Here is a 124,098-nt window from a genome sequence, read left to right as displayed (position 1 = left end):
GATCTGACCCAAGGACCACAAGGTGAAGAACTTCATGTATATTGTCCATAATGTAAAACAAATTGTATTGTATATATTTCTGCATATGAAGGAGAGTACCGCACAGGGCCTTCTCCACTAGTGAAACACGCGGAGATGCCCAGTATAGCTCTGGCTTTGCTACAGAGACACTAACCTTTGCACTCTGTGATTCGGATTTCGATGAGCGGGAGGTGAGAGGTCATATCTTCCAGAACGCAGATATCTCCAATCAGATTCCTGGCAGAGAGGACACAGAAGATTACAAAATGAGCTCATTTCGTGCTAATGCAGGACACTGGCACTAAAGAAAGCCAAGAAGGCTAATGGCAGAAAAGAACAACCCCTTCACGGGCAGACAGAACTGCAATGCATGTGACACATTTTATTAAAAATGTATCTTCTAGTGCATTATAACAGTATTTGTTCTGCACAGACCTCAACAAATGATCTATGTTCAAGCCTAATGCATATTTCTTGTATTGTGCTCTCTGTTTAAAGCTCCCTTCCTCCGTGTTCTGTTTTCTGCACCAAGTTCTTACAAATGGCTTATTGGTGGGACCCCACACAAGATCTGTGCTGGCGCTCGTGTCACTGCCCACTGATAGGAGACCGTCACTATCACTCACTCGTCTATAGGGGTGTCGCTGATTTTTTTCAGGTTATCCCGCTCGCCCCCATACACCACAATCCTCTTAGGCATGTAGTTCTCATCCGTGGCGTCCACTGTCAGAAGCAACTTCCTGTGGGTGTAGAGGGGAATCGGAAGCATTCGTTAAAAAATATATATACATTTCTACTATAATATTTTCCCCTTTTTCTTCATAACAAGTATTTCATTATACAACTTTCACCCCTTCTATAAAGGAAAGCAGCTGCTGTTTAAAAAGTGGTCAAAAGCCGCATTCACCCACTATACAGAAGGACAGTGCAGTGGTTTAGTGGCTAAAGCCGCATGTATCTGTAAGTACAGATATCTCGGTAGTAGGTGTATGATCACCAGTGGCCCATGTAAAAGGATAAGGTCATTCCAGTGGCACATCGGAATGAACAATAGATATGGACCACATGGCCCATTCAGTCTTCCCATTAAGCACACACAAAGGCGACTGCTGTTGTAACACACGCCCCCCAGGTAAGGGTAGAGGAGACACAGGTGTCATATGGTCCTACTTGACGATGGTGCCTTCTTTCATGTGCAGCTGGATCCAGTGTTGCCCTTGGGATCCATCACTCTCCCAGTATGTTTCCTTGTAATTGTCCGTCAGGCACCAGAGACTGTTTTCCTCCTGTGACAGGAGAGATTTTAATCTGTAGGTCCCCTCTGCGATTTACATGAACGCTGAATGCATTATTACACACGCGCGGGGAGCATTTCCTTATGCACTGGTCGCTCTGCCCAACCCATCATATGGTAGGTTAGGACTTGATAATCTGGCTAAATGAGCCGTGACATCTAATTCTATTTCAGCAGCCTGTTTTATTATATATGTAGCCCCGGGTCCCCCTTGAGGTTTTCAATGCGCACCCTTATATCCGCGAGTGGCGAGGAGTATGCAGGGGTTCCCCGGTGCCAGGGTTTTCCCCGATTGCCTCTGTTGCAAGGGGGGAGCGTGCGGGGTGAGCGGCAGGTGCCGGCGTGGAGATTGTGTCGCCAAGGACTCCCGTGCAGGGTGTCGCCATCTTCTTTTGGCTCGCGCATGCGCAGACGTCCCTGCAGCCGGCGGCCATTACCCTAGCTTGGCGCATGCGCAGGATAGGTGCGTGCGAGGTGGCCAATGGGAGAATAGCTCCCAAGAAGAACTACAGCCCCAGGATGCACAGGGGCAGGGCCAGGTGACACCAGGGAGCCAATAGGGTTGCCCGAATTCCCTGTTCCCCAGTTAGATACATTTCGCGCACTGGGAGAGCAGGCAGTGAGTGCCAGGAGAGGCTACGGGAAGGTGGTGAGTGTGCAGGGGTCATTGACCCGCTGCACTAGGGCAGAATCCCCCTAGGATTAGGGCTTAGGGCCCTGAGACACCCTTCAGTTTGTGGCCGCTCTGTCGGGATCCCTCCCAGGTGGAGGCATTGCACCACGAGTAGTGTGTGTGTGTGTGTGTGTGTATATATATATATATATATATATATATAATAATCAAAAATTAAATAGATGATACCGTTCTGTGGCTAACGAAATGCTTTTATTTGTGCCACAGAACGGTATCATCTATTTATTTTTTGATTATTGAAGCTCGGCTAACACGGTACTGATACTGATACAGCGCGCCGCGCCGCGCCGCGCCACACACACACACACACACACACCACGACTATTAAGGTTATGGTGGGTAAAAAAAGTGACTAAAACCCTCCACAGTAAAGCATAAAGCAACTGTAAATATTCCTATATTCATTTGCATGTCTTAGACAGGTCTGCAACCCTGTCTTTCACCATTATCACCCAGCAAACAGCACTTCCACTGCAGCAAGGGATTCTGGGAAATGACATGCAAATGAGCACACAGTGCCACTTTTTATCTCATGCTCACATTTGCTCATGTAATGTGAGCATGAGATAAAAAGTGGCACTGTGTGCTCATTTGCATGTCATTTCCCAGAATGCCTTGCTGCAGTGGAAGTGCTGTTTGCTGGGTGATAATGGTGAAAGACAGGGTTGCAGACCTGCCTAAGACATACAAATGAATATAGGAATATTTACAGTTGATATATATATATATATATATATATATATATATATATATACATATACACATATAGTTAAACGTTACCGTTCCAAGGATTGGTAAACAAGAGACAGCACTCAATGTTGAAAATCAAAGTGTATTAGTGAAAGCAAAAATACACCCAGAAACCCAATGTTTCGGTCCTACAGAATGGGACCTTCATCAGGCGTATAGAAAGGGAGAATGACACAGTTCACCACATATATATACATCAAACACTGAAAGTCAATTAACCAATCACCATCACCCAATTAAATTAACACAAGAAACCTGCAGCTCTGATGTCGTGTGTTGATTAAGCTTACATAAGGTATGTATGGAGGTATCTTATGTAAGCTTAATCAACACACGACATCAGAGCTGCAGGTTTCGTGTGTTAATTTAATTGGGTGATGGTGATTGGTTAATTGACTTTCAGTGTTTGATGTATATATATGTGGTGAACTGTGTCATTCTCCCTTTCTATACGCCTGATGAAGGTCCCATTCTGTAGGACCGAAACATTGGGTTTCTGGGTGTATTTTTGCTTTCACTAATACACTTTGATTTTCAACATTGAGTGCTGTCTCTTGTTTACCAATCCTTGGAACGGTAACGTATAATTACATTCTCTATATGGGACGTGCACCTGTGGCTTACCAGCACCTATTGGAGTGCCAACTGCCTTATCTGACACACACACACACACACATACATACACACACACACACACACACACACACACACACACACACACACACACACACACACACAGCTCCCAGTGCGGAGGCTTAGGCTCCTACGAGCCATACAGGTACATACAGCATTAGTAGTTTCTGTGTTCAGGGGGAAACAGTGCTACATATACATGTGGGGGGGGGGGGGATGAAGTTATCAGGACAGATACATCCTGAAACTATCAAAGATGCATTATATTTTTGTGTTACTGTGACACTCTAAGGTAGGTCAGACCGCAAGAACTATAGGGAGCAGTTGATTGGTTAAGACACATACATCTTGCTTGTATCACTTTGTCACCTTGCATCGCTACATGTTGCAGGATTGGGGATAGACTGTATAGATCAGGTCTTTCTGTTGCTGTATTCCTATGTCCCCTTACAGGGAAATGGACAGACCACAAGGATCATTGACCACTTATGTCTCTGTCAGCGGGACAAGGAAAGTACTCTAAGGGTCAAAAGCCTTTTTTGACTACCTATGGTATCCAACAGGAGCTAAAGCATAAACTAATTCTACGTTACAATGTCACCTGTGTTTAAAGCCACAGGTACCTTCAATGTTCGGCAAATTGAAGTGAAGGTGAAAACCGCAAGAAGGTGGGTATCACCAGGCCTTAAACCTCTCTCACTCACTGCCCCACACCTCTGGAATGCCCTTCCCCTCAATATCCGACTAGCACCCTCTCTATCCACCTTTAAGACCCACCTACTTAATGAAGCATATGAGTAGCTCCGTGGCTGATAATATACACCTCTTACATTAACCTTGGCCCCTTGCAGACGCACTTACCAGAACGCCCTCCTACTGTCTCTGTACGTTCCTCCTACTTACCAATTAGAATGTAAGCTCTTCGGGGCAGGGACTCATTTTCCTAAATGTTACTTTTATGTCTGAAGCACTTCTCCCCTTTATGTGTTATTTGTATTATTTGTTATTTATGATTGTCACGTATATTACTGCGGTGAAGCGCTATGTACATTAATGGCGCTATAGAAAGACATACATACTATGTATGAATAACTATGTGCAAATTGTAATGACATAGAACTGGACGGCAGATAAAAACCTCCTGACCCACCGTGTTTGCCCATTTCCCTATCTGCTGAGACTCAGACCCCATTTGATCCTCAACTTTCTTTCATATTTAGGAGAACCTTATGTCTGTCCCACGCGTGTTTGAATTCCCTTCCTGTATTAGCCCCCACCACCTCTGCTGGGACGCTATTCCATGAATCCACTACCCTTTCTGTGAAGAAGTTCCCCTTAGCTACCACCCTCCAATTGCCAGTGCCTTCTGCAGATAGTGAACCTGCCAGGCCTTCCATCATTTGGGTCCAAGACAGTGATATTGAGAAGGGCACACGGACTTGATTCAATGAAGATTCATTTTAGCCAGAATAGACCCCGACGTTTCTGCTCACACAGCAGCCTTTGGCCATCACATATTCTGGCTAGAAGAAATCTTCATTGAATCAAGTCTGTGTGCCCTTCTCAATATCGCCGTCTTGAAGGTGAAAACTGATAACCCAGAGGTGGCCAACTCTAGTCCTCAAGGGCCACCAACAGGTCAGGTTTTAAGGATATCCCTGCTTCAGCACAGGTGGCTCAGTCAGTATGATTAAGCCACGTGCTGAAGCTGGGATACCCCAATACCAGCCCTGTTGGTGGCCCTTGAGGACTAGAGTTAGCCACCCCTGTGATGGGCAACAGGTCTGTGTGATCTGTGTCACTGTAGAGTAGGGCACGGTCCTTAGGCGACTGATACCTTCAGTCTCCATCACCAAGTCACCCTGTGGCCTAGTGGCCACGTTTTCTCCATACCGTGGAAGTGGACACATCAATGCTCTCCACAAATTGTTTCATGCTGCCCAGGCTCTCGTCCTCCTTCCCCACGTGCTCAACCAGGAAGTGCACCAAATCCTCCTCACACTCGTAGGTCCAGGAGGGAGGAAAGAAGCTGCAGGAGGGAGGAGAAAGTGAGGCTCACCGTCACATCAGCGCCCCCCCTCTCCCCCGCTGCAACAGTGCCAAATACAACCATTGAGGTAGGTCCTCAATAATTCTGCGTGGAGAGGCAGCAAGAAGTATATGTTCAATAATTCCGGGAGTTGGTAATAAGGCATATGCTGATATAGTTGTAGGCAGCGGAGGGAGAGGTATTTGTTCCCATTCTGAGGATTAGGAATGAGAGGTTTGTGTCCCGATGGAACAGGTAGAAGAATAGACGCAAAATGTATATCATTGATGTCCCAGGTAGAAATATGGAAGAGAGGTGTGAGTCCATGATGTCCCAGGTAGAAATATGGAAGAGAGGTGTGAGTCCATGATGTCCCAGGTAAAAGTATGGGTGAGAGGTGTCCCCCCCCTGATGATCCAGGTAAAAGTATGGGTGAGAGGTGTGTCCCACTGATGTCCCAGGTAGAAGTATGGGTGAGAGGTGTGTTCCTGATGTCGCAGGTAGAAGTATGGGTGAGGGGTGTGTTCCTGATGTCGCAGGTAGAAGTATGGGTGAGGGGTGTGTTCCTGATGTCGCAGGTAGAAGTATGGGTGAGAGGTGTGTGTCCCCCTGATGTCCCAGGTAAAAGTATGGGTGAGAGGTGTGTGTGTCCCTGATGTCCCAGGTAGAAGTATGGATGAGAGGTGTGTGTGCCCATGATGTCCCAGGTAGACGTATGGGTAAGAGGTGTGTTCCTGATGTCCTAGGTAGATGTATGGGTGAGAGGTGTGTTCCTGATGTCCCAGGTAGAAGTATGGGTGAGGGGTGTGTTCCTGATGTCCCAGGTAGAAGTGTTACGTCACAAGGTATTACCGGAGTCTCTGAACTGCCTCCTCATCTCGATCTGCGATTTTGGGCTTGGCTCCCAGTCGCATGGAGTAAGTGACATCCACAACTTCCTCCCACCTAAAATTGTTAAATGAACAGATGAAGGACAGGGAGAGAACACAAGAGGACAAGCATCGTGGTTTATGTGCAACCCAAGAGCACCCCACCTAGCACAAACAGAATGACACCCAATCTTATAAACACACTGTCACCGTACTCAGACACACATTCACACATTCACACAGGTCAGTAGAGTTAGTGGAGGAGGTGGAACCAGTACCTGCTGATGGGTTTATAGTCCATCCCAAACAGTTGCTGTTGCCTGGAGATTTTATCTGGTGACTCCACAGGGACCAGTCTGTCTCCCCCCTCATCTTGTCTGCAGAGAAGCACCCAGCCCTCTGCCAGGTCACAGCTACTCTTGTACTCCTCCATCTGATCCTGCACAAACACGCCAACCAGGATTAAAGACCCCTTAGTTCTACAGATTTACGGGAAGAATGAGTCCAAGCCTCCCAATCCATAGATACCACCCTCCTCCCACACCCTCTGTTTATACACAGAACATGTAGAGCATGGTCAGTACCAGTCCCAGCTTCCCCACCCGCACACACAGCCTTGGCAAACAGGCACTGCATGAGCAGCAGCAGTAAAATCCCCCACTCACTACACACTCAGACTGGCCAGCTAGGCCCTCTGTAAACAGAAGAGGTGTGACACCAGACCTCCGCTCACTCGTGTGCCCTGCAAACCTCCGAACACACACGTGGTGTTGTGTAAGTTAGTTGGTTCAGTGGACATCTCCTCACCTTGCTCAGCTTCACCCATAGCCCGTGGGCATTGCAGTACTCCTCCCCCGTGGCTCTGATACAGCTGCCCTTCCGCACCTCAATGGTCCCACGTGCCAGCTTCTTGGGGTTCTGCTTGGAGTATCCGGGGGCCTCCCAGACAGTCAGCAGAGTGCGAGCAGAGGATGAGGTGCTCGGGTCCTTGCAGATCTTGTACTGCACCTCCCCGGGGACATAGGACAAGGCTACAGGGAGCGGCTGGGCACGTCGGAAGCAGTCAATACACTCCAATACGCAACGGATCTGGCCCTGGAGCTGGTGTGGGTTATATGGGGCCTGCATATTCTGGGCTTTCAGGGGAGCCTGGAAAAGGCTCTAGTGCTTTGTCTGCCTGCGAAGGAGTAAATGAGACACACACAGAGAGTGTAACGAATATATTTGTATAAAACATCTGTACATTCGCTGTCTAATCACAAATCACAACAGCACATCCGCCAGCAGCACAAACACCATACAGTACAAAGTGCTGGACAGTATTATCTTTCATGCTCTCTCTTTGCAACACTGTGACTCTCAACCACCGTGCCAAAACAGGGCGGTCACAATCCCTGGTCAAGTATTTACAGAGTTCAATACAAGGAAGCAGGCACTGCAATATTGTGCTCATGAAACCGGACACCTCATAGGCCAAGATTACTATGAGAAGCCTAAAGGTATCCAAATCTACTAATGATGGTAAGGTGTGTAGGGGTTCATTTCAATCAGGTCATATAATAGATTGTATTAATCATATTGTTTCCAAAGACCTGTGAATTGGCCTATTAATTCAGGTGTCACTAATTGTCGATCAGCAGCATTAAGTTGCCTGTAGCCACCTTCTTCAGTATCCTACCACCCACCCGATTATTCTGGACCTGTCTAGGACTAGTTTTAAATTATGTCGTATCTACTAGTACGTGAGTTTATTATCTTCTCACTTATTTTAATGAGGTACTGTACTTATGAAAGATTTAAGTTTTAAATCACTCATTACTTCAGATCACGAGTGCAACATTGCAGTGTCTTCTCTTCCTGGTTGTGATTATTTTTCCTGCATGCACCTTGATCCTTCACAACTATTTTTATCATTGGCCGAGCAAGGGTTGTTCTCTGTATTTTCAAGGCATAGAAAGATATAAGACCATATTTACTAAACAATCCTAAATGTGTCTTCGTGTGCTGGAGCGTCTTGTTGCAGAATACTTAGTAAACATGGCCCTTAGTATGTAAAAAAAATTATATAGCGTGAAATAGAAAGAATCAACATACCAAAAGCATGAAGGAAATACAGTAAAGTACATCACCGCAAAGGATCAAAAGAACGTTACTGAGCTGTGAGATATATATTTATCCTCACTTTACCTCCCCTCTGATATTAGATCAGATATTAGGTTTATCCCCAGTTATTCATTTTAAATACAATATACTCCCAGCTCTCCCACCCTGTGGTATCCACATCACTAAACTATCTCAATCTCACCCTACGTTATACATAAAACCAGCTGTGACCACTGTCTCTGCTATACGTGACAACATCTGTGATATGCATGTGTATCCCCAGCTCCCCCTATCTATCTAATAGGCATGTATATAACCACTTGTATGTAATAGGCATGTATATAATCTGTGTGTGGCAGTGCACTGCCACGTACAGGTTATATACATACCTGTCACATTCCGGTTATATACATGGCAGTGCACTGCCACGTAAGGTTATATACATCTCTATCACATACAGGTTATATACATGCCTGTCACGTACATGTTATATACATGTTTGTCACATACTGGTTATATTCATGTTTGTCACATACTGGTTATATACATCTCTATCACATACATACAGGTAATATACATGCCTGTCACATACAGGTGTATAGCAGTATAATTACCGGACGTGCTGCCGGTGTCCGGACAGGAGGAGAAGCAGGAAGCTGCCTGCATGGAAACCCGGAACCAGAGTACCGTATATATCTGTGTACACGCACCTCTCTTGGTATCAGAGCTTTCCAAAGAATGAACGAACATAGGAAATTGGATAAATATTCTAAGTAATTTGGTAAATAAAAATAGAACTTGTTTTGCCCACCATTCGTAAATATGGCCCATAATGTAAAAATGTAATAACCGTAAACATATAATGTAGGGGATGGAATGTGTATACTGTGCGTTATAATGTAGGGGATGGAATGTGTATACTGTACGTTATAATGTAGGGGATGGAATGTGTACACTGCGTTATAATGTAGGGGATGGAATGTGTACACTGTACGTTATAATGTAGGGGATGGAATGTGTATACTGAGTTATAATGTAGGGGATGGAATGTGTACACTGCGTTATAATGTAGGGGATGGAATGTGTACACTGCGTTATAATGTAGGGGATGGAATGTGTATACTGTACGTTATAATGTAGGGGATGGAATGTGTATACTATACGTTATAATGTAGGGGATGGAATGTGTACACTGCGTTATAATGTAGGGGATGGAATGTGTACACTGCGTTATAATGTAGGGGATGGAATGTGTACACTGCGTTATAATGTAGGGGATGGAATGTGTACACTGTGCGTTATAATGTAGGGGATGGAATGTGTATACTGTACGTTATAATGTAGGGGATGGAATGTGTATACTATACGTTATAATGTAGGGGATGGAATGTGTACACTGCGTTATAATGTAGGGGATGGAATGTGTACACTGCGTTATAATGTAGGGGATGGAATGTGTACACTGTGCGTTATAATGTAGGGGATGGAATGTGTATACTATACGTTATAATGTAGGGGATGGAATGTGTATACTGTACGTTATAATGTAGGGGATGGAATGTGTATACTGTACGTTATAATGTAGGGGATGGAATGTGTACACTGTACGTTATAATGTAGGGGATGTAGTGTGTACACTGAGATATAATGTAGGGGATGGAATGTGTATACTGTAGGTTATAATGTAGGGGATGGAATGTGTATACTGTACGTTATAATGTAGGGGATGGAATGTGTATACTGTAGGTTATAATGTAGGGGATGGAATGTGTATACTGTAGGTTACAATGTAGGGGATGGAATGTGTACACTGTGAGTTATAATGTAGGGGATGGAATGTGTACACTGAGTTATAATGTAGGGGATGGAATGTGTACACTGTGAGTTATAGTGTAGGGGATGGAATGTGTACACTGAGTTATAATGTAGGGGATGGAATGTGTATACTGTACGTTATAATGTAAGGGATGGAATGTGTATACTGTACGTTATAATGTAGGGGGTGGAATGTGTATACGTTATAATGTAGGATATAGAAGAATATCTGAATGGTCTGGAAGGTGTTTATGGCAGAAGAATTAATAAATGTGGGTCCATATCTTGTATTCATTCCAGATCTTACATTATATCCTATATTTAATTACATGAACTACATTATATATCTTACGTTCATCTCATTTCCCCCATAAGTTTTTAATATTTATATATCCACAATTTGTGAATATCAGTATTTGTTCAGATGTCAAAGTTGAATCCCAGAATGAATTTCTGAAATGTGTGTGAAGATATATATATATCAGAGAAAGATGCAAAGCCAGAGTAACCATTCATAGACATGTTTCAATCTTAATGGTGATACCCATTAAGGTTGAAACATGTCTGTGAATGGTTCTCTGGCTTTGCATCTGATTCCCATGCTGTGCTTTAAAGATGTGTTAACAAGCTCTTAAAGCTCTTCCAGGTGGATCCTTAGGCGGATGCCTCTGGAGGGCTTCCCATTGGAGTGTACCCCTGTAAATAGTCTCTATCAAGGAGTCTGGGTAGGCTCCCCTGCAACAGGCTGCACTTCACATCAGGCAATGGCCTCTAGCTTATTTCACACTATTACTACAGTGAAAAGGTCCCTATCTGAGGCCTTTCCCTACAGCACACAATGCTCACAGTGACTACTGGGACTCAGGGAACTATTTGGGACCTTTGGGGTCAATTCAATTCTGGCCTAGTCCAAAGGAGCACTGCTCCCTGGACCCTACCTGCACCTTCTCTGTCCAGATCTTGACTGACCTCTGCACTCCCAGTGCGCGAATATATCTCCCTTCCCCTTCCAGGGGAAACTGCAGTGTCATTGGCTGTCGTGGATTACAGGGTACCATCTCCCTATGCAGTATGGGAGTTGTAGTTCCCCACTGAGCCTTCTACTATTGCAGCCGCGTGCGCCAACATCACTGTGCATGCGCGACTGTCATGGCCGCCGCGAATGTCTGCGCATGAGCGAGCCTCCGTGAGTGCGCGCGCAACCTAACATGGCGGCGCCCTGCAGAGGCAGCCGCCGGAGCCTCCGGCAATGCGCTCGCCCCAGCAGCAACCCCGCGCTTCCCGCATCACCCCCTATGTCAGCGGAGGTAAGGGGAAGACATAATTACACCGGGGGGACCTGGCTACATCAATTAGTACTATTATGTATGTATGTCTTTATTTATATAGCACCATTAATGTACATAGCGCTTCACTGCAGTAATACACGTGACAATCATATAAATAACAAATAATACAAATAACAGATCATGGGAATAAGTATTTCAGACATAAAAGTGACATTTATGAAGAGGAATCCCTGCTCCGAAGAAGTTACAATCTAATTATCTAATATGTAGCTCACATACTTTGAAACTTGACTTCAACTCAGACTTTAACCTAATATTCACTGCCAGTCATCAACCCTATCACTGCTAGAAAAGTATGCGACATATTGCACAATAGTGCATTGGCTGCAGCAGGCCCCTCCTGTAGCCACGAGGCTAGCCTTAGGCCTGGGACATAGTTGTTTGCCGAGTGCGGAGGCGCGCCGAGGCTCAGGGAAAGCGGTGCTTTCCCTGGCCTTACACAGCGCGCTGTCCGTGGGCGTGTCGGGGTGGGTCTGGGGGCGGGCCAGTGACGTCACGGAGCTGGTTCGCCCTCATTGGGCGAACCGCTCACGTGACCGGCCCTGCACTCCGGCAAGCAGGAAAATCTGAAGACTCGGTGAGACACACGCTTCCGCAAGCGTGCGCGAGCCCCTGCTAAAGCCGCTCTCATTGCGGCTGCAGGGGCTCAGTGCCGAGCAGCAGCGCGCCTCAGCACGGGTCAGCGCATGCCCGAGGCCATAGCCACTAAACTACATTGCAGGCACCTCAAGCACTTTTAGGGCAAGCAGATAGAATTTTCCAAAGGTAACCTAACTCCTCCAGGGCACGGATTCCATAAAAATACAGGTCTAATACAGTTTATTTGTAAGAAAAATTAAATCAATCTTGGGTCAAATTAATCTGATATTAAAAGCATTCCAACCACTGCTCACTACAAATGTGACGCCTAATCTTGTCTAACCTACTCCGTTCAGCAATGCAAATAAAAAGTACAGTATACCGCTGGGAACTACTCTGCCAGCAAGGGGGTGGTCACCCCATTCAATCAACATGATTGGGGTGGCTTGAAAATATAGTACTCTGCCCATGACAAAGCCATAGTTGAAATTAAACTAAATGTTTCCACAGGAATATCAACAGCTGTTTAGACCCATTTGGGTTGCTTCAATCCCTGGCACTGATAGGGTTACAAAGTAAAGAAAAAATGTTTCCCCGAAGAAAATTAACCGTTTAAAAAAATAAAAAATGTAACCCATGGTACGTTGCAGGCCCTTCTCGCAGAGAAAGGGTTAAATCCCCAGCCGTTCACTGGTTCACTGTCCCACCCAGCTGCCTGGCTCTGATGTGAGTGATATGGGAGGGAGGGGGGGGGGGGGGTTATCAGGGTGAAACATACTGGGAACGCAGCCCACTAATCATCAATCACATCTCTCCTGAGTAAGAGGAAGACCGCTGACTGGGCTGAGCTCTCCGGGAGACAGAGGGGGTTCGCTGGCTGGGCGCGGTGCTCCGGGGGAGAGAGAGACCCCGATGGGTGTTCTGGGGGACAGAGACCACAGGCTGGGCTGGGTGCTCCGGGGGATAGACGGACATCGCTGGCTGGCTTAGGGTTGCCAGGTGGCTTCTCTAAAAATTCTCTCCACTCCATGCTGTTTCCTCCTCTCCTTGGCTGATCCCCCACCCCTCATGTTCCTGAAACCACCTCCTGATTGGCTGCATTACCCAGGATGGAGGATGCTGCCAAGCCCCCTAGTAACAGCCCTGCTCGGGTAAATCCAACAGCCCCCCAAGCCGGCAGGTCACTATGTCCTGAGAAGTAATACCGGACACATACAGGCCCAGTATTACCTCTCATTTTATACTGGATAGAGTGTCCAAATACAGGAAACCTGGCAACCCTAGGCTGTGCTCTGAGGGACAGAGAGAGAGAGAGACCGCTGTCTGGCCTGGGTGTTCCTGGGGACAGAGGTACATCGCTGGCTGTGTGCTCCGGGGGACAGCGGGAGACCGCTGGGTGGCATGTGCAGTTTGGGACACTTCCGTTGCCCTGTACTGTACTCAGCCTTAATTATACTTTAGGCTTCAACACTGGGCACTGTACTCCAGTGATCAAAGGGTGATGGTATTAGGGGATACAGAGAACCAATATCTCTTATTTCTACACACAGAATACCACTACTTTTTTTTTTACGCATTTCACTTTCTTTTTACAAAAATGTATTTATAAAATTGTATTTTTTAAATCTGTTTTGAGAGCATAAATGTTGATGAAATTCTTCTACTTATACAGTCAAAAGAGCGTTTAATAAATGTAGATCTAAACCAGGAGCATTGCCACTATGTTTTAAAGCTGCTTTGACTTTTTTCTCTGAGAGTTTACAATGATGTCCTGATACGCTAATGATATATACAACATTAAACGTGTTTTGTTGTACTTTTTCTTGCTTTGTGTCTTTTTGATTGAAACATTATACAAATGCAAAAAAAAAGTCCCAGATAATTCTGTAGGGTCGTGCTCTTTCCACAGCCCAGATCAATAGGTGATTGTGGGTAGAGTGACTCCCCAGCATCTGCTTGTTTGGGACAATACCATGATCTAGATAAGGGGTGGCCAACTCCAGTCCTCCAGCTTCCCCCCCAACAGGTCAAGCTTTCAGACTAGCCCAGCTTCAGCACAGGTGGCTCTGTCCAAGACTGAGCCTCTGATTGAGCCACCTGTGCTGAAGCAGGGATATCCTGAAAACCTGACCTGTTGAGGGGTGGGGAGAGCCTTGAAGTCCAGCTACTAAAAACCATGATTTTATTAATTAATAAAACACAATGCTGAAGCACATTCATTTATTCCAGTTTAAATCTATGTTGTCCTTTGATAAATGGGGTGCTGCTCTGCGCCTTGGTTTTGCATTTGTTATATTTTTCAGTTACAAGTGTAAAAAATACCTTACATAATGACTCAAACTCACACTTAATAATTTTCGCCCGTGCGGAGGCGTGCGCGGCCGTGACCATCACCTGCTTGAAGCGGGAGCGTGTTCGGCCATGGTACGCGCGCCGTCCGTGGACGTCTAGGGGCGTGCCAGTGACATCACGGAGCTGGTTGGCCCTCATTGGGCAAACCGCTCACGTGACCGGCCTGAAGCGCAAAGAAATCAGTTTGAACTGATTTCTTGCACAACACGCGGCCCCTCCCGCTTCCACGCGCACCCGTACGCCACATGGACGCGAACACTGCCTTAAGGCAGTCTGTTCGCTCAGCGCGCGGTCTGCGCATGACCCCAGCCTAACACTATCTTTACTAAACCCTTTTAATTATCTGTGTTTATTATGTTGTTGCTTGAGGTTTCCTTGGGCCTCCTCCTCACATACTCTCTGCTCTAGTATTGCTTTTCCATTTGACTTTGATCCTCTGGAACTAGTTCTCAATACAATTCAGGGGCTTGCAATGTCTCGGATATTACACGGAATACGGTAACATAACACCAGCAGGCGGGGCCTATGCGTAGACCTCGTTACCAAGGGAGATGTAGCCACGCTACGGATTGGCTGGCTGCGTAATCCGATGTCCAATGGAAAGGAATGCTGCCTGGGCCGTAAATCACCGTGGTGATGTCGCAGGGGTGTGTGGCTAAAAGATCAGTATCTCACTGGCTGCGTAATAGCGGCCAAGATGGCTGCGCCCTGGAGGAGGCGTGACAAGTTAGGGGATAGGAGAGTGTGTGAGGATAGGAGGGGGGAGCTGACACTTACTGACAGGAAGCAGCATGGATCAGTCCCAGCACTCGCTGTGAGTATTACCCGGGGAATTATATGTGCCTGGGAAGGGGGCAGCTTTAATAATGGATCCTTCTTGTTAACCCATTCATTGCTGAGAGGATTATGACCCCATTGCACTCACATGACATCTAATGATTTTTTTCCGGGTGCCACATGTGGCAGGTCTTGTATGGCCTTGATATAAATCCCTTTTGCAGTTTGGCAATGCGGTGTAGGCACCTCTACCAGTGAAGGGGGGTGGGGGTTAATGTAGCATCCACCTTGTGTGCTGTGCTCTGCTGAGGTATTGTACAAGGGAAGGCATTCTACACACAGGGATAAGTGGATACTGTATTACACTAAATATTGCAGGGCAACAGTTCCTGCCCCCAACGGGCTTACATTCTAAATAGGCTCCTATATTGTAGTTATCGGGAAGGAGTGCCTTGCTGTTTACCAAACCCCACCTGCTTTGCACCCATCTATGTGGCCAGGAATGGGTTAAGATTAATTGTTTAATTCAGCGATATAAATAAACATATACATACAATTTTTGATTCTGAGTGAAATTCGGTTCAGATTATTCGTTGCCATTGTTGCTGTACTATATATGCAAGATAACCGTGTGTGTTGTGGTGTCAGCAGATTGCTTACCCTGTCCTCTTCTGCAGAGGCATTGAATTGAAAGAATCTCTGAAGGAATATTTACTTCACATTAAAGTGATGATAGGCATTCTCCATAATTAAGAGTTGTTATAATGTACTATATTAAGAGAGCTTTCCAAAGTGTGCAGTGTAGTAATTGTACTGTGGCTTCTGTTTCCCAGCTTATCAGCAGCTACTGAAGCTTCAGATCATATAACTGGTGAAATAAACCTCTTGCATGTACTGTTATCTAAGTAGTACAGCATATTTTGGTCTTGTATAATAGTCTAAGATACTCTGTAATTACAGAATATAAAAAGGATATACAGTAAGAAATGTGTGTGTGGTCCTACTTTGTAAGAAATATTTATATAAATGCACTATGACCGAAGGAACAGTTACTGTGTTGTCACATTAATTTCATAAGAGCAATAGCTACATTACATAACGCATTGTCATTTTAAAGTGACAGACCGTATTATTCTGTCCACAAACATGATTGCCTGTATTGTTAATGCTCGTGTATTCAGTAAGTAAGAGAACAAGACACACAAACACAAGTAATATTCAGGACATTAACCTTTCTGCTTGTAACACAGTGGCTCGTATTAAAGGTGCTGTGTAGCCACTTCCCAGCGCTGGAGAAGATTAGTCGTGTTCATTTGAATAATGCACAGTTTTTTCAGTAGGGGCCTGTATATCACTTATTGCACTTCCTAAACCCTTCATGGTCAGAAGAGCTGCAATGCATTGAGAAGCAATTTTTGAAGGTCTTTATAGCATCGGTAATTAAACAATTGCCTTTGAAGGGAATACAGTACATATAATAGCTGTGAAAGTGTCATTTGACAAACCAATAGCTCTTGGTTCACAGGAAAGAGAATTAAAATGCAGGGAATATTATTTTTATTCTACGTTCTTCTTAAATGCACTTTTGAACATACAACATGCAATATATATAGATAATAGCAGGTGTCATTTGTTATAATTGTAAGGATACATTTTGTATAAAAAAATCAAACTAATGTAATGGAAGAAATTATTCATTCTAAACGTAATGGGGTGAATGCCAGCCGGAAAATCTTACAATCCCCGTATCCCTTAGCGGGTAATTCTATTTATGCCGACCTGTTTGGGCTATCTTCTGCAAAAATCCCTATTAAAATTGATGGGGCATTTCAGCCCAAATGGCTGCTTTGGAATATATAAAATAAGACACTTGGTAATGTCAGTGCAGTGACTCTTATCACCATGTGTAAAGTGGAATGTGCTCGCATCTGTGTCTTCTCAGCCCAGCCTCCTTCACAGGAACTTTTAAAGGGGATGTATCTGCAAAACCAAGATATGGGAATAGGGTCTAACTCCGCACACCCAGGGAGGGGCTGTGGTTTGAGTCATGCGAGGAGTCCTGCTTAACAACATCTTTTGCAAGATGATCCTGCAGAGCAATTCTGTGGCAGGCCCCTCTGGAAGCAAAGGTGTTAACAGTAAAATAAGTTCGGAGCTGGAGTCTAGGTTCTAGAGACTGTAGCATTGTCATTAATTGTCAGGCCCCTCTGGCAGAGAAAGGGTTGATGTGTAATGGTGCGGTTACAGGAGGATCACAAAGTCTCCGCTGTCTCTATCCTCAGCGCCGAGGGGTTCCCGGCTCTGCAGAATGACACCTTCCTGCGTGCTGCCCGCGGGGAGGAGTGCAGGCATGTTCCCGTATGGTGCATGAGGCAGGCTGGCCGGTATCTCCCAGGTGAGTGCATTGCTACCCAATCAGCTTTACTAAATAGTCATTTTAACCTTCATACTTCCTATAATGTTTTTTTTGGGGGGGGTGTGACAAATTTTAATAGTACAAAAAATCGTACCAGTGCACAGCCATAAAATCCCTTCTCTCTTTTAATGTCATAAAATCGTGCGCTCTGTATCCTTAAATGTTTCCTGCTTGTAAATCAGACTTGTCGTGGGGTGTGATACCTTTTAGGGGACCAACATTGGGTTATTCCTACATGAAATTATAGTGTATATTGAATCCCTGAAAAGTATCACAACGTACAACGGATCTACATTTCTGCAGCACCAGTACAGCTACCAGACATTTGAACTACGTTGCTTGCAAGTCAAAATAAAGCTTCCAAAGTATTAACATCCATTTCATAATCTATAGTTTATATATTGCATATACTGCTGCCCCCTTGTGGCATCACTTTGAAAGTGTTCTCCTAACCCCTCATTTCTTGCAGAGTTTCGGGAGACCCGTGCCGGACAGGATTTCTTTGCATCCTGCCGGAGTCCTGAGATCTGCTGTGAACTCACCCTACAGGTGATGAAGGGGGGGGGGGGGGGGGTGAGGGCATGCGGGTAATGAGTGGTCAGGACTTGGCAGTGAAGAGGTTAACATTGGACCTCACGCATTGACTTCCCTCTATATCTGCAGCCACTGCGAAGGTTTCCTCTGGACGCTGCTATCATCTTCTCCGACATCCTGGTTATTCCACAGGTAAGCGGGAGCCGACTTCCAGATTTCATGTTCTATAAAGCAGAAGGATGTTACATAGTAGTCCCACCAGGAACAGTTATACATTGCTCCTAAGAGCTCCTGTACGTATACATGTAATCTATAAACACAGTAAATATCCATCCAAATATACACATGCTGTTGCTTGGGAATAATTAGTTTTATACTTCTACCTGGATCTTACACTGCTAACTTCCTCTTCTTCAAGTGTCATAGGAAGAAGAGACGTTTTGCAATCTGTACTCATAATTATTATCTTCATGTTGAAGCCAGCAAGGTTGCTATATCTTTTCACTATATACATAAGTATGTAATGAATTTTCACCAGCTGCGAAGTATCTAAGTTACAAACATTGTGAGTGGGGGAAACACAACTGAAGTGTGATTATCATCATGTTTGCACACCTGTGGGTGTCTGACTGTCAGGGAAGATCTAGATAAAGCAGTGACCGTGTCCAGTAATTCATGTGAACGGAATGAACTTCCCGAAAGAGTAAGAAAGCTGTGACTGTACGTACTCCTCTCAATGCGTGTGTGCCTTGCCCTTACATATAGTCCTATTTTTAGTTCATTAAATACTGCTTTATATGGTTTACTTAATTGATATAATGTTCTGACATTAATACAACAGGCAATGGGTGAGTCTGTTAATTAGTCTATGGCCTTCAGTCCGTACGCTGGAAAGACTAACAATGTAGTCCTGTTTAGTGTACACTCATTCACTTCATATATCCTTGTGCATGTGTTTGCGTTATTAGAATGTATAGCTGCACACCTCTCCTTTAGAAGGGTATAATGGAAGTCGCAAAAATTATGTTCTATTCTGCTCTCCTATTAAATTTGTTTAGTGAATTGTAGTCATGGTGCAATAGAGGAAAACCGCATATATTCACAAATTGATCCCAAAGGATCAAAAGAAGACCCTCCAAAAATGCACTCTATGATATTATAAGTGTACTGATATATAATACAGCTGTATATTGGCTGTATTATATATCAGTACACTTATAATATCATAGAGTGCATTTTTGGAGGGTCTTCTTTTGATCCTTTGAGATCAATTTGTGAATATATGATGGAAGTCGGCCATCTCTAACCCAATCAGCAGCTAAATGTGATATTATTTCTTGTAGGCGCTGGGGATGGATGTGCGGATGGAGTCAGGGAGGGGACCTGTGTTCCCAGAACCTCTGCAGACCCCACAGGACCTGCACAAGCTCAGACACACGGTGGATGTGTCACAGGAGTTGGATTACGTGTTTCGTGCCATCACGCTGACACGTCATAAGATAGCAGGGAAAGTTCCTCTGATCGGTTTTACCGGGGCCCCGGTGAGTGGCGCCACAGAAGGGGGGTGTCTGTATTCTAATAAGGTATTGCCGGTGTGCATTGCTCAGCACACTGTCTCAGAGACTCCTCCAGCAGACAGGAAGGCCCAAGTTGGACTGCAGTGAGCTCTTATAGATGATATATAAGGAGGCAGAAGGTTATATAGGTTCCTGAAGGAACTAGAACAGTGTCTTAATAACAACAATGTATATATAGTGTTGTGAATGCATGACGGTATAATAGTACAGACACGATTAATTATTGCTTACAATCTCCTGTTCCAACACCTCCAGGACTTTGGATCAGTGTCATTACCAAGTGGTGATTGTGGTTCCAAACTGTATGTTCTTACCACCAGACCATTACACCAACTTGCTACCTGCAGCATTGGCTTCTATTCATATACACTCACCCCATCCTCTTTGCTGACATTGACTCTTTCTTCCTGCAGTGGACTCTGATGACATATATGATAGAGGGAGGTGGCTCTAACACCATGTCCAAAGCAAAGCGCTGGCTGTACCAGCACCCCTCTGCTAGCCACCAGCTGCTGCAACAACTCACTGATGTCATTGTGGACTATCTGGTGGGACAGGTGGCCGCAGGAGCACAGGTATGGTCAGATCGGTGACCTATTAGCACTCAGACCCCCCTCCTTGTGCTGCAGGCGCATGTAACAATGAATCGGATAATAGCAGCACCTGCTCCAGGCAGCCTGAGAGAAGAGAGACTCAGCTCAGATGGTTTATGTTTGCGTTGCAGGCTCTGCAGGTTTTCGAGTCCCATGCCGGCTGCCTCGGGCCCCAGCAGTTCGCTGACTTTTCTCTCCCATATCTCCGAGACATCTCCAGGAGGGTGAAGGACAAACTGAAAGCAGAGGGACTGGAGCAAGTGCCTATGGTAAGGTCACGAGAGGCATCCTACTAGAAACATTATTTTTAATTTGGATGTAGCACTTTATAGATAATTAAAATGGCTCTGTGACATATTTGCTGCCAGAAGTGCCAGCCACACACTTCAGAGCAACTCCATTGGATGCCACTTCTGGCAGAGAAGGGGGTTTAATTATAAATATGTTAGTCTGTGTTGAGGCCTGGGATTTCTTATGAACCTGAATGGAGAAGGTGTGGTCCACTAAAAATGTAATATACAGTAACAGTTCCCCTCCTCCCCCCTGCACCTTGTTCCTCTTACCTTCCTTTATAGAATGTAAGCTCCGTGGGGCTGGGCCTTCCTTACCTACTGTAACAATGTATGTTAATGTTTGATATTTTATTGTTTTTCATCCTCCAACTTGTATACTGCCTTACAAAATATGTTAGTGCGTTTATAAATGGGAGTTTTTTTTTAAAGCGCATAGGAGCAGGGTTTGCTCTGTGTATGCAAGACAGCGAGATAGATTGAAATAACATTTCAGCACAGGGAAGGAAAGACACAGCCCCCTCTGCGGGAAACTGCTATGTGGCCTTCAATTGAGATTAGAAACCTATTCCAGTTGTGATTGGTCAGTGAAGGCTGGGGATTAGCAGAGAGGCCCTGCGGAGAGGTTTTCAGTGTTCTCTTTATTACAGATTGTCTTTGCTAAGGATGCTCACTACGCACTGGAGGATCTCTCCCTCTCAGGCTACGAGGTGGTGGGGTTAGACTGGAGTATCCGCCCGCAGGACGCGAGGTGAGCAGATAGAGCGGGACATGGGTTATTGCACATTTAAGGTCAGTCTATGTACTAAAGCTGCCGATCAGGCTGTCAGACAAAATTCCCCATGAATTCTAATAGATTATTTTGGACGAGAGGCCAAATCGGCCCCTTTATTGTATGTAAAATACAAAAATGACAATTTTTTTTCAGTTAAGCAACACATTAAATATCATGAAGATCAGTTGCCTATATAAATATAGACATGGCATACATTGGCTTATTAATTCTAAGGTGTTAATGCAGCTGTAAGGCAGCCTAATTCTTTCAGAGCACCTATTTGAAGCAGGTAGTGTGGAAGGTATTTCAGACGTATGGCAGCTGAATGATGCAATCCAGCAATGGATATGCATTTTCCAATATGCTGTCTGATGCTTAGTAAATGTAATGGTGTGGCTTCTGCCAGACAGCTACAATAATTTGAAAGGCATGGTCTGTACTGCCGTTTACTAAATCTGGCTCAATGTTTAATAACTGATTAACGGCATTGAATGTAATGAAAATGATCAACCCAACATAAAATTACAGCACTGACCCTTACAAAAATATTTATTATAGCAAATTATTATTGCACCAAACGATTTCCTTTATGATCTGTGGCAGCAGCTGAGAGCCAATTTAAAGTTCTGGCGTTGGCTCCATAATCTCCCTGTGCCATCTTGTAATTGTGAAGTTGTCTGATTTGGAGAAAAGGGAGAGATGAAATTGTTTCTACTCTCCCCAGGGAGAAAACAGGGAAACGAGTGACACTGCAGGGCAACATGGACCCCTGCGCATTGTATGCCAGCAAGGTAAGATCTCTTATTCATAGTCCAGTTCCATTTATTTCAGTACAAGGGAGAACAATAGTATAACATTCAACATAAAGGGCAGTTGGGCTTATGGAAAAAGTACCAGACAAGCAGGTGGTGAAGTAGATTGGCGTTCCAGGCATAAGAGCCACCTCACTTGCTGTGATCTATTCAAAGGTTGAACTTGGTATATATCCTTTTAAACCTAAACTATTGTTAATTAACTTTCACAACAATGGTATATTAGAGCTGCTGCAAATATAACATAAGACCTTGAATGGTGCTGCCATTGTTATGGGGTAGCTTTCAGAACATAAAGTACAGAGTAGTAATGGGTAGCTTTGTTTCTTCTGCTTGCATGGTATTTGTTAGCTGCATCATTCCACCAAAGTGGGGCTGCTAGTAAATATTGCCCAATATCCCTCCAAGTGTTTCTATCCCATAACACCTTCCAGCCCATTGAAGGGAAGGGGTTTTCTGGAATTGCAATGTTTAATGAATGACTCATTTTGCACGAGCTGATGTACTCCAACTTCTGTGCCTGCAGGAAGACATTGAGGAGACCGTGAAGAAGATGATAGAAGGGTTTGGTCGTCGTGGATACATCGCAAACTTGGGCCATGGCTTATATCCAGACATGGATCCCGAGCATGTGGGGGCCTTTATTGCAGCTGTGCACAAGCACTCTGAGAGCAACTGAGGGGGCCTCAACAGCATAGATCTGTTTGCTTCAGCTGTGTGGGGGCAAATGATTAGTACCAGAGGTGGACAGAATATTAAAAGGTCATCCTTATGCTGCATTGCACCCTCTAAAAAAAAAAAAAAACACATTGTATTCTAGAAATTGATGGAATTGGTCTATTCTTTCCTTAAAATAATCTCTTCATTCCCCAAAGGATTATGGAGATTGTTTATCGTGGGTGGAGTTCTGACATTCTGTGAAGCGTCTGTTTAGTTATTTGAATTACAATACAGTATACATACAGTATGGGAACGTGGTAAAGATTGCTTGTGTACGCTAAGGGCAGAAACAAAATGCAAACAATTTCAGCTGTGTTCTGAACTGCTTCAATAACTGTCTCAAGACTGAAGGTAATGGACAGTCTGGAAACAGTGCCATACATTGTGGCACATCTACATGAAACTAATGTAAAACCCAATGATTTGTGATCCTGAGAGAGCCTTGTGGGGATAGAGGAAGTAGTGTGCTGTAAAGCCACAGCTAGTAAAGAAATAAAATAGACGCCCTGTTTGTGTGCTTACATCTCAGTCTGCTCACTACTGTCCTCAAAGGCGCTAGGACATCTGTGCGTGAGCTACATTTGTCACGTTTACAGCTGTATCGCCTAGCTCCAATAAACAATATTGAACCAAAACAGAGTACGGTCTACATGCAACATTTGTTAAACAATGAGTATTACCATCTTCAGCCCATTCCAGCAACTGCAACATGAGGCCAGCAATTTTTCATCATTATCCTTGTGTTTTTGCCCATGTTGAGTGATTTTCTGTTAGTACAAATGGAAATTGACTGGTGGTGAAGGGAGGCAGTCACCTTCAGGACTGGATGTTAACGGAAGAGATCGTGTTTATTTAGGAGTGCTTGTAGACAGAAGGCTTAGGAATAGTACCCAAAGTCATGCAGTAGCTGCAAAGGCAAACAAGATCTTATCTTGCATTAAATGGGCAATGGCTGGAAGTGAAGTAAACATAAAGATGCCCCTTTACAGGCATACCCCGCATTAACGTACGCAATGGGTTCAGAGCATGTATGTAAAGCGAAAATGTACTTAAAGTGAATCACTACCTTTTCCCCACTTATCGATGCATGTACTGTACTGCAATCGTCCTATACGTGCATAACTGATGTAAATAACGCATTTGTAACAGGCTCTATAGTCTCCCCGCTTGTGCAGCTTCGGTAGAGGTAGGGAGCCAGTATTACTGTTCAAGACATGCTGACAGGCGCATGCGTGAGCTGCTGTTTGCCTATTGGGCGCTATGTACCTACTCGCGACTGTACTTAAAGTGAGTGTCCTTAAACCGGGGTATGCCTGTATAATGCATTAGTAATACCACACCTGGAATATGGAGTACAATTTGGAGTAAGGAGTACACCTTTAGAAAAAAACATTATGAAACTAGACTGCAGAGAAGAGGTGCCAAATTAATAAAGGGGATGGATAATCTGACTTGAGGAGAGGCTAGCTATATTACATTTGTTTACATTAAAAGAGAGGCGTTTGAGGGGATATGATAACTATATACAAATATATTCAGGGACAGGACAAGGAGCTTTCAAAAGAACTATTCATCCCACGGGCAGTAAAAAAGGACACAGGGTCATCCCTTAATGTTGGTGGAAAGGAGATTTCACCAGTAACAAAGGAAAGGGTTCTTTACAGTTAGGGCCGTTACAATGTGGCATTCATTACCCATGGAGACTGATGCCAAGTTGGACATCTTTCTGGAAAGGTATACACGGATATACCAAATAAGTAAATATGGGAAGGATGTTGATCCAGGAAGAAATCTGATCGCCAATATTTGGGGTCCATAAGTTTATTTTTCCCCTTATGAGATCATCAAATGTTATTTCTCAGGTTTTTATTGTTTGCCGTCCTCTGTATCAATCTACTGCAAGTACAAATATAGGATAAAGTATCGGTCGTCTAAATTTAGCGTAGGTTGAACTGGATGACGCATGTCTTTTCAACCTCATCTACTATGTAACCCTGTTACTTACAGGTGGCAGCCTGTATTTTGCTTTATCATTTGTGGCTGGATTATTTTGGAGTTGATTTTCAAAGTCTTCCAATGGCAATACTAGACAATGTAGAATCAGAGGCCACAAGGCCTAAAAACACGCTGCAATATGTAGCACTATATGGTGCTGAAATGTCTACAGCTTCCTATTTGTAGGACCGCACCGTTTTGTGTAGGTGCTCAGATACCAATTCACGGAGCAGAGGGGGGAAAAAAAAAGCCCTTTGTGATCCACAATTTATTCATAAAAAAGCACTGAAATTTTCAACACAATTCATATAAAATGGTATCAGCAATACATAAATAGGGTTCATTTTCTTATTAACATTAAGAGGTTGCACAAACAAAACAAGAGCTTACAAATTAAAACCAATAAAAATCAAAAGAACAACAATGATACGTCTGTGGCAAGGAATACAGAGGGAGAGCCCTGTGTATTTTATTCTGGGGAGGTGTAAAGCGAGACAAATACATTACAAATAATAATAAAGAAAAAGAGGTAAGCCCGACATCTTGCTAGTAACACCAGCTCACCTCAAGCCTTGAATCTCAGCTTATAGGAGGCGGCTTGGACTGAAAATGGTCCCTTCAGCCTCCCAGCGCACATGAAAAACAAACGCGGTGGCCAACTACAGGCCAGGTATTCGGGATATCCTTGCGTCAGCACAGGTGGCTCAGTCAGAATGATTAAGCCACCTGTGCTGAAGCAGGGATATCCTGAATACCTGGGCTGTAGGTGGCCCTTGAGGACTCGAGTTGGCCATCCCTGATAGACAGAGGGGTGATTCACAAGTACAAATGGAGAAAATAAATGGTATATGGAGTCACAGGAAAAAAAATGAAAGTGATGCAGAGGAGCAAACAACAGAGCATTCACAGGACATTATTTTGGGCTCCAAATTGCCTCCGCTCCCTGCTACACCTTCCTTATTGCTAAACTTCACGGTCTTCCTTAACCCCTTAACAACTAATGCTGCATTTGCCAACCTAGCGGGTAAGGGATTTCAGTATGAAAAAACAATAGATATTTCGAATGTCTCGATAAAATAGGTTTCCATTGCTATGAACCGACTTGAGCGGATTCCCATTTCACAATGAAAATAGTTTTAGGTTTGTGTTACAAAGCTGAGCCCCAGAAGAGATAAAACCGCCAACATTTGGGTTGGGAGGTTCACATACGTACTTGCGTAAGACTTGTGACCAACTCCAGCATTGGGCCTGTGTTGATCAATATATGGTTTATCACCTTAATGCTTTACTACAATAATCACTTCAAAGCTGAAGGGGCTACTTCTGTACTCCAGTCCTGAAAGGGTCAACTTTCAAATGTAAATGGAGATTTATCTGTAAGCTCAGCTTCTTGGCACAATCTTACTCCCTTCCCACTTTTTTGAGTTATGTCCCTGGGAAAACCAAACAGTCCTTTATTGCCCGCCCAAACCCTCCTCATTGCACACTATTAGATTCCCCAATCCTCCCCCCCCCCCCCCCCTGCTCCCACCTGAGAAAGTTCTCTGAAAAGCAAAGCATTTAAAGCACCAAGCCCCCCGGAGCAAAAGCATTCAAGTATACCATCGCCCTGCGGAAAGAAAAGACAGAACTGTTATAAATAATTAGAACTTTACATTTCATAATTGCCATATATTATCATATTTACAGGTAGATAAATGCTTTGTCGTCACAATTTACTCGAGTAAAGTAAGTGTTCCCTGAGTTTGGCTTGCAGTCTGTTCAGTGAGGAGGCGGGAGACACTTCCCATCGTGACCAGGGGGAGGCAGGACTAAGGAGGCAGGGTGGAGGATGAGGAGATATGAGTACATCGGAGCGGTGTTGATCCTGCATAAGAGGAATGTTTTCCTGGACTGGATGACCAAAAACTTTCCCATGAGCGAGCTTCTAGACTCCCCCTCATTGGATGAATGGAAAGTTGCTGTACCATATTCCACGTCTACTCTCTGGGATTTGTAACAAGAAGTCCTTGGCAGGATTTCACAATCCGATAACTGCTGCAGTTTGTCATAAAGGGTTAACGTTTCACATTCTAACTGTTATTAGGTTCGTTCTGTTGTGAATAGCTACCAAACAGTAATTGCAATCCCTCTAGTGTCTAGTTGCATCAGTTTATCCCGCAGAAAAAGCTGTTGTGAGCTCAGATTACATGGTTTGAGACGACTGATCTTCATTTAGAAGTCTGGAGGTTATACTGTATATGCTCAGCTACGGAAATAGTGTAATGGCTCTTCGATAAAGGATCCAGAGTTTGTATACATCTTTCCTTGTGTTTCAAACCATACCTGCCAGATATTGCTTACATAGTTACCAACATTTGGTATTTCATGAAAGCCAGACCCCTGTTGCAAAGGGAAGACAGAGCACAGTCTGAATAGTTAAACTCTTCCATGCAGGAGAAGCACCATGCATTTTGTGCCTCACTCTTCTGGCACTATGGAGTTTAAACCAAGTACTTAAAACGCACTGGGACAGATGCACAAACAGTTGGTGCAATCAATATATTACTATATTCACCAAATGTTCTAGATAAAGTTAACACTCAGAACCACTTCAAATCTGCCACATAAATCCTTTGAATCAGAAGTTTTTCACAAAGTTTGTGAAAATTGTTTTAACGGTCTCTATGTTTTGAACAAGACAATGACTAATTTCTGAATTTGTAATACGTTCATTCTCTTAACCGCTTTCCTGTCTGAGTGGTCACTGCAGTGGGTTGCTGTCACCCTGGTAACAAATTGATTAACTGGTTTAAAAAATTGCTAAACCAAGACTAAGTACTGTATGTTGTGTAGCTTCAACCAATGAATCCTATCTCATATGCCTGGCTGACGATACATATTGCACCCCATCATGAAGAAGGGCAATGGAACATCAAGAGTAATGCCAAAATATTCTAGCAGTCACTGTACCACTTACAATTCACCTCTAGAGGATTTCAAGCACCATATGGATGGCTACTTACACTTCAAATGCACATGGCTTGTTTAAACACAACAAAACTGAGCTATAACTACAAACCAACAGAGGAGACCTTACTTTCCTTCATGACTCTGGCATGGCCTGAAATTACATCAATATTTTAAATACAATATCATTTTCTTGAATAATTCTACAGGCTGAACCATGGGATAACAGGTACGTTCACCTACATTTTTTGTTGTTGCTTATAACGACCTTGTTGTTAAAACACAGTGGCCCTTTAATCCTTCGTCAAAAGAGCAGAATGTGATCTCACCAGTGAAAGTCAAACATTTTAGGTCACTGCTATTCCTCGAACACCAGTAGCACCATGTTGGCACTGCAGTGTATTGCAGGACCCTCCTGCAGCAAATTATTTTACATGCCCTGCATTACAAAGATGTTTGGCCAGGACCTCACTCTTCATTGTCATAGCAATGTGGCTCATTAACTTGTCTAAGGAGTTAGGAATGTGTCCGTAATTCTTTACAGGGATGATTGTACTTTGCCTTTGGAGTGAGAGCTGGCAACAAATATGCTATTTCTGCAACTTTTTCTGGCATGCACCTTGTTTCCTACTTTGCCTTACACACAGGAGTTCATACATTTTATGATCTAGTTGGGAAGAGAACTAACACTGCATAAGCAGCTGTGACAATCAAAATCTTCACTTGGGAGCATGATGAAAATATCTGGCAGAGGAATCCCTGCTCTGTGGGGAACAAACCAAATCTTTCAATCCTCCCAAGTCAGACATGCAGGGCAGTATTTTTTTGGACAGAAGTTAACCTCTTCAACCCTGAGTTTTGTAGAATTAGGCTTTGATTCTCTAAATGGTGTGAAGCCTTAGTTTACCTTGAGACAATGGATCACAAGGTGTGCTAAGGTTTTGCACTGTTCAGTAAATGAAGACATTAATGCTCTGTAGGCATTAAATTAAACTCATAACTCTGATCCTCATGGAAATTAACTCCAGCAGTCTTGCAGCACCTCAAATACTCATTAGGCTTGTCATTCCTGGAGAAGAGTAACTCATTACTTTCAGCACACAATGGGATAACTGTTTAGGCTTGCAATAATAGATTTTGTGAAAGTACACAATTAAGCACGCAAGGCATTGCTCACACCATCGCTTGAGAATACAATATGCTCAATACATCTATATATCAGTATGGTTGCGCTAGGTGCTACATTTTTCATGTAGCACATCCCAGCCTATCGCAAGCATGCTCAGGCTCAAGGAGGCTGCTACAAAAGGGGTTATGAATTTAGCAAAATTTTAGAAGTCCACAACCAGCCTCACAACGAGACAGGGCACATAAACCCCCTAACACTGGGGTCATCTGCTATTTTTTTTTTTTAACCCCTTCACTGGTTTTAGTATCATCAGAAGGTTCTCCATCACTGAAAGCCATATAACACAGACACTGTGCACGCATGGGTGAAGACATCCCAGAGAGAGACATGAAATGCTTGGCAGGTCCCATGCAACATGAGAGGCTTCTTCCTTCTGACAGCAGTGGCTAAGGCCCCTAGATATCGGGACCATGCTATGGAAGGGAGCAGAGAAGGGAGTTCTTCACAGATGTGGATTAGAAACGGAGGAGTGGGATAAAGTTGAATAGAAGCGTCACCCAAAGCGCTCCCTCACCAGCATCATCAGCTTCTTCTTGCCCTTGTAGATCTGCTTCAGGTTGTCTATAAACTGGGCAAACTGCAGCAAACCGTCCTGTCCGAGCAGGAAAGTCTCACGGGCCTTGCTGAGGAATTCTATGAACTCCCCATAGTGCCGAGGGCTAATGTGCGTGAGACGCGAGTGGGTGGTGTTTATGTAGGCTCCGACCGCTGCGTCTAGCAACTGTCGCAGGGGAGGTTTGTCCGTTGACATCAGCTTGCCGGAGTTCCGGCGGCCGGGGATCCCAGCCAGGCCAGGAGCAGTCAGGGTGCATCGGCGAAGGATGTCTGACAGTACAGTGGCGCAGTGCACGCTTTTCACCACTAGGGGGACCAGTGCTGCCAGCTCGTTCTTGCCTAGCGAGTGGCTGAGAGAGCAGGCCCACAGAACGTCATTAATGGCTGGGTGCGTGTCCTGGTTGTAAGCTAGGTTGAGGTGGCTCATGGCCAGTGAGCACAGTTTGAAAGCTCGCAGCGGGTAGCCGCGGTGCTCCATGTAACGGGCAATTGTAAAGAGCTGGGAGTAAGTCATGCCTCCCGAAGCTGCATCAACTGCAATCTGATAGGCAGTCTCAAAGGCGGTGTGGTCCTTCTCACACAGGGTCAACGCGGACAGGGCACAGTTCTGGGGGTCCTTCATGGCGCACTGCAGGGCCAGTGTCCGTGCGCAGCTGGCCAGCTCCTCCCGCTGGGGGTAGTCCAGGTTAAGTCTTAGTACAGTGCTGTGGGAGGTGGCTGCAGCTGCCACAATGCTGGTGGCTTCCGTGGGGGTGAAGAGAGTGTACCAGCTCTGCAGGATGCTGACCAGGGCACGCACACCTAGGGACAGGGAAAGAATGTGACAGCGCAATTACACTTTGCGTTTGATGTAGCTATTTCTGGATGGTAGTCATGATATCATGAGATATTAAATATATTATTCTATCTGGTACACCAGGGGTTAATGTGGTTACAGTTTGACATAAAAAATAAAATAAATGTTTTTTGTGGCCTGTTAAACTGTTGTCCTGGCCTTGAGTATAGGACTGATAGAATCTAGAGATAAGAACATCTGGTTTGCCAGAGATGGGATTAAACTGTGACTCTCCAGACAAGTAAACAGGACACTTTTAAAATGTACTTTCAAAACTTTCCTGGAAGTGTTCTACCGAGTGCCAAGGGGCGTGATTAACCCTACTGTTCAAAAATATGAAATATGAAGCTATCATGGAGCGAACACCTATTCGGAAGTATACCCGATAGATATTTGTAAATGTTGCAATTAAACGTCTTGTTAGAGGCGTGTTCATTTTTTTAATTTTTTTGCTCAGTTCATGAATGTCAGCTCGAGCCGATTTACGACAGGGGTGGGCTCATGTTGCTTCAACGGGACAAGAATGGTACATATGGCTTAGCAAGAAGTTATTAAAGTTAGAATTCAACAAGGTGTGTTTTGAGATCACACACATGAGTTTTCAAATTTCCTATGCTAGTGATCTCTCTGGGGAAAACCTATGACGTGGTAAAGTATAGGAATTTCTACGTCTGTTTTAGCCTTTTATTTTAAGAAACTGTTCTGTATTTATTGTAACTGTATGTTCTTGTAAATCTTTTTCTGTATTCTAAAGCAAAAAAATATATATATTAAAACAATCTTTAATAAGTAATCCGTTGCACGCTTTGTAGAGTAACTTACATTTTAGGACACATAATGCTACAACAGATGTTTGTGCTAATAAGTGCATAGTTTTTTGTTAATAAACAAAAGACATACATAAACATATAAACATACCTTAGACCCTGGCAGATAGATATATATATTTACATATTTTGTCTGCATATTTCTTGCATGGTGGAAGCTGATTAGATTGCAATGGAGTATGGGGTTAATATTAACTCATTTGGAATATCTTTGCAAAGGAGAAAGGCGTGTGTGGCTAGAGTAGCCATGTGTATTAACCCTGGTTGCATATATGTGTCACGTGCTCACAAGTATGTTTTTCATGACAGATTGGTATATTAGGACGAATTGAGAAGAGAGATTCTTCCTTGAGGGACCTTTGCGGAAGGTGAAAAGCGGGCCAGCTAGATATCTGTGCATTAACCCTTGTCCCATATACAGGTTACGTGCTCACAGGTGTGCCATACGTGACAATGGTCATGAATAAATCAAATGTATTATTGTAATTGATTTACATACATTATTGGAGCGTGGGTTTCCCTCACATGCACCTGTACATAACTAAATATTCAAGCAATCCTATAAACATGAGACAACACATTACTATAGTGCAAGGTTGCATCGAGTACAAGCCCCATCGCTGTATATAACACGCAGTATATAAACAGATTGCAAGGTTCTATGACTAGAAATGTAAATCTGTCCCTTTTGTGCAAATATGTGAAACTCACCAAGAAAAAGGTTGTGGTGACGATTGCTTTTAGTGGGACATCGGATCATTTTGTACATATTTTGGCAGCCAGGAAAAAGCAAAGTTCCCTGCATGTGAACGTTTTTGAATGTTTTGCACATCTGTGCGGAACTCTTCCTTGTTTCCCATATAATACTACATAAAAGGCACTGCTCTTTTTCCAACACATGATACAAATTTAAAAGAGTACGTTTTGGGCTCCAAGAGCCCTCATCTCTCTGGATCGAAAGAACATGAAATTCACATTACATACCAACTTCTGTAGCACAGGTCACAAGCCACCTGACCATCTCTCTTCGCCTCCAGTTCAGGGTGCTGAGAGTCATTCGCATGACCTAGAGAGAAAGGATTAGAGAAAGAAACAAGCATGGGATTGCGTATCAGGACAATAGTGAGCGAAGGGATCAACGCACACGTGTTCGACAAAGGGAGAGAGAGAATGTGAGTAGACAGGGGAGAAAGAGGAGGCAAAGCGAGAGAAAAGGGCTAATCGTATGAGGAAAGCTTTATAGGGAAGATCTAAGAAGGAGAAAGTGGAAAGGGTGATATGAGACTGCAGAGGTTAAAAGGCCGGTAATAAAGAAAGGAGACCGAAATGTGCAAAAATCAGAGAAAAGACAAGGAACAGAGAAAATAAATATAAAAAACGCCAGGGAATGCCTTACCTGCAGCCCTAGCTCTAGCGCCACATTCAGTAGAGTGGTATCGGAGCTGTTGTCAGCTGGAGTGGCAATCTTAAAAGCATCCTGCGCCAGTTTAAATATCAACGAGGAGGAGTGTATGTTCCTCTGTATGGCTTCAAGCACTGTGCGGAGACGCAGCATGTCCCCTATGTTAAGGAGAGAATGAAGAGGAGAGTGAGCCCCACAATCCAGCACAGAATCAATCTGTCCAACACAGCATGGCACTTAGGGAGGGTGATGTTGGCTCTCTCTACTTGCCATCAAAACAGGGCATGCAATATCGCAAAAATAACATGTATTTCCCCAATAGCTTTGCTGATACAAGGATGTGCTACAAAGAGTTCTAGTTTGAGACAAATGCAGCTTTTCGGTTGTTGCATGCCCCCCCACCTTGGTAATAAATGACTTGGCCTGTGTATAGCGGGAACAGCAATCCATTTTTTACAGTTATATTTTGAGCCATTCAAAGCCACAAAGTATGGCCAGATCTCGCAGCCTAAAGGCTTTCTGTTTCAACTATCAAAAAGAAAGCACGTTTTATAGTAAGCATTCAGAGAGCTGCACATGTATATTATGCTAAAGGGTTATAAACAACTATGATTCTAACCAGAAATAACAGATATTGCTAGTGAAGGTTCATTGTATTAGAAATGTTCCGTGATTACTCATAGTAAAGTGCACGGTTTTATTACCTTTTGCAGCGGTCAGCATGGTGGACGCGAGCTCACACTGCTGTGATTCCAAGTGGCCCAGAGTGAACCAGCGCGGATACCGGCTAGGCACCACAGAAACAATGTGATGGGGGTGTGATACATCCCCTGAGGGGATACTGCTCTCCAGGACCGGCAGTCTGTGAGCAAGATAAGATGTTGTATGTGTCAGTGTGTTAGCCCACAAAGTGTAATAATGACCAAGCTGAAAACTTTCAGCAAAAATGGGGTTTGAAAATTAGATCCACAACTGCAACCCCACAAACCCTAAACAGGTACCAAAGTTAAATCTACAACAACAACATTTCCTGTGGCATTGTGGGTTTCCTTAAAATCGCGCTAACACTGTTCCTGAAGTCTCCCCTGCCTTATATGAATTTAGTGCAAATATGAATCTTAGACGTTGCAGTTGTGAACAAAAACGTGGCAGGGTTCCCCAACCCCATTTAATAGCCACATTGTACCTGTAAACGTAGATATCATGTAGGTGGTGACACCTTTTAATAGGCCAATTTGAGAGTTCTTCACAGATCAAATTCCAATGGACAGCGTTTTCCATATCTTACAGGTCTCTTCAAATGTATGGTCAGTATACGTGAAGAAAAGACATTCAAGGTTTCAAAAAGCTCTGCACAATGTGATTGTCTCAGTTAAGAACTCGGATTGGTTCATTAAAAGGTGTAACAAGTTGCAATATGGATGGGAATCCTTTAACCCTTTCAACCCTATCACAAAAAGTGAATAGTTTTAGTACTGGTGTTAAAACTTGCACATACGCACCTCATGGCTCGAAGTGACAATTTATAGGCCAGATCTGCATCATGGGGCAGCAGCGCAGAGAACAAGTATTTGGCAAAGGTGTGCATGGGCACACTCTCCCGGTGTATCACCTCCCCAAGACCGCTGAATGGCCCTCCTGAAACAAGAATGGATAGGAAGAAGATTCTGAGTGAGAGACTTCTACATGCATGTTAATGGCTGTCATCTCCATCTACAGGTATCTGTCCTCTCCAGAATACTCCAATGTAGGCAACAAATGATCACAAACGGGAAAGTGTTGCAAAGATCTTGCACTGCTGGGGAAGTATGCTAAAACCTGCTATAGAAATGAAAGGATTCTCAGTATATTAAAATAAATTAAAAATGGCATTAAGAGTAAAATACATTTTTTTTAAATGCAGTAGGTATTATTTAATACTACAGCACTGATTTAAAAAACACATGTATGATATTGCATGGATTGCTCCTTTAATTATTTCCTATAATCAGTCAATACATGTACACAGGGAAGAGTATATAATATATATATATTAACGCAATATTGGCGGTATATGCCCAAAAACATGGTCTTGGTGGGGTTTCCCAAGGAGAAGCTACAGAGCGCCACTGATCGAAAATCATGAGCACTCTCCAAGGACATTGCATCTTCAGCAATAAGACCTTTCGACCTCACACATTATGAACCTGCCACCTGGTGTTCCCCCTCTCTCACCTTCCAGCAGTAAGATGCACTGTTTGCGCAGGGTTTGTACGAGCACAGCGTCCAGCTCTAACTCCTGCAGTCGGGCGATGATTTGTTCCTCATTGCGGCACACTTTATCCTGGGCATACAGCCCCTCAGGCATCAGCCGCTGCTGGCCCATGCCCATGAGTGCCACCTCTAGTGCCAAAGACAGGTAGGATTCACCGTTCTCAAGGGAGCCATTCAGCACACATACATGCTGGTAGAGCAGACGCTGGGGCTCGCTGCCTTCTGTATGAGAAAGGGAGGTAAGGGAGTCAGACTGGCAGATTGGCCAATAGAACACGTTTACAGTTCATGCTGTTCTGCAAGTCAGTGTCTGTGCCCTTCTCAGTGTATTGTTTTGTGTTAAGCATTCCTCTAATTACCTTGTATAACTGTATTGGAAAAGCATATTTTACTCCCTGAATAAACTCAGACTGGAAATGGCAGAAAACTTGATGTGTCTCCTCGGGATAAGTAAAGTCCTGGTGGTCTCAAGCTAATTTTACCCCAGTGCTCATGCAGGGGGTTTTCTGAATAAAGGGATGACAAGCACATTATCTCCCTCTATCCTTGCAGTAGCCGATTCCAAATCGCTGAACTCATACCCTCGGTTATATCAGACAGGTGGCAAACTATTTTAAGTCCTATATATGACACGGTTCTTACCAGTTCCTTCCATCGCGTTCTCCTCATCAGACCGGCAAGCCTCTGTGAGGGTGGTGAATAAGCAGCCAATGGGGTCCAGTGGGTGCCCTACCCAGCCCTCCAGGTTTGTTATCGTTGTTGCATTTCTCTGAAGCAATTCTACAAGAATAAAATCACATGTATTCTTCTGAAAAAAAGATTTCCTAACAACCAAAATCACCACAAACAAAAAGTAAAACCCTCCATAAAAACAGCTTGTAAACCCCACTCCTCCCAACAAAAACAAACTTGAATTAAAAGGTTTTTGTTTGTTTGTTTGTTTATGAAAAGTGTGTTGAGCGGTAAAGATCAGTGTTGCTGGATACACTATTTTTTTCCACAGCTGCACTGCATCTGTTATAGCCAAACCTTTTTGGTTAATGTGCCTTGATATTTTGAATGGCGTTATACATATTATTGCTAATGTTACAGCACTGGCCATGATCACATTTGCATTCTACCTTTTTTCTGCTGCTTGTATATCTCCAGTTGCCGCTGCTGCTGCAATCTCAGGGTGCTTATGATGGCAACTGCTAAGCGTAAAGCCTCTTTGGGGTAACCATGGGATCGCAGGGCATCCACTCGGGCACAAGCTGTGGGCACATGCTCTGCAAAGCATTAAATAAAAAACACACAAGGTAAACGATGGTAGGAGAGAACCTCACACTTTTCCTTTATTGGCAATATCTAAATTGGAAGGTTTCACATGCAACGTGCCAATGCTTCCTTGTGCATGTTACAAAGGTGAACATGCCTGTCTGCATCACCGTCATCCTGATGTATGAGGAAGTTTCTTATAGACTGTGGACCACATTTACCAAGCTGTGCTAAGCCATAGGGCACCTTACGCTCATTAGCACAGCTTAGTAAATGTGTCCATCTATGTCTTTTCAACCTGTTTAGTGGCTTTTCGATCTATATTCCACTAATGATATGTCCTTCCACATTAGGATGACAATGACAGAGTAAAGAAACAGTGTCACAGTGTTAGGAATAGCTGTGTCTTCTGTTTAGGTCATGCTAAAATGTGACAACCATATTTAATTAACCCCATATAATTTTTAGGATAGAAGTCTATTCTTTAAGCAACCAATAAATATGCTAAATGTTCCTATGTCCTCTTGTGACACTGGTAAGGCTGCAATGAGCCCAGTTTTTTCTGTACGGCTGTTTTGAGAGAATGTCAGGTTATTGATTTGCACTTACCCAGCCATAGTGGTTGGCCCTGGGAATTGAAGAGAAGGCTTTCTCCATCTCTCTGGTAGGATGGGGACAGGTAAAAATCGCTGCTGATTATTCTTTGTAAGTGGCTGTCCTGCCAGTGCAGATCACAACCCTCAATCGCCCGGGTGAACACGGTTCTTCGTGGCCTCACTAAGGAGTCTGGAAGCAAAAAAACACACACTCCTTTTAGAATATTTCAGCTTGTCTGCTCCAATCAACTTTATACCGAAGCTAATTGAAGCCCCTACAATTAGCCCACAGCAGTCAGAAATACAATATAAACCTTTTACAGATCTACATTTAACATAGGCTGAACTAGATGGACATAGGTCAGAAAAAGATGAGTGAATGGAAAGGACTGATGTTATGAATTTGGGGAGAAGCCAAATAGTTGTAAAAGCCATAGGGCACTGAAGGTGTTGGGTAACCAACAGACTTCCACCTCTGACAATACTGTTATATCCAAGTCAGCGGGTAACAACCTGAGAGGCTGCATCTTCCGGTAGTATTTGTTGTATATTCAGGGGGAAAAAGTCATGTTTTAGAACTCGAGTTATTAAACATGATGCCGACTGGTCAGGCGTAAAACAAATGCAAGTCTGGAAAAAATAACTGCCCATGTGATGAAGTAATTTAATGTCACTGGGCAATATTAGATTGTAAGCTCACCAGAGAAAACAATGGGTGTTTTTAAAGTGCCTTACAACTGATAAAACAGCAACCTGGGCACAGTACTTACACGAGCAGTAATAAGGGCAGGATATGTTTACATAGCAACCAAGTAAAAAGCATCAAATCTCAACATGACTCTGGCCTGTTAGAACTGGTTGAAAATACCACATTTATTAAACCTGTTTAGGAAAATGAGTTTTATCTGTAACAAGTGAAAGGGTTAAAGTGCTTGTGCGCAGACGGGATCTCCATAGTGCCGGCTCGGCGGGGAGGTAAGTGCGGAGCTTTAATCAACCTCCTGTCCTCCTAGGCAGAGCTTGGCGTGCAGGGCAATCAGGTCAAGTGCAAGTAACAAAGACCGAGACATTGATTGTTATTTCTCATCAAATGATCAGGAGGGAAAGAGAACCTCTGCAGATTATTCGAGCAGGATACCTTCTTCATTACTTGTGTGTAGGAAACGCTAGGTTTTAAGCAAAAGAAAAAAAATATCACTCGGATTTAGGTTACCGGCGTTGAACGATCTACTCCAGCTAACATTGCTTCCACATCTCTGCCCCATTAAATGTATGTGCTTCAGAATAGAATAGAGCAGAGAACATCCAAATACTTTCAGCATGGAGAAATAGAACGAAGTACCGCAAACCTCTGTGCTCCTAGTGCTGCTGCCTCAGAAACTACCAATAACATAGCCAATTTGCATAGTAGTTATTTCCCTGCTGGAGTTTGGAGGACATTAGAAGCCAACATGGGGTGTTAATGATGGTTTAGTATATTTACTCCGGTAGTATTGCAGGCGGCATACGTGCAGGCACACTATTGCTCTGCTCCAGCATGCACTCACCATGGCCGTTGCTTTGTGGGAGAGCGTTGGTAATGTTGGGGAGCTCGTTGCCATAGTTTCCGTCCTCTAGTGGGCACACGTCCATGTCTCCCCATTTCCGCAGTTGCCGGAGCCAGCAAGCTTTCTCCTCTGGCTTGCAGTGTGGGTTCAGCACGATGCAAACCCAAAGCGCTCCTAGGTCAGAGAAGCAAAGAACTATATTAACAGAACAAAGGATAGGTCTATAAAGCATAGAGGTCCTGTTGCCTATTGGGCAATGTGTGACCCTGAGCAAAATAAATGGCTTTAATTGGAGTGGTGATTCATTTTAATACAACCCTTCATTAATTAAACCAACGGTAAGAATGAGACCCAAAATACATTAGGATTACGGTTAATAAAAGGACTGAATTTAAACCGCAGCTGAGGGAAACCAACAAAAACTGCTCCATGAACTACAAGAGACAAAACCACAGATGCAATACATATAAGGCAACTATCCAAGCAATTTAATGTGAACCTGTGCCCAATGAGCCTTGGTTAACCATATGCGACTCCTCATTGCTCCTCCTAAGCATAACAAAAGGCCAGGAAGACTTGGGTTTCTGCATCCAATAATGTTTATTCGGCAAGACTTTCAGTGCTGTACCTAAGCCCACCAGCATTGATCCCAGGTAATTAAGGTGAATATTACGGTTATAGGTAAACAAGTTGGGAAACAAGCAGAGAGATCAGATCAGCTAGGCAGATGCTTACCAAGCTCATCCCAAAGTTGCCTGCACTTATCAGTCATGCCTGTGCCCTGCTGTCTCCAGAGGGCCAAACGAGGGTCAGCCATGAACTGCTCCGTGATCAAGGTCAGCATCCGGGCGCCATTGGAGTCTCTCATGCGCAGCATCTCACGTACCTGAGGGAATAAGGAAATATGAGCCACAATGTCAGAGCATCGACTAATGACTGCTAGCCTTGCACTGTGGTGTAAACACTTAAGCAGTGAATTGTGCACCTCAACTCCCATAATAGCCTCTGAATCTGCAAGTAACATCATTTTGTGCTCTCTGTTAGATATATTGGATATCATAAAATGGGCATTACTTTATTCATATCACTATAAGAATATTGATCCAATCAAAGTCTAAACATTATAACAAACAGCGTGACCTGAGGTATAGTCACTGGTCGACATTACATAATTGCCACAGAATTTTATTTCTATGGTAGTAAAAGTAACAGCTGTGTCTCGTTTAGATAAAGTAAAAGATATATAGATATACAGGTCTCGACAAATGCACTCACCCAGTCGCCACGGGCGTGTGCATTTTGGCCGCTGTTGAGAGCTTACCTGCAGCGGTGTCAACCGGCGTCTCCCACTCTTCTCTGTCTTGCTCTTCAAATTCATGTCGTTTTTCCCCTGCAGCAGTAGTCAAAACGGTCGCACGGTGTCGCGCTGCCATGGTAACTGGAAGTCACGTGACGCCATGGCAACGCGGCGTGGCCATTTTGACTACTGCTGCAGGGGAAAAACATGAATTTGAAGGGGACAAAACAGGAGATGCCGTCAGGACCCCACAGCAGGTAAGTGTCGTGGGGGTGAGGGAGTGTTTGGGGGGGGGGGGGGGGGCGAGTGGGTTTTTGCCCAGTTTGTCAGGCCCTGTAGATGTAGATATATAGATATGAAGACAGAAATATACCTCCTGTTTTACTAACAGGAGTTTAAGATGTTCTTCATTCTAGCTTCCAGAGAGGCCTGGAAAGCCCTGCACAGCAGTTAATGTAGAGGTAAACATGGGGGGGAGGGTTGGGGGGAAGGAGGGTAGAAGAGATATCCATGAAAACAGAAGCTCACCTTGGCAAACATGGAGTTGAGCTGCTTCCCAGAGCTGTAGTAACCTCCCTGGGACAGGAAGAGCTTCACTTGCTCCCTGACCTGCTCCTCATCCAGATGCCAACAGTTTTCATCGTTGATACTTGCACCAGCAGTGGGATCAGGGGCACCTAAGGGTGACAGTGCAAGAACTCAAGACTGTAGGCCAGGGGTGCGCAAACTTTGTGCACTGCGCCCCCCTTACCTAAAATCCGGCATCAAATGCCGCATTGTGTCATGTGACGTGACCCGCAGTGTCATTTGACACATGTTGCCATGGCGACGCGTCGCCGAAGACAAGGTAGGAGACACTGCAGAGGCCTCCCGCGATTCCCCGGCACTTCATTTAGATGCCGTGGAGAAGAGTACAGGGCCTCTGCAGCTGCCTCACCCCCTCCCCCCCCCCAGAAAAATCTTGCGTGCCCCCCACTTATCCTACAGCAGGGGTGTGCAATGTTTGCTGAGCAGTGCCAAGCCGTAAGGCACGTTCATGTATTGTATGAATTAGTCTACAATGTGCTGTAGTACTGGGCTATACAGCAATTCAGAATATTTTCCATACTGGCTTTGTACTGACTGGCATTAGTGGGTGTTGGGAAGCCTCCTAAAAGTGGCATGAAAAGGATCCACGTCGCTATCAAATAAATAAACAAACTAAATTCATATTCATTCCCAGGGTGTCAAAGCTTCTCCTTTAAAGCATTAATGTTCAATACCAAGGTATAAAAATAAACAAAGTAAAGAGTCCAAGAGAGGAAAAAGGCGGTGCACTGCTATATGATTATATGATATATATATATATATATATCTTTGATAAAGTGCCCGTAGGCATGAAATGCGTTAGGTTTTTGTCTACTTTCTATTCTTGTTCTTATGTTGCCATGAGTCCAATAAACTGATTTTATTCAGTGCTCTAGCCCATCTCTTCATATAGCAGTGCACGGCCTTTTTCCTCTTTTGGACTCCCTTTTACTTTGAAACACTGACGGCATGAAGTACACAAGCCGGACATGGACTCAGCAAGGTCGTGAGTACTGGGTGGTTTGTATTCGCCATATACATTTTAGGGGATTACTATGGATTAGATTGGATTAGATCATATACTTAAACATGACTCCAAGGTAATTTTATCTGTGTCACAGGGATATCCCAGGATCGCCGGTAGTTCGGCGGCCATGGTTACCCCAACACGCGAGATATTATATGCGCCTGATTTCAGAGTCTCCCTGTTTCATTCAACACCCTTGTACATTATGGGGTTCACCATGTGGGATGAATGCTAAATGCCAAACCTAAGCCGTAGCGTTTATTATACTGCCGCATCAATTTTGAATATTTGCAAACAAAGTTGATTTATACCTCGGGAGGTCTCTGAAGCACCGAAAATAAACCACGGTCCCTTCCTATCATTATAAACATGCTGCTATATACGAACGGTTGACATTCCGGACGTTGATATAACGTCTAAGGAAGAGGAAGTTATCTTAAATTATATTGTTAAAACAAGCTTAATTGGCTGCTTTATAGTTTGATAAACACCCAGCTGTATTTTGTACGAGGGGGAATTTAGCCTCAGAATATAAAGTGCTGCGTACAGTAAAAATAAAATGTCTTCCTAATGTAAAAGGTGGCGGTAGGCGAGAGATTACCGTGCACTTGGTTGATTTCAGAGTTAGAGGATAAGATCTCATCGGCCAGTTTCTGAGCAGTCGGAAGCACTTCTGTGTGATGGGCCGTGATCAAGTACTGCACGAACTTCTGCAGCTGGTCCCGGTTCATCTGGAAGAGGGTCTCTGAGATGGGAAGACGCAGTTTGACCTGGTCCGGCTTGCGGATGCGATACAGCGAGAGCGCCACCACATGGGCACAGTAGAAAATGTCCCTGTTCCCGCAGCCACATGTCACCGAGGTGATCTTGCAGCGGTCGAAACTGATGGCCACTTTGTAGGTGGCCTCTGGTTCAGACTGAGTTGCCGGCTCGGTCACTGTGCCGCTTAAATGGAATCCTGGAGAGAGAGAGAGAGAGAACAGGTGGTTAGAAGAGAGCGCTAATAAAACCGCTATCGTATAAAGCTGTAATAAGTACTACCCTGGTTCTGTTGACACTTGCACATCTGTGCATTCATTACAAGCGTATAGCAAATAGCACAATGCTTACATGTCAGACAATGCACAGTGAAATATATTCAATCTAACCCCTTGCAATGCAACATAATTTGTTACCATTTCCCTAAAAAACAAAAACAGCACCCAACATAAGGCACCATACTCCCTGGCACATCTCAATGCACACAGAGAATTCATTATTTTTTGGCCTGACTAAATAAAATAAGATGGAGGTAACATTTAAAACCACCTTCTATGCAGTTAGAACATTTCGTTGTTATGAACTGCATACAATGGAGAGAGTTAAATTATAAACTCCTGAAGTATGCTGCGTGCCTGTTCAGGAAGGATAAGGAGGGATGTGTTTTTAAATAAGAGGGCAAATTAGATCCCTTCAGTAAGTGCCAACCCCTCACTAAAAGGTTTTCTGGTCAACCAGAACTTTCTTTTATAAAATGGCAATAAACCCAGCAATCAAACGGACCCTTTCTTGTCCCGCCAAAAACTAAATACGAGCCTGGTAAGGAATGGGTCAGCTCTGCTTTCACTTTCATGTCTGAATAGAACTCCTAAAATCCCTCTTAGATGTAGTTTTTGAACAGCTGTCCCTTGCGACGCAGACTCAAACACCGTCATAAAGAACTGCAGATGGACTCAAGCCCCCCTTTGATATTCTTCTAACCCTGGTTGGAAAAAGAAGCCACTACTGCTTAATACATGACACTTTTTTGTATTTACGCTATTCAGATTTTAAAGATCTTGGTGCACATTACAGATCAACAATGTTCAGGTATTTTAACACTGAATGTGTTAGTGTCCCATTGTCCCCTATTCATAGTGCCCTGCTAAATAATCTTGTTGTACAAGCCATGAACACAGGTGCAATACAGATCTGTCAATCTCGCTGTAAACTTCATATGTTGAGAAGACGTACATCATCTCACCAAATATGAATGAGGCGCATCCATGACAAAGCTGTGGAATACGTAAGCTGTAATGTGAGGGACACCACAAAATCATGCTTTGCAAACCACGTTTCTGAGACCTTATGCAAATGAATCAAAAGTGCCACATCTCCAACTGCACTGGCCCAGCAACTAGTTGCTTTTAGGCAGCTCAGGCCAAAAGGCCTCGATTATACCAAGAGCGGCAGCGCTATCCTGTGACATCACCCTGCTCGATCGCCGAGCAGCATCTTGATCAAGGAGCCTCGGCAGTGAAGTAGACAGGAGAGGAGGCAAGAAGGCGTGGCGGAGGTGTGGCCGTGAGCGATTCGCCCTCAATGGCTGAACCGCTCACGTGACGCGACCGTCTCCTCACCAGTCGTCCGTCCTGCAGCCCCAGGCAGCGCGCACGCCGCTACAGATGTTTACTTTAATTGGATTTATGCATTTTGTTTGAGCCGCGTGGCATTGCCCAGTATAATCACGGCCTAAAAAATAAGGCCTCGGCTATAGTGGAACGCGCTGGCTTCCACACTCCTCGGCGCAGTGCACGCTCGCAGCAGGAAATATTTTCTGTCCTGCAGGCAGAGGCGACATGGAGGCGTGTGGGTGGGGGTGCGGCCCTGACGTCACGGATCTGTTTCGCCCTCATTGGGCAAACCGCTCACATGACCCGGCTGTCGCACTGGAAATACAAACATGTTTGTAGCGCAAAGCCCCAGTCTCCCCGTAGCGCATATGCACACACTAGTGCGCGCACTATGCACAAATACATTGCCATCCAAATGTTTGTTTTGCTCTGTCTCCTGCACTATGGATGGAGCCTAAGGCCTTGGACATGGTCAAAAAGACCGTGCTGAGCCGCGCTGAGGGGAAACATTATCCCTATCAGCACGGCTTTAGACGGCCCTTCCGCAGGCGTGCGGAGGCGTGTGGAATTTCAGCCGACAACCCAATTTTAGTTTTCCCACTGAGGGAAGAGCAGGGCCAGTCACGTGACTGCCAGAAGCCAATGGCAGTCCGTGACGTCGGCGCTTTGACGTGGCGCGTTAGCCCCGCCTCCCACCTGGCACACAAGCGCGCTCACTGACGCTCATGCAGGGACACGAAAAAGCTCCTGCTTGAGCATTAGAGCATGAGCATCAGCGCTGCTCAGCGCTCTTCCCTGCACCATGTCCGCGGCCTAAGAGGGGAGAAAGGAAGGAAGGAGATAAATACAGCCCATGCCTCAACAGCTTTCTGGGACAAAGTTTCAGGTTTCCACGAAGGAGAGTTGGAGCACTACTACACAAAAATAAATTGCTAGAGAGTGTGTCCCAAAAATAAAGGTTTAATGGGTCAGAGCATGGTTACAAAGAAAAAATGAGCCCTCAGGCCCCCACCGACATGTTTCGAGCTTCCGCTCTTTCTCAAGAAACATGTCGGTGGGGGCCTGAGGGCTCATTTTTTCTTTGTAACCATGCTCTGACCCATTAAACCTTTATTTTTGGGACACACTCTCTAGCAATTTATTTTTGTGTAGTAGTGCTCCAACTCTCCTTCGTGGAAACCTGTCTATTGCTGTGGAGTACCGGATGCACACACCTATGAAGGTTCAATCCCTGGAGGACCACCTTTAAGAACAAGTGAGTTATTTCACTCAATCTTGCACCATATGTTCCTATTCAATGTTTTGGCTGGACACTAGCTAGTGTGAGTATTTACCGATTCAGAGGTGATACTCTTCCAGTTTATTGATAACTAGTGGAATGAGGTGTGTTATTTCATAGGTGGTCACCATTATTATTATGGGATACTTCTAGGATACAACGTATAGCAATTAAGAATTATCTGAAGTTGTGGGGTCTATGGTTTGAGCACCACACAGCCTTTTTCTTTTGGGACAAAGTTTCCATGTCTTCACAGTCTAAAAATCCCGAAAGATGTTTTCAGCTCATTTAGCAGCATAAATTAACAGGTCAGATCCAAATTTGGCAACTTTAAGAGGCACGCATGTAAAGGTGTCAAACCAGGACTGCAAGCTCTAAGCAAACGGTTCCTGCAAAAGATTTTTTTTTTACTTGTTCCTACCAACATGCCAAAAAACCATTGTAGAATACAAGTTTCTCACTTTAAATGAGAGAATTCGATCGTTCTAATATGGATTTCTTTAAGTAATAAAATCTAATGCTTTAAAAAGTGGGGCCCGAATCGGGGATCATGGCTACATCAGATGCTTTTCTGGCATCCACGTTTCATGAGAACTCTATAAACAAAACACCCAAAATAACCAGACCACTAAAGTTAGAGTGTTGCTGCAAATGAAAAGTAAATATGCTACAAGCTGCCATTTATAATGTGACCAGTGATGGATACACATTAGAGATGTTAATCTTTATGGTAGCGATTAATTAGCTACAATGAGATATAATTGGTGTGCACGGTGGTTTTGAAAAGTGTTCTTAATAGCTTTATGCACAAAGACACGTCAGGCTTGGGGCGAATGTCGCAATCTCAATTGATTATTTTGCCCCTTTTTTTTCTTGCCACATTTCTCTAGGAGCCTGACCTCGTCTCACCCTCAGACGATTTTTGCCTGTGTCCTGGCATTATCAGGATTATATTGTAGATGTAGAGAACAGCATCACTGCTGATAATCTGACGTGATGCATAACATTCTCCTGAATTACTAGTACAGGCCATATTATTTTCGTACATGGCAAGGACGGATAGCACACCTAGCAGAGAATGGGTTAACTATGTACAATGTTCCTGGAAAATCCCCCAAAAAGGACAGCTCCAGAATAAAGTTAAAGAAATAAAAAAAAGTATGCATGGCGCTTTGATACTTTTCAAGTTCCTTTTTAATTTAAGAATGACATGGTATATAAACCAGCTGTGGTGGGGCTCAATGAGTTTAAAAGTGCTATATTTAGAAGTTGCCTGGAGGCCAAACAAATTCTGCTACGCCAATCTCCCACCGACAACTCCAGAACATATAAACACAGGTCTAAGAGCCAACGATGGCATTAGCCGTCAGTGCTCACTGCGGTCAGTAGTTTTTAGCAGTGCACCAGTCTGTTACAGGGGTTTTCAGACTGTGGTCCCTTTAAAGTTTAGGGAGCTTCACAATAAACCCCCAAAATTCACTTGCGGTTTGTGCTAGCATATCAGTGATAAAAGGTTGGTCAGTGAAAAGCTGCATTTCCGATCAAGCATGTGTGCTTGTGTAGTGTGTGTAGGTGTGTGTACCGCTCTATAAAAACAAGCAATAAGAATGGTCCCCACACAATTATTAAAAATGAAGAACATATACGAGGAATCCTAGATATAGTGGTTGGCCTTTACTTTGTGCTCGCAATAAATCTGGACTGAAAGCACCTTGGGATAGCGATCTCATGCTACATATAGGTTTACTTAAGTCTGTTATTCTTAACAGCTGTATCACTGCAAAGGCAAGTCACACAGAATAAACCAAGTAGAATCTTGAGAATCAGGGGTCCCTAGAGCTGAAATAAACATGGTTCAGCTCTGGGGACCACCTGCTTCCCATCCTGGTTATGTGGTATATATACATTCCATGAAGTTTGTTGCTGTGCTCTGTAGCCTAAATTTGGAAAACCATCCAACAAGATAAAAAAAATCTTATAGCAAAACGGACAATGTTGCATTCCTGATTGATTTAAAGTTATTGAAAATCCCATGTATGGTAATAAATGGATCTGTGGCTTAACACACTTGTTTAAAAATGTATTTTCTTACCATAAGTAAAGAATACAATTGATGTGTCTAAATGCTGCTATTCAGTGCACATTTTGCCCATGGATGGGTCCTGGCACCCGAGTCTGAACACATTCTCTATCAGAGTTGAATGAGGGCTGTTTACACTGGTTACCTAAACAAATGTATGTCCAGAGACACACAGCTTAAAGTGCTCCTTTTTACTGGAGTGCTGATTAGATATACATGCACAGTTCAGGTTGCGGTCATAGCGTAATTAACAGTGTTTAAACAAGCATTAGCAAAACATATTCCTTACTTAACCTCTTTGCTACCGGATAGGCATGTGAAGCATTGAAATGCTCTGTTACTACACTCTGGCAGAGAGGGTAACAATGTGTTTAAGGCTCTTAATTTTTTTTTTTTTACCAATTTCAGGGAGAACTAAGATTAATTTAGGGAGAAATAACTCGTGCAGTCAACACAGTGCTGAATGTGTACGAGACTGAAAAGGCAGAGGGGGAGGCTAGAGATTACAGCATGAAACTGGTCCACGTAGTGACCCTAAAGCGATTGGGTCTGCCCCCAGTGAAATATGGCAAACAGCCTGGCACAAACACATGGAAAATAAGTCTGACTCAAAATATAGTGAAACCATAAATAAAATAGTCTCTATAGAAAACACAGAGAGCCACAAAAAAGTGTGAGAGGCTGAGCTTTGGCCCAGGAATCAAGAGTGGTACAGTACATAAAGCATGATCATTTATGGATTTGTGGAGGGCATTGAGACGTGCAAAAAAAAACCCTCCCCAAGGTCACGAAGCTGGTAAAATGGTCACAATTTTTTTTTTTACAAGACTGAAAAGGGGCACGAATCACTTCGCAAGTGATTCCCCAAGTCTCCAAGACATTTCAGACACTAAAATAAGGCTTAAAAAATAAGGCTTGGAGGAAAAAAGGAAGGAGGGAGAAGGGATAAATAGGGAGAAAGATGCAGTCCTATTTAGCAGAGTACTTAGGCCGAGCTTGTGGTGGCGGCTTCGCTACTTGCGCGCGCACTTCCGAGACTCTTACCCGATTGCCTATGGCAGTTCCTCAAGTGCCGTCGACGTGGCTATATTTTGCCACCACAACTCAAAAAAACTCAAATTGACATTTCGGGCTGCAGTCGCGTGACATCAGCGTCACGTGAGCTGGTTCAGCCAATGACGACGAAACAGCTCCGTAATGCATTCGCCACACCCCCCAATCTCCGGAGCTAGCACACACATCGCTGGGGCTACAGGAGTGCCCGCGGTGGCGCGCACCCGCACCACAACCATGAGCTTGGCCTTATTGACTTGCATACCTCCCAAAACACTAAATAGAACATGTGAAAAGATCAATAAACACACCTAAGATTGGAAAATAAGTCAATTAGAATATGTAAAGTATTAGCAAAAATGTTTGCATTTTTCTCAGGTACCTCAGAGTGTATTTACAGATATAAAGGAGTGTTTTGGAAGTTATAAAAGTCAATTGATACTCTACTAAACCTGACCTGGCTTTCTGTTTGTCTAGAAGTGGGGCTATCTGGGGCCTTGTTTTAAAAAGTGGGGTGATTTAAACCTCGAGTCAACGGTCGACATTGGAAATAAGCAAAAGCCCTTTTAATGTAACTTAAGAGATTCCTCCAGTGAGGGAGAAAGTAAGAGTGTGTGGCCAGGAAGACAGGACTGGGTACGTTTACTAAATATACAATATCATGTATCTGGCAAGTTTACAAGAACTCATCTTTGTAACCTTTGCGACCAGACAAATTAAATCATGCTAAACACTCCTCTATTATGGGGGTGCAAAGGTCTGATATCAGTTTGTGTCTCAAACTGAATCGCATAAAAATTAGTCTCTTTGCCTACAGCAAACTCACCCGAACACAATGAGGTGGGTCACAATATTTTAGCAATTATGGGTAAAGTTATGTTTTTATACTCTGGTATTTTGGAATACAAAAGAACCCCCTTTTTCTCTCCCCAAGCTTTAAAAATGTCAAGAGTAATGAGGAGAATGGTGAGTAATGAGGGGACATGCCCAGAAGGTGACCTTATTCAGTTTCAATGCAGGGGTTTGGAGTACAGTATAACAAAACATGCATTTGAGATATGAATTTGGAATTCAAAGTTGAATATGAGAATTCTCAAATTCCAATCTCCACGACCTCTTGAAGGAATCAGATATTGTTTTGTGTAGGTTAGATTTTCTGTTTATTTATCCCATTCTTTTTATGAAACTGTCTACATATAGTCTACTGTATATTTCTCGTAACTTTTTTTTCCTGTAAACTAAGCACTGTACTACTTTTCTATATTAAATAAAAAATTGAATAAGTACTGGCTTTGGACCCTAATTGAACTTTGCACGGTTTGCAGAGATGGATTGCATTTTCAGACACATTGTGCTACAATAGATGTGTGTGTTAATTACATATTTTTCTTAGTAAACAGGGCCAAAAACTCTGTAGGCAAGGTCTGGAACAACTTTTGTGGTGGTGGCAGCGATTTAAGGCTACATTTGTGACTGTTTGAGGGGGAGGTAATACTCATTTTAGGGACTCTGCAGGGGAGAAACGTGGGTCAGCTAGACCAGGGGTGGGCAACATTTTTGCCCTTTGCCCCCTTGCCTGCTCTCCCCCAATGCTCTCTCCCCCCCCCCTTACCTTCTTTAGAGCATCAAATGACACCTGAGGGTCCTGTGACATCACATGACCACACATTGCCATGGCGACACGTCACCCAAAACCATCCGAGTCAAAGAGAGCTACAGAGGCCTCACACGGTCCCCCAGCATTTAATTTAAGTGCTTTGGGGAAGGCGCGGGGGGGGGCTCCTGTAAGCACCATGCCCCCCAGAGCTAGATAGCCATGTGTACTAACCCTTGTCACATATACAAATGCCATGCTCACAGGTGTGCCGTTCGCATCAAATATATATTTATAGAATTTCTTCTTTCATGAACGTAAAACTCAAAAAAGGTCTTATGGACAAGGATCTGGAGTCAGCTGAGAATGAATGGGAATGCTCGCAGCAGCGATGCAGTGGGTTCTGTTGAGATTAAACACTGTAGGATGTCCTTTATATTCCCCCCTCGCCCCCGCATTCTTTGATGATAAATTTGTAACACAAGCAACACCACTTTTCCTACTGAATGGACATCAGAGCTGTGCAAGGGGTTACTACTGGTTATTAGACACATATACATCAATGTAAAGAGGCATACAAAATGCTGGTAGCGCACTGCAAGGTAGTGAGATTTTACGCTGACAACACGCTCTTCTGCATTAAATCCAGAAGATGTTTGTCGACTTGTTTATGCCGGAGGTGGGCTCTGAGCTTCCCTGAGCAGCTGAGTAAGCTGGAGGGACGCTTCTCCTTGCCATCTGCTCCTCACTCGGGACAGCTCCTGCAAAAAGCAAGAGGTTGTTTCCAGTCCTGTTAACCTCAAATCAGCAATGGGGGCCCCTGTCCAGTTCTTAATCTCATGTGGAAAGCGCCCTTCGCTTGCCATCTGTTCCAGCATAAGTAGAGTTAAAGAACAATGCAGCCTCCTCTGCCCTCCTGTGCAGAGTGTTCACTTACGCAGATGCCATGGTGAGTTCCATTGGCTTCCCAAACCCCCACCTTTCACACAACCCTCTGAAATGTTCCCCTTACTATTTCCTCTAGACGTTTTTCAGTAGGCCTATCCAATTTGACCAACATAAAAAAAAGATTTGCAGAGAAAAACGCTTGCAATAAAACCTATTTCATAGCCCTGCAGCTTTTGTGATATGCAGCACAAGTCCAAATATTTAACTTGAAGGGCAAGTGAAGTATTTTACACAAGCATTTACACACGTGTGTAAATGCTTGTGGTTAAAGCAGCCATTCTTTATGAGTGTTTCTTTTAAATCACATTTCGCATGGCTTACGTTTTAACCAACTCACTGCCAGATAGGCCAGCATATATGACCAAATGTGGTAACAAAACACCTATTGCCAGTTTTGCACAAGCTTTACATAGACTTTTCAGCAGAACATGTATAATAAATACAGATTAAAGGCATGTATGCCTGTTTGATAAAAGCCAGTTCAATAAAGTAGAATAGACTTGATAAACCCCTTCCCAAATTTTACACATCAACTTGTAGTTCGAGAGGCAGGAGAAAGTCAAAACCCAGAGATTGAAATGGGCATAAGACTGGCATATCCAACTTCAGAGGGCAGTGTCCTTAACACCATGGCCGTGCAGTGTGTGTGTGTGTGTGTGTCCTATGACGATAAAGTTGTAAGCCACAAAGCGGTTTCCTGATCAAACCAAGACAAATGGCAGGTTCATGGTTTGGCAAAAGAAAAAGAAAAAAACTGTTCTATAAAAGGTCATAGCAAGAACAGAGATTAAAAACAAGACCTCCACTTAACCTAACTCCCCACCCCCTCTCTGCATACAACAAAAATGAGCGTTGCAAGCATAATCCTGTTAATCAGTCACAGACATCTCAAACTCCTCTCATTTCCTTTACTTCCTTGGTCTCCAAGAATAAAAAAAAAAAAAGATGTTTTCAAAGGATGGGCCCATTATCCATTCTAGTGTGACCTGTTTGCATATAACACAAGGTTGCCGGTGTCCCACTATGATCTTCTCAGAGCCCTTGTTCCCAGAGGGACCAAGACCAGGTCTCCATCTTGTAGATGAGACTAAGAAAAATTACAGCTTGCAATTCATTCACTGCTTCCACTCCCACTTATTTTGCCTGTATGATCCAAGAGAATGATTAAGTGCTCTGTTATGTATAGACTGCAATGCACAAAGCTAGTGTTCTGCAACATTAACCATTCGAGTGCCAAACGGGCCAGAAACATGTTGCTTTGCACATTTTTAAAATGCCTCTAGAGAATAGAAACTCTTTATTCTGCTGTAGACCGGATATATCCGGCTGTATCGGTCAAACTTTCTACCCGAATGAATCATAACTAGTGACAATGGTAACTTGTGATCAAAAACGCGCTTGGCAACATATGCAAGCAGCTAGAATGTGACTGCACTTCGCAACATAGCACTTCGCAACATTTATTTTCATAATGGATTATTATTTTTTTTACTATGCTTTTATCATTGTAGACCTAGATGTGTAACTTCGATAACGTGCAGAAAGTTGTTCGAGCAGATTTACTCACCAACACAGCTAATCCTACCTTCTTGGGATCCCCCCAAAAAAGGTACTTATCAGTGTTTGAATTGTGCACACTGGAATAGTGTCACTAAGGGGGGGAGACATTTACTCATTCCCAGATTGGTAAAAAAAAATTTTTTTAATGTAATAAATGTCTTTTTTCCACGTGACTCGAAGTTTATTTACCTACTTAAATGCCCATGTGGTATTGGTTATGTTGAAGAGACCACCAACATGATCAAATCTCATATTTCTCAGCACAAGCAGACGACTATCTGTTGTAAGAGATTAGAGATATACACCCAGCCAGGTACGGTTTCAGGTGATAGATTCAAACATTACGGAGATGAGGTAATTGTGTAAAATGACTCATACATAAAGAAACAATGTGGATTCAGAAGCTGGGAACACTTTACCACATAGTATGAATCTGGACTAGAACTTATCCCTGTTTCTAGGGGAGATCTGTGTATCGATCAACGGTTACACTGTTGATACTCGAAGACCACGGAAGTGGCCTTAGTGTCAATATCTCTAAACCTGTTCTGAATCTTAGTTAGATTCTATTGTATGTTCATCTCCCGTTACCCAGTACCATGATTACTTAAGGAATTCCAGATTTAACTCAACTGAATTACATAGTAGATAACATTGAACGTTTGTTTTGGACTATATAGACATATAAATCTATCTATTCACGTTTTAAGTTATGGTGGGTGAAAAAGGCAACAACAAACCTCCACCGTATTGCATATAGCAAATAAAAAGATCACTTGTGAGCACATTCACATGTCTTAGGCTGTATCCATAGAGCCTCAGCCCGCGCTCCTCCGCGCTGACGCTGAGGCTTGCCTGCCCGGTCAGGAGCGATCCTATGGACTGGCAGGCGAGCCAGCGTGCGCGATCGGGAGGCAGGGGGTGGCGGGGCAGTGACGTCGCTGGGCCAATAGCCTGTGATGCACCGACGTAAACGGCGCCGTGACGTTGACGCTGTTTTGCTGTGATTGGCGTTTTTCAGCCGACAGCGCGCTGAGAAACAGGCTCTGCTGTCGGCTGAAAATTCCAAAGCCTCAGCACGCCTGCGGACGCTCGCGTGAGCCCCCTCTAAAGACATTCTCATTGAGGATGCAGGGGCTCAGCGCGGAGCATCCGCGCGGCTCAGCACGGCTTCCCCTGCTATGGACGTAGCCTTAGGCTGGTCTGCAACCCTGCCTTTCACCATTATCCCCAGCATACAGTGCTTCCACTGCAGCAAAGGATTCTGGGAAATGACATGCAAATGAGCACACAATGTGTCACCGGTCCTCACTCAGGATTGAAGGTATTTAGGCTGCTGCACTCTTTTTCGGCTTTTATTGGGTTAGGGTCTCTGGACTTTGCTTACACACTGCCCTTCTATATACATTTTCTGACAAATGTTTTGTATATTTTTCTAATAGACTTGTTTCTATCTTTTTTGCTAATTTGAATGCTGGAGCTTTATCGACTATAGAATGTAATGTATAATACACAATATCCTTTCATTTAAAGATCAATCCGGTCCAGGTGAGGAATCAGATAAGGAAAGTACCCTCGTTAATGCAAAGTGCATGAGACAAACTCTAATATACTGTAGAACTGTTATATGGGATGAATAAGGATGGACACTGTTAATGCTTCACTCTTTGATCCATACCATGGCTACATTCCCACATGCCAACATTTCACTCCATTCAAGATGCAGAATTAAGCACACCCCCCTCACTGCTCAACCATGCACCTTACTCTTCTACCGCCTGTATCTCACTGCTCTCTCCCCTCACACGCATGCGTCTCACTGCACACTTCTCCCCCCCCCCCCCCACCTATTGTTGCCGACTTCAAGGTACACGAGACTCCAGATTCATAGAAGTTCAACTGTACAAATTGTACAGCAAGAAGCTCTGCTTTGACGAGAGATCACAGGTTTAATACCTGCCATGAGCTCAAACGTTTAGGCAAATGTATTTTCATTGTAAGGTACACGGGACTCCAGGATCATAGCAGGCAGTCAAACTGTACAAAGAGAGTGGATCGATCTACCTTTAAAGGAAGAGGTCCCAGGTTTAATTCCTCTCATCTTGTAAAAATATGAAGCCAGCATGCAGCGTCCGATTTGGCAGAATGTGGTAGACAACCCCAAATCGTAAGTCTCACGCTCAAGCCGTAGGGGGGGCGGTTAGGTGTGTGGGGGGGGGTATGTATGCTCACTATACAATCAGTCATCGCTGAAATTGCAGGTTGTTAAAATGTCATGAGTAGAAAGGAGCAATAGAAGTTAAATCTGGGCTCTCTCTAATATTTAGAATAATTACAGGAAGGGAAGAGCTCGTTCTCTTTCAACATTACCCAACATGCTCTAGTTAAGGTGCCCGTTTCTCTCAACAGCACTATGGTCATACGTGCATACTGTACATTCATGCTATCCAAGAGTTACCCATGAGCCATCACCTGAAGTGTACAATTTGCATTTTTCACAATCCTCACTACTCAAATGTCGCTTTTTATTAGCAAAAATGCAGGAATATGATCATTTAATAATTATTAATACCTCCATTTTGCTTTCTCCATAATAAAAAAATGAATTCACTGTTAGCCAAAATCCCATTTTGTAGCCATTCCTTAACTTGCTCATATGTACACACACATTAAATCAAAACAGTTCACTTCCGTGGGAGCAACATCAGCTGTCAGATCACTATATTCCACCTCCTTTCCAGTATTTCTTCATTGTATGATACTCTGCTGGTCCTGTAAAAAACTAAGTGCATGAGGTTTTGAAAACAGGCATAAAAAGGAGAATTTACCCACACAAAAAAGCAGAAGCAAAGATTTAGGGGCCAAACTATGCACAGATTAAAAAAATAGTAATCTTTAAATGACTGGAATTTGTTGCATGGAACAGGCAGCAAAGTGGGGAAAGTGCAATTTTTGGACAATTTTGATGTTACATTGATAAACTACTCTGGTCTTCAGCCAGAAGTAATGCTGGCCCTGTATAGGACATTGTATTATTACTGCCATTAAATATTTCCACTTATTGCATCAGCCCATATGAAACCAATAGCAGAGCAAAGCACCGAGCAATAAACCACTCAGTCCGTCGGGGCTGTTACGCTGAGTCCCATGCTCATTGTAAGTTTGCCCAGAACAGCAAGTTAGACAATTAGAATGGCCTCTCTCTCAACCTCCTCCCTCAAATACCATCAATTAAACAGTAGGAATACACTGCAGACTGGCAGTTCCCAAACTTAACCAGGAGGGACAGGCAAAGGAGATTCTCAAGAGAATGAAATCACTTTGCAACAGGTCGTTTTCTTTAACCTAATTGCTGCAGGGTTTTTCTAAGCAGCTGATTTCCAATTGGAAGAGGAGGTGCAACACGAAGAAGAAAAAAAAACAGCTTGAAGAAAACATGCACGTATATCATGCACATGACAAACTAAGCCTTTCAAATTGTTAATAAATTGCAGGTTTTATATAGGAAGTAGCAGTTTTAAAATTCCGTCAGATAATATATATATTCACCAACTTCCATTAAGATACCCCCAGCCTGCTCTCCTCCCGTGCTCAAATGACGCCGCAGGCTCATGTCACGTTGCCGTAGCAACGCGTCACCGAAGACCAGCTAGGAGAAGTTGCAGAGGCCTCGCACGGTTCCCCCAGCATTTAATTTAAATGCCGCGGGGAAGAGCACGGGACCTCTGTAACCGTCGCATCCCCCATGGAAATAGTGTGCCCCCCAGTTTGCGCACCCCTGCTCTAACCTTTTCCCTGACACATGGATATGGTGTGTAGCAGAGCACAGCCAAACTTGGTAAAAATGAAAAAAAAATCCAAGGCAGACTCCAAATAAGCAGATCAATTTATTGCAGGCTCCGCAACAATAGGACTAAATGAACGCACCTACGCGTTTCATGCCAGAGCACTTTATCAAGGTGACACATGGGCCTGCGATGCTTTGCTGGCCCCCTCTAGCGGCTACGACACCAACAGCCAGCCCAGCAATATTTTAAAATGCTGATATTGACAACCTCAGAGAAATGTTAGTTGTAGATTTGTGTTCATCATTGTTTTAATACCAAAACATGCTCTCCTCCCCCCCTCAAAAAAAAGGATGCTCTAAAACAGTTTTTCCAAACCGTTTTACTGTGCACCCCACCTGCAAGAAAATATTTTTTCTGCAAAACCCTGATTAATAAATCTTGCTGTGTCAGACTATTGGTAACAAAACTGTGATCAATCCTAGGCAGCATCGTGTTCTGAGTTTGTTGGGGGAACACATGCTTAATAAGGCCACAAACTGCACCTAAGTGAGTTCAGAAAGCATGGGTGGTATAACTGTCAATTGCTGCGGAAGCTTCCACAGTCATGCCCAACAATGCCTTACTGCTGTGAATGCAAAGCATTGTGGGAAGTGACTTTAGAAGCTCCTGCTGTAATTCACAAATACAAACCATCAAAAGGTGCACTTTGGGGCCTTGCTAAGTGTACACTTGTAGAGGGAGAAAGGGGGTGGCCTGGTATTAAAGGGGTTGCACCCCATTTGGCCATCCCCTGACCTCACCAGGGAGACAAGGGGTTAACTGGGCTTCGGTCCAGCAATGTGATTTAACCCTTGTTATGACATGTAAATGTAGATTCCCCTGCTCCCATGTTTTATTGTAATGTCTGGTTATATCGGTGTCTGCATCACACATACACTGGGATCCATCCGGGAGTACAAGGGTTAATAGTTCTTTAATGATTATAGCCCTTTGTGTAATTTTCCCGCCTTTTCAGGCACCATTTTGCAGGGTCCCATAGGCCGCCATTAGAGCTCCATGCATTTCAATGGCGGATCTTGCTGTTTTGGACCTGTTTCCCGTGAAGACCAGCAGATGGCGACCGAGAGGAGGAGCGGCAGTTTCCCATTGTAAGTCAATGGGCTCATTGACTTCAATGGAGATTCCTCGACGGCGCTTTCCAGGAACGAGTTGGCTGTCGTCCAAACCGCAAAACCGCAAAGCGGATACTTTTTCTAAAAGAGAGCTTTCATCATTGTTAGTCAAGTTCAACGTTAAGTGGCGTGGGAACCTACAGTTCTAGGGCACCCAGGAATAAAATTCTTTTTGCCCCTAGTTCCTAGACCTCCCCCCACTCGAACACCACCGGGTCCCCGAATCCTGGAACCCCGAGAAGGGTCGTGCCGAGAGAGCGGGTCGCGCCATAGGTTCCAATGGCGGCGGCAGAAACCGCTCAGGAAAATGACTAAGTGTGAAAAGCTGAAAACCATGAATCCATATCTCCGGTTCCGGAGGGTCCAGAGGGCCAGGGTTTGGGGTACCTGTAGTCACTGCTCCGGCATGACTGCAGAATCATCCTTGACCCTCTCGGACCAACCCGACGGAGTATGGACCCCCTTGAAGGTTTGGGACTTTTCCCATAGACTCCAATGGCGGCCAATCTCCATTGACAGGCAATGGCGGAGAAACCCCATTGACTTCAACGGCGGCGATGCCCCGTTGAAAGTCTATGGCGGCAGATTCCAATAGCCGCCAACGGCGGCGGTTTGCCATTGAAAGTCTATGGCGGCGGAGCCCGTTGTTTTCAATGGGGATTTAGTGAAAAAATGTGATTTAATTTACAGCGGAGTTTATTGTATTAAAATAGGAAACAGTTTAAGGTATATTTGTGTAACTCCGGTTCCGAAGGTCGTAGCGGGTCGCAAATTGGACCATATGGTGTCCCAGTTCCAGCATTGAGAACTGGGAAGTTTGGACCCGCTGAGCCCAACAGAACCGGACCTTTTAATATGTTTGTGTTTAACGTGTAACACTGTATCCCAAGGCAGGGATCAAACCCAGAGGAAATTCCTTTGCATACCAGGGTAGCATATGGTCAGAGAGGCGACCCAATGTCTAGGACTTAAGTATTGTTCAAAGGATTTTGTCACCCTCACTGTTTACCTGAGGGTGGAGACGACTCAAACCAGAGCAGTCTGTAAGTGTCCCATTTAACACCTTACAACAAAGAGTATCCTACCAGAAATCCTATTTGGTAGACTGGCTGGCATTCCTGATGTAAATGTGGAGCTACAGAAATGAGACCCCAGGGTCCTAGTGCGCATGTCCTAACTAGCAGGGGGCATGGATTAAAATGTATTCCCACTTTAAAGATTGGCTACAGGTAATTGTGGCCCAATCACCTGTACTTAATGTTAAGGATAGGGTCACAAAAGATTTATAAACTGTGGTCAACCCTATATCCTTTGTCTTCTGATACCATCTTGATTGTACCTGATTGCTGGAGAATTGCTATGCAACATACTTCTCATCCCCCATCCCCAAAGTAAGTGTACTTCTTGCCTGTTACTGTACTATATTGTGTGTTCACCTATCCAAAGGAATAAATATACTTTATCATATCTAAGCCTCGTTCAGTTCAAACCCAGTTATTTGGTGTAACTTACAACCTGTCATAAGCTATCGTGACAACACTCCACACGGGCTCAGGAACCCACTTATACGGCCTCGGTCCTGCCATTAAATTTGAGGACGAACCACCTGGAGATACCTTATGAACACCGTGGCGGTATCCCGAACCTCCTGTTGGAAATCACTATCCTTAAGTAAGACAAGATGAATCGCAAAATGTTTAGAGCTGCCAATTCACACACATCCTCAAGAACCCAAATAATTAATAGGTGCCATCCCCACGTAGGTAGACTGCTTAATACATGAACACTTGTTAGTGAAGGGGAGTGGGGGGAGGAGAGATACAGTGATGGGAGTTATACATGTATGGGCATATTCAGTATAGAATATATGTGTTCATTGTCAGTTTGCTTTACTTTAAGTTCTGTAAATACACAGTGCTGTGATCTATTGAAATCAAATCTCACTGAGAAATGAGCTGTGTGTTTAAACGTAAACAAGTCCTTGAGATGTCCCCCATCTCCATCTAACACACGCCTTATACAATGACACCCCCAGGGTTTCTGCTACAGCCATCTGCCCTATAGGAATGCTGGGCATGCATTCCTCAGGCACTGGACAGCTATTCCCATGGCAACAGAGCCTGTTGCAAGAAAGTGAGGGACAGGCGCCCTGCCAAATCCCTGCTCGGCAACACAATCTTCAGGGGGTTATCTTAATAGAGGAAAAGCTGGTAGTCTGGCAGTTTACTAAATCAATAAAGTGCTAAGTGAAAAAAAAAGGGGGGAAGGGGCAGAGGGTAAATACTCATTCTTACAAGGTTAGGACTGCAAGGACAGAAGTCCAATATAGCATATCAAAGACTGATTCATCCTGTTTAGTACAATAAGTATTTGTGTCAATGTGGTCATCATAATATAACTCCACTGTTGCATGTGGAAAATATACGGATATGCCTCCTCAATTTAGGTGTTGTGCTGCCTTGGATCACTAGCAAACATTACGTGTTATGCTCATTTTATGTACACACTGCCGCAAGCTCATACTCACAACATTGCTTATATACTGGTTGTATAAGATAGTGCCAGAGCACTACATCCAACACATTTTAACTGCATCAAAAAGAAGGCAGTGTGCTGGACTATGCTCAAGAAATGGGATTTTTTTTTTAACCAAGCACATTACTGTATTTCTTTCCAGCTTAAAACTAACTGATAAGGAGTAAGTTTTAGAGTACTTTTTAACAATATTAACTCTACAAATAGCCAAATACTATATAAATAGATAGGTTAGCTTTAAAGGTGTTGTGGCCACACAATTCAATTTCAGTCATAATAATAATAATAATAATAATAATAATAATAGCATGTTCTTGTATAGCGCTGCTAATTGTACGCAGCGCTTTACAGAGACATGTTGCAGGCACAGGTCCCTGCCCCGTGGAGCTTACAATCTATGTTTTTGGTGCCTGAGGCACAGGGAGATAAAGTGACTTGCCCAAGGTCACAAGGAGCCGACACCGGGAATTGAACCTGGTTCCCCTGCAGCAATGTCAGTGTCAGTCAGTGTCCTTACTCACGGAGCCACTCCTTCTCCCCCAGTAATGACCTTGCTGTAGGGGTTGTATCGTCTGCACAGCAATCCCATAGACCCTGCTGAACCTCTGGCTAGAAGAGCATCTTGGCTATTGAATACAGTACGCCACGTCAATGAAGAGCGTTCAAAAAAAGTGAATTAAGGAGTCAGTGGTGTTTTTAAAATGTGTACTGTAACTATTCAGTGCCAACCATATCCACTAACATTACCACATGTTTGGGCATCTCACTATGTGTTGTAAAAAGGTAGCTTGACTGAAAACGCATCAACAACTTGTTTAAGTATAAGAATTAAACGGGCATCTCAAGGTAGTGTTAAAATGTAGCATCTGGCCCACAGCTTTGTATAAGACTATTGCTGCTGTATATAGTAAATGCACTGCAGTGACCGACCTTCAAGCAGGGAAAGTGTTAACATTTCCATTAGTTACTATGTAAACAGGGATTCAACAAGGAGAAATATATAATCTCCATGTACCCAGATTGTTACTCAATTGCCCTGTGGTGGGAGGGATTTAGTCCCTTCTGCTTCATCCTCATTTACCATGTATTGACATGGCAACAGAAGAAAGATTTAGCCTGAAAATCTGCCCTTTCTACTGCCGAATAGCATAGTAACAAAGAGAAAAGGAGTCTCATCAAGCCAGTCCCAAAGCATCACTGGTCACGCGGTCTCTACGAAATAAATTGTATGGCAACAGCACTTGGAAAACAACTCTATGCCAGACTGCCCATAATTTAGTGTGCTCACAAATGAAAATGTACATCACACTGAGGCAGTGTAATGCTCTCCAAGTATGTCCATTGAAAGGCCCACAGACACATTGCACGTTGTGAGTCTTGGCTAGAGTTTCTGCACAGATCTTTTAGCTAGCCACACCACACTGCCCAGTTCAGATTTTCTTGTGGCAGCTTGGAGGGAAAATTGGTTTCAAACATGATGCATGACAGATCTGATTGCTTCTCCTCTGCAGACTTAATTTAATGCACTGTCGATTCTCTGTAATGTAAGCATCAAGGGGCTCCTTATAATCTATTGAATCAATGTCAGAATAATTCGGATTGCGTGCTTTAGAAAGGCTAACCTTGCAAGAAACAGACATATTGCCACTCACAGAAGTATTTTTATTAGCAGTGAAGGGTTAGTAAAGCAAGCCACTGCAGGTATTACTGGCAGGAAATAAATATTAGGAACAACCCTCTATAAACGTGGCATGGTACTGTTTAAGTGTGGAAACCTAATGCTCTGCAAGTCGGTACCAAAAAAAACGGTGACGTAAAAAGCTTGTGTTGCTTATAAAGTTAATAGTACAGTACTACCGGTGGTTACTTCAGCAACGTTACTTGTATGTATAGTACAAAACTAAAATGTACCTATATTCTAGAATATTAGCAATCTACACATGGATACTTATCGGAATTCAGCGAAAGATGTTCCAGAAGTTGCAGTACTAGAAAGGCAGCCTTCAGAAGACTCACGTATGCTCACAGCCAGTCTAAACCTCTTGATCCCATACTATTCGAAGACGGATCAAAAACCAAGGCTGCAGAATTGATGTTGATGAGTTAATATAATATTTCTCGGTTACATGGCGCTAACATTGTATGCAATACTACACAGACTTTTTCAGGCACAAGTCCCTACCCTGAAAAGTTTACAATCTTATTTTTGGTGCCCAAGGAGACAAAGTGATTTGTCCAAGGTCAGAAGAGCTGGCACTGGGATTCGAACCAACTTCGTCCATTGTAAAACCAGTGTTACCAGCAACACTCTAGCAATGAACTGAGGTCATGAGAAATAAATTGCAGCAAGAAGGTTTAATCGATTCAAATAATTCTTATTGTAATGAGAACAAAAACGCATATATTCAATATTTAGTAAAAACTAGAAATGGGGCACATCTACATTTTAACAAGTTCATAGCGCTCCTTTTGAGAGCAGAAGTTGTCAGAATCTGATAGTTTAACCGTCAGGTGAGCTAACCAGGTATCTTACCTTGGCAAACAACCACAAGAGTAGACTCGTCTATCTTAATTGGAAAATACTTAATTAATAATGGAGCCTAAAGAGTTTTTGCCTAAGAATATAAATAGCCTTTTCAGATGCGTCAGACTTGTGTACCAAGCGCATGCTTCCAGAGGTAGGCTGCGGCCACGGTGCAGCGACGGGCACTCATGCTTGAGAGCCGTGACGTCACCAACTCTCTGAGCATGAGCGCTAGCCTGTCCTGCAGTAATTTGCGAGCGCAAGCAGGGTGCGTGGCACATAAGGGACGGGGCGTGTCATTGCCTGGATTGGGGCGTGTCGGTGCCGGAACCGGGAGAGGTCTATTTATAATAGTAGCAATCACTGTTCCCATAAATGTTTTTTCCCCCTTCTATATCTCATATCACATGGTGCCCATGTTTTCCCTATTGTGTGTGTGTTTCGTTGTGTTAGGGTCATGTGACCCTTCAGTGCACTTACAAATCAATTTTCCCTGTCTCCCCAAGCGTAAAGCTTTGGAAAGCATATGTGCACGTGCGCGTGCAGTGTGGACATGTGCACCAATTAACATCTGTTCGATCGCGCCAAGCGTGCACCACTGCAGCCCGCCACCACAGGGCCAACTCAATGCCGAGAATTGAAGCTGAATGAAATCCCACAGTAACATGGGACTGCTTCGTTTCATGTTTAGTGCAACATACCTCAATCTGTCTGTTAACATATTCAGTGTTTTGAGAGCATGCACTACACAGGGAAATGCCTAAAAGCTATATATAGGCAAGAAATAGCTCAAAAGGGTCGTGGTCAGTCTATATATTACAAAACATGAATATACTTGCAAATACATCACTACATTATCACCTTCACTTTGGCTTTCACCTGTAATGAAGATATGGTAAATTCAATGCAGATTTAATCTTTCTTTCACTAGCATCTAGCAGCGATTCAAATCTCTATTATGAGTAGATTTAAAACTCCAGTTTAATTGAGATTAGCATTACAACAAAATGAAACAGGTTTTGGGGGTGCTTAAAGACAATTATATGACCCAAATTGAGGAACCACCAGGAGGGGGGCAATACAGGATTTGGTAATATCAAAAAAGTAATACCCAAATGTTCCAGGACTTGAATATTTGCTAACAGTGATCATAACATGGTCTCATTTGAAATAAATGATCAAAAAACAGATTACTTGGGTTCAACAAAGACCTTTACCTTTAGAAAGGCAGATTTTAATAAACTGAGGTCTAATCTAGAAGTAATACACTGGGATGATTTTGCAGGGAAAAATGTATAAGACAAATGGGCAGTCTTTAAAACATTGTTAGAAAAGCACACTTATCAGAATATACTATTGGGTAATAAGTATAAAAGAAATAAATCAAACCCAATGTGGCTAAATAAACAGGTAGGGGAGGAAATGGAAAAGAGGCAGGCGTTTAGATTCAAGTCAGAAGGGGCGGAGGCATCGTATCAGAATTATAAAGGAATGTAACAAAAATTGCAAAAAGGCAATCAAATTAGCAAAAATGAATAATGAAAAAAGGATTGCAATAGAAAGCAAGAACAACCATAAAAAGTTATTTAAGTATCTTAATATCAAAAAAATGAGAAAATAAAATGTAGGACCCTTTCTGTGCGAGATGTGCAGGCAGATTATTGGAGGTACGAGAAAAGCAGAGGTATTAAACAAATTATTTGCCTCTGTGTTTACCAGGGAAGAATCAATTGCAATAGTAGTGTCGCAGAAGGAAGCCACAACCTCCAAATTAATGAACAATTGATTAACTGAGGAAGAAGTTCATAGGAGCTTGAAAAAAAAAATAAGTAAATAAGGCACCTGGCCCGATGGCATACCTCCAAGAGTTCACAAGGAGTTAAGTTCAGTAATGGCCAAACCATTACATTTAATATTCAAGGACTCAATTTCCACAGGCTCAGTACCACAAGATTGGCGTAAAGCAGATGTGGTGCCTATATTTAAAAAGGGAGCTGGATCACAACCGGGAAATTACCGACCTGTAAGCCTGACTTCAATAGTGGAGAAACTACTTGAAGGTTTAATACGGGATAATATTCAGGAATACCTAATAGAAAACAAAATTATTAGTAATAGTCAGCATGGATTTATGAAGGATAGATCATGCCAAACTAACCTTGTTTCTTTGAGGAGGCAAGTAGGAATTTAGACAAGGGTAATGCAGTTGATGTGGTCTACTTAGATTTTGCAAAGGCTTTTGATACGGTTCCACACAAGAGGTTGGTGTACAAAAGAAAGCAAATTGGACTCAGTAAAAATATATGCACCTGGATTGAAAACTGGATGAAGGATAGACAACAGAGGGTTGTCATAAATGGAACTTTTTCAGGTTGGGCTAAGGTCGTGAGTGGAGTACCTCAGGGATTGGTACTGGGACCACTGCTTTTTAACTTGTTTATTAATGACCTTGAGGTCGGCATCGAGAGCAAAGTCTCCATCTTTGCTGATACTAAATTGTGTAGGGTAGTAGAAGAATCAGAGCAGGATGTACTTTCTGTCCAGAAGGACTTGGAGAGACTGGAAACTTGGGCAGGTAAATGGCAGATGAGGTTTAATACAGAAATGTAAGGTTATGCATTTGGGAAGCAAAACTAAACAGGCGACTTACAAATAAAATGGTGATAAATTGGGGGAATCCTTGATGAAGGAGGATTTAGGAGTGCTTGTAGACAGCAGGCTTAGCAATAGTGTCCAAAGTCATGCAGTAGCTGCAAAGGCAAGCATGATCTTATCTTACATTAAACTGGTAATGGATGGAAGGGAAGTAAACATAATTATGCCCCTTTACAAAGCATTAGTAAGCCCACACCTTGAATATGGAGTACAATGTTGGGTAGCACTCCTTAGAAAAGACATTATGGAACTAGAGAGAGTGCAGAGAAGAGCCACCAAATTAATAAAGGGGGTGGACACTATCTTATGAGGAGAGGCTAGCTAAATTAGATTTATTCACATTAGAAAAGAGGCGTCCAAGAGGGGATATGATAACTATAGACATATATTCGGGGACAGTACAGGGAGCTTTCAAAAGAACTATTCATCCCAAGGGCAGTACAAAGGACTCAGGGGCATCCCTTAAGGTTGGAGGAAATGAGATTTCACCAGCAACAAAGGCAAGGGTTCTTTACAGTAAGGGCAGTTAAAATGTGGAATTCATTATTCATGGAGACTGTGATGGCAGATACAATAGATTTGTTAAAAAAAAGGTTGGACATCTTTTTAGAAAGGAACGGTATACAGGGATATAACAAATAAATAAACATGGGAAAAATGTTGATCCAGGGAATAATCTGATTGCCAATTCTTGGAGTCAGGAAGGAATTTATTTTTCCCTTATGAGATCATTGGATGATATGACACTGGGGTTTTTTGTTTGCCTTCCTCTGGATCAATAAGGAAGTATAGATATAGGATAAAGTATCTGTAGTCTAAATTTAGCATAGGTTGAACTTGATGGGCGTATGTCTTTTCAACCTCATCTACTATGTAAGTTACTGTATGTGCCCATAAGAAACGAAAGACTTTACAAAACCATGTGCTTTCAGAGGCCACCTGTTAACTGACATTCAACATACCACCATGCATGATCTTTTGGTTTGCAGTTTTTTTTAGGGCAGAAACACCCCAAATACAGATATTGTTTGCCCAGAAGTTTAGACTACAGTGTTGAGCAATTTTCACACACACACACCACATGAAGTTCCACTTTAATAACCATTTCAGTGAGGAGAAAAGAACCTAATTGCAATCCTTTTATTTGTTACACAGGTGACAATCATGGAGTTAATGGGGAGTCTGCTCAATGCTGAGAACAGCTTTCCTGCATTAATAATTCCTGGAAAATTGAAACTCGATTCACCATGACCGCACTCAGCACACCACCCATGACTGCTCTTCTGAGACCTACTGGAAAGCATTCCTACTCCAGGGCTGCCCGCATGTCACAGGCTGTAACCGAAGAAGAACAACCCAAAAAGGCAGAGGGGCTAGAGGCATAAAAGGAATAAAAAACACCATGAAATCTTATCTGTGGCTTCTGGCAGAATGGGCAGGCCAGTAGGATTTCAGTCATTCAGCATCTGGAGGTTTCTGTGCAAGAGCAATTAGCTTAATAAAGAAGGCAATACAAATTGTGTCTGCACCTGCACAGGGAAAGGGGAGAGGCTTGCAGTTAAATGTGCAGTTTCAAATAAATGTCCGAGTAGTTAGCTCCATAGGAGGCCAAGTAAAACTGTGGCACTTTGACCATCAGTACTATAATATGCAGCTGTGCCATGACTCCTCCCCAAGCACTAATACAAAATGCCCCTATTGGTAGTTTTGTTTTGACTTACAGAAAATGATGCTGGTCCCTTGCCGATACTAACTGGTTTTAAAGTGCCCGCAGTCTTTTTAAAGATTGATGCTATGAGACTTCAGGCTACAAACGGGAGTCCACAGTTCACGTTTCTGTGTAATTGTGAGCTTCTTAAAGTACTAATATCCGGCAGGCATGCAGTGCACCATCATATTCCTACATACAAACATCTCAAATTATTAGAATAAAGTGAGGCTGTAGAACGGTCCCATTAGCAAGGGGCGGCATTTATTATTAATATTTTCCATGAACTTCATATGCTCTGTTGAGAACAAGTCAATGAGACCTCACTATGGAGTTACAATCCAGAAGTCATTATTTTAAGAAAACTATAATTGAAGCAGTGGAGAAACAGGTATGCATTACAATAAATAGCCCAAGGTATACCAGAAGGAACCCCTGCAAAACGTGCCAACTCTTAATCCCTGAAGCTGATCCCTAAAGCAATAATACAGGCTTTAGTTCTGTTCTACTACATATAGAGTTCTGCAGCATGTAAAATGGTATAATCCAGGGCTCTCCAAAACGTAGTCCACAGCCAAAATCCGATCCAGGAAGGGCCTTCATGTAGCCCTTTGACTTCATCTCCCTGGTAATTTCATACCTGTTGCTTAAATGCAGTTTTTCAACAAAACTTGCTGGTAGTATAACGTAATATCAATGAATATGGTACAGATGTTATAAATGCTTATACAATGTTTTCATATAATTTGTCATGTATCAAATTTAATTACAATCAGCAGCTTTTCAGACCCATCCATCTTGGAAAAAGAGTTCTGGTCCAGCCTACGAATGTCACCGAGACATCAAAAGTTGATACCGTAACACAAGAACAGAACTTCAGCTAAAATAATGACACCTACGAGAACTAGATCACTAGAATATCAATAGAAATGTATACTACACAGTAGATCATTTCCCCCCCATTAATGTTGATAGAGTTTAAGCCCTCATGCTTTAACGCAAAGACATTTTGAATTGATTAAAAAAAATGGAAATAAATCTTCATGAGAAGTGGAAAGAACAGACAACCATTTCCAAAAAAAACAAATGGATATAAAGTTTTTAAAAAAATCGGCCGAAGTGTTAAGAGAAAGAATTCCCACTTCAGTAAGTCTTTGGAGACAGTGTGCGCTGCCCATGCGGGTGCCCATGCATACCTAGGAGTTCAGTTCTTGTAACTGCACCAATTTAAAAAAAAGTGTGCAGCAAACATGAAATAGTCTAAGAATTTAGCAGTTACTATATACTATTGTACTTTTCAATTTCCAAATAACGTGCATTTATATTGCAGAATCCTGAAGCATATGTCTGAGAAGTCCGTCAGCATCAAAATATCCAGATTAGAAATGTAAAATAAAAATATATACTTTACGTCTGCGGGTTAAGACTGCCGTAAAGTCATTTGCCATAAACATACCACCAGTTTCAATGTCTCAGCCAGGAGTTGAACACACAAGCTTGAAAAGTCTGTGTTGCCGTACAAACCAAACTTTTCAGGAGACAAGAATCCGAATGACCAACTGTGAAGGGCCAGCATCACTCCTCCATCACAGCTTAACATTCAGAGTAATTGTTGGTTGCTTTGGTTGTAGTTTATTCCCAATAACATCCAGGCACCCGAGTGAACATCAGTGAGTGTGTGAATGCGAGGATTTGTTGGAATGGGTATGCAAATGAGCATATGGCGTGTTATATTTAAAGCAGCAAAAATTTCGTCATAGGGTTTTATCGTATATCAAGTCATTTCATCCCTACCTAAAATGTAACACTAACATTGTCCAAATACAACTGATCACTTCAAGAATAAACAAACCTTTGCTTCATGTAGTAACCAAGTTCATTTAAAACTGAATACTAATTTGACCATAGATTTAACTGGAGACTGTATGACCAGATGGCAGTTTTTACCTGTCACGCAATAACGTGTTAATAAAAACCACCACCACGCCAAGGTCAGAATTATGCGGGGACAGCACTTGAAATGTAATGTGGGCAGGCACAGAGGATATATAAAAGCAGGAATCTAAAGATGGCTGTGGTTGGTGTTACTGATCCAAGACAATTATGGCTGGTGAAGCAGATGAATAAATCAGCGCTTTAATCGCAAATTCCCTCTGAACTGAAAGATTCTGATAAAGAGGTTTATGTTTCACAAAAACAGCAGACCACTTCTCCCCATTTTATTGGTACACACTTTTATATTTAAAAACTGTATGCTCCGTAGCTTTTACAAGCCAATGAGAAGAGCTAAATGGAGATCTCATTCACTGTTCTTTCCTCTTGATTTATCTTTCTAGATCAGCTGTTAAAACAAAACAGAATTAATTCCAGTGGGTCACGCAATAGTTCAGTCACCAAACCTTCACCCTCCTACCCAGCAGCACCATAGTGATCCATGCGATTCTAAATCTATACATCTTTGTTTATTTATTTTTTTCAGTTTAAAAAAATAAAGTCATGTAGATTGGTAAAAAGGACATAGGTAAGGAATCATAAAGCAAATCCTGGACTTGAGTAACTACATTTAATTCATCATTACCAAAGACACCTCGAACGTCTCACAAAACGCTTCCATAAGTAAAAGGGTTAAATGCCTATGAAGTTGGTATAATATTTCTGCTTTAGAGCACTCTAGTTCCGCATTCATCAGCCTTCAACATGGATGGGCTCCAATCTGTACGATTGTTTTTCAAGTGGTCTGTGCTGGCAGAAACAAGAGGAGAAATCAGAGAAACAATGCAGAGAAAGAGAAAGAGGGGGCTTGGTCGAGGAGGACATAGGGAATGAATAAGGCCCCCAACCTGGAGCACAGAACCAGTAACCAAAACAAACACTTTGGTACCTCTCATGCATGTAAATGCCATTGATGATTGAAGCTGCAGTCTTTTCATAGGATAAGCAGGTTTTGGAAAAATTGGACATGGAAACTAAACGATTAGCAGGAAAGAGGTAGGAAAAAGACGAGCCCACACTAACGAAATCTGCTCTTTTATACTCCTGGTTTAGAGAACACCTTCACTTCAGGAAAAGCTGGCTTAGCTGTTTTACTCCACTTAGTGGATATGCTCATACACTGAAAGCAATGCCTTGCAAGCCATTCAAGCACTGAGAAATGCTGTACCTTGCTGGACAAAATGTAACCAATAAGAGTGATGTGTTAAATGACTGGCATAATAATATATATTAAAAAAAAAATCTTTGAAAAACAGACTTTAAAAATAAATCTTTAGTTTTCATTTACAACTGGGACTAAAGCAAATGATTGACAATCTCCTCCAATTCCCTCTGATCAACTTTATTTAATTTTCACAGCATTCAGCACCAATTAGGAGACCGCATACAATAAGGAAGGTGGTAAGGCAGCTATATGGGCAGTAAACAATATCTCATTAGGAGTAGCACCATAGCCATCAATATTTTCTTGGATTCCTTTAAAGAAAGCCATTTACAGTGATGCATGTGTGTAATCATACTCTGCGTCCCATGTTCAATTTACAGGTGGAACCGATAACACAAAACGGTGCGTTCATTAAAACAGACCTGGGGACACAAAACACCATAAACAAAATCACCATGGGTTCATGAATCGCGATGTGAAATCGTTCACTGCTCCCACCTACGCAAGTCTTAAGAAATGTGACAAGATTATGGGAGCTCACACATTTTATTTAAGTGTTTGCATTGGGAGGGTAGAAAGCAGTGTGAGAAAGGGGGCCGGAAAACCAGACAAAAAGTGTTTTGAGACAGAAGGTTGTGAGGAAAGAGGGGGGTGGGAATAAAACAAAAAACAATCATGGTTGTAAGACAATCAGGGAAAGGAACAAACCACCAAAGGCAAAAAAAAGCCATGCAAGAGACCAGTTAGAGTTTAAACAAACAGAATGTAATGAAAGTAAGAGGGGCGGAAGGGGGAGGTGAAAGAGATTGTAATCAAATAGAATTATTCCGGACCTCTTCAATCATTCAGAGGGTGAGCAGCATGTCATTTCATACAAATTAGAGCCAGAGTAATTTATGAATATTCACTTGAGCTGTAATTACGTTAATTAGCAGGAGGGGCTGAGGGGGCTTTTTAAAAGAGAAGAAGCTTTGCAAAAGCCCTGCTGTGGTGCATGTTCTTTGTTCCCAGGCTGCAGGCTTCGAGGGGACAAAAATGCTGAATTAGCAAATAGCTGTTCTATAGGATGGGAGACAGGATGGCCAAACCATGAATTTAGTATTAATCCTGCCACACTGCTGTGCAATGCATGCCCTTCCAGCACCGCTTAATGAATATGGCCACATTTGCTTTGTTATATTTTTGTATAATATACCTGTTATGTCTCCTTTTCTATGTGAACCGCAGAGTACATGGTTGATGCACTATATACAAATAAAATGGGGTTTATAATGTCATTTCCATCACACTTCACACACATTTTTCTTTGTCATGGCCACGCCTACCCGTTCTCGGCATAGCCACGCCCAGCTGTCGCTCACAGCACAGACCATACAAAAAGTGTGATTCGCATGCACGAGCATTAGCGCATGCACCAACTATAAAACAAGCCTTACACTCTCCTCCATCATGCCCTGCTATTCTTTGCACTCTCCACCCCTCTTTGCACTCCCTGCCTTACTGTGTCTGCTCTGTGCACTTTACACTCTCTCCTCTCCTACTCATCTGTCTCCTATACTTGCCATCTGTTTCCACTCCTCTGCACTCCCTCCTGACCCATGTACACACTGCTCTCCATTCCCTCCTCCGTGTCATCCATTTGTCTCCTCCTCTCCTTGCTGTCTCTCTGTCTCCTCCCTACTCTACTTGAGGCATTCCAGTTGTTGCAGATAAACAATTGTTGCTTAGCAACGCTGTAAGAACTGAACCTTTGTACAGAAACATACCTAAGCCTTTTATATAAATATAGACGTCAATTATTTATTTTATAAAAAAGTTTTACTGGAAGTAATACAGTGAGTTACCTCTCATTTTCAAGTATGTCCTGGGCATGGAGTTATGATGACAATACAGGGTTACATTAAATGAACAGGGTTATACGTTATATTTAAAGACATTGCATGAACAGTTAAAGATAATATATGTTATGAGTGTATGTAACAGTTACAATTAGGATATTAACACCTGTCACCCTCCCTCTGCACCCAACTGCCATTAAAATCCCCTCCCCCAGTGTTTTCTGGGTGAGTGAGAGGCTGCTCAGTCTATCACAGAGGGGGAGGGATGTGCAGTCTCATTGGCTGTCCGTGGGTGAGTGACAGGCCGATCAGTAGCAGTCCGTTTGTACAGTCAAGACCGTACTGGTCAGTATCCAGCAAATGACTGTTTTTAGAAGTAGGATCGGTGACACTTACCTTGATACATCTGCGTATACCTGCATTCCCACGTTCATGGATCGTACAGCATAAAACTCAAGTGGATATATTGTGAGTACACAATTCATACGATATCAGACCAAAACCGGATTTTGGTCCCATTCATTTCTCCCCATTTGGTGCACTTAGGTCCCAATTTGAATATACACACAGTTTTGCCACCCTAGGCTCGTATTCCATCCCAATAAAGACACTGGAAAAAGGATTGTGCCACCTGTCTGTGCTGTTCCTTACACAGGGATACCACAGAAAAGGGAGCAGCTAAAGTAAGTCAGAAGTAACATACCATTTACCTCGGCAATAAATAAAAAAACATTGGTTTAGGTCTTTTCTTTTTGTTACTATTGTGGCACCTAAGGCACAAAAGGTCTGGAACATTTCTGTATGAGGGTTTGTTATTCTCTGCATGGAATTCTCACAATATTTACTTCTGCGACATCTACTTTTGCGCATCTGTGGTGTCTGTTTTACGGTGCTGCGCTGTGTTTAGAGTTGGTTGTTCCTACAAACATTGAGTGCTTTCTGACCCAACTAGTAAACTGATTCCAAGTGCTGCACATTTATTAGGCTAAAAGGCAGCAAAAGTAAAAAGATTAAAAAATAAATGTTTCTGATATCTGACTGGCTCTGTATCAGATTACAATACAAAAAAACAGATGTTGCCCACTCAGGTAAGTGACTTTTGCATACCAAGCAAAGCATCAGCTGTTTCAATTGGTCACAGTCAGTATTTATAGCCAGAGGAGGCCAGCAACTGAAAATTATTACATTCTATAAAACAGAGAACTAAAATATGTTCACTTGGCTGCTGTTTTCATAGGTAATATTTAGACAGAGACCTTATTTAAAAGTGTTACAGGTCTAATCCAATGTTCAGTTCCCAGCTGCGGAGTGAAATATGTTTGAGGTTTTACATATCCCTGCCACCTATTCACAGCCAAACATGCCACGGTTACACTGCCCTGTAATTATCTACAAGCCCTTTTCAACTGAATAGTTAATATGTACTATGAATAGTTAAATGTGACCTTAAGCCAGGATCTCAGAGGACTGGGGGGTTCAAGATGAAACGGTCTGCAAACTGCCATAACTAATGAAAATCATGCAGGATCTCTTATAATGCCCTCACTGCAGAGTCCCTAGGGGCTGGAATGCTCCTTATCTCTCTCACACAACCCCCTGTGTCTTGGCTGTGAAACCTCAGCAAAGCTTTTACCACCATGATTGATCTCTAAAACTATTTGCTACACATTTATCATTCAATGACAGTCACTTTTAATCAATTTAGTGCTCAAGAGTGACCCATCTTCCCATCAATTCTTCACCCAGTCTCTCACCTCCCTGACATTCCTGATGTTTGGCTTTCCAACACATCACAATTAACTCCTTTGCTTTAGAGTTATGCACCACTGCCCCTTCAGCAACTAAATAGTTAATAGATATAATTAAGATATTTCCTCTATTTCCATCACAACTACACACATTTTAGAGTCACTGGCCTGGATAAGTAAATAATTAAGAAGCAGTGTCAGGTTCTTAGGGCCTTCCTTTTAAACAGCGGCATATAAAAAGTAGAAGTATTACATGACAGGTGCATTGAATTTATCAGTCACTGAAAGGGTTGCAATTGCTCAATATTTTACACTTTGCATTGCCTTGGCCTATGAGCATTTTAGGGCTAAAATGGACTGGGGGCATTCAGGCTTAATTATCTGTACGTTGTGTTGAGGAATCATCCTTAAGTGAACAGGTACCAAAAGAACAAAGGCAAAATGTTATGTATGTGACCTATAACGAGTGTGAGGGAGATCCACAGATAAGGTGCAGTGAGGGAAAAGGTGCAGTGAGGGAAAAGGTGCAGTGAGGGAAAAGGTGCAGTGAGGGAAAAGGTGCAGTGAGGGAAAAGGTGCAGTGAGGGAAAAGGTGCAGTGAGGGAAAAGGTGCAGTGAGGGAAAAGGTGCAGTGAGGGAAAAGGTGCAGTGAGGGAAAAGGTGCAGTGAGGGAAAAGGGTTTAGAGAGCTGTAGAGGTGAAAGGGGTGGAAAGAAGAGTTATGTATGGGTAGAGCATAGGAGATGAGCAGAGGAGAGATCAAAGCTCTGATCTGTAAGAAGAAGCAGATGAGTGGAGAGCCTTAAAAAGGTAAGGAGAACTTTGTAGGTGATACGAAATTTTATGGGAAGCTAGGAGACGGATTTAAGGAGATGAGCGAATATGGTTTTGGGGGGAAAGTTAAATTATTTTACCAGCCGAATTTTGGATTGATTGCTGGATTGATTGCTGGGTAGAAAGTTGTGAGGCAGGGAGGCCTGTTAGCAGTATGTTATAATAATCGGGAGAGGATAAGGACATGCAGTAGAGCAAGGGTGCAAGATTTTTTTTGTAGCGGGGCGCAGCGATTGCAGAGGCCCCGCGCTCTTTCCCAAGACATTTAAATTAGATGCCGTGGGACAGCGCGAGGCCTCTGCATCTTCACCGGTGTGGAAATCCGTGGGAAAAGCTGATATACATCAGGCCGTTTTCGTTTCAACTACTGAGCGGTAACATGTACCTTAAACATGCCCTGCCTAACTAATTGATCCTTGCTGTACGTGCATTTCTTACCACTTTATTACTACCAATATTATTTGTACATTTTACACTATGAGAGGCTGTGCGCTGTGTTTCTTCTATTTCATTTTAGTGTTTGTAAAGGGTAGATCTTCAGTGAAGAACATAAGAAAAGTATAAGGAGCCCTTTATTGGACAAAATCAAATCCACACGATAATAGTAACAATATAATTATTTTGGTAGACGCAGAAAAAGCCTTTGATAATGTTAGATGGGAATTTTTATTTGATATACTTCAAAGAATGGGAATATCGGGCATGTTTCTTAACATGATTTAGAAACATGTATGAGGGTCCAAAGGCACGGATCATGGCAGCGGGGATACTCTACCAGGAATTCAATTCATACAGAGAAACAAGGCAAGGGCGTACCTTGTCGCCATTGCAATTAAACATAGCAATGGAACCATTGACTATGTTCCTTAGGGACATGACAGACTATAAAGGCATTGAAATAGGAAATAAGGAAGTGAAGTTGGCTCTTTTTGCGGATGACCTTCTGATGTTTGTCTCTAATCCGGAAACAGCCGTTAAAAAAAATATATGAGACACTTAAAGAATATGGAAAATGTATGGGGTTTATAGTTAATGCGTCCAAAACTGAGCTTCTAGTGCTGTCTCGCAACAATAATGTTAGGTGGGAGGAAGACCTCCCTTTTAAAAAGACAAGACAGTCAATAAAGTACTTGGGGGTTAATATAGACATCGACCAAGAAAAATTGTGCGCAAGCAATTTTAAATCAATCCTAACCAAAGTGATTAAAGAGCTGGAAAGCTGGGCACGGCCTCCCATTGAACTTAGCGGGTTTTGTGATGCCAACTCGTTAAGATGATCAGCTTTGCTAGGATTATATACCCATTGTGGATGCTGCCTATCCTGGTTCGCCATCCAGACTTAAAATTGGTTAATAATGCAATAAATAAGTTTATATGGAACAAAGGCAGAAATAGAATTGCAATGTCAAAACAATTTCTCCCAAAGGAGCTTGGTGGAGTGAGTTTACCTGACATTAGAAAGTACAATTTGGCATGCATAGCCAGGCATATGGGAGACTGGCTAATGGACAAAGGAATATATTCCTGTACAAAACTTGAGGAAGAAATGGTGCTACCAATGACTCTGAAAGAGATCCTACACACGACTTGGGGAAATATACCTTTAGTAATTAGAGGGAATCCATTGATAAAAGAAACATGTGCCACAAGGAAGACACTGAGAAAAAGTGTGGAATGTCCTACAAAATATCCAAATTTCTGCCTATACAAGGCAACATGAAATTTGAACCAGGTCTATCTCAAAATATGTTTACAACGTGGGAAACCAAGGGAATAAAAAACAAATATATAGAGCAGCTGGTAGATACAGAACGGGAACGCTTTGTCCGCTTTGTCATTTGACGAGCTGAGTTAAGGAATTCCCACAATCTCACTACTTTCCCTACATGCAGATCATACATTACTGTAAGAGCCTAGAAAACTTTAAGAAAGAAATATCACAAAACATGTTTGATAGCTACTTTAGGGCTGAAAATAATATTATATATTTGATCTCTAAATTGTATGATTGGATCTGAGATAAAGACCATGGCAAGCAATTGCAAAAAGTGGCGGCCAAGTGGAACAATGACTTCCCAGAATTAATAGATTGACTCTTTGCTGGTAGGATTGGGTAAAAGCAGGAAAATAATAAGAGACATGGAGAGAATTACAATTTAAATGACTACATAATATGCTCTGTGTGTTTGATGTCCAATATAAACAGATAAAAAAAAAATTCAAAAAATGCCCGGAATGTCTGCTTATTATAGCGGATCTAAAAACATTGCCTATGGGAATGCCCATGTATATCTGATTTTTGGGACCAGGTTCTAATATACAGCTGAACACCGTTAAAACGCGGTGCTCAGGATCCACATAATGAGACCACGTTATAACCGGGATCGCGAAATGGTCACCGCACGAGGACTTACCCGGCATCTGCAGCTCTCTCCTCTCCCTGCTTCATGAGGCAAAATCCACGTGCGCGGCCTGGCACATATCGCCAAGGTTTTTTTATTTATTTTTATTATTATAACATTCAATTCTTTATTGCCAACGGACACATACATACACACACCTCCCACCTACACTAATAATTTTACCATACCATGCAGGAATTGAACCCATGACCCTTCATACGTTGGTAGCAATTCTCTAGCTGCTACACCATAGGATTGGTGTGGTGTCATTGACTCTATAAACAAACTTAACTACTACTACGTAGAGAATTGCTACTAGTGTATGAAGGGTCATGGGTTCGATTCCTGCATGTATGGTATCATTTATAAATTATTTTATATAATAATTTAGAAATTATACATTATAATTATAATTAAAATAGAAATAGGGTCATGGGTTCACACAGCTTCCTAAACCATTCCTTATTTTCAAATGTAACACTGGAGAGATCTGAAATGAGGCTGCCCAAGCACAACGATAAGCAATTATTGCAGTGAATGCATCAGGATTATTTTAGATTAATTTAATTAACCACTAGAGCTGACCTGCAATGCCCAAAAGAACAATGCATTGCAGTTTCCTGCAACACTTCTCCAGGTCAATACTTCTCCCGTTTGCATTTTTGTGTAGCTGCCTTGAAATATCTTGTCACTGCGGAAGTACATTCTTTTTTTTTTATTAACAAAACTGCCCAATTACAAGGCACAGTAAATAGGTTTAAATTGTAAGATTTCAAACACATATTCCATCTGTTTTAACCTTACTTGATGCGGTCTACAAAACCCCAATTCAATTTAATCCCAGTACAAGCACACGGTATAGTAGTCAGTATCTCGGCACTTTAAATAATACTGCAGGCTTCTGAGGCAGTAATTTGCTGTGCTTGGACTGCATTGGTTAGTTTCACATGTGAACACTGGCAAACCCTGCTCAGACTCCAATCTCAGCTTCTCTGCCTTTGATGGCTCATGTAACAAATGGTTGGGCATCACAGGATTAGGGATAACATTCTGCATGCACACAGCTGTCAATCTTAACAGCAGTGTCCCTATAGAACAGGATAGAGATACAGCTTCCCACCATAAAAAGTGTCAGGGATCTGGGTCAGTGTGACCACATAATCCCCTCAGAAAAGCACACTGACTTCCATTGGCTGTTGTCATGGCTCATTAACAGTAAGAGGGCCGAAAGGAGAAAGGTCTGAGAGGATGTCAGAGACCACACTCTTGCATTCATTCTTACAAAAATGATCTACAAATATCCCTTGCATCCATTCCACTCCCCCCCCCCCTTCTCATAAATCCAGCACTCTACAATATTAAATATTTTCTAAACATGGTTTTAATGAATGCATATTCACAGCTACTGCAAAAGCCGACATTTGTTTCTTCTCACGGTCCCTTGTGCTTAAATTCAGGGAAAAATCTAAATAAACCATTGTTTGCTGAAAAACTACTAACAAAAATTAAATCACAATTTAACATTAGGATGTCATATGCATATGTTTATAACTAACAAATAATCAGTGAAACTACTTAGAAAAACCAATGGAAAGACAGGCATGCAGAATGTTTGTTTGAATATCTTTCTCAAGAAGCAAGAGAAAATGTGCAATGATTTGATCAAATTCACTGCATGTCAAGTGCATATATAATTGTATTTATATAGCGCCATGCATGTATTATAACATTACAATACAAGGTAAGTTACAAATACAAGGTAAGTTACCAATACAAGGTAAGTTACAAATACAAGGTAAGTTACAAATACAGGGAATACGTTCAACAGGTAAATGACAACATAACGAAAAGGAGTCTGTCCCAAAGAGCTTACACTCTAAATGGTATGTTGGGAGGCTTACAGACACATTAGGAGTAAAAAGTGCATTATTCAAAGTGCAGACAAGGGAGGTCAAGTGCTTCTGGAGTTTGTGGCAGAGGTAAAGAAAGTTTAATTAGATGCTTCTTTTAAGAACTGGATTGTCAGCTGGGTTTTGAATGTGAAAAGTGAAGGTGCTTGATTAGTCAAAAAGAGGGCTGAAGAGGAAGAAGGTGCAAAGATGAGACAACCGTGGGATGAGCATAAGGGACGACTAGGTATGTAACGAGAGAACAGAGTTGGGATACATGGAGGTGAGAGGAAAGTACAGCCTTAAAAGCAAGAAGAAGAATTTTGTAGTTTATACAGAAATTAATAGGAAGTCAGCAGAGTTCAGGAGGTTGGAAGAAGGTACGCGTCTAGAAGAGCAGGAGAGGAGTCGAGCCGCAGCATTTTCAATGGCCTGTAAAGAAAGAGGTGAGAGGCAAGGAGACCAGATAAAATAAAGTTACAGTAATCAATACGGGAGAGAACAAGGGCATACACTAGCGTTTTTATGGTAGTGGTACATGGGAAGGGGCATATTTTAGCAATGTTGCGAAGGAAAAAGCAGCAAGGTTCAGTAACCGCGTTTATATGTGGGGAGACGTAAAGGGAGAAGTTGAAAGTAACCCCCCGCCCCACCCCCTAGGCAGCATGCTTGTGGGACTGGTTGGATAGTGGCCTTATTGAATAACGGATAAGGGAACAACGGGACCTGGTTTGGGAGGTAATGAAAAGTTCTAACAGCCATATTAAGTTTGAGGCGACAAAGGCCATCCAGGCTGAGATTGTGGAAAGGAACTCCAATTTTTGACTTGACTGAGGGTGTAAGGTCAGATGTAGATAAATATAGCTGTGTATCACCGGCATAGAGAAGATAGATTAATCCAAAGCCGTCAATTAGGTCACCCAGTTAAAGGGTATATACAGTAGAGAGAGGGAGGCGTAAGGAGCCTAAAACAGAGCTTTGAGGTACACTTTCAGAGACCCCCATAGAGGTATAGGAGACAAAACCAGGAGGTCAATGGCACAGATGTCAAGAGTGACAAATGTGTAGGAGAACAGGGTGGTCAAAAGTATCAAAAGCCAAGGAGAGGTCATGAAAAATCCGAAGTCGTTTCCTTGAGATTTGGCAATATGGATGTCATTAGCTACCTTGGTGAGTGCAGTTTCTGTAGAGTGTGCTGTGCGGAAGCCCGATTAGAGAGGGTCACTTAGGTTATGGAAGTTGAGAAAGTGAAGTATACACAGAAGCAATTAGTTACAGAAATGTAGGAGCAAAAAGGCAAGAAAAGAGGGAGACTGGGCGATAGTTAGAAGGGGAGGTAGGGTCTAGAACAGGGGTGCGCAAACTGGGGGGAATACATTTTCATGGGGGGTGCGGCGCTTACAGAGGCCCCACACCATGTCTCCAGCAGCTTCTGCGATGCGACGTCATGGCAATGTGGGGTTACATGATGTCACGTTACATGATGTCGTGACGTCAGAAAACCCGGAGAGAAAAAAAGGGGGGGGCAGGCAAAAGAGTTTGCGTATCTATGGTCTAGAGTGTAATTCTTAAGAATACAGTGGCGAGAAAGTTTGTGAACCCCAATGATAATTATGGAAATTCCATAGTTTTCCCATGATAACCTTCAAACAAAACCAGACTTTTCTTAAATATTCAATAGGGTTTATATTAACTAATTCCATATCTCTTGAAATAAAAAGATGTATGACTTAGACAAAAAAAATAAGTAATTGAGAGTCAGGGTATGTGCAAAAGTAAGTGAAACCCTGGTTTTATCAGCTAAATTCAAGGGGATAATTAGAATCAGGTGTTTAAATAATTTGGTAGATCTTCAGGGGCGAGTTTGGGAGGCCCCACCTTATATAAAGATCAGAAACTTTGTGAGTTTGGTCTTCACACACATACAGGTGTGTGGAAACACGTCATGCCACGATCAAAAGAAATTTGAGAACCTCAGAAAAGCAGTTATTAATGCTCATCAGTCTGGAAAGGGTTACAAAACCATTTCTAAGAATTTGGGGCTCTACCAATCGATTGTCCGACAGATAGTCTGCAAATGGAGAAAGTGCAAGACCACAGTCACTCTACCCAGGAGCAGTCGTCCTATCAAAATCCCACCAAGAACAAACCGGAAAATAATCAAGGAAGTCACAAAGAACCCCAGATCATCCTCTAAGAATCTGCAGAACACTTTCGCCTTGGATAATATGAGTGTCCATGATTCCATGAGTGTCAACTATCTGGAAAAGACTGAACAAGAATGGTGTTCATAGAACAATAGCCAGGAGAAAAAAAACTGCTCTCTAAAAAGAACATTGCTACCCATCTGCAGTTCGCCAAAGAGCACGCAGATGATCCACAAGACTTCTAGACCAATGTATTCTAGACAGACGAGTCAAAAGCCGAGTCCATAGACGGACAGGCCGTGCTGAGGCGTGCGGACGCTCCGCGCTGAGCCCCTGCATCCTCAATAAGGATGCCTTGAGAGGGGGCTCACGCGAGTGTCCGCAGGCGTGCTGACGAGTTGGAGGTTTCAGCCGAGCGCCAAGCTGTTTTTCAGCGCGCTGTCGGCTGAAAACCTCCAAGCACAGCAGCGTCAACGTCACGGCGCCGACATTGACGTCAGTGCATCGCGGGCGATTGGCCCAGCGACGTCACTGCCCCGCCTCCTACCACCTCCCCCCGGCTCCCTTCGTGCACGCTGGCTCGCCTGCAAGTCCGTGCAATCGCGCTGACTGAAGCGGGCGAGCCTCAGCGTTAGCGCGCCTCCGCTCTCCCCACCCCTCTATGGCCCAGGCCAAAGGTAGAACTTTTTGGCCTTAATGAAAAATTTTACTTTTGGGGGAAAACGAACACTGCGTGCAAACAGAAGAGCCTAATCCCAACTGTCAAGCACGGTGGTTGATGTGTGATGCTTTGAAGCTGCTTTGCTGTCTCGGGACCTGAACGGCTCGGCATCATTACGACAACCATGAATTCTGCATGGTATCAGTAGATTCTAGAGGAGAATGTCAGGCCATCCGTGTGTGAGCTGAAGCGAAAGCGAGTCATGAAGCAAGGCAATGATCCTAAACATACTAGCAGATCTACCAAAGAATGGCTGCAGAAGAAAAATGTCCATGATTTAGAATTGCCTAGTCAAAGTCCGGACATAAACCCCATTGACATGTTGCAGGACCTGAGGAGAGCTGTCCATGCAAGGAAACCCTCAAATGTCACTGAGTTGAAGCATGTCTGTAAGGAGGAATGGGACACAATTCCACAAAATACGATGTGATAGACTGGCCAGCAGTTACAGGAAACCTTAGTTGAAGTCATTGCTGTTCAAGGGGGTTCCACCAGCGGTCTAGGAAATTTGCCAGTTTCGCCACCACAATTCGCACCGATGCTGGATCCTGCCGCTCACCCCCCCCCCCCCGCCACTATGGTTACGTTCCTAAACCCCCTACCCTAAAACCCCTTAAATTAACCCCCTAACCCAACCACTAGAACGCCTTTATTGAATACCTACATTAACCACTAAAACCCTTAAAATTAATCCCATACCATAAACAGTAGTTAAACTTACCATAGAAGCAACTGACGGCAGCATGATTCGAGGCGAAGTGCCAGCAGCCATTTGGTCGCGGCGTAACAACCACGTCCCATTCCGGCCACCAGGTACTGAATCTAAAGGTTCACATACTTTTCACACAGATATTGAATGTTGAATCGTTTGTGGATAAATAAATGTTGAAAAAGGATCATGTTTTTGTGTCAATTGTTTGATCAGGTTATCTATTTATTATCAGGAGTTAGATAAAGATCTAATAATATTTTAGGTTTGAAATACGTGAAATTCCTAAGGGTTTCACAAACTTTTTCTTGCCACTGTAGGTCTAACCATAGTTTGTTTTAAAAAGTTTGATAAGTACCAGAACACAGATGAGTTGAAGGTGCTACGGAGGACTGGGATCAACGTAGACACAAGAGGTTTCAGGAGTTGGGGTTGAGGCTGCTTGTGGTGGAGGTTGAGGAGAGCAGCAGGAGAGATCCTTCTTCCTCTAACTGGAGAGAGTCAAAGGTAGATGGAAGAGGATTAGCACAGAAGGGGGTGAAAGGGTTGCACTTTAAAAAAAAATCGGCAAAATCTTGGGGTGTAATGGAAAGACTAGAGCATGGTATGGTGGAAGGTTGAAGAAGGGTGTCAAAGACAGAAGGTGACAAGGGTTGGATTTTACGCCAGTTTATAAAAGGTGAAGTAGCCCTGTTTGGCAAGAAAAAGAGCAGCGTTAAAGCAGGACAGAATACATTTGTAGAGAAGGGAATCAGCCAAAGAGTGACTTCATCTAGAGGCATTCAGCAGAATGAATGCAAGAGCACAAAGCATGTGTGTATTAAGCAGGGTTGGAGTGTCGGCATACAGGAGGAGCATACTGGTCAAGTGAGGAGGCGAGCACAGTGATGTAAGTTGTGACAAGACTGTTTGGGCCAGTGATGGATGGTAGCAAAGAAGAAAAAAAATTAGATTTTTAGTCGGGATTCAAATGACTGAAGATTGTGATTAAATCAAGGAGAGGCTGGAGATCGAGTGGAAAGAGTGGGAGAGAAAATAAGATGAGGTTATGGTCAGAGCGGGAAGGGAGAGATTGAAAAATCAGATAAGGAGGACTTGTGAAGACTAGGTCAAGGAAGTGGCTGTTCTTGTGGGGGCTGGAAGCCACCTATCGGAGAAGTCCAAAAGAGGAAGTGAGAAAGAGGAAGCGAAATGCTCAGGAATAAGAGGGGGTCAATGAGAGTGAGTCAGTCAGGCGAGGAAGGATAAGCGGGATTAAATTCAGAAAGGAAATTAGAGTGTGAGAATGTAGAGTTAGGTGGCCTGAAGATAACAGCAATACAGAGTGGAGAGAAAGGTGAATACAGACATACCCCGGTTTAAGGACACTCACTTTAAGTACACTCGCGAGTAAGTACATATTGCTCAATAGGAAAACGGCAGCTCACGCATGCGCCTGTCAGCACGTCCTGAACAGCAAAACTTGCTCCCTACCTGTACCGAAGCAGTGCGCAAGCGGGGAGACTATAGAGCCTGTTACAAATGCGTTATTTACATCAGTTATGCCCGTATATGACGATTTCAGTACAGTACATGCATCGATAAATGGGAAAAAGGTAGTGCTTCACTTTAAGTACATTTTCACTTTACATACATGCTCCGGTCCCATTGCGTACGTTAATGCGGGGTATGCCTGTAGTATGGGCCTCGAAGGATGAGAATGTCAGGGAAGCATGTGTAGGTAGGGGCTGCAACTTAGTGAGAAGAATTCCTACTTCACCCCCATGTCCTAAGGGACAAGGTGTGTGTGAGAAGGAAATACTGCCTCCAGGGCAGTCCATATGAAGTGTGTTTGCACATTTGAAGTTGGTAGCATTGATCATGTTGCTTCTTAATACGTGGGTAAAAACAACCGAAAGGATTTTGATCATATTATGCAAGTAAGTGCACTTTTCTATAACCAATAACTCATCAGTTGCTTTTAAACAATGGCTTTCAAAACAAGCAGAGCAATGCAGCGCATAAATCCAGCACAGAGAAGAAAAGTCAGGCCTGTACACCAGACACCACTTACATCAGTAACAATAGTTAATGTTTTAGATTAAAGATCTGTCCCACTCACTTGATTCCATTCCAACCATTTGAGATTTAATCAACCCAACGTTCATACATATTCATAATCTCTGGGCATTTAATTAAATTCCACATTACACTTTCTTCCTCCCATCCCCAAGAGTGCATTCCCTAAACACTGGTAATCCATCTTTTGTAGATAAGGTCGGCCACAAATTATTCTTTACGCTCAGGATAACAGCAATTTCCTGTGATTGGGTTTACCCATTAATTGCCAGAGTGGTCTGCAACACATTGCAGAGTGCTAATGAAAAGCCTATTCCACGTACCGCAACTAAAATTAGATGCCAGTTTTACTCATCACTTTTAACTGCTTGACTGTTCATTAGAGTTGGACCATGGTTACTTTACAGCGTCGCTAGCAATCAAGGGGTTATAAATGTAAGATATTGGTTACTATATAGTTTGTAAACAGTTTATGCTTTCAATGCAAATCTGTATCATGACAAAGGGGAAACTAATTTGTACATGTGATTTTCTAACATCTACAGTAGAAATAAAGTTCTTGATCGGCCTACAAAATCACACAGAGCAAAATAATAGAAATGCAGTCCTGCAACACTATGACATTAGTTATACTCATCCTATTTTAAACTGAATTCCCAACATTTTGTTGCTCGTCCCATTACAGCAGAGGGGGAGAACTCCAGAATCCATTGGAGAGCAGCAGGACACAGTGTTAAAATTATGTATAGCGGTGTCTCTTTCAGAGTGGCCGCACAAATATGCCGGCAAACATCTACAGAGAGGAACTCATACGTATGTACGGCGTTGGTACTTAATGACTGACAGGACACTTTCTTGATCCCTCAGCCGAACAGAAATTATACCACAGCATGTGCCAGCTCTCATAATGATAAGCCTGCCTGTAACGGGTGAGCAAGAGCAGAAATCTTTGTCTGACTTCTCTATTTCCGAACAAAATCAGTCATCAAGTATTTCCGTGGCAAACAGCACATTCGTTTTATTGCAGAGCAAAACATTGCAAGTGCCTACAACTAAAAAGTGGCAGGATTTACTAATCACTTCTCACGGGGTCTTGGTTCTTATAAAAAAAACTAAAATAATTGTGTTGTACTACATGTGGTTCAAATGTACAGTAAAATATTAACACTGTTAAACCCTGCACTGCCTAATTTAAGAACAGATGCAATTTAATGATGTCTCCCATAACACATCTCCCATTGTAAACTCTTCGGTTATAGAAATCTTACTGCCTGTAGTCGATATCAGAAATATACTGACATTAGCCAGTCTTGTATTTTTCATACACAAAACACCTGTACCTTTCCATTCTCACCAGATATGTTACTGTGATATCCTCTATTCATTTTCCGTTGGAAAACAGTTAAGATTTTTTTTTTTTAGTTTTCCAACAGCTTCAGCTATAATTGCATGCAGAAAGTGACTTTCATTCGCTACAAGCACAAGCCCACATGTGCAGGATGTAATACAAGGAACCGCAAGCCAAACAAATGCCAAATGAATTCCCGGGTACAATGTAGCATTTAATAGCAATTAAGCAACTGTTTCAAATTGTAAGCTTTGAAGTAATTTATAAGACTTTTGGACAGACAACATTACACAGTTACATAGTAGATTAGACTGGGAAAAAGACATGTGCTGGATATAAACTGCTTATACTTTCTTATTGTTTTGTTTTTTAATTATACACACACACACAGACACACAGACACACAGACACACAGACACACAGACACACAGACACACAGACACACAGACACACAGACACACAGACACACGCCATGTTAGTCCAGTTGCAATAGTGCAGAATAAATGAGTTCTTCAGTATTAGGTGATACCTTTTTTATTGGACTAACAATTTATGTCATAGGACAAGCTTTCGAGAGTTATCCTCTCTTCTTCAGGTCAAGCAATACTGATATACAAAGGATTCAATGGCTAAAACAGTGTAGAGAGAGAGAAAAACAACAACAGATATGTACTGTAGATTAGGTAGGGTGTTAAAAGTGTTTGAAGCCAGGGGACAGTGACCAGGAAAGGTGGGGAGGGATGCTGGGGGGGAGAGAAAGTAAAGTGTGGGTAAGAATGGAGGCAAGCAGGATAATTACAAACAATTTTGATAGGGTGTGAGAAAACCCATGTCCGCATTAAGTCCTTTTGATTTTGGTGCCAAAAACTAAAGGACTTAATGCAGACATGGGTGTTCTCACACCCTATCAAAATTGTTTGTAATTATCCTGCTTGCCTCCATTCTTATCCACACTTTACTTTCTCTCCCCCCCCCAGCATCCCTCCCCTTCCCCACCTTTCCTTGCCACTGTCCCCTGGCTTCAAACACTTTTAACACCCTACTTTATCTACAGTACATATCTGTTGTTGTTTTTTTTTTCTCTCTACACTGTTTTAGCCATTGAATCCTTTGTATATCAGTATTGCTTGACCTGAAGAAGAGAGGATAACTCTCGAAAGCTTGTCCTATGACAAATTGTTAGTCCAATAAAAAAAAAAGGTATCACCTAATACTGAAGAACTCATTTATTCTGAGAGATATAGATATAGATATAGAGCAAATAGAAATACAACTGTATGCTCATTTGCATGTCTTAGGCCTGGGACATAGTGAATGGAAGCTCGCTGAGGCGGGCTGAGCCGCGCTGAGCAGATGCGCAAACCCCCTGCATCTGTCATCAGCGCGGCTATAGTTTCCCCTTTTGAAACTTCCCTGTCTGTTCCAATTTTCTGAGCCAACGCACGCATCAGCGCGCATGCGGAGGCTCAGAAAATTGGAACAGACAGGGAAGTTTCAAATTTGGCGCTCGGGGAAGCCGAGGAGCGGTCACGTGACCGCTCCCGGGGACTAGCCCCGCCTCCCGCTCCGCCTCCTGGCACGCCTCCGCTCCGCCCCCAGAGCGCGCTCACTGCCTCGCCTGCAAGGACAGGAAAAAGCTACATTTTCTGCAGGCGAGGCAGAGCAGGAGCGCGCCTCAGCGAGCTTCAAGTTACTATGTCCCAGGCCTTAGGCAGGTCTGCAACCCCGCCTTTCACCATTATCACACAGCACTTCCACTGCAGCAAGGGATTCTGGGAAATGACATGCAAATAAGCACACAGTGCCACTTTTTGCTTCAAAAACCATTTTTAACGTGGTTCCCAATAGGCTTAAGCTTGCTGCATGGTCACAGCTTTGAGCACAGCCAGGGTTAAGATGCATAGCCAGAAAACCCACCCACAGACAGCCGTTTCGACTTTAATGGGTCTCATCAGTGTGGGGTTGGTTAACTGACTATGCAATGACGCAATGAGGATGGGGTTTACCATACTTAGTTAAGTTAGGGTGAGTAAAAAAAGTGACAAAAACCCTCCACAGCAAAGCATATAGCAAATGGAAATACAACTGTATGCTCATTTGCATGTCTTAGGCAGGTCTGCAACCCCGCCTTTCACCATTATCACCCAGCACACAGCACTTCCACTGCAGCAAGGGATTCTGGGAAATTACATGCAAATGAGCACAGTGTGCCACTTTTTGCTGTAAAAACCATTTTTAACATGGTTTTTGAAGCAAAAAGTGGCACTGTGTGCTCATTTGCTTGTCATTTCCCAGAATCCCTTGCTGCAGTGGAAGTGCTGGGTGATAATGGTGAAAGGTGGAGTTGCAGACCTGCCTAAGACATGCAAATGAGCATACAGTTGTATTTCCATTTGCTATATGCTTTGCTGTGGAGGGGTTTTGTCACTTTTTTTACTCACCATAACATATATATACATATACATATATTATTTTTAAATGTCAGGGTGAACATTTTTTAAATATTCAAAAGTTTAACAATTCTAATTGTAATATAATTGGGTAGCAAAGAGATTGTAGAAGTGTGAGACAGACAATTGTGATATACATTTCTGTATTTTTAGTTTAAGTTATGCTATAGGGCTTCTTAAATTATAAACATTTGAAATAGAAGGTTTTATTAAATCTCTAAACATATGTTTTTAAGTGCCGCACTTTAATGACATAGGTCATATTAAAAAAGGAAGGTTGAATGCATTATAAAGAGATGGAGGAATCTGTGCAGCCGTCTGGTTTTCTGGCTACAATAGAACCTCACAGATATATATGACCCTCAATTCTGTCTGCCCAATTACACCCTCTCCTCAGCAACAGGAACAGCTGCAAAGCTCTACACCTCCTACATGTATGTTTAGTGAGAATATTACAACCGCAGCAAGACTTGCACTGGAGTAGTGTATTCATTTTCAGTGCCACCAGTTTAGCAAAGAACGGGCAGGGAGTAAAAGAGTACGATAATCTATCAGGAAAGGAATCCAAAAAACACGAAGAAAATTGATGTGTTACTTCAAGGACAAACAACCCAACAATCACTAGACCTGTATCCCACCATTAACCAAGAAGCCCGTTGTTTTGTATTTTGGGGTTAGAGGGCTTTAGAAGCAGGCAGAAGGGGGGAGCAAGAGCAATCACCCAACTATTGTAAAAATAAAAACTGCCAAAATACACAGAACAATAACCCAGTATTATACCCTGTACTACAAGACAGTCTTGCTATGCCTAAGGCAGAGAGGGTTAATGAAAGCGGATAAGGGTTCCTGGACTAAATAAGGGTCAGTCAGATTTGCATTGGTTGTAAGCTGTATTGTTGCAGGGTTCTTTCACTCACCAACGGCAGTTCTGCCTCCCACATTTCAAAACAATAAGGGGTAGAGCCTCTTAACAAATGCTAAATATTTGCTGCAACTGAAAAGAAAGCAGACAAACTTAAAATATTTCAAGCACCATACTAATTCAATTAGAAGTAATGAATGATTACACTAGCCGCTGATGACTGAATCTGGATGTAGGTTCTCAAAACTCTGAAAATCGCCAATCCGTGCCCCTTGAAAATCAATGTCCAACCACACGGATCGGCGATCCTGCAGCTTTGAGAATCTGCCCCTTAGTCTGGTATGTGAAACTTACCCAGTTGGAATACCTTTGTCTGTAGCAGCACAGATACCCTTTGCAACTGTGGGCCACTAGCTTTTGCTGTTATTAAAGTAATAATTACAGAAAAATCAATCTGAAGCTCCTAGCTACAAGTAACATGTATATTTAAGTTGAATAATGCATGTTACACTGCATTTATTAAACGTGTATAGCTACAGATTGGTATAGTCACCACGTACACCTGAAAAACAGTGCATATTCTCCTAATACTCATGCATTTAATTGAGAAAGCTGGAAGTTTATAAAAAAAAATCCTTTGCAAAACCTATTTTTAAATGTATGGCTTTAGTTGGAATTCAAATCTGTTATTGATTTACATTGAACAAATGAAAAATAGTGTCAAAGTAAAAGCAGTACAGGCATACCCCGCATTAACGTACGCAATGGGACCAGAGCATGTATGTAAAGCGAAAATGTACTTAAAGTGAGTCACTACTTTTTTCCACTTATTGATGCATGTACTGTACTGCAAACGTCATATACGTGCATAACTGGTGTAAATAATGCATTTGTAACATGCTCTATAGTCTCCCCGCTTGCGCACAGCTTCGGTACAGGTAGGGAGTCGGTATTACTGTTCAGGACGTGCTGACAGGCGCATGCGTGAGCTGCCGTTTGCCTATTGGACGATATGTCCTTACTCGCGAGTGTACTTAAAGTGAGTTTCCTTAAACCGGGGTATGTCTGTATGTATTCAGCACACAAAATGTGAAAATCACTGATATTCTCAATGTTTCGGTCTCTAGAGGGACTTTTATCATGACTGTAATGACAATGCTGGTGGTAGATTTTATATATTATTTAAGTTTTGTGAGTGTGCTTCTTCCCAATATTAATATAGCTCAAAACGTTAAAAAAATCCTATTTTTTTTTAAATAAATCAGTTCTGTAGTAATAATTGTCTGCATTTTTTTTTTTAAACTCCTAATGCCATTATTAATGTTTTTTTAATGTACTGATCTTCCTCTGGTTGCTACAGCAACCATTTAGAACAGCGGTGCGCTACTTCCTGCGCCCCTTATCTGCTGCCTCGGTTGCGCCTCTAATGATGCGTCAAATGCCGCTGCGGCGTCATTTGACGTCACGTCTCAATGGTAACGGGCATCATTTGACGCCGCATTGCCAAGGAGACGCGTGGACAAGAAGCCGGTAAGTAAATTTACAGAGGCCTCACGCTCTTGGCTCCCGCCGCGTGGCCTGCGCCCCCCCCCCCCCCCCACCCCATCAATAAAGCCATATCCACTACCTCTTTTGAAACTGGCCCGGATTCGCACCTTTTTGAGCGCTTTCCTTTGGCAACAAAGTATCACAAACTGAGTTCTAAACAGCAGACTTTCTATTGCTCTGAAAGCTGTAACAATAATGTTACATTTAGTAATATAACAGATCAGCTGCAGCATTTTACAGACTGCAGCAGTAACTCAGATGGCAGACATTTCTTTAGTGACACAACCAGGATTTTATAACAGGAGCACGAAACGATTCCCAGATAGGGTAAGAATGACAAATACATCATCATAGGTTTTACATATAAAAGGAAACAAACAAAAAGGGGGGGGGTGTAGTATTGCTGCTTTAGTAGCAGCGCAATCCGGTGCGCTGCCGCCGAGCAGCATCTTTATTGTACCAGGGAAACTGCAAAGCAGAGACAGGGAAGCGTGGCTTCATTGGCTGGAACCGCTCACGTAACCCGGCTGTCGTCAGCCAAGAACAAAATCTGAGGATCGCGCCTGGAGACATCCGCCCTGCAGTTCCACGCGGCGTGCACGCTGCAACAGGCATGAGCACTTTTTTTTTTCTTAATGTTTTTCAGGCGTGCGGCAACGCACCCCCCCTCACAACTTTTTGTATAAACAAGGCCTTAACCTTCCAGATAAACTTTCTATGAGTAAATTAACCTTTAACATGCAAGATGTGGACCGCATGATATTTATAGTACTGAAAATAAGACAAAGAAACCTGACTAATACTTTTTCTGACCACCTTGGAATGTTCCATTTTACACCTACTACATTTAATTTCAACATAAGTTACCTACTAGTTTCCTGCCAAGTGTTATACATCGTCAGTTAGAGCAGCGGTGCGAAAACTGGGGGGCGCAAGATTATTTAGGGGGGCGCAGGCTGCGTGCGGGTAAACCTGGGGGCGGGCAGAGCTGTGCACTGGCGGCCAAGAAGCAGCTCCGTGCTGCTGCTTCTCTATGGCTTGCTGCGGGGGCGGGGCTTCTCTCTGCACACAGACACCCCCTTCTCTTCCTACTTCCCCCCCCCCCCTCGCCGCCGCCCCCCCCCAGGTGAAAGTGTGTGTTGTCTGTGTTGGTTGTGATTGAGTGTGTCTTGTCTGTGATTGTGTGTTGTGATTGAGTGTGTGTGTTATGTTGGTTGCGATTGAGTATGTGTTGTGCCCGGTTGTGTGTGTGTTGTGCCTGTTGGTTTTGTCTGTGTCTGTGTTGGTTGTGATTGTGTTTGTGTGTGCTGTGTGCGGGTGTTGCGATTGAGTGTGTGGTGTCTGTGTGTGTGTGTTGTGATCGAGTGGGTGTTGTGATTGTGCGTTGTGCCTGTTGGTTGTGATGAGTGTGCTGTGATTGTGTGAGGGTGTTGTGATTGAATGCAGCGGTGCACAAACTGGGGGGGTGGCGCAAGATTATTTAGGGGGGGGGGGGCACATGCGGCGAAACCTGGGTGAGCGGCCCGGCAGGCACTGCATCCTCTGCAAGTGAAAGCGTAGGCTGCCACTATAATCATACTATGAATGTACAGAAATAATAATAAAAAAAAAACAGTGTAAACACTTCCCCACTCGTGCCTGCAAAATTATGCAGGACACCCTGCGCTCATGCTTGGAGAGTTGGTGATATCACCAGCTCTCAGAGGCAACATGGACGCAGCCTAATTTTGCAAGCGCGAGCTGTTGAAATATGTAAGTATTTAGACATTTGTATTTACATTGTATACCTTTTAATAAAGGTTTTTTTTTTTTCATGTGATTTTGATTACATCAAGCAGGGGGGGCCGAGAAATTTCACGGATTAAAAGGGGGGCTCAGCATAAAAAGTTTGCCCACCCCCGAGTTAGAAGATATACTAACGCTGAAAGAAAAATATATTTTTTGACCGATATAATAGGTGAGCATAGGCCACTTAATTATTTTACAGAACTTTTTCTATTATACCTATTCCTTATGCTCTCTCTCGAATTCTTAAAGGCATGGATAAAAGAGGCAGATTCTGCGCCAAAATGAGGTTAATACCATTAACCGTTCCACCATATGTAACCCAGTAGGGTTATCGGAAGCAAAAATATTCCTATTCATATGGTCTCCCAAATGTTAACCATTAAATGATTCCCTTCAAAGTATTTTGTTTTCTTCATGAATTCCTTTTTACTGCTTTACCAAAGTGCTGTTATTATGAAAATGCTTTCACTTGTCATTTTAACTAAAATTGGCCACATCTACCCATTTGTGTCTAAATGTGATTCACCGCTGGCAATGTCCTTGAAAGGCACAGAAATGGAAACCTCTTCACAAGCCTATCTGATCATTGCGCATACACAGACCATGATTCTAGTCCTGGAGTAGAAAACCTGTAATTCGTAAAACAAAAAGTTGCTATTCTAGCTCTGAAGTTAAACTAAAATAAGGGGTTAAACTCCTATCACGGAAGATTAGATTAATTCCATGCTTTCGTTTTCAAAACATGCAATCAAGTCAAAAAAGTGATTTTTATTTTTTTCCAGCCAAAAGAAAGGGGTAATTTATCGTGTAATCCAGGAGTGGCAAACTCCAATCCTCAAGGGCCACTAACAGGTCAGGTTTTCAGGATATCCCTGCGTCAGCACAGGTGACCCAGTCAATGATACATCTAACATAATATAAATGTAACTACCAGTGTTTTTATAGTATAATTAGAAGCACATAAAAGAAAAAATATACGGTATGTGTATCCTATACAAATATAATTCATTTTTTCCAGGTATATCAACTACAGTATGTTGTTTACTAACTCTGCATTTACTGTACCTAACCTCAGCAGTTGCTGCTCTCCATTATAACATGACTATATTCCACTCCATTAAGTTCAACAGAAAAGAAGCTGTGTTTAATGTGTTGTCTTATGTCCAAATGTGTTGGAAGGCAAAACAAAAATGGACTGTCAAGGAAAGGGATCAGCAGGAAGAAAGCAGGACCTATAAACCCAAGTATGGTTATCAGTAGAAGGAAGTTTTGTTTAAAGTAAATCCAGCACAGTACACAGTTTTACCGGTTGCCTTTTGGCGAGCATATTTTCTAGGAAGCTGATTCACGCAGTGGCCTTAGCTGTAAAACTGTAAGCATTACCTGCTTTGTGAATTAGGCCATGAGAAAAACATACTGTGTAAGCAAAGTGCTTTAAAGTCTCTGCATTGACAAAGTAAAAGAACATTTAAACCACACGTTCATAGAACTAGCCCTCTTAATTTGCTTAATGTTCCCCAGTAAAGCCTTAAGGATTTGATGTCAGTCTTTCCCTCACCATTGAGGTTCATTTGTGTCCATCCTAAAAAATGTTGTTATTTTACTGTATTTGCCCTGAAGGCATCGATCAACCTAAGTGAACCAATGTCCAATGATCGATTCCTATGGCAAATCTGGAAGGTACTTAATATCATGTAGCTCTTCGTTTTTGCGATATGGCTTTTTTGAGAAAGATGTACCCTTCGCTTATACAGAGAAAATTCCCCTTCTCCTCCATAACTGTTTTAATGCTTTGGAAAAGAATATAAACTGGACACGTTTCAGCAAAGCCTCATTCATGATCTACATAGCCTCTATATGCAATCTAAAACCTTGTTTTAGCCATAGTTCTCATAGGTTACACATTATTAGACAACCATATATTTCAGAACTAAAGCATATCTGATCTTTGTAGATCAACCATGATGCGCACCACCAGAATACAAAGCTATAGTCTATAATTTAGTTTAATACAGAGTTTCATCGCTTTTATTATTTACTTTATTAGCCATTGTCAACTGGTATGCAAAAAAATGTGTGTGTATATACACATGTACACACCACCACGGATAAACCCGATTTTCAGCAGTAAATTAGAGGCCCCAACAAGAGGAAGAGTTTAGAATTATTTTCACTGTATATGTTCCCTTTCCTGTAGTGGTGATAGAAACAAAATGAAAATGCATGTGACTGCACACATCAAGCACTGCATACTACAAACGCTGATGGCCTCTTCGTGAGCAGCTTTGTTCCTGTTTTTTTTTTTTTTTAAATGCCTAATTAAATCCCTTTGAGTTTAGTACTGAGAATTAAAAAAATAGCTTCTTTGAGGGATGAAAGAAACTGCATTTAAAGTTTCCAGCGGCTGGAGGAAGGCTTTTGAGTCTTTATTATCCCTCTGTCCCTTGATCCCTCCCCATGGAAACCCTGCATGGCAAATGTTATATGTTAGGGACTTTTCCGGGTTCTGGAAGAAGTTAGACAAATTCCATGACCCTGGAAAACATCCTGTGATCCAGTAGAGGGGTTTTCTTACATACAAGTGACCCTTTTTATTAACTCCACACAGCTGGAGTGTTCCAAATCACACTGTACATTATGAATACGCTAGTAGTGCTGAAGAGGTAAAGTGTTCCCTGCTAATTCAAACCATTAAAAGTCAAATGTGTTGTGGGGTAAGTTTAATGGAAATCTTTTACCCTGGACTATTCCCAGAAACGTCCTTTGTGATAATAAATCCACATGAATTTCAAAGAAAAGCAATAAACTCCTTCCACATCGTCGTTTGTAATACAAATAATTCAATGTGTTGTCTGCTACGAAGCAGCAACATCAGGGAAAATCTCTACCTTCGCTTTTCATCTAACCTAATTTTTCAATTACTTTTATTTCTCTCATGAAATCACAAGGGTGAGAATATTTTAGTACAAAAGAATGAGCTAAAAGAAGTTGCTTTGTGGTAATGGTTTTGAAGCAGGTGAAACTTGTTTAAATCCCAGCGTAAACTCATGTTGACCATGGACAAGTCATTATCTCCCAGTACCTCAAGTAACAGATAGTACGTCGTCTGGAGTTGTGCCTGCAAAATTCTACCAATTGCACAGTTCTATTCAAATATTGAAGCATTAGATTCTCCAGTAAATTGGGATTACAAGCCACCACTAATTTTATGAATAAGAAAGGCCCGTTTTATTATAACTGCTGGACGACATGGCAATCCTGTGGTGAATGCTGAAGTGGAATATCACAAAATACTTCATTACAGAAGGTTAAGACAATACAGTGCTTGTGTGTATGTGCACATATGTGTATGTACATATAGTGTGTGCATGTGTATATGGGAATCTTTAGGTCACAATTTAGTAGACTACCTAAAATAAAAGTAAACAAAAGAAATGAGATCTGTATTAAAGGTTTAATCTTTAAAGAAAAACACCACTTTAGAGATTTGCCAAGTACAGCAGCCTCCATGAAATGGCTCAGATAGCAACAATCTGCCCACTGACACTACACGGAGGGGAGTAGCTTCTTTGTCAGTCAGACAACCCTGCGATTGTCTGGTCCAGGGATTTTACCCTACAAAGCCTGTTACAATCAATCCATTGCTGATAAGGGGAGGGGGAGTTATAAGTATAATCTCAAACCCCCTCGTCTGGAAAATGTCACGTATTTACAATGCTTCATTACAAAACAACCAGCGCCTTAGTATAATTAACAAAAACTGCCCACAAGATGTTATGGATCACAGCAGTACAATTGAAAGCAAATAACTATTTATGAATTGCTCAAATTCAGGAGGTCATTCCCTTCCAATGGCTTATCTGACAAAATGAATGACGTTATATATATTTGCATTAAGGGAGAAAAAAAATAGTAGTAGTAGTTAACGACAGAAGTGGAAGTTACTGATCCATAATAAATCCTGAACCTGTGAACCATAACAGATTTAAACACAGTCCTCATCACAAGCTACACTCCCAACCATCTACCACAGCCCCATTCACAATTATGAGATGTAACTAGAAGGCTGGAAGAAGCCAGTTTATGGATCACAATTATTGTTCGCTAGAGCAGTCAACTATGGTTCAGTGACCAAACTCAATTTGTTAAAGCAACATCATTGTTCTCCACTGTGTATAATGGAGCAAAAGTGACATCGAATTGCAAGCTGGGACGACAAAAGTTTAATGGTTCTGCTTATGACCTATGAAAACGGTCTGTGCATGCTTCGAAATAAAGATTAATGTGAAATATCTAGATTACCACCCAAAGGAGCAGCAATTTACAACAGCACATCTTTAACCAGCCTCTATCACACAGTTACAAACAAGTTGACATTGCACAAATTTTACACTACACAGAATCGGTCCTCCTGGGTTCGTCAGTCATTCAATACATATATGGTCCTTGTTTACACCCACCCTGAAAATTCATACAGGGGTGGACCAGATTACACAACCAATGGGAGACATTCTTAATAGCCCCCTAATCAACCCTACATCCAGTTTACAAATGTGGAACTGCTCATCTCATCCATGATAGTCCTTGTCGCCCTCCAGCCGCCTGCCACGGTGGTCCTCCTTGTCCCCCTGCTGCCCCCAACCACAGCAGTCCTCCTTGTCCCCCTCGAGCCCCCAGCCATGGTGGTCCTCCTTGTCCCCCTTCCGCCCCCAGCCACAGTGGTCCTCCTTGTCCCCCTCCAGCTCCCAGTGGTCCTCCTTGTCCCCCTCCAGCCCCCAGCCACAGTGGTCCTCCTTGTCCCCAACCAGCCCCCACCCACGGTGGTCCTCCTTGTCCCCAACCAGCCCCCAGCCATGGTGGTCCTCCTTGTCCCCCTACAGAACGATATTCCTCCCCTGCCCAAGTCAGTAAGTATTGACCTATCCCCACTACATAGAGTAGCTGTTCCTCCCTCTCCTTCACCAATACAAATTGAAATGGTCCTCTTTAGCCTCCGTCAATACAGCTCATTGCCTGTCCTCCCCTGGTCAGCCCATACAGAGATTGTGCTCGCACAGTCCTCTCCCACTCCAGCCCATGTCATGTGCCCTCTATTACTCCATACAGGGCAGACCCCCTCCGCTTGTACACTTCTGTCACTTACCGACTTGCAGCACGTTCTCCACACAGCCACTCTCCAGGAGCCGGATCCCGCGGCGGAAGGGCAGCCCCTCCCCTCCTACGGGGGCTCCGTTCCCTAGGCCAGGTATCGCTGAGCTCTGCCCGTTACCCACCGGTCCCCCTGCCGCGGCTCCGGCGGGGCTCCCCGCTCCTGCCTCCTCCGCCCGGTACTGGAAGGACGAGTACATGCAGATCTCCCGCTCGTTGCGAGGGAAGGACCAGTAGATGATGCGGCGCTGCACGGGCTCCGGGATGCGCTCGAAGCGCTCCTCCACCCGCTCGAAGGCCCATTTCTCCGCCACCGCCTTGGCTGCGCAGTCCAGCAGGGGCTCTGGCTGATGCAGCGGGTGCTGGGGACGTCCGTGCGCCGCTCCCGCGCTCCGCTGCTGCTGCAGGTGATGGGAAGGCGGGTAAGCCCGCGAGCACAGCCGCTTGGCGGGTGGGGGGAGGAGGAGGAGCGGCGGCGGAGCTCCCTCACCCTCCGCCATGGCGCATCCGGTCTGCGCTCTCTCTCTCTCACTGACTGACTGACTGACACTGGAGCGCGCACGGACGAGTATAGGGGGCGGGGCTACGGAGAGGGGGCGCGCGTGCAGGAAAGAAGGCAACTGATTGGCTGATGCCCCCCTCACTGACTGACCGATTGACAGCCACTGGAGCACCAGTCGCGCGCGCACAGACAAGTTTAGGGGGCGGGGCTACGGAGAGGGGGCGCGCGTGCAAGAAAGAAGGCAACTGATTGGCTGATGTACCCCCCCCCCCCAAAAAAAAAGCATCGGGGAAAGGGGAGGAGGGATCTTAGAGTGGCACGCGCTAAAGGGGCTGGGCTACGGGGCGCGCGCACGGGGTGATGGTAATCAGAGGGAAGCGTTCAGACGGGTTGGGAGGGGCGAGGGTGGTTGTGTTGTGTTTTTTTTTTCATTATTATTATTATTATATTTCAAAACGTTAAAAACTTTATTGTACAAGGAAAACTCATTTCCAGTATGTTCTGTAACGTTCCTCACACAGATCTTTATTTAATTGCACCATAATAAAACATGAGAATGTGCTGTATTACCAGTATGCACAGGTGTGCCTGTAGTCCTGTACCTATACCATAGCTTCATAAACCCTTTAGTGCTTGTAACATTGTTGCAATTACATTTTTTTTAAATGCCTGTAGAGGGAATATTATAGGTACCATGTATTTCGAGTCATATTGGGTGAAGGAGTGGCTCCTTGTGACCGTGGACAAGTCACCTTATCTCCCAGTGCCTCAGGCAGCAAAACATAGCTTGTAAGCTCCACGGGGCAGGGACCTGTGCCTGCAAAATGTCTCTGTAAAGCGCTGTGTAAAAATTAGCAGTGCTATACAAGAACATGCTGTTATATTAACTGTATTAGTATTTGCAAAATTGCATTTTATTAAGTCCTTTTTATTTTATACAGAAGCATTGACGGAATTCATTTCTATATATGCTCACTGACTGTCCGCCCACTTCAGGTCATACAAAGATTGTCCACCCCTATTATCCTATTATTGTCATACAAAGATTGTGGACCTCTATTATTTTTCATCATAACTTGGAAAAAAATCACTTTGTTTTGATGAAAATGTGAGTACTTATAGGTCTGTCACAGTAGATTATTACATTTAAGAATTATTTCATAATCTAATGCATATTTTTGGGATTTGGTGACAGCGTGATGACCTCATCAAGTGCATAGTTACAAAATAGTGTTTAGCGAAAAGGATAAACCCGTTATAAAGACAGAGCAAGAATTATGGTCCAAAACGCGGACATAAAATGTTTCCTGATAAAGGATGATCGGTAGGAGAACTGAAAAAACTCATTTGTAAAACAACGTATCGTTCAGGATTGAGAGCACCTGGATCAACGCTATCAATTATACAATCACACGGTGGCGTTCTCATCTTCGGGCGGGCGTTTCTGCAGGAGAACATTTTGAACTCACACTTTGAACTCAAACTTTATAGTAATTTTAGTGTTTCAGATTAGATTACAACATTTTAACGCTTTAACAAACTACAAAGGAAAACTCATATTTCTCGTTTATGACCTGAACCTCCTCCCGCAGCGAATCTGGTACTTGTTGACATAATACACTGACATCAATTTAGTTAACATTAGTTGCTTATTTATTTATAAAAAAAAATTACCAGGAAGTAATACATTGAGAGTTACCTCTCGTTTTCAAGTATGTCCTGGGCACAGAGTTAAGATGAGAAATACATGGTTACAAATACATGGGTACATTAAGTGAGCAGGGTATACATTATATACAAGACATTGCATGCACAGTAAGAGATAATATGTTATAGGCGTATGTAACAATTATAGACCAGATTAAAATGTGAGACAGCTTTAGTTTTGAAAGAACTTAGCCTCGTGGCGGCTGTGAGAGTTTCCGGTAGATTGTTCTAGTTTTGGGGTGCACGGTAAGAGAAGGAGGAGCTTCTACATTGCGCTTCTCATATAGTGTTAACAGATCTACAATTGTGCACATTTTCATGGGGATTGAGTATATAAAATATGATGAAAAATGAAAGGGTCACCTTTTTTCCTGAACACGGCATAGATACATTATAGATATATTGTTATATAGTGTGAACAGTGTACATACACAGCGCTTTGCAAAATAAACATTAAAATACTGGGGATTATTATACAATACGTGCATGAAACATACAACCACATCATAGGAAAGTAATCCCTGCCCCAGAGAGTTTACAATTTACATACCGTATACAATCTATGCTTTCAACCCTGGGAAAAACCATTGAGCACAAGTACTGTATTTTCCCCCAATTGATGTAGATTCTGTACTAATCATTGCTGCTCAACAGGCCAAAGCTCCCTTTAGGGAGACTGTGGCAGAAATGGAAGGAGAGCTCTCTTTTTTTCCATTGGTTTGCCCTGGGGGTAGGAAACTTGTTCTGGGATAAAGCAGAAATACAGGCGTACAGGACTATTGTGAATCACAATGCTTGTGGAATTAGAGGTAGATCTAAAACCTGGTGAATGCTGTGAATTCACATTTGTAGATTCCTAATGCACTAATCGCTTAGAGGAGTTTAACGTTCTAGTAACTATATTGGTCCTTTTTTTCTTGATAATACTGCTATTTAAGTAGTTAATTATCTGCTTTACAAGCTTTGTACACTATAATCTATATAAATGAGGGGTTTCAAAATAGCCATTATTGTAGCTCTTCAATGATTGCACCCACTACCCAGCTCCCCTCCCCCTTCCCTGTAGGAGGTTGAAGGCGGACATTTTTATTCCCCAACGTGTTTTGACAATCTGTGAATCGTCTGACGCAAAATAGGGTCTGACATTTAACATAAAAATCTACCTAAAGAGTCTGCTACTTTAGAAAACTAATTCTTTTTAATCTTATATCCCTGTATTAAATATGCAAATAAAATAACAGCAAATAAAAATACCACCTTTGAGCACATTCACGTCTCCGGTCAAAAAAACTGCCTTTCCACGTTATCTCTTAACTTCCACTGCAGCCAAGGATTCTGGGTAATGATATGCAGATGAGCACACAGCGTGTAACTATTTTCAGTTAGGGTTGCCAGGTATCCAGTATTGAACTGGACTGTTCTGTATTTGGACACACTTTCCAGTAAAAAATGAGAGGTAATACTGGACATGTATGTATCCGGCATTACCTCTCTGGACATAGTGATCTGACCGGTTTCGGGGGTCCCGGGATTACCCCGAGCAGGGAGAGAGCAGGACTGTTGCTAGGGAGCTCGGCAGCTTCCTCCTTCCTGATTGGTGCATTACCCTGCAGCAGGCAATCAGCCAATCAGGAGAAGGTGTCAGGAGCCTGGGGGTGTGGCCAAGGAGAGGAGGAAACAGTATAGAGCGGAGAGAGGTGTGTGTCCAGGCTCGCCAACCAGGGGGTTCTGCCGACCGTGCCCCTCGACAAATCCGGTCGCCCGGTCACCACAGGACCACACGATTTTACGCGCTGGCGAACTGCCAAGCAGCGCATGATTTTCTCTCCCAATAATAAAAAAAATAAAAATAAAAAAAATCCCCCTACCTGATTGGTTTGGCACGCTGCCAGGATTAATTTTTTTGGCGAGCAACCAAGCTCTATACGAGTTTGCAAAGCGAAGCCTGCCTTTTCTTTTAGATCCTGCATGGAGCAAGTAAGCTAATTACTGCTCCATGCCCCCCTTGCCTCCCCCTTACCTCCCATGCCCCCCTTAGCTGCGATTGCCCCCCTTAGCTGCGATTGCCTCCCCTGATCCGATTGCCCCCCTGATCCGATTGCCCCCCCCTTCTCCGATTGCCCCCCCCTCTCCGATTGCCCCCCCCCTTCTCCGATTGCCCCCCCTTGCTCTGATTGCCCCCCCTTTCTCCGATTGCCCCCCTCCTTGCTCCGATTGCCCTCCTTGCTCCGTTGCCCCCCGTTGCTCCAATGTACCCCGTGTGCCTGTGTCTGTGTGAGAGTGTCTGTGTGAGAGTGTCTGTGTGAGAGCCTGTGTGTGTGAGTGAGAGTGTGTGAGAGTGTCTGTGTGAGAGTGTGTGTGTATGTGAATGAATACAGACACCAAACCACAGTAAGTCATAGTCACCCACCCACCCAAATGTCAGTCACCCACCCATCAGTCACTCACCCAAGTGTCACCCACTCACCCAAGTGTCACCCACTCACCCAAGTGTCACCCACCCACCCAAGTGTCAGTCACTCACCCAAGTGTCACCCACCCAAGTGTCAGTCACACACACACCCAAGTGTCAGTCACTCATCCAAGTGTCACCCACCTAAGGGTCTGTCACACACCCACCCACCCAAGAGTCAATCACCCCTTCACCCACCCACCCCCTCACCCTCCACCCCTACCCCCACTCTCTCTCTGTCTCTCTCTTTCTCTCTTTGGCTCTCTCTCTCACCCACACTCTCTCTGTCTTATCTTAACTGCCCTATACCTACACCGAAATAACATATACTGCTTTCTTCCAGATCTGACTCAAACTTCACATGGGAGACATCGGAATCCCCCCTAACCCAGAAGACAGGTAGGGAACACCTCCACTACAGTATATAACATTGCAGGAATGAAGGTACCTGGACATTGAGGGACTGCGGACCAGGTAAGATCCCAGGCGGGATTGCTGCTTTAGAAATTGTGAAGTTGGGGCGTCCAGACACTGGTTAAGGGGTTCAGGAAAGTAGTCATTCACATCTGGCTTTTTTTTTCGATTAGTGAGGTCATTCCGACATTTTCACACACACACACACACACACACACACACACACACACACACACACACACACACACACACACACACACACACACACACACACACACACACACACACACACACACACACACACACACACACGTAACTATGTAACAAGGACTAATTGTAGTAAAGTATAAATGTAATACAATAAATAAACTGTTATGTAAAAAACGAATCTTGTTATTAGTTCTTACTAGGAATTTATTCAAAAAATGTTAAAGGACGGGGCTGGGTGCGGGGCTAAGGGCGGGTCTAGGTGACGAGTAGATTTTTTGGTTCGACGAACACTGCTTATTTGTACTTTAATTTTTGTATCTGTATTAACCTATACTGTTCTGTGTGTACAGTGTGTACTGATGGTGTGTTGTGTCACTGACTGACTGAGTTTCCCCTACCAGTCCTAACTGAGCCTACCGTCAGCGGGACCCCCCCCCCCAAGTGCCATTCCCCCCCCCCTCCCGTGTCCTACCTTAACAGCATTCTACCCTGACCACCATGGGCCGTCTGGAGGTTCCTCCTCTGCTGCCGCCCGGTACAGCAGGTTGCAGGCCCCCCATGTGTCTAACGAAGTAGATCACACAACTGACCCCCTCCCCCCCCTCTGGGCCCTGCAACCGGCAAACACGGGTACATGCTGTGGGCTCCCCCCGCCCCCCACGTGCAATGCCCGAGGCCCTCTTTCCCGGTTCCTCCTCTGCTGCCGCCCGGTACAGCAGGCTGCAGGCCCCCACGTGCCTTCCCTCCCCCCTCCAAATCCTCCCACCTGGACCCTAACAAAGTTGATTATCCAACTTCTCCCCCAGACCCATACTGAATGCCCCCAGGCCTTTTGTCACATTGGATGTACCATTGGGTATCTTTGTCTTTTGTTGAAAATATTAAAATAAACAGATTGCATTGTAATGTTTTTTTGCCATATTAACAATAACAAGAAAACAGTTAAGTAAAAGTTGCGCGCTAAAAAATGTTTTCCGTGGTAGGTGCGCTATGGGGGAGGGGGGGGCTGCTCCTTTCATTTGTCCTGGGCCCCATGATTTCTGTTGGCGGCCCTGATTGTGTCCAGTATTTTTGGAGACGCTGTCTAGCAACCCTATTTGCTTCTTGACCATTTTAACATGGACCCCTATAAGCTTATGCATGCCGCATTATACAGCTTTTTCAAGCACAGCCTGCCTAGGTTAAAGAAGTGCAGAGCCAGTAACCCTAGGCATAGACAAATTATAAAGATGAATCCAGAAACAAAGGGAAAATGGGCCTAACATTTGCAAGGATCACGTGTCCCCCTGGTGGTGACATCATATAGTTGGCTGGAGCTGAGCAGCAGTGGATATAGCAGTTTCCTGTTTGAGTATTTATAGATAATGATTTATAATATTTCCAATATTATTTTAGATGTATTATTATCGTTTATTTGTAAAGAACCAACATTTTTCGCAGCGCGGTACTGCGGAGATACAGAGTGATATGAATTACATAAACAGAACACCCTCCTGCTGTCTCTGTACGTTCTTCCTACCTACCAATTAGATTGTAAGCTCTTCGGAGCAGGGACTCCTTTTCCTAAATGTTACTTTTATGTCTGAAGCCCTTATTCCCACGATCTGTTATTTGTATTATTTGTTAGTTATTCAGGGGTGCGCAAACTTTTTTTTGCCGCTCCAAATCTCCTGCTCTCTGTTGTGCGTGCACCCCCCTCTAACTCCTCATGTGACCTCTTATCTCACGTGACCCGCAGCGTCATTTGACGTCATTAATACCAGTATTGGATGGAACATGTCAATGGGCCAGAGGAAGTGGCACTTTTAAGTCGGGTAACACGTTGGCGTGTGGATGTTTTGTTAGGGATTGCTCCCAGCCGGTTTAAGAAATATTTAGTGGACCATAAACATGTATTAAAATAAATCATTGTTTTAATAAACGAGAGTTGGTTAATGTTTTAAACCGTAACTGGCAGCAGCAGAGAAATGTATTTTCTAGACTGACCTCTTTGTTAATTGATTCTTCTTTATAAACCATTGTGATGCTGGGATTCTCGTGTCGCTTTGCCACAGCAGTGACAGGGATACAGGAGGCTGCAGCTGGCAGGAGACCATAATGAGTTGCCCATTAGGACATCCTCATGTATTTCCCCTCACTCCTGTGAGGACATCATATGTCACCTTCACTGTGGAGGAGAGTCCCCAAAGAGCACACAGGGGCGGGGGCATGGTTCTGGTGAGCAGGATGTGCATCAGGATAGAGACCTCAGATGACCCTGTATGGATGGATGCTAAAGTAACAGACATTATTAACCCCCTACACAGACAAATTCAAACACCAACATCACAGCAATGTTTACATATAATAATATTGTGTTGTCTCATGTAGCATTGACAGTGTACGTAGCACTGTACATAGAATGTTGCAGGGACAGTAAGTCTCATTTTGGTGCCCGAGGCACAGGGAGATAAAGTGACTTGCCCAAGGTCACAAGTAGCTGACACTTGGACCCAAACCAGTCTTCGACTGAGCCACTGATTACCACCTGTGCTGAAGCAGGGATATCCTGAAAACCTGACCTCTTGGTGGCCCTTGAGGACTGAAGTTACCCACCCCTGCGTATAATGTGAGACAAAACACTAATTAGCACTAGTAAAAAAACAAGAACAGGAATATTTTGAAGTGCAGTAGCCCTGTGCCTGTCCCGAAACGATCACAGGGACGCCTGTGACTGAGCTGCAACTATAACCACAGGTCTACAGCTATACCTGCACCATATAGCTGAACCTGTAATTGTCACCTGAGTGGCCGGTCACTGAACTGTAACTATCACTCCCCTAATACAAAGGCCCCACATCCTGCTACTGACCCATAACAATCACTTCCTTGGTACCCTGTAACTGACCTGTAACTATCACCTTCCTTAGGCTGATGATATGGTAAAGGGGATCACACTCGCATATGAGCTCGCGCGTGCCAATGATAATTGCCTGTCTTCCTATGACAGTGCATCTAGTGCGGGCGCGCGCACAAGGCAGAGCGTGATGGCGCAAATTGAAAAGACAAACATTTTTGTGTCTTCAAGCGCGGCCACATGAAGTGGTTCAGCCAATGAGGGTGAACCAGCTGCGTGAGGCGTCCGCCAAGCCTCCCATCGCTTCCCCAATCTCCTGCACGGATAACCACCAATCGCGGGGGCTGTAGGAGTGCGCCAGGCTATGCGTGCGCACGCCGGCAGTATAATACAGATCTAACGCAGTGAGCTTGTCCTGTTACATGACACTGCACACTGGCCAGCATGGGAACACCTAAAATAAAGTAGGTGATTCAAAACATTTTAGCTAAATATTATTGGTTCTGAAAAGTACAGCGCATTGGTGATCATATCTATCACTGGTTTAGCTCTTTATAACTTTAACCGGTTAAAATCACTATTACAGTGATTTACAGTGAGCGTGGAGCCGGCCGATAGAGGAGAAGACGGGGAAAATAATCTTTTCGCGCCACTACCGGCGCTGTAATGTGTGTGTGTGTATGTGTGTGTGTGTGTGTGTGTGTGTGTGTGTGTGTGTGTGTGTGTGTGTGTGTGTGTGTGTGTGTGTGTGTGTGTATGTGTCAAAATTGCACAATAAAAATAATTTTTATTTATTCAACATGTTTTTTTTTTTTTTTAAATATTATTGAATAAATTATTAACTTACACAATCTATATACACACACACATACACACACACACATACACACACAGTACCTTCCAACCCTGTTGCTCACAGTATACACACAAAAAGTGTGCATCACGTGCACGTGTGTTCGCACAAGCGCGTGCGCGCGAGCACACACTATATTACGGGCCTTACAGAGAACCACCAACATGTCCCATAACCATCACTTCCTCCCAGAGACCAATCAGCCCATCTTAAACCATCACTCCTGCATCAGATGCCACAGCCGGTGCTCTGGGACCCCATATTTCCCCGAGGAAATGAGTAGGATAGTTTGAAGCTGTGATTTAAAAGATATAAAGTATCCCAGTGTCTATCTCTTCCAAAATTCGACTTAGATTGTAAGCTTCTTGGAACAGGGACTCCTTTCCCCCTATTGTCTACTTGTATGTTTGTGCTTGTTACATCTTTACTGTGTTACCGACCATTGTATTGTAATCACTAAATCACAGGTGGCTTTATGGTTCATTTAACACTTTGGGCACTTTCCCATATTGACTAAGTTTAGTCCAGGGGAGGCCAACTCCAGTCCTCAAGGGCCACCAACAGGTCAGATTTTCAGGATATCACTGCTTCAGCACAGGTGGCTCAATCAGTGTCTCAGTCATTATGACTGAAAACCTGACCTGTTGGTGGCCCGTGAGGACTGAGGTTGACCACCCCTGGTTTAGCCCCTAGGACAATAAGAAATGTTATTCATTTAATATAGGAACCTGCTAAATTGGAGTTTACTTTGGCAGGGTTAATAGGCTTGAATAATGTTTTGATCAAAAGATGCAACTAAATGGCTTTGTTATTAGACTTCGGATCAAAATGTAGAAATCACAATCATAAAATGCAAGACAATTTGGGAGGAACGCTGGAATTGTATATTTGTTTTTCATTAATGTAAGGCCAACCTTTTTCCTAGCTGCCGTCTGTAGAGGGAGGCGTGCAGGCTCTATGTAGTGTATTGGTTGTTTATTGTATTCTAAGGCCGCGTCCATAGTGCTGGATACGGCGCGAGCTACATTGCTCTCGCTGAAACAAACACTAGGACGCCAATGCATATGTGCACAGTGCGTGGGCGCTAGCGTGTGCACATACGCTACAGGGAGAGCGGCGCTTCGCAATACACACAAGTTTGTATTTCAAGCACGACGCCGGGTCACGAAGGAGCGCGAAAGCTAGCGCGTTCTCCTATGGACGCGGCTTAATGTAGGGAAAAGCAGTGAGAGTCAAAAATGCTACTTTTTGGGAGGGGAAGATTGTTTTCCACAACTCCTCCAGATACTGTAGATGCATCAATCACATCTCCTAATCTCCTCCAAAATAAACATCAAGAGCATGTCCCTTCCAGACACACCAGGAATATTTATCCCAACCTACAAAGCAGCAAAGACAGGACCTTTTTATCTCCTTCTAGTGTGACAGTAATTGCGCACAAAACACACATGCACCGGAAATTATTATTTGTCTTTATTGTAAATGTGTGGTAAGGATTCGAAGGTAGACACACATGACACTTACAATAGACATGTCTGGTTTGTAGACCCATTAACCCACAGACAAACAAACCACTCCTTTCCTCTCTGTCCCATATCCACCCAGCACCAATCAAATCCCCATCAACCCTTCTACTGTTACTTCACAGTATCAGTCTCATCTGACCGGTCTCCCAGTTTGCAGGTCAGACGTCATTAAGTGAAGGCAGCAGAAGTGGTGGATGGAGAGGTCAGACCTGGATGGGATGAGACAGATTGCACACTGCACTCACTGCTTCTGCAGAGGGGGCAATTCCAGACATGTCCTAAGTGTGTAATACCCACGTTTTTAGCAGTGTGGTTCATATCACTAAGGCTATTAATAACATTAATTACAATGCCCTGTGTGCCATATTTCATATTGGATAATTGGATCCACTGAATTTTTAGCCCTGGAAGATCACTGAGGTTTATTGTTAATGAAAGAGGGGAAAAACAAATTTGGCGGATTTTGTCAATTCTGCAATATTATCCTGTTATCAGCCTAGCTCCCAACCCCTGGAACACATGCAACCATACTGGAAATCTCTCTACCCATCAGGGAGACACACAGACATGTTCTACTTTCTCCCAAATAAAAGCCTCTTCATCCCAATAAGTGTCAATAGGAGATCGCTGTCATTTTGTCGTCACATCTCCCAGATATGAGGATACACGCGTTGGTATGTATGCAAACTAAATCAGGAGCAAGCTTAAGTCAGAAATACAATACGAAATGCATCCAGATCAGATCCAGACCTTGGTTTTATAGCTCTAATTCCCACGCAACACCAGCGGATAACTTCATTGTGATTTTGGTCGAGGCCGAGTGGCTATTTATGTATGTGCTCCTGTTATTCATCTCTTTTAATCAGCCGCTTCTGTTAGTGCTGATCTCCGTGGCTGATTGGTTTAGGATGTTTGTGCTCGTGGTCTCCGTGGCTGCCGACTGGTGGATGCCGTTTTTGCCCTGGATCTCCATTGCGGTTGATTGGATGATTGTGCTCCTGATCCCCGTGGCTGCTGGTTGGATGATGCTGAGAGTGATCCTGATTACTACGATTGTTGCTTGGATTATGGTGGGCATGTTTGTCCTTACTGTGACGTGACACATTTGTGCTTGATCCTCCTTCTTTGAACACGGGTGCTGCCGTTGGTGACACCGTGCTGTCATTGGCCGTGGACACTGCGGTTCCGTTCTGTTAGAGAGATCAGAGAGATTTGTAAACATTTGTGGCTTCCCTTTTTCCCTGGTTCTGTAGCCTTGTGACTGATACATATCCTCAAAATAATTAAAGATCATGACCCTTAGATATCGTAGACCCGGAGTGGCCAACTCCAGTCCTCAAGGGCCCCCAACAGCCCAGGTATTAGGGATACCCCTGCTTCAGCACAGGTGGCTCAGTCATTCTGACAGAGCCACTGATTGAGCCACCTGTGCTGAAGCAGGGATATCCTTAAAACCTGACCTGTTGGTGGCCCCTGATGACTGGAGTTGGCCACCCCTGTCTTAGACGTAGAACTCCTTCACAACACAAGTGACATGTTACCAGGGTGCTGTTGGAGTAGAAGCTGCAGTTCCCACAGTAGTCGTCACTATATGTGGAGCGAATGGCAGCTTCAACATAGGGAAAGTGGAGGAAGCTGAGTGGGAGGCGGATGTGGAATGTGAGGCGGCCGCACCTGTGAAACAAAGTAACAAATGTAACACACACAGCACAATTCATGTGCACAACAACCAGTGCACAGACAACAACACCTGCTCTACCAATATAACAAAAGAACAGTTCAGCAAGTTGTATAGAGCTATGCTTCCTATTACTAGCCAGACATATTGGTCCATATTTACTAAGCCCTGCTATTCCACAAGACACCTTCTGGTCCATTGCCGTGAGCAGGCCGTACGTTGTCTTGTGGAATAGCAAATAGTAAATATAGGCCAACATCTTTGTATTACCCCAGCTGCAAGGCATTGACTTACACGTGAAATACACACAGAAGTTATCTGTACCCCGACTACTGTGTGTGTACATCTTTATTCATGAGTATATTGTTGAGTGGTTTAGTGACTGTACTCTATTGGCATCATACCTAGTAATAGGACTCCACAATAAATACCAGGGAGACTATGTCACAGGCCACTGCAGGTACCTTTGTTGGTGCATTCATGTGGAGATAGCAGCACATCAATATGTTGGCTAGATTGCAGAATACATATTTATTAAGAACAGACTAATGTTTTTAGTCTATAATGATCTTCATCAGGGCAGATTGCTGGACTGTCCTTATTAAATGTCTTTTTTGCAATGGAGTCACTATTTGGTGCACCGGGGTTATCACTACATCAAGTCAAATGATAGTATCATTTTGTAATTTATTTGGTGATTTTAGGAATTTTATATTAGTGTCTAATATTATTATTATTTTTTTTTTTTGGGGGGGGGGGATATGTCTTATATGTATGTGTTTGTAAAGTGATCTAAGGCAGGGGGGCTCATCTCCAGTCTCCCCCCCACCCCCCCCAAACAGGTCAGGTTTTAAGGATGTCCCAGCTTCATCACAGGTGGCTAAATCAGAGGCTCAGTCTTCAATTGAGCCACCTGTGCTGAAGCTGGGATATCCTGAAAACCTGACCTGTTGGGGGGGGCTTCAGGACTGGAGTTGAGCAGCCCTGGTCTAAGGTTTCATCTAAGAAATAGAGTACTGAATAAATGAATATAACATAAACACATGTTACATATTTATATTAGACATAGCGTTCTGAATAAATGAATATACATGTAACTAAATAATAAACGCAGCCCCTTTGCTGGGAGACGGCTCTGCAGTTTGTGATTTCACTGCTGGCACTTGCCTGTCGTAGATATAGAAGTCATCCTTCTCCCCGTTCAGTATTTGCCAGACATCAGGCTGGAAGGGGGATTGCTGGTACACAGGGACCTCCGTGGGGGCACGACGCTGCAGCTCAGGGTACTTGAGCCTTGACAAGTAGCTCTGATCATTGACTATGATGTAGCTTATGTTTGTTAGTCCCTGAAGGGTTAGCTTGTCACGCAGAGGGCCAAGGCTAAAAATGAGAAGGGGGGGGGGAGGGGAGAGAGAAGAAAGTCAGGCTATCGTGGGTAAACTGCGGCCAGCGATTTCTGAAGAGTCTGCACACTGGAAAGCAGTATCATCCCTTTCCAAGGGAAGTGTCTCTTTAAACCTTTAAAGAGACAATCCACGTGGCACTTAAAAAAAATATAATAATAATATATGCAGCCTTTGATTACCTTTATTGAAAACAAATTACTTAAGCTGCCGATTGATTCGTTCTCCCGTAATCGATCCGCAAAGATCCTGCATCCCAGGGTTCACTAAATGGCTGCCTTTCAGTTTCAAATCAATCCTTCAGTCAGTGTAACTCAGCAGCTACAATGTATTCTTATATAACTAAGGTAGCATTGCATATTGTTACAGTTTCCAACTGAAACTGCTGGGAATATTGGCAACAAATTATCACACACAGGAAAGTGTTGCAAATATCTTGCACTGCTGGGGACATGTGCTAAAACCTGCTATAGAAATCAAAGGATGCACAGTATATGAAAACTCATTAAAAATGACATTAAGAGTTGAATAAAAAAAATAAAAAAATGCAGTAAATATTATACAATACTACAGAACTGATTTATTTAATATTAAAACACATTTTTAGGATATTGCTTGGATTGCTTTAAACTACATCTAAAGCATGACTCCACAACTATTCCATAAAAGTCCACTTTTTGACCCAAATCACACTTATTTTGGTCTTCAGGGCTATGTAAGAATGGTATAGGGGCATCACATATTGACCGTTTAATATGTATCCACATTTCTGAGCACTGGTTAAAGTGCCATTTAAAAGTAGCTGTACCATGACTGCTTGCAGAATAGAGCACAGCTCTCAAAACAGTGGGGTAAAGGTCTTACTCTCATTTTAATGGTTCAAGACGCAAGCTCGTCAGGTGGTTCCTTCTCTTTCAGGTGCCCCTTTCGAACACTAGTGGGCCACCGTCAAAATCCAAATCTGGATAACACACATCAGTGGGATATCCACTTACAAATTAGGATCACCCTCTTACACATGTTACGTATCAGGCAGATTTCAAGGTGCCACCCCACATAGTTGGCCAGAAAATATACTATCAGTCAAAGTGGTTTCCTTAAACAAATCTAACAGTGCTAATATTAAAAGGTTTTGCTGCTTTCATTTCTTTTAGAAATTAGTTACATTTCTTCAGGGCCTCTGAAGGGGTAAGCATTTATCAATCAAGTGTTTTCTTTTCCCTAAATCCCATCCCATCCTTATCAGAGAACCAATAAAGATAAGGGGAGGTGGGGAGAGGGTCTTTGGCTGTAAAAGTGCTTACTGAACACACACTGACATCACACAAAAGGGAGCAGCCAGGGGAAATCAAACCCCTCCCAAGTCTAACTTTAAAATTACCTACAGCTGTCAGATTTGGGTAACAAAAAGGCATCAATCACCCAGATATACACCCTTAAACATGTCACTTAGTTCACTTTGGTCTTAAAGAGGGACGGGCCCTTTAATACCTACTAATGCAGAAACCGTCGCTCGCTCACCTGGCAGCCTGCGTGAGACAGAAGTGTCAGCTGGCTTGAAGAAGCGCCAACACCGTCACCTGCCCAAGTGTCCCAGCCATGGGCTCCTCGCCCCCGATGCTCCATGTGGGAGCGAGCTGGCAGATTTCCGTGCCATTCTCGGCTGATGACACCAGAGCTGCCAACAGCCCCAGGAGGGTGGTTATGGCGAGAGTCGGAACCCCCATTCCAGCCCTCCTCCTACCCTGTGGGATCCTGGCAAAGAAAGCATGTTGTGAGACACGTTCTACACAGCTATTTTATTTAATTTGTAAAAATTCATATCTTTCCTTTTTTTTCTCTCCATATATTTCTCCATATATTTCCAGACACAACAATAAAGCAGAAATAAAAGAAAAAATATATATACACATATTCCAATTGTTGCACTCATAACCTTAAACAAAATCTCTTCACTTGTCTGTTATTACTGATTTGTAATTTGTAACGCACACTTCTACCACAAATAATATATTTTTAAAACTTAAATTAATCCACAACACTCAACGGTAATCTTTTTTTTTGCTATCTTAAATTAATTTGAAGGTAGATCTTGTGATAATTACCTTTGAAAATTATTTCGTTATAGATTTTCAGATTTATCAAAAATTACCTTAATACCCTGAGAAGGTACTGTATTCTTTTATAACCTTACAATTTTTTTTATAAACTTCTAGTGGATTTGTCATGAAGAATACCATTTCATCTGCAAAGAGCGCAACCGTAATCTCTGAATTCCCTACTTTAATTCCATTAAATGTTTCTGATTCTCTCAAGTTTATCGCTAATGGTTCCAGAGCCACTGTAAAAAGTAATGGTGATAAGGGCAACCCTGTCTCGTCCCCTTAGCTATGTCAAACTCTTCTAACATAAAACCTTGGGAAATAATCCTTGTTTTAGGGTTTGTATAGAGAATCCTGACCATTTCCTGAAATTTCCCTACAATCCCATACCGAGAGAGAACCTCAAACAAATGCTACCAATTCACAAGGTCAAAGGCCTTTCTATGTCCAAACTTAGAATTATTGCTGGGGGGTGGGGGGGTTATTGTCCTTTAGACTCTTATAAACTGCTATTAGTTTCCTTATATTTGTTACCGGGTTTATCCCCACAACTAACCCCGTCTGGACTGAATGTACTAAATTTGGAAAAATTACCTTCAATATTTCTGCTAGCATTTTGGTTAACTGCCCATCTATTGAATGAATCAATAGAGTGTCCCAAAACCACTAATGCAGTAGATTTCGAGGTTTTTAAATTGCGCCCTGCAAAGGAAGATAACCAGGGATTGGAACCAGTAAAAAAGTCATATGTAATACAATAAGGATTCCACATAATATTTCTATCTATATTATATTAATTGGGTTACTGGAAAACTGCAATTTTTTATTTCTTTCGTACCCTTTCCTCTCTGTTTGACACTCAATGTTCTCCTACCTCTGTCTCACTTTGTTTTATCTCCTACAGTTTATGTCCCTTGGATTCCCCCTTATAAGTCTTCTGGTCCCTGTAGGTTGGCAAACACTGGGCTGATGTCTCATTCCTTATCACCCTAAACCAGGGGTGGCCAACTCCAGTCCTCAAGTGCCACCAAAAGGCCAGTTATTGGGGATATCCCTGCTTCAGCATGACTGAGCCATCTGTGCTGAAGCAGGGATATCCATAAAACCTGACCTGTTGGTGGTCCTTAAGGACTGGAGTTGGCCACCTTTGCACTGGACTCAGTTACACTGTGTACGTTTGCAAAGCATTGCGCAATATTCCTAGATTTTGCAAAGGCTTTTGATACTGTTGATCATGCTATCCTGCTAAACAAACTCCAGCGCTCTGGAATAGGGAAGCATGCTTTAAGCTGGTTTCATTCGTACCTATCAGGAAGATCCCAACATGTGTCTATCTCAGGCTCTAACTCCAACCCCCTGGATATCACCTGTGGTGTCCCGCAAGGCTGTTCTGGGGCCCCTACTCTTCTCAGTGTTCATTAATGATCTTCCTACAGCTTGTAAGGGAGCTTCAATACACATGTATGCAGATGACACAATCCTATATGCACACAGCCATAGCCTCTCTGACCTTCAACACATACTTCAGTCTGACTTTTTGAGACTTGAAAATTGAATTTCCCAAAACAAACTGTTTTTAAACACTGACAAGACTGTAACCATGATATTTTGGACTAAGGCTACATTTTGAAAGCTTCCAATGACTGAGCTCCAGATTAGAACCAATGCCAATACCACCCTAACCCCTGTCACTAGTTTTAAATACTTGGGCATATGGTTTGACTCCAATTTAACATTTGGGATGCACATTATACCCTGACATTCAAACCCTATGCCAAATTAGGTGTACTTTATAGGAACAAATCCTCCCTAAGTTTGCTGGTCAGAAAGCGCATCGCACAGCAGATGCTAATGCCAGTGATCAACTATGGGGACATAGTATATGGCTCGGCACCCCAAACCCACCTTAGCAAACTTGACACCCTCTACAATTCAATTTGCCGTTTTGTTCTCCAATGCAACTACTATACACATCACGGCGAAATGCTCAAAGAACTAGATTGGTCATCACTTGAGTCTAGGCGCAAAGTTAATCGTTCCTGTCTTGCCTTCAAATATTTTCTGGGCAAGCTACCCATCTATCTGAACAAGCTCCTCACCCCTACCACATGCAGCACCTATCATCTGAGATCTGACTCCAAACGAATGTTCATGGTCCCAAGGTTCAGCAAAGTATCCGGCCGTTCCTCTTCCTCTTACCGTGCACCCCAAAACTGGAACAGTCTACCGGAGACTCTCACATCCACCACCAGTCTAAGTTCTTTCAAAACTAAAGCTGTCTCACATTTTAACCTGGTCTGTAAGTCTTACATACACCAATAATATATATTATCTCTAACTGTGCATGCAATGTCTTGTATATAATGTATACCCTGTTCACTTATGTGACTATGTATTTGTAACCATGTATTATTTGTCATCTGAACTCTGTGCCCAGGACATACTTGAAAACGAGAGGTAACTCTCAATGTATTACTTCCTGGTAAAACATTTTTTATAAATAAATAAAAATAAATTGCAGCAGGGCTCACCAACTCGTTTCCCAGAGTTGATGGATAAGAAAAATAAACGTACAAGTAGATGGGCAGCAAGAGTATTATAATGAAAATATAAGATGCAGAAGTCAACTATGTTAGTATCACGTTCACACGGTTATTCTGTTGTGGAGTATAATGGTTTTCAAGTCTAGTTATTCATATCAAATCTGCATCTACTCGGTCAAATCTACATCGTCTCAAGCCTCATTTTACTATTTAAGCCTCGTATAATGTGCTGCAATCAAAATGCTTTATAAATAATAATAAGTAATGCTACAGTGCCTCATTAGGACACTTTTTAAACCAGTCAAAGGGGAACATTTCTTTATATAGAAAGGTCGATAAAAAATTATTTAACTAAAAATGGAATTGTAAGTTTGTAAATAATAAACCCAGTGGCAGTTCTCCGTTCCCCTGTGATACAGGGTTTTTCTCTCCGCAATGCAAAGGGATAACCCATCTCTGTGACAGGGACTGTAAGTAGCCCCACACAATCATCTAATTGTATTATTTAATAGTGCTTCACTTGTCTCATTCTATGTACTGCTATCTACTCATACAAACAAATGCAGTGTATGCCCCCCCTCCCCCCCCAATGTGAAGCCCTTTCACAGCTCCCCACTCACAGTTTGTGTATTCTGTGTCTCCTCTTTGTCTTCCTACAAAAGGACTCGGGTCTGTGAAGTGGGTTTTATCACAAGTCAGACAGGACCCTTGCACTTTATCTCCACAGTCACCTCCCTGGGGGTGGGATGGAGAGGGAGGGGAAAAAAAAACATACACCCTATACCAGAGAGAAACAGGGATGCAAATCTCTCCCGTAGAGATGTCAAGGACACATACTAATCCCACAGTGACATTTTAAAATGTTGGAACACAGGCGCTGTGTTTTACTAAAATCAAGGTTCCACACAGGCCTCGGGATAGAACAAGATGGCCACCGGTTACTTTGATGCTTCATTGTTGGTATTTGGATCACATATTGCTTGCAGTACTGCAGTATAGCATATTTAGGGGTAGTTAAATAAAGATATACATACAAATTCGATATACTCTGAAGTGGTCATTCGGGACGTTTTCGGATGAAAATGCTCATTGATATTAATGGGGATTTAAAAAAAACAACAACAAAAAAACAGCCTTCAGTGTATATAGAACTTGCCCCTTAGTCTTCCCCACATGTCCACTGGTCAGATTGAGGGAATTGTTCACTGTTATTATTTTTTATATGTACTGTATGGCGCCAACATATGCAGCAGCACAGTACAATGTATGTGGGAGAACAATAACATGGTATAGCAAAAAGAGTACATCTTAGGTTAAGACAAACTGAGACAATAGGAAGGAGGTCCCCGCACCAAAGAGCTTACACTCTAAAAATTGCAGGGAGAATTTGGTGTAATCCGGCAGTTTTTCCAGTTGAATAGGGACAGACGGTCACTTTAGCTGTGAACTTTCACTTGTATAAAACATATCTTACATTTTGAAGTGATCATTAGAAACGGTGGAGCTGTTGCATGGCTAAGTGCTTTCACTTTACTGTAAATGCCGTACATTGCTACGTGGGAACAATGTACAGCTTTTTTGGGACAAAAACGCATACAGTATCAACCTCAATTTAAATTTCACTTGTGTGCGCACCTATGTACACAGCTAAACATGTCTCCATTTGCAACTGTTGTGAAAAGCAGGGGTGCGCAATCTTTTCCCACTGATTGCACTCCCATGCCGCAAACCACCGTTGGTTAATGACCTGTTGGATTGCGAGTCCCATGTTATCGGCGGCGGTGACTGTCGGATAAGCTATTCTGGCGTCGGACAATGCGTCCGGCGGACTGCATGGTGCGGCTTCGGATAAGGCATCCGTCGGAAACCGGGAAGCGAGGACCACCTATACTAGTTATGAATAAAAAATACACCTCATTCGGTTTTCATTTAAATGGTACAGCTCAACCCCGTTATATAGCGCGATCCGTTCCAACGCGAATCCGCTTGTAACGCGAGGCAAGCGCGGCTCCCAATTTTCGTATTTCTGAATACTTTACAACACGATTATTATTATTATCTTAAATACTTTATTGTACAATGCAAACAATTGTGCATTATTTCTAACGCGATTCTTTGGACCCCCAAGCACAGCGCTATAAGGGGGTTGAGCTGTATCAGGTATTCAACATGACGGGACGCATAAAAAATAATTTAAAACAATAGATTATGCATCATAACAAGTCTTCATACACACAACGCACATTTTTTGTATTTTTGTTAAGGTTTGCGTTACTTTTTAGCACTGGAATTTTGACGCACCAAACAAAATGTGAAATAAAATCTTGCATTGGCCCCGCTGCGCCTCCGCTCTGTCTTGGCGTGAGAGGACGTAGCGGTTTTGATAAATGGACCGCGGATCATTAACTAGCGCTGTGTGATTTCGGACGTTGGGATGTTTACGGGATTTACAAATATTGAATCAGGTTATCAGGATTCTGCTCTTTGCTCCACTGGCTTCTTGGTGCGCCGTCATTATATACACGTGACCCCCTGAAACAAACCCCATGATAAACTATACAAGGACACAGAGTTTCCAAAACGCATTCTTTTTAGAGACACCATAATATAACAAAATACCCCACACAGATCCTTGCCCGGTCTTCTAGATTGAGTCCTTTCCTGCGAATGAGGCCATCTTTTTAATATTGCATGGCCCCTCTCTACTCTGCAGTATTATTCACAGTAATAATCAACATTTTGGATAATGACGCAGAATATTAATCAGTGGCAGCCAGAGCCCTTTTAACACACCAAGGGAGTTATGCTCTAAAGTGCATTAGTGGCAGTCAGCCACCCGCGCTCAGAACTCACATTGATTTGAATGGGCGTTTCGCATGCGTTAGTACAAGGAAACGCAAACGTGACCCGCGGCGTCATTTGACGCGTGTGACGTCACATGGCCCGCGGCGTCAAATGATGCCACGTTGCCATGGCAACACGTCACACAGCCGACTGAATCCCGGTAAGTGTAGTGTTGCAGGGGCCTCACGCGATCCCCCGGCATGTAATGAAATGCCTGGGGGAAGAGCACGGGGCCTCTGCAACCGCCTGCGCCCCCCCCCCCCCCAGCAAAATCTCTCGCCCCCCTGGTTTGCCCCAGTTTGCGCACCGCTGCGTTAATGCCTGGAGATTGGCACAGACACACTGAAGAGCATAACCCCCTCCCCCCCTTCAATAAAATAGCAGAATGTGCATTCCAATATTTTTCGTTATACTATCTGAGCGAGTACTTTAGCCCTTTGCTCTTTGAGGGGCTTGCTGTGTATTTAACCAGTTAACTATTAACTGGCATTGCTGACCTTATAACAGCAGTGTTATGTCCAGGTCTGTGTCTAATGTTCTCTGCTAATAAACTTTATTAGTTATTTATTTATATAATGTTTTACCAGGAAATAATACATTGACCGTTACTTCTTGTATTCCAGTATATCATGGGCATAGAGATGTGTTGTTAATACGAGGTTACGTTAAATGAGCAGAGGTTAAAAGTTATATTTACAGACATTTCATGCACAGTTAGATACAATATATGTTATGAGCGTATGTAACACTTACAGACAAGAGGAAAATACACACACACACGGACACACTTACCAACACAGACACACACACTTACCAACACAGACACACACAGGGGGGGACAGCTGGGACAAGGGTCCCGGGCCCGGTGGCTGTGGGGGCCCCCGTGGATTTATTTATAAAATATTTTACCAGGAAGTAATACATTGAGAGTTACTTCTCGTTTTCAAGTATGACCTGGGCACAGAGTTAAGACAAATAATACATGTTTACAAATACAGTTACATAATGAGCAGGGTATACATTATATACAAGACATTGCATGCACAGTTAAAGAAAATATATATTATGGGCGTATGAAACAGTTACAGACCAAATTAAAATGTGAGACGGCCTTAGATTTGAAAGAACTTAAACTTGTGGTGGATGTGAGGGTCTCTGGTAGGTTGTTCCAGTTTTGGGGTGCACGGTAAGAGAAGGAGGAACGGCCGGATACTTTGTTGAGCCTTGGGACCATGAACAGTCTTTTGGAGTCTGATCTCAGATGATAGGTGCTGCATGTGGTAGGGGTGAGGAGCTTGTTCAGGTAGCTGGGTAGCTTGCCCATAAAGAATTTGAAGGCAAGACGGGAAAGGTGAACTTTGTGCCTAGACTCGAGTGTTGGCATAGGTCTTGGTTGTCAGGGTATCAATGTGCATCCCGAATGTTAAGTGGGAGTCAAACGATATGCCCAGGTATTTTAAACTTGTGACAGGGGTTAGGGTGGTGTTAGCGTTGGTTCTAATCTGGAGCTCAGTTGCTGGAAGGTTTAAAAATGTAGTCTTGGTCCCAAATACCATTGTTACAGTCTTGTCAGTGTTTAAAAACAGTTTGTTGTGGGAAATCCAGTTTTCGAGTCTCAAAAAGTCAGACTGAAGTGTGTGTTGAAGGTCAGAGAGGCTATGGCTGTGTGCATATAGGATTGTGTCATCTGCATACATGTGTATTGAGGCTTCCTTACAAGCTGTGGGAAGATCATTGATGAACACTGAGAAGAGTAGGGGACCCAGAACAGAGCCTTGCGGGACACCACAGGTGATATCTAGGGGGTTGGAGTTAGAGCCTGAGATGGACACATGTTGGGATCTTCCTGATAGGTAGGACTGAAACCAGTTTAAAGCATGCTTCCCTATTCCAGAGCTCTGGAGTTTGCTAAGCAGGATAGCATGATCAACAGTATCAAAAGCCTTTGCAAAATCTAGAAATACTGCACCAGTGAGTTGTCCCCGTTCCATTCCACACTGGATTTCATTGCAAACTTTTAGCAGGGTAGTTACGGTGGAGTGTTTGGGGCGAAAGCCAGATTGGAATTGGCTAGGGAAATTTGTCTTGGTATAGTAATCGCTTAATTGGGAGTGGACACATTTTTCCATGACTTTGGATAGAATTGGGAGAAGTGAGATTGGCCGGTAGTTTGAGACAGTGTTTTTGTCCCCACTTTTGAAGATTGGGACAATTCTGGCAGTTTTCCAGGTCTTAGGGATATGGCCTGCAGACAGGATAAAGTTGACTATGGAAGCAATTGGTTTGGCAATAGCTGGGGCACCAAGTCGTAGGAACCTAGATTGTAGTAAGTCAGGTCCACATTGGCTGCTTAGTTTTAATTTGAGGAGCGCTTGTGTAATATCCTCTTCGGATACTGGGCCAAATTTAAAATTGTGGGCAGTGTTCGGAGGGGGTGGGGCTATGTGGGTACTCCCAGGATGAGATTCAGGTTTGTGGTTTGGGCTGCGTTTCGTTAATAAGTTAGTGCACACAGTGGATGGACAAAGTAGGTGTCGCCGGGCTCCGGCCCCCCTTACCTGAAGACTTCTACCTTCTCTGTCTCATGCCAGGCCCTCTGACGTCAGAGCGCGACGGGCCTCCCTGACGGCGGGGCGCCGGAAGTATGCTTGGCCCTGCTTCCGGTGCTATGCGCCATGAGTGGGAGGCCCAGAGTGCGCGCTGTAGTCAGAGGGACCGGCGTGGGAGAGAAAGGAAGAGGCCTGCAGGTGGGGTGAGCCGGGGCCTGGCGGCTACTGCTTTGTCTGGCCGCCGCCCCCTCTCGGCAGTCACTGCCCCCCCCCCCATGGCAGTCACCGCCCCCAGCCCCCCCTCCTCGGCAGTCACTGCCCCCCCTTGACAGTCACCGGTCTCCCCCCCCCCCCCCTTGACAGTCACCGGTCTCCCCCCCCCCCTTGGCAGTCACCAGTCTCCCCCCCCCTCGGCAGTCACCAGTCTCCCACCACTCGGCAGTCAACCATCCCCCCCTCGGCAGTCACCGGTCCCCCCCGTCCCCTGCAGGCACCGGCCCTCCTGCAGCCATCGGGCCTGGTCTGACCACCCCCAAGGTAAGTCTAGTTTTGATATGTATTTGGGTGGAAGTATTTTTTTATATATGTATTGTTTTTTTTAAATTAATATGTGTTTTTTTAATATGTATATTTTTAAAATATATATTGGGGTCTTTTTTATATGTATTGTTTTTTTTTTTAGATGTATTGGGCTCTTTTTTTAGAGGTATTTGGGTGGGTGTTATATGCAATGGGGTCAATTTTTAGATGTATTGGGCTCTTTTTTTTAGATGCATCGGGGTCTTTTTTAGATGTATTGGGTGGGTTTTATATGTTTATTTTTATTTTAGATGTATTGGGCTCTTTTTTTATACAGTATGTATTGGGGTCTTTTATATAAGTAATTTTAAAGGGTGCTATAATGCAGAGGGCTAAACCCCACGTTAGTCCAACATCCAAAGTAAGTACTAGAGCAGGGGGGCGCAAACTTTTTTCCCTGCGCCCCCCTGCCGGCTGTCCACTCACTCCCGCGCCCCCCCAACCAACCCCAACTTACCCGCGCTCCGGCGTAATGACGTCATGTTGGCATAGCAACGTAACGTCACATGACCTCGCAGGCCGCGTTGCCATGGCGACGCAGGAAGGAAGCCGCCGGAGCCACTGTAAGTTAGGTTTACAGAGGCCCTGCAGCTCCCCCGGCACTTAATTTAAGTGCCTTCGGGAAGCGCGCGGGGCCTCTGTAAACCCCGCGCCCCCCCCGTGCCCCCCCTGGGGGTTGCGCCCCCAGTTTGCGCACCGCTGTACTAGAGGACCAGTACTCCAAGTCTGGTTACTCATGACTCCATAGAGCTATAGTTGATGCCAAAAAAGTGTAGTTTATTCATCTCAACAGATGTGCAGATAAATAGCTGCATTTTCACAAAAGGGTCATGTGACCAAAAACGGTGCTTGTTATTTGCACTCCTGTGTGTGTACTTAACCCTTTCACAGACAGAAGGGACTGCAACACAAAGAAAGAGGTATTACAAAATGTACGTGCTAGTGCAGCTAGTGGAACGTGTCGCTACTTATTTCTGTGAACGAATGCTACACCATTGGAATGAAACTCCTGTATATGTCACAAACAGAACAGAACCTCCAACAGAACCGGGCGATACTAGAAACATTCAGCCAGAAGTGGGCACTCTCTGTGAACCCAGAAAAAACCCGAGTAATGGTATTCCAGAAAAAATCTAAAAAACATGCAACCAAATCACAATTCACACAGAATGGCAACACACTGGAACAGACAGCGAGCTACACATACCTCGGTGTAACAATCAGCTTATCAGGGAGATTGAACCTGGCCATAAATACACTCAAGGAGAATGACCACCGCCGAGCGTACTATGCAACAAGGAAACAGCTATACCACCTCAAACCACCAATAAGAGAATGGATCAAAATCTTCAACAGAAGCATCACGCCCATCCTGCTGTGTGGCAGTGAGGTGTGGAGTCCTGTGATATACCCAAACTTTACAAAATGGGATAACCGCCCAACCGAAATACTGCAAACACCTATTCCAAGTTCATAGGAGTACATCAAACAGTGCGGGCTGGGCTGGGTTGGGCTGCTTTCCTCTACTGCTCACTGTACAGAAGAGAGCACTGATATTCTCGGCCCACCTAAGCAGCAGCCATCCACTGTCTTACTGCTACAGAGCAATGGAAAACCCAGAGCACTAAACTCTGCGCTATCAAACAACTTGTCCTCTCACCCCCATAACAACAGATCAGGGGTGCCCGAACTGGGGGCGCAGGATTTTCTTGGGGGGTCGCTGTGGTTGCAGAGGCCCCGCGCTCTTCCCCAAGGCATTTAAATTAAATGCCAGGGGATCGCGTGAGACTTCTGCAACTGAACTTTCCGAGGTTCAGTCGGCTTCAGATGATGCGTTGACATGGCGGGGTTATGTGGTCACATGACCCTGCGGCGTCGCTGGACGCCCGTTGTCATGGCAACGCGGCATCAGCGGGTCACGTGGTATAATGGAAGCACTAACATGCTCTCAGTGTATAATAATGGTTTTGTTTTTTTTCTTGCATGCTGTGATCGTTTCCTTTATTTTTCAATTAAAAAACGTTATTGTTTCAGTGTTTTCGTCGGTTTCTATATAACTGGCAGTTGGCCCTTACTGTGGAGCCGTTTCATTAATATCTGGGATTGCTTTTGTACTAGGACCTGATATCTCGGTGCATTATACCCAGGAGGTCTGCTTTTATTCTAAGGCCTCGGCCATGCTCCCTGCTGGCGTGCTGAGGCGCAGGGAAAGCGGGTGCTTTCCCTGGCCTTGCGGTTGCTTACCGCAGGCGCTGTCCGCGGGCCGTCAGGGGGCGGGCGCGTCACTGGCCGGGGACGGGCCAGTGATGTCACGAAGCTGGTTCGCCCTCATTGGGCGAACCGCTCACGTGACCGGCCTGTCGCGCCGGCAAGCGGGGGAATTTTAAATTCCCCTAAGACCTGCGCTTCCGCAAGCGCGCGGAAGCGCAGGCGAGCCCCTACTAAAGCCGCTCTAATTGCGGCTGTAGGGGCTCAGTGCTGAGCAGGAGCGCGCCTCAGCACGCTTCCGCCAGCAAGCGGTAAACATGGCCGAGGCCTTAGGCAAGATCTGGCAGATTCACCACTGGATTTGGCAGGGCACTGGTCTTTGGCCAGGGGACGCTGCCCTCTGGTTGAGTAGGAACATTTCTGGGTGGTCGCACACTGCCGGCAGGTACTGTACTTGCTCTGGGAGCCTTTTTTTCATGTCTAATATGTAGTTTACGCAG

The 124,098-nt window shown here is 43.4% G+C and overlaps 4 protein-coding genes across 5 annotated transcripts in view; 1 reads left to right on the top strand and 3 right to left on the bottom strand.

Moving 5' to 3' along the window:
- The window catches only part of HECTD3 (HECT domain E3 ubiquitin protein ligase 3), a 28,984-nt gene extending 19,854 nt beyond the window's left edge, over positions 1–9,130 (bottom strand). Inside the window, exons 1-8 of one of the 2 annotated variants that reach the window (XM_075616160.1) lie at positions 9,008–9,130; positions 7,098–7,467; positions 6,569–6,729; positions 6,274–6,366; positions 5,286–5,421; positions 1,192–1,307; positions 648–761; positions 176–258 (exon numbers count right to left, since the gene is read on the bottom strand). In XM_075616160.1, the coding sequence (XP_075472275.1) occupies positions 176–258; positions 648–761; positions 1,192–1,307; positions 5,286–5,421; positions 6,274–6,366; positions 6,569–6,729; positions 7,098–7,418 (1,024 nt within the window). In that variant the 5' untranslated portion in view covers positions 7,419–7,467; positions 9,008–9,130. Of the gene's footprint in view, positions 1–175; positions 259–647; positions 762–1,191; positions 1,308–5,285; positions 5,422–6,273; positions 6,367–6,568; positions 6,730–7,097; positions 7,468–8,985 lie in introns of both variants that reach the window. The other variant, XM_075616161.1, reaches the window with a different exon arrangement.
- A 6,022-nt stretch (positions 9,131–15,152) lies between these two features.
- UROD (uroporphyrinogen decarboxylase) lies at positions 15,153–23,621 on the top strand. Its single transcript, XM_075616158.1, has 10 exons — positions 15,153–15,302; positions 17,548–17,660; positions 18,151–18,230; positions 18,345–18,407; positions 19,559–19,756; positions 20,206–20,367; positions 20,517–20,654; positions 21,326–21,426; positions 22,175–22,241; positions 22,789–23,621. The coding sequence occupies exons 1-10, from the start codon at positions 15,280–15,282 to the stop codon at positions 22,939–22,941; spliced, it is 1,098 nt and encodes a 365-aa protein (XP_075472273.1). The 5' UTR covers positions 15,153–15,279; the 3' UTR covers positions 22,942–23,621.
- Positions 23,622–25,232: 1,611 nt separating this feature from the next.
- ZSWIM5 (zinc finger SWIM-type containing 5) lies at positions 25,233–97,746 on the bottom strand. The gene is made up of 14 exons (XM_075616157.1): positions 97,188–97,746; positions 41,880–42,236; positions 40,213–40,361; positions 39,123–39,273; positions 38,388–38,561; positions 36,854–37,030; positions 36,109–36,255; positions 35,630–35,767; positions 34,949–35,209; positions 34,237–34,372; positions 33,439–33,596; positions 32,729–32,892; positions 32,317–32,398; positions 25,233–30,471 (listed from the first exon to the last, which is right to left on the bottom strand). Exons 1-14 carry the CDS (start codon positions 97,690–97,692, stop codon positions 29,609–29,611), a joined length of 3,462 nt encoding a protein of 1,153 aa, XP_075472272.1. The 5' UTR covers positions 97,693–97,746; the 3' UTR covers positions 25,233–29,608.
- Positions 97,747–107,624: 9,878 nt separating this feature from the next.
- LOC142503626 (selenoprotein Pb-like) lies at positions 107,625–116,143 on the bottom strand. Its single transcript, XM_075616156.1, has 5 exons — positions 116,039–116,143; positions 112,295–112,528; positions 110,538–110,750; positions 109,234–109,366; positions 107,625–108,882 (listed from the first exon to the last, which is right to left on the bottom strand). The coding sequence occupies exons 2-5, from the start codon at positions 112,498–112,500 to the stop codon at positions 108,568–108,570; spliced, it is 867 nt and encodes a 288-aa protein (XP_075472271.1). The 5' UTR covers positions 112,501–112,528; positions 116,039–116,143; the 3' UTR covers positions 107,625–108,567.
- Positions 116,144–124,098: the final 7,955 nt, after the last annotated feature.

The sequence above is a fragment of the Ascaphus truei genome, chromosome 10 (assembly GCF_040206685.1).
Source record: "Ascaphus truei isolate aAscTru1 chromosome 10, aAscTru1.hap1, whole genome shotgun sequence".
Classification (NCBI taxonomy): domain Eukaryota; kingdom Metazoa; phylum Chordata; class Amphibia; order Anura; family Ascaphidae; genus Ascaphus; species Ascaphus truei.
This window is presented reverse-complemented; position numbering and strand designations above follow the sequence as displayed.

Excerpts from the sequence above, each read along its gene's own strand:
- UROD (XM_075616158.1), top strand. The coding sequence starts at position 15,280 with ATGGATCAGTCCCAGCACTCGCT. Across the intron at positions 19,757-20,205 it reads TCGGTTTTACCGGGGCCCCG|TGGACTCTGATGACATATAT; the intron begins GTGAGTGGCGCC and ends TTCTTCCTGCAG. Across the intron at positions 20,655-21,325 it reads GACTGGAGCAAGTGCCTATG|ATTGTCTTTGCTAAGGATGC; the intron begins GTAAGGTCACGA and ends TCTTTATTACAG.
- ZSWIM5 (XM_075616157.1), bottom strand. The coding sequence starts at position 97,692 with ATGGCGGAGGGTGAGGGAGCTCCGCCGCCGCTCCTCCTCCTCCCCCCA. Across the intron at positions 39,274-40,212 it reads TCAACTCCATGTTTGCCAAG|GTACGTGAGATGCTGCGCAT; the intron begins GTGAGCTTCTGT and ends TTATTCCCTCAG. Across the intron at positions 37,031-38,387 it reads CCCACAAAGCAACGGCCATG|ACTCCTTAGTGAGGCCACGA; the intron begins GTGAGTGCATGC and ends TTTTGCTTCCAG.